The 121,989-nt window shown below is 39.8% G+C and overlaps 5 protein-coding genes across 8 annotated transcripts; 3 read left to right on the top strand and 2 right to left on the bottom strand.

The window, feature by feature from the left end:
• Window positions 1-12,111: 12,111 nt before the first annotated feature.
• dkk2 (dickkopf WNT signaling pathway inhibitor 2) lies at window positions 12,112-24,391 on the bottom strand. Its single transcript, XM_030738979.1, has 4 exons — window positions 23,870-24,391; window positions 15,617-15,767; window positions 14,964-15,095; window positions 12,112-14,041 (listed from the first exon to the last, which is right to left on the bottom strand). The coding sequence occupies exons 1-4, from the start codon at window positions 24,053-24,055 to the stop codon at window positions 13,791-13,793; spliced, it is 720 nt and encodes a 239-aa protein (XP_030594839.1). The 5' UTR covers window positions 24,056-24,391; the 3' UTR covers window positions 12,112-13,790.
• Window positions 24,392-56,555: 32,164 nt separating this feature from the next.
• papss1 (3'-phosphoadenosine 5'-phosphosulfate synthase 1) lies at window positions 56,556-80,462 on the bottom strand. Of its 2 annotated transcripts, none has more exons than XM_030732329.1 (12): window positions 80,211-80,462; window positions 78,030-78,144; window positions 77,695-77,930; window positions 77,169-77,307; window positions 75,170-75,288; window positions 73,557-73,670; window positions 73,331-73,442; window positions 71,144-71,349; window positions 66,078-66,213; window positions 65,409-65,677; window positions 63,968-64,197; window positions 56,556-57,532 (listed from the first exon to the last, which is right to left on the bottom strand). In XM_030732329.1, the coding sequence occupies exons 1-12, from the start codon at window positions 80,268-80,270 to the stop codon at window positions 57,394-57,396; spliced, it is 1,875 nt and encodes a 624-aa protein (XP_030588189.1). In that variant the 5' UTR covers window positions 80,271-80,462; the 3' UTR covers window positions 56,556-57,393. The 2 variants fall into 2 exon arrangements, with proteins under 2 accessions (XP_030588189.1, XP_030588195.1); XM_030732335.1 differs by lacking the exon at window positions 56,556-57,532 and adding an exon at window positions 60,643-62,704.
• Window positions 79,306-92,191, top strand: sgms2a (sphingomyelin synthase 2a). 3 transcript variants are annotated; one of them, XM_030732354.1, is made up of 7 exons: window positions 79,306-79,361; window positions 80,898-81,119; window positions 86,355-86,858; window positions 87,558-87,675; window positions 89,306-89,459; window positions 90,541-90,707; window positions 91,495-92,191. In XM_030732354.1, exons 3-7 carry the CDS (start codon window positions 86,410-86,412, stop codon window positions 91,678-91,680), a joined length of 1,074 nt encoding a protein of 357 aa, XP_030588214.1. In that variant the 5' UTR covers window positions 79,306-79,361; window positions 80,898-81,119; window positions 86,355-86,409; the 3' UTR covers window positions 91,681-92,191. The 3 variants fall into 3 exon arrangements, with proteins under 3 accessions (XP_030588214.1, XP_030588207.1, XP_030588221.1); XM_030732347.1 differs by lacking the exon at window positions 79,306-79,361 and having other exon boundaries at window positions 80,817-81,119; XM_030732361.1 differs by lacking the exons at window positions 79,306-79,361; window positions 80,898-81,119 and adding an exon at window positions 84,779-84,886.
• Window positions 92,192-93,244: 1,053 nt separating this feature from the next.
• On the top strand, window positions 93,245-97,890 carry cyp2u1 (cytochrome P450, family 2, subfamily U, polypeptide 1). The gene is made up of 5 exons (XM_030738783.1): window positions 93,245-93,775; window positions 95,698-96,348; window positions 96,697-96,858; window positions 97,094-97,261; window positions 97,360-97,890. The coding sequence occupies exons 1-5, from the start codon at window positions 93,340-93,342 to the stop codon at window positions 97,557-97,559; spliced, it is 1,617 nt and encodes a 538-aa protein (XP_030594643.1). The 5' UTR covers window positions 93,245-93,339; the 3' UTR covers window positions 97,560-97,890.
• A 16,619-nt stretch (window positions 97,891-114,509) lies between these two features.
• On the top strand, window positions 114,510-119,791 carry LOC115780924 (hydroxyacyl-coenzyme A dehydrogenase, mitochondrial-like). Its single transcript, XM_030730375.1, has 8 exons — window positions 114,510-114,695; window positions 115,714-115,842; window positions 115,940-116,097; window positions 118,177-118,303; window positions 118,770-118,859; window positions 119,037-119,109; window positions 119,214-119,330; window positions 119,423-119,791. The coding sequence occupies exons 1-8, from the start codon at window positions 114,579-114,581 to the stop codon at window positions 119,536-119,538; spliced, it is 927 nt and encodes a 308-aa protein (XP_030586235.1). The 5' UTR covers window positions 114,510-114,578; the 3' UTR covers window positions 119,539-119,791.
• Window positions 119,792-121,989: the final 2,198 nt, after the last annotated feature.

Here is a 121,989-nt window from a genome sequence, read left to right as displayed (position 1 = left end):
GAAGCATCTTATTAAATGCGCTGCACACATGCAAACATATTTTTTAACGTAATACCAAAAATTATTTTCTTTCAGGTTCTATAAAACCACTACCCAGTCATTAAAGAACAGTTTGAATAAAACCCAAACTTTACACACAAACAGTACAGTACTGTGCAAAACTCTTGAGCCACAACTTTATATTTTGCTTCTAAGGTGACAGACTTGTAATGACCTCGCCCACCGATAGGTGGAGGAAGGTTGTGCTTTCGGTCGCGTTGGTCTATCTGTCTGTCTGTTAGCAGGATAACCGGGAAAATTATGAAAGGATGTCAATGAAAATTTCTGGAGTTGTTGGGGTGGCCAACTGATTAAATTTTAATTGCATGCTATCGAGACAGAAAATTTGGGGTGGGCGAGGTATGCACTCTACTCTAGTCCCCTTCTATTTTTTTTTTAGGGGTTTTGAGAAATAGTCCTTCAGGCTTTCGGACATTGGCTACTTTTTCATTCATTTTCAGTCCAGCTCTAGTACCTGACCATGAGGAATGTTTTATTGTTTGTTTGTTAAGCATGTTGTCAAGCATAAAAAGACAACTAACTAAAGGGATGAACGAGTGTTATGTCTACAAATAACAGACAACTTGGCAAAGAACTTGTTTTAAATGGTATCTTTGTTACCAGCAGCCTGTCATAAAAACACATTGTATTAATTTTTTTGTCGATTCTATGAAATATGCCAAAGATAACACAGTTTGACAGGCATAAAATTGTATTTTTGCACCAACAAGGTGATTCCCAAAAAGCTATTAGCCAATAACTTGGCATATCATGGCACGATGTGCTGAGATGTGCCAAGCCGAAGAATAAATGGCAGGCTTTTAACACTATCTAAAGCAGATGACGAAGATCTGAAACTCATGTCCTTAAGAAAATAAGAGCTGCATCAGGCCCTTCACCTAATCCATCTATTGTTCATCAGAAATGATCTCAGTGGAAGGGTGGCTGTCAAGAAGCCAAGGAAGGGAAACAGGGAGAAAAGGCTGAGGTATGCCAAATTACACAAGAACTGGACTGAAAATATGTGGCAAAAAGGTCTTATGGAGTGATGAATCCAAATTTAAAATTTTTGGTTTAACTCATCATCAATCAGGAGGTCAGGAGAGAGATACAGCACTGAGTGTCTACAGCCATCTGTAAAACATGGTGGAGAATCTGCCATGGATTGGTGATGCATTTTAGATCTTGCCAAAATTGATGGAATTATGAACACAGAAAAATACCATCAGATTTTGGTCCACAATGTAAATAACATCTGGAAAGCATCTGATTGGCAAGAGCTTCATTTTTTCGGCATAATAATGATCACAAACACACTGTCAATGCAGTAAAAGCATACCTGGATTGAAAAAGACACACAGTGAAGCACTATCAAGTCATGGATTGGCCTGTCCAGAGCTTGAACCTCAACATTATTGAAGCAGTGTGGGAACATCTTTAAAGAAAATGGAACAAAAGGCAGCCACCTTCCAAAGAAGAGCTTTGAATGTCCTTCAAGAAGCCAGAAGAACTGTAACTGAAAACTGTTTCAGGAATTCGGTGCACCCATTTTCCATTTTCCTCGCAAGATATGAAGAAATAAAGAGTGGCTTAAGACTTTTGCACAGTCCTGTGTATTAAAGACGGTGATTGTTATTGGCTTGTGAAGGCTTGATTTTATATTACTGTCACTGTCATTTTGGAGCCAGACGTGACCAAATTTGGACAATGAGGTATAGAGCTTAAAACTAAATTACATACAACCTGGCCCACAGACTTCTGGGTTACTACAATTACCCACATATTATTTATCAGATAAGCACACAAAAAGGCTTCAAAAGGCACCAACATCACAAACACAGATGAAAGGTCCAGTTCAGCCTCAGATTAGCTCCCAGCAGACAGCCAGGATCCAGATGTGAATGCATCCACCTGTCTATCAAAGTGGCCACATCCCAAAAAATACACGACTTTCATTTTTAATAATATTTGCCTTATATTTGTATTTCTACAAAAATAATCACAGCTGTGTCCAGCTGTCATGAAAACAGAATCTGTTTTTAGACCAGGGTTTTGAGAAACTGCCGTTTTTGGCACTTCTGTGTTGATTTTCTTATTTTAGGCTCCAGAAGTTAGTGCTTCGTTGCGCAGAGGTGCTACCACATAAACCATCCACTCATCTGTGGCGATGTTGATTGAGTAACAAAGCAATGGCAGCCACAACTTAACAAATCCTCGGTGCTGTTGATTTTGAAAGGCCCTTGGTAAAATAAACTCAGGCAGTGTTTGTTTGCAGTCAGACACACTCAGTGTCCAAAAGAGTTGAAACAGAAACACAGAGTGTTGTCACCCCCTGCAAATTAATGACTCACACTATTGACTGAAGCTGTCTTTTTCTGCATTTTGCAGATGTAGAAACTCTGCAACCGTGAGTTTGGTAAATTGTAGGCTAAAAAGGATCCAGTTTGCTTTTTAATTTCTCAACAGTCTTAATATAAAACCATGAAAATACAAGTGCATCAAGTTTTTGCTGAAAATGATCAATAATCATGTAATAAACAAATAAAGCAGCACACTGCGTTACCCTGACTTCTTATTTCCAAAAAGGGAAAAGAAACACACCCAAACTTTAAGTGAGTGATTTAAGGAGGTGAGCATTAACATATGACAAGTGTTTCTGAGCGTGACTACAAGATAACCCCTCACCACACACACAGGCACTTATTTTCTTACCTAATAATTAACCAGTTTTGACATATCTGGCCATGAAGTCCGTATGGGCCTCACCTTTTTACAAAAAGACAGCCTTTGAACTGAGAAACTGCTATCCTCGACTTACTCTCACCAATAAAACCACACACAAATCTTCAATCCAGGCCTTGTAAATCAGAGTGAGCGCTGATCAAAGCAGGCCTGTGAATCTTACATGACATATCCTGCATTCCTTGCTAAACACATTCGCATGCTGCCCTCAAAAGCATAGCACTTGTTTGTCGACCCCTTATCCATTTTGAGCACTGAGTGTTCATTTTTTTTTTAATTCTTTTTTGCAGCTGAATTCATCTGACCACTCTCATGCGTCGTATTGCCGAGCAGCACGAAGCTCATTCTAGACATAAACAGGAAGACCGGTGACTCATCTGTGAGTTTAAGATGCAGTACGTCTGAGCGTGTAGTTTTCTTTTTAACTACTGCTTACTTGGGCAGCAAGTATAACAAAGTTAATCAGCTAATAGAAGTAGCTTTTTTGAATTAGTTTCAAGCATTTGAAGCATCTCAATGATAACGGACAACAAATCAAACTAAAGCGGTTTTCACACATGCCCTACAGCCCTGAATCCTATAGACATTACCCGACAAAGGTCGCATGTGAGATGGGATTAAATAGTGTTTAAGCTACAAGATCAATTGCACCCACGCAACACTGATGCAGGGCGTGGTTAAGAAGCAGTCTGTGTCCTATTGTGTGCTTCATGTGCAAAGAAGCAACAATGTGCAGACATGATTATCCTGAATCTGCCCAGAGTTCATGTGTGAAAGCAGCTTAATTTTGTTTGAAATTATCATTTGAGTCTTCGTGTTTTAGTTTATTCTTGCTTCCCTAGTGTCTTCATGCATATTGCTGACCAGTCTCCATTTTTGTTAAGTGATTCCACGTTTAGTTTTTTTTCTTGTTTTATTTTGGTAGTCATTTGTCTCTTGTGCCTTGCATTTAGTTTTACTTCCTCTGTTATTGTCTTAATTTGTTTCAGCTGTGCCTTGTTATCTGCCTTGTTGTTCCGATTACCTCCTGTGCCTATTTTAAGCCTCAGTTTGCGTGTGTGGGAGCTTCATGGCATGGGTTTCCATGCCCAAGCAGCTCCTGGAGGTGGTCCAGTGTGTTTGTCCACATATTGTCATTCATAATTAGTGATTTCCTCTTCTTTCTGCTCCTCATTTACCTTACATACAATTAGTAACGCTCCAGTCTATGTGGATAGAATACACTACACATCTGCAAAGTAAAGTGTCTTCTATCGGGCTGTTCTTTTTTCAGTCAGACTCATCCTGTCACCATGATAATTTCAAACATTCATAGGATTGAAATGCATAAATCATCTCTATGCAGCTTACCTGTTTTAAGTGGTTTTCCACGTTCGCTGTTTCTTGTTCACTGAGTCCACTCTGTAACTTATTCAGCATTCTTCTAGAGTTAAAAATGCTGCTGTGTCTTGACTAGCCTAACTTGTTAGCAGGGTAACTTTTACTGTTGGCATCAATTCTTGAATGATGAAGGACAGGAAGAGAGAGAAGCTTGTAATACTGTAGTACTGCATGAAACAGACCAATGTTTCCTTTCTCTTACAGCAGAAAACATTTTATACAACATTTAGAAATCTTTAATAATCAAACTAGTCTAAGTAGACAGTGATTGACAACATTAAAAATGTGTTTCTACTGGTTCTTTACTCACACACACACACACACACACACACTATGGTCTCAACCTTCACAATGAACATACAGCACACATGCACACGACTTTCTGAAAGGGAGGGCAAAGTGTGGAACAGCATTTTTTTGGACAGATGAAATTAAGAACATGCTTTACCAGAATGAATACAAATGTACTGAGAAGGAAATAATGCTTATAACTAATCTGTGAAACTTGGTGGGGGCAGTGTAATTGCACGGACATGTCTTTCACTGAGATACTCTTGTTGATTGGACTGAGCTGCACAGTACAGAAGGATGATGACCTGAAATATGCTGAAACGACAATTGGACTGAGAATGCATTTCACTCACAGAAACATCCATGAACAAGCAACAGCTGAAGACAGCTGCAGCAAAGGCCTGGCAAAGCATCACAAAGGATGAAGCCCATTCTTTTAATTTTAGACTCAATGATTGTGTTATCCTGTTAAATTAACACCATCTATTAACATTATAAAGGGCAGGAGAGATAATATTTGCTGCCAGCTCCCACAGTGACATTACCATTTTATTATTAGCCACTAGCTGCTATCTTAAAAAATAAGTTCATAGACGGCTAATTTGAGTAATTGCTAATAGTTAAATGGCTAACTATGTTAAAGTTAAATGTCTGTGTGTGCTGTCCAGTGTGGGGTGGGGTGCTGTGTGTCAGCTGTAGGAGGTAAAAATGGCACTGGTCATATTGATACTGGTGCAAATGCGTATCTAATCTATTAGTAATATCTATTAGTAATATTTAGTATTTATTTATTTAGTATATATATATATATATACTACCTCTGAAAGGTTCAGGAGGATTTAAAACAGTAGATGGTATGTTAGGTCACCTCTGACTTACAGTGAATCACTTAGTTTACATCTCAAACCACATTAAACTGTGGAGGACCTCTCTAGTGACGCTGACCTTCGTGTGATTCACAGTAATGGCAAGTCTTTGCTTGTTAGCTTAAAAAAGTCTTTTGTGCTTTGTTGTGAAATGAAATTGAAGCCCAAAGGGGGTCGTGCATAAACGTGTTTGGCATGAAAACTTGACATGATTACTAACTAACAACAGGTGTCAAGCTAGTGCAAGTGTTCTAACATTAAATTTGTTATATTTAAATCAAGATGACTTTTTTTTTTTTGTACTTGCTTAATATGTTATTGTATTTGTCAGGGTTCCTTTTCTTTCATAATTACTACTTCTTTAACTTGGCTACAGTTCCCGTGCTCTTTCCTGAAAAGGAAACCAGTGTGTATACCAACAACTAGTTTCCTCAAGGGTCCTCATAAATTTTAACACTGCGAAGTCTGGCAGAGGCAAAGCCTGAGGAAGCCAAAACAGATGTTTCAAGATTAAAACAGTGAGAAAAGAGCCGTGACCCCAGAGTGTGTTGGAAATCAGCCTCAAGCAGGTGTAAATGGGTTTATTATGATGATGAAAATGCTGTCATGAGGTGTAGTATTAGAAACTAATTCCTTTCCTTTGTGCTTGGGTGCTGCTGGATATACAGAGCAGAGCATTCACAGTTACAGAGTTAATAATGTGTAATATCTCATTATATTGGATATAACACAAAAATATTTCTGAACATGCAGGAATGTTCATATACTGTACATTGGTAAATGCATGCAAGGTTAAACACAGTTTTACTTATATAGATATCACCCACTAGTGATCATATCTGTAAGCTGTTATGCAGATGTGAAGCCATGGAAAGCAGAAATAGTTCAAACACATGCTGTCTGATTCATAACTTAAGCATGAAGTAATTTGATCTAATATTTGGATGAAGTGCTTAATGTCCTGATGAAGAGTCCATGTGAAACCTTTCAGAAGACATTATTTTACACTTGTTTTGGACTGTTGTGTTGTTCCACTGTATAGAAATCTGAACCAAAAAGCAGGAATTAGTATGAATACAGGCATTACAGAAAGAAAATAAATGTTTGTTTTAATTATATAGATGACTGTAATGTATTTTTGTTTGTCTAAAGGTTCTTTAACCTGACAATATTATTAAGGAACTCTCTTTGAGGAAGTGTTTGGCAATCGTGGGCAGAAAAAAAAGTCAATTTTAATGGTGAGAATCCTCCAGAAAGAGGCTGAGAGAGAGAGAGAGACAGAGAGAGAGAGGGCAGCAATCTGCAAGGCGAACGTGGAGAGAGGAAAAATAAACAGTGATGAACAACAAACAGACAACAAGTCCTCCCAGATAGACACAGGTGGCACATAAAAATGTAAAGCCTTATGCTTTGAAGTTATGTAATAAAAATGATGAGAATGACAACAAAATTGGGTTTATTAAGTTCAGTTTTAGCTATAAAAGAGGGCTGGCAATTAACATTTTAATGTGATTGTTTTCAAAACAGCACAAGACGAATAACAGCTTCAAACATGTTAAATTGTCTGTGACCAAATTCCAAAATTATTTGGTAAGTCTGGAAATTTATAAGAAGATTTATAAGAAGATATGTCAAACACAGGGACACAGAAACTGTGTCAAAAGAACAGCAGCCAAGTGTGTATACACACACACACACACACACACACACACACACACACACACACACACACACACACACACACACACACACACACTGGCCTTCGATTGACACACATTCAACCTAGTATATCACAGTTGTAAGGAATTGTTGGTGATGCCCATTTAGAACTGAGAGTGTTTCTCGAATGTGTTTTGCTCATTAATGAAACCGTGGATATTTGATTTTGTAATCTCATAACTGTTTTGGAGACCAATCCTGGCCTGGTGCATAACTGACACACGAGATGTGGGAATATCCACTGCACATACACATAGAATAGTGTCTTCCAGGCTCATTGGGCTGCTGTTACATGTACTGTGGTATTTCCATTAAGGACTAATGCAACTGTTTAATAGCAGTAAACTACATATATATATAGAAAACTGACAAAAAGCAGTGGTTGAGCAGGCAGGGGGCCCAGAGTTGACAGGGAGACTTTATCTGTTTGAATAACCTCTGATGTAAAAATTGTTCTTTTCTTGGACCGTACACTGTTGCACAGGAAAGTCATAGAAAATAATAAATGTGAACCTTTCTGTGATGTTAAAATAGAGACTTAGCCAATTTAAATGATTGCTTCAATGGTCACACACTGCAGATTTAGATAGATACGCCGATAAGAAAAAAACACCCTTCAGGCTCCAGATATTACAATATGCTTGTTTTAGCATTGGCTGTATACACACATGACATGTGTGCATTCACAACAGTCCTTAGTATCCACACTCTCAAAGATAATAGCAGGTCATGACCCAAAATGCATTGTGAGCTTTTAGGCAATCTAATCATGCAATGCCAGAAATGACCGTGGAAAGTAACTATCCAAATTTACTCAAGTACTGTGAGTATTACAGCACCAAAAAGGGAATGCGTTTCTTCCTTACTCATCATTTTACCACCCTTTGGAGGGGTGGCAAATGATAAGTTGGAAACCAATGGACCAAAGCAAACTACCCAGCTGTATAAAATAGTTCAAACTTACCCCACTGCCAGCGACTACAAGAGTAAATTGTCTTCACAGCATTATTGACATGCAGAGAGTGAATTTCTCTGCAGAAGAATACTTTTACTTTCCCACTTTTAGTACCAGAAACTTTGTACTTTCTGGTCAGATTGCTGTGCTTTTGTTTAAGTAAATGATCACAGTTGTTCTTCCACCCATGGAATACAGATGTGATTTATTAAAATGAGACCTAACAGCAAGCTCTCATCAACACAACCTGCACAACTGATTGCACCAGTGCCTCTGCATTCAGATGGTATGTGTTTTAAATGTTTTTCGTTGCATATGTCGCCCACTATGCTCTGCAAAATATCATTGCTTTAATTCGCCTCTGATTGCATGATTGAAGTATATCCCTTTACTTTGGGTCTAATGCACACTGGAAAATAAAGAGAGAACTGACAATAAGACCCAGTGGCACAAAGGTTTCTTGTGGTTCAACCCAGCTTTCTGGGAATTTTTCACCATGACTTTCTGGCTTTCCTTTAGATGACAACATGTTTGTTTTCACAATGAAGACATGCAAATGATAAAAGCAAAAGACAGGGACAAAGGAGACAAATAAAAATCACTGGAGCATCGTCATTTTTGTCAGCTCCATGCACATGTGACGCAGAAGCCTGTTTAAGTCATGAGGCCTGCTTGCTTGAGAAGACTTTATTTCTCTGCCACAGAGAATGATATGAGCCATACGAACCCAAATTACATTTATGATTTACATGGTGCAAACACGGGCACAAAATCAAAGCCTTCTACTGAATCATTTAGCATATTTTTTCTAGCTGCCAACCTTATGGGTAGTCAAACCTGTCTGCGTAAACGCCTTCATTTGTAATTTTTGCTGACACACACTGGAAAGTGTAGACCCAGTGACAGTCACTCTCTCATTAGCAGGTTTTTGGAGACTCCAGAGCCTGTGGGTGGCCTGGAACTGGAGAAAAGAGCTTTCTTTTTGCATCTACCTCTTCTTTTCATGGAGATTTGAAGTCTCAGTCTACCTTTGTTTTTTTTGTTGCCCCCCCATCCCCTCAACCACCCAAAAAAAAAGAAGATGCATCTGCTATTTCACCAAACATAAACTTTATCCAAACAAAGGTATGACTGAGTTATTACTTTCAATCCAAAGCACATGTGAAAAACAAAAGAGGGGCTGGGCACTCGCTGTATTGAAAGTACAACCTTGTAAAGTGCAGTGCCCAGAGTTTGGTGCTGAATATGCCGCTGCTTTTTACTGTCAGGGGAATGTGAGAAAATGATTTATGGTGTCTGTTACCACCCTAAATTGAAAAATGTAGTAAAATATACAACTGGGTGCATATTGTGGAAAAAGTTTTAAAGTTAAAGTTTACATTATTTCTGTTGTTATTATAAGAAGAATGCTAAATGTAATAACAGCATGAGAAGCTAGTGGGTACACCTTTGGGAGCCCACACCTTTTTTCACAATTTAAAAAAAATATATGAATAGTGAACATCTGGTTAACACATTTACTTAACCGGTAACTCCCACATGTTTCCACAGAGTCAGTTAAATAGGCTAATGACTGAGGGAAAAACTTTAAATGACTGAATATTATTTATTAATTTACAAAGAAGACTAATCAAATTCAGCAGCTAATTTACAACCACACACAGGTACCAGATGTTTACGAATTTTTACTGAATAATTATAATAAGAAGAGCTTATCTTAGCCTGGTGGCCACAATGCAGTGTAAACCGATACTGACAGTAGGTCTGGGAAATTTACTGCACAACACTTGTAAATCACAAATAATATTGCAGCTGATATATCGCAGCACTGCATTCCTGGAGCCACGTAAACCTAACATCTGGTTCAAACTGCCTGTAACAACTTGAACAAAACCCTCCAACTAGTTTGCATGGGATTATTGCTAAGACAGTTTTCAACATCTCTGACATCAGGCTTTTTAACGTTTTTTTTTTTTGTGATTCATTTTGAAATATGAAAAAAGTCCCTTGGCCAGCATGTAAAAATGTATTTTAAATTTAATGAGGCATGCGGATGAGAACAATAGCTCCAAAATGATGCTGCTGCATTTGAAGTTTTGCAAAGTCTACGTTTCCTGTTAGTGATGATGGAAAAAATATGTTGCTTGGGAACGGTCAAAAAGAGTTGTACAATTATGTTTGTGAAATTGTGAGTTTTGTTTTAAAGTGGCCTCTTAAAGAGCTTTCATCACATGTTGGCACTTTGAAGTGGTAAAAACAATGATCACGTCAAGAAATGTCATTATTTTCTACATCTATTTAACCCTTGTGTACACATAACATGCAATAAAAATGCATGTTGGCGCAACGTAATGAAACATATGCTGTACATTCTTACTGTAATTCTTTGAGCATATCAAAGACTTTTGTCTAAATTTCACATCTGCAAAGCATCAGCCTATAATGGCTTTTATGAAGTCTTATTTGTACTCCTGGAAAAAAAAAATTCAAGCATTCAAATTCAAGCACAGTAAGCTGGTAGTTGTAAAGGGCAGGTTTTCCTTGTAAAAGACAACTGCAGTCACTTACGGTCATGTGAAAAAGAAAGTTTTCCCATCGCTCTGTGCAGTCATGTCAAAAAGGTAGTACAGTATGCCCTATGTCAGCAGTTTGTAAAACCAGCTTTAGCAGTAATAACTTAGAGTAATCTGTTTCTGTATGAGTTTATCAGTCGCTTAAATTGTTGTGGAGGAGTTTTGGCCCTCTCTTCTTTACAATGTTGCTTCAGCTCATTGAAGTTTGCAGACATTTGTTTATGCACAACTCTCTTAATGTCCCACCACAGCATTTCCATTGGGTTGAGGTCTGGACTTTGACTGAGCCACTGCAACGCTGATTTTTTTTCTTTTTCAGCGATTCTGTTGTAGATTTGCTGCTGTGCTTGAATTGTCCTGTTATATGACCAAATTTGGGCCAAGCTTTAGCTGCCAGACACACGGCTTCACATTTGACTCTAGAATACTTTGGCGTTCCGAGCAGCTCATGGTCAAGTCAGTCACTACAAGGTGCCCAGGTCCTGAGGCTGCAAAACAAGCCTAAATCATCACCCCTCCATCACTGTGGTTGACAGCTGATATGAGGTGTTTATGCTGATATGCTATGTTTGGTTTTTGCCAAATGTAGTGCTGTGCATTATGACCAAACATCTCCACTTTGGTCTTGTCTGTCCAAAGGACACTGTTCCAGCAGTCTTGTGTTTTGTTCAGATGCCGCTATTGCAAACTCAAGTTGTTCTGCAATGTTCTTGTTGGTGAGAAGGTGGTTTCTTCTGGCAGCGCTCCAAACAAGCCGTACTTCTGTCTTTTTCTAATTATATTGTCATGAACTTTAAATGTTTAACATGCTAAATGAGGGCTGTAGAGTCTGAGATGTAGTTCTATTTTTGTCTTCTTTTTTTTTAATAACTTCTCTGGGCATTGCATGGTTTGACCTTGGGGTGAATTTGCTGGGACGTCTTCTCCTGGGAAGTTTGTGTGATGTGTTGACTCACATCTGAACACTCCAGAGCAGCAAACTGACAAAACATCTGCTTTCATAGAGGTGCTCACACTTGATGTGAAAGTAAGATTTTCAGAGGCTTCACTGAAATTGATGCTTTTTAAATTAGCCGTGTGCTAAGTGGCATCAGTGGCTCCATGGTGTAGTGGTTAACACATTTGCCTTACATGTAAACGATCCCTCCTCCTGGTTTGACACCGGAGGAGACACAATCCCAGCCTCAGGGGGGTTACAATGTACCTCTGTCTTTCCAAAGCCTGGATAAATGAAAGGGTCATGTCGGGAAGGTTATTCAGTGTAAAATCTCTGCCAGGCCAAGCATGTGGATCTGTGTCGATCCCTTGGGAAATAAGAGAGCATCCAAAACTATGTTTAGTAATTTCAGCCTGCGCACATGAACGTGAAACTTTTTTGGGTATTTTTAGCTATGGTGAGGCATCATAATTTATTCCCTCTTGCACAGTGTACATTAAATAAGGAGCAACAAAAACAAGGCCTGTGTGACTAGTAATACAAAATACATTCTTTTATTCATTCTTCTTGGTAAATACACAAAACAGATCAATGCAAAGAATTCACAGAAACAACATTTAGTTGGCTACAAATCTTGAAACCATTTACACACCATTTACACAAAGGATTTTGGATCTTGTTCCCTATTTTAAGAACCATCCTTTTAATGCATTCAGTTTGTGATATAAATCCAAGCTATCTAAGCCTTTACCCCTTATCTACACACAGCTTTTATCATTTTCAGTCTATCCAACTGTGCTTGTTTCTTCTGACATTGCTCTTCTCAGGTATAACTTTAAGGATTCATTTGTTATTATATGTACATGATATACATCAGTTCTTAAATACATTTGCTTTGCTTCCAGTCTATTTACAATATTAGAGCTTATTGATATTTTAAATGGTTACAAAATATATGTACTTGATGCTCTAAAAAATGTGTTAAAGCAAAAGGAGGCAAATGTTATATTGATTTGTAGGTATGTGTGGTTATTTAAAGCACTGATGGTAGAAGGAAAAAAAAGCATTGCTTCACATCCATCGCAGCATAAAACTCAATTCATTAAAAGAACGTATGCAGTCATATTTTAAAAGCAGAAAACTAAAGGGGGCTGTGTGCCATCAGCAAAACGTTTGTTCAAACTGCAGTTCTCTTCAAAAACATCAGGTTTATGGAGCATTTTTGTAAATCTAATCAATCCTCTCACATGTCCATTTCTACTGGCTTTCTGAGGGGGAAAATTGCGATTCCAACATATCCCTGAATCCCGTTCGTATGATTTGAAAAGCAGAACCATTCCAGTATCGAAACCACCAAGTCTGCAGCGGAGGACTACCTCAGCGCAAACAGTTTTAACCCACACAGTTGTATCACAATAGATTACAGCTGTATCCTACATCAAACAAAACTTGCGCAATGAATACAATACTTTATCTCTCTTCTAGTGGCTAAATATAGGGCGACGAGCAAACGCCCCAGATGAAACTCATCATTCCAGAGCAAATGTTCTTTCATTCTTTGGTGTAAGAGTCACACACACACATAAGTGAGTGTATATTTGTTCTTTGGGCATTGTGGCTGGTTGTAATTGCTTTGCAAAGCAGAAGCTGAATTCTAATGTAAAGAAGTACTAAATTTGGTGAACAAACAGAATAACTTGCCAACATTCTGATCCTGTGAATATTACAAGTGAGATTCTTTAAAGCTAACTGACTTCAGAGGTTGGTAAAGCATGTACTATTCAGTAAAAATATGGCTTTTGTGTAAATAGTCCTTCCGCTTTAAATATTATAAGCTGGTGCTTAATGAAAGACTGCTATGAATGTTGCGTCCATCTACAAAAAGTCCACACCTATCACAGCTTCAGCTGACTAACTCTGTGGTTCCCTGAATGTCATAAGCATGTGTAAAAGGTTTGTTGAGTTTGTGAAAAAAAAACAAGAACACCCATAAGCTCACTGATCTCTCAAAGCCATGAGGTGTATATGTGCGCATATGTGTGTGAGGATTCGTGTTTATTATGTGGGTGCAGGGATGGATCACTCACAGCGAACACATTAAAGCATTCTTATTTGCCCTACGCTTGCAGAATAGCAAGCTAGAAGCCGCATCTGTTCTGTCTCTTGTCAGTCTCTGTCTTTTTCCCCCTTTTCAGTACCGCCACAACCCATTCTTTAAAAAAAAAAAAAAAGAGTTTCCCTCGCAGATGGAGACGGAGGCCTCTATGCAGACAGCAGCTGCCTCTGCTTCAGATCTTCTGGCACATGTGGAGTCTGGACTTGGACGAAGAGGTGGCGTCTTTCCACACCTTGCAGGAGAGGCCCTTGGCACAGTCACAGCGCTGGAAGAGTTCCAATCCGTGAGAGCCTTTCTTCTTCTGCTTGGTGCACACTTCTCCCTGCCTCAGCACCGGTTTGCAGATTTTGGTCCAGAAATGGCGGGCGCAGCAGTAGCCATCTGAGCAATCGGAAGAACGCAAGCAAGAGTCACCCTCGTGCCCTGGTGGAAGAAGACGAGAGAAATGTATGAGCAGTGATAAACCAACAAATGGTAAACTCCAAACTGTGCATTAAACTGGCATAGCTGTCCTTGGAGAAACATAAACCAAAGTAAAGAAGCAAAGGACGCGCATTACCATCCAAACCCTGACTAACCCCACTTTGCTGACTAGTTATTCCATTATTCCATCAGTGTGATGGGCTGTTAAGTCAGACTGTTTTCCATCCATTTAACATTACTGAACTTTTGGGTTGAGTTTTCTCAAGTGGCAACCTGCACAAGTCCATTATAATGTAATAATGTTTAAGGAGAGCGGGCGAGTCAAGTACAAATAAAACCAAATGGCCTCATTTATGGCAGCTTTAAGTAGTATGTTATTTCCACAATTATTTTAGCATTGCAGCCTGCTGTCTTGAGGGTGCATTTAGAGCTTAGTAATTTAAGTGTGTCATTAAACAGATTACTATATTGATAGTCCCTTATATTGACTTAAAAAAGGTGACATGAATGCTAGGCAGGGGTCTCTGTGACTTATTTGCTTTAATTATGCCATAGCTGCATACTGTGGTTTGCACTGGTGTATCATGGAAGGTGTGCTATCAATGAAACTGTTTGTATGGATTTAAGTAGATGCAGAAACAGCAAAGGCATTGTGTTTGTTTTTTTTCTAGGATCCCCATGCTGTGCTTGAGGCACATAGGTGCAGACACATGAGCAAAGGGGCAATTATCAACATAGCTGGTGGACTGTAATGCCCATCAACTCTTTAGGAGTTTCAGAAAGTTAATAAGAAAACGATTCAGCCATCCAGACACACATTAAAGTGAGTGGAGCGCAAATATAATATGGGAGCAAAAACAATAATGGCACATGATAATGTTTAGATAGTTTCCACTGGACATGTTTTGCTGTCAAACTTTACCTTTTAGAGAATGCTTGGCGTGACCCTTCCCACTCTTCCTCCAGCCATGGTCTTTGGAGGAGACCTTGATATTTTCATCTAATGCTGAGATGTGAGATGAGATCACGCTCTCAGAGATGGGCACACAAATAACTGCAGGCATAAAAACAAGAGAAATATATAAAGCTTAGTTTGTCAGAAAAAAACCCCCCCAAAAATATGGAACAGATTGTTAAACCTAACTGCCAAATTGACTAGTCAGGACACATTAGTATCTGCGAAGTGTCTGTTAAATGAATGTTTTCAGAACGCGATGAAAAGAGCTCCTATATGAGTTAGTCAGCTATGTTGATTTTAAACAAAGAGCAGTTTCAGCACAGCCTCTGCCACACATTCATGCTATTCACACTACAACATGTGACCACTGATTCCTAACCTCTGGGCCTCAGTTCAACTACAGTTCAAGGTTCTGTCTAAAAGCATGTGTTCAACATTATTTAAATGTATTGGCTCTATAACTGAGACCCACTTTTTTAAGAACATTTGAATAAAACCAGAAATCAAATTTTCACAACAATGCCCTGCGGTCATGATGCAACTGAAACTGAAATGCACCACAAGCATGTGTGTGTGTGTGTGTGTGTGTGTGTGTGTGTGTGTGTGTGTATTCGTACAGTTGCTGCAGCGGTTCCCGGGGCAGCACATAGCATCTCGATGGCATCGTTTCTTTCTCCTGCGGCAGGTGAGGCAACGAGAAGGAGCCTGTTGAGGGCTGTGGCAGTAACTGCCCACGCTGCACTCCCTGTCATTGCTGCAAGGGTACACCTGGAGACAGAAAACATGGTGAATTTGCTACATGAAAATATCTGTTTACCCGGTTTATGAAATAACCTATGATAGCAGAATTTTAAATCAGCGGCATGGACAGCAAAATCTAAAATCCATGCCTGACATAACCTGCTGACGTGGCATTTTTAATGGAAACGCTCACTGATGTAGCAACGCTGATGCCAGTTCAGTTGCAGATTAATCACCCAGTTATGTCAAAAGCACATTAAAAATACTCTCAAGTCCTCACAACACATTTTATGAAAAAATAAACAGCAAATGTTGCCTTTTGATATCTGACTTTGATATATTTGCCAAAGTGACATCGAGCAACATAAAGCACATGCACATGTGGCTGCAGTGTAAACACAATTCCCTTAATTGCATTTGCAGGGTCATTATTTTCTCCTCTGGAAAGGCGCGCATCAGCCCACTTTCTGAAAAGAGTGTCCAGAGTCACAGAGTGCCCACTGGACACACGGTTCCCTCAGGAACATGGATCCTGTCAGCATCCGAAGTCATGAAACAGTTTCTTTTCACTGGGCCAATGAAACATCTTGAGATGGTAAACTAATCCCCACCCAGTATTTTAAATTCAACATGGCATATATTTTCTTGTAAAAGATTTTGTGTCTCCCACATGTCATCACCCATTGAATGTTCACCAAATTAACAGAGTGCTGTGGTGCACATGGCATCACTGTTTGAAAGTGATATAGTTGGCAGTTTTTGCTCACAATATTGCAACACCTTTCCAAACATCACAACTGTGGCAAAATCCTTCAAAGCATAGTTAAAACAGAACGAACAGAATTTCCTGTTATGTTCAGGGGTCTTTGCAGAGACCCCTGAAAACAACCACACCCAATTCACCTTTATAATAGTGGTGGCACATCTATTCTTTCTAATCTGCAGCAGGTCTTCAATTGCTTTGCAAAATTACTGATTAAAACAGCTGAGCAAAGTTGGACCAAATACAGAGTCTAGGAAAGACTGAACTAAAGCCCAACCATTGTGTTTATTTGCTGTGTTACAGCTGGATGCTGCTTGGTAGGTAAGCCTCTTGCATATTTTCCACCTCATGTACTAATCAGCAGTATTTTCCATTGCTAGTTGCCTCACAGTTGAGATTAGTTTAACATGTTACCCACCCACTTTGTGTCACTAATGGTTATTTGTCCGGTCACACAATTTCTGCTCCCCACATGCCAATAGTCTCTTTCTGAGTGTGCACCAGTGTGGACTAGTGCCACAGAAAAACTATGAATAAAAGCTTTTCTTTGAGGAGAGACATTTTTGGATTCCTGTAAAGTTCCCCAGTTGTTTTTTTTTAAGGCTACAATACAAGGATACAAATTTATATTTCTGAAAAAGAAGTTAAAAACATGTTTTAATGTTTTGCAGGCTGAAGCTAAAATCCGCTCACTTTCTTTGTAATTACTGGGTGGCCCAAAGACCCAAAACCTTAGAAAATTAACCCAAGCCTGTCTGACTGGCTAGATACTACTGGGGGTATGTGGGGAAATATACTGTTTGTTTTGGGTGAAATTACTACAGGCTGTGGTCCCTCTGTACCAAGTTTAAGGGGACAACATGTTGTAGGGATTAACTTGTCTCTCACTAAATGTACTTTTCTTCTTCCATAAAGCTATTAAAATTACCAAACCAAGGCAACCTGCTTCAGCATCTCTATAGTGTCCTCCAACTGTTCACAGGCTTAATGGGGCTAGATTTCAGTAGCCAATCACGCTCCTTTACAGTTCATTTGCCTTTGTTTTTGTTTTAGCATTTCTTGTTTTTACACCAAAAGGCTTGAGAAATATTATGTAGCCAAGAACACAAGGGCTTTTACGGCTTTTCCCTAATGAAAGGACCACACAAAGAAAGCTTAAACTTAACTATCCATAGCAGTGAGAAATGCAATTAAAGCCGAGCTCACTCTTCTGATAACAAGCGTGTACACCAACATGAGGCTTTCTTTATTGGATCCACTGTCTTGATGATTCCACACACATGGGAGTCCCATTGCCATTAGACTTGGAGCAGGAGCAAAGGAGTTTGGCATAAATTGTAACACAAATCAAAGGAGTTTGCTGACAAATTAAATAATGTCACGAATTTGCAATGAACTCATCAACACAGGTCAAAACAGCTGCAGAGTGAGACACATACACACACATGCACACACACGCAAATTTCAGGTCACTATGTTTCTGCAGTTGCTGAACATTGTTCCCTCATTTTCAACCATTCAGTTTAAATTGGAGGATATGTTATTATATGAAATGCACTACATACTTGCACATCCGTACACCCCCTATTCACGCGGAACACACATAACTGAGTTTAAAAGGAGTCTATTAGTAAATTATGTTCACTGAAGACTGACACTTTCACAACATGTATTGGTGGCACTCCACTGCCGGCACAGCATCCACATTTCCCTGGCAGTGCACTGACAGATTTGATTTATTGTAGCTTACCACTGACAAACATGGAAGAGTCAACATGTGAGTGAAGATAAAAGAGGTTTAAATCAGAGTAAAATCATTACAGCCGCAGTAAATATAACAAACTCCTTTTTGGGGTATAAAGGTCAGTGGAGAGGGACTGCCATTCCCAAAAGAACAGGCGCCATTCCAGACGTCAATGTACAACACATGTTTAAATCAGCTATCAACAATATCAATATTTCAGCACATTAGAAGTTGTTACTCATGAGCTTTAGCTTCAGAAAATGAACAAGATTAGACTTGTTGGAGGGTTGCCATACTGACTTTCTCAGACTGGAAACACATGGATGCAATGATATAGCCATAGAAAAATGAGCTGAAATATTAAACTGAATGCTCATCTATCATTATGACAGATTCCCATAATGCAAATGATTAGCATTGCTGATGAAAGCAACAAATCCCTGATGCTTTATGGCTTCCAAAAATTTCTTAATTGCTACAAGGTTAAGAACTGTTGTCAGGATATGGAAAGGTCAGATATTAGCATAAGCAGGAGGAAGCAGAAGTCTTTATCCTAATCCCAACTAATAACCTCCTGGCTCCAACTTTCTGCTTTGCACACATTAACTCGGCAAGAAAATGAACAAGCATATTTCCCAAACTCTCAGACTATACCTTGAACTCAACGTCTACCCAATACGTTCTCTTGGGATTTTGCAAACTGCTATTTTCATAGCAAGGAATAACCTTTCCTGCACAACTGGTGAGTTCAGTTTCTATGTAAGCTTCTCCTTTAAAGAAACATGCACACTGCAGTGGACTGTCGAGAAAAGAATATGCTGGAAATGTGGCCTGAAGAGAAGTTCAAGATTTTTTTCCCCTGGCAACAAAAAAATTCCTGTGATCTAATGAAGACAAATGGATCCAGTCACTTGCAGCAGTACTTCAAATTACCTGCATTCAATCCTATCTGTCTTTCTGAGCCAGCAGGTTTGCATGGATCACAGTCCATGGGGCACAGTGGGAATGGGGCTCACCTCTTCCATCATGGCTCAAACTGCAAGACAGTCCTTTGAAACCCAATGATTCAAGGCTGGCCCCCTAAATCACAGGTGATGAACTTGCCTTATCTTGTCATGTTATAAAACGCCTCTTTTGCAACATCTGAGGGACAGGGTTTCATTTGGGATGCATCTTATTAATCTCATATCTTTTTTTTGTGTTGCTCCCTTATTTTTCCTTAGACAGCCTAGCAACATAAAAGAACAGCCTCGGATCCTGCATAGGAAGTGGGCTGAGCACTGTGTACTCTGCAGCCTCTCTGGCATGCTGGTGAGATGATAAAGGAAGAGACAGACAGAGAGCAATAAGGGAAGCCCCCGGCCCTGTCTCGTGTTGCTCTCGTGCTGGTAAAGCTCTGTGGCTTTGAAGAGGAACCTTAAATGTGCGGGAGCAACAATCTCCAAGGGATTAACTGCAGGATATACAGGGCTTTGAACCCTCTCCACCAGTCCCTTATTTACCTCTCTACAGTCATTCCAAAGTGCTGATATAATTCAACAGCAAAAGCCCTGTAATTCCAAAAAAAAATAAACATAAATAACACTAAGTATGTCTCATCTCCTCTGTGTTTGGAACTTAGGCAGAACTTGGATCCAGTATGAAGACTGGACAGCAGCAGTAAAACAACAGAACAAAATGGTAATTTAAATCCCCAGACTGCAGTTTTTTATGTTCAAGTGACAAAAAAAAAAACAAAACAAAAAAAACCTCAGTAACTATGAGAGGAGCAAAGGTAATGTGAGAGAATGACAGATAAGAGGTTTGGGTGGCTGGATGGGCCAACAAAATATCAGACTGAGCATCAGCTGACAAGTTTGTTTTTGTATTTTGTTTTTAATATGATGACTGCTGAAGCTCAAAGTTGTCAAAAACTGTAAAATGAAGAAGAAGAAGAAGAAGAAGAAGAGAACTGAACTGGATTATTTTTCTATTTTGAACATTTTTTAAGATGTTACAGATGCATCCGATCAGATAACACATGAGGACATGGAGAAATTATGTATTTAATTGTTTAATTTGGAGCACTCATAACCTTATTGCTGAATGGAACTCTGATATGGAGCTCCAATGCAAACACTAATAAAATTCTAATAAAACCTAAGGCAGAGCTGCTGTCTGCTGCATATGGCAAAGAATCACCTTTATGAACCATGACAGTAGTGAAGGCTGTCTTTCTGATGTAACTATCAACTGTAATATTCCTAAATAATTTTTAGCATCCTTTAAAGGGATTTTGTGTGAAAAAAAGAATCCAACAAAGCTAAAGCACATTCTTAAACATCCGCCCTTTTTGCGCTCCTTCAGAGCTCAGGCTCATAACCTGAGGCAGTGAATGGTGTTAATGAGTGGCAGGGCCCTTAAAGAGTCAAACAAACGATGTCACTGAATAAACAAATTTCATATGCCCTGAAAGCACAGACGGACGCTATCAGATAACATAGGGAAGACTGCGCACAAGTCACTCATACAAACCGTGTCCTCAGACACAACTCGGCGTCTTTCATCACTCAAAACACATGTGTTTATAACCGTGTCCCTTTGAGCAGTAGGATCCAAAGTCTCTGAAAACTAGGCCTTCCTTAAGTTAAGTATACATTCTGAGTTGATCTTAGTCATTGTACCCGAAGAAAGGCATACAGTCACTGTACGTGAACGGTCCCTTCAAAGGCTGGGAAAGCGCGTGACGGTACTGTGGGAGGTGGGCTGCTTTCAAAGGTGTAATCTTGTGAAATGAGAGGTGCACAGGGTCTCTTCTCTCATTAACAGGTTTAATTACAGTAAAGGTGGTCTCCGCATGAGAACCCTAATGGTTCTGGCACAAGGGCCTCATGGCACCCGCGGGACCCACAGACTGGAAAACCGAAGAATAAAGCATAAATAAGCAGTCACACCTTTCCCTGCCTTTTCTCTCTCCTTCTTTCTCAGCTCATTAGGATCACTGAACAGTCATTTTTGGCTGGGGGGAGAGGGGCTATATTTTTATAGGGAGAGCCTTCAGTGATCGCTTGTTAAAGTAAACCCTCTGGTGAATTCAATAAAGCAACTAGTTAAGGCTGACTGACCGGCTGCTGATGTTTTACAGACGCGTAATGCACGAACGCCGCCAGAGTGTTGGTTCCCTTGTGGGTTCAGAGGTTACAGTGGTGAGCGCTGCCTGCCCATGCTATCCATTTCTGTTGGTTCCTTTCCAAGAAGCCAACAGTGCCACCCACGAGTGCTGGCTGTCAAGGTTTTAGAGGTTTTGGCTTTGTCGGTTTTACTCCAGTCAGGCTGACGTGAAGAGGACGAGACAAAAGGAAAACACCCGGCCATTTGTCCCTTCTGTACATGAAGGAATTGCCAAAGCCTTCCCTGGTTTGTGTGTGTGATTAATATCACCCTTAAGGCCAAACTTTGTCAGCAGCTACAGGAAATCAAAGCACATCAAGTTGTCAAATGCTTCCTTTAACCCAAAGGTTTTGACCAACCTTTCTAATCTGATGGATACAAAACCAAATTACACCCCGGTTTCCTGCTGCGGCCGCTTGTCTTCACAGGCCAGTTGCAGTCTCTCCCTCAGTAATTTGCTATAGAGCGAAATAAAAGCCAATGTGGGCAATTTTTGAGGAGATTCCTCATCATTTTCTGAATAATCTTTAACCGTGAGAGAGTTTCAGGACCCCAAACAGCTGCATCAATCCATGTAACAATATTGGTTGTACTGACAGAAAAGTGTGAATTTTTCTTTCTTTTTTTAATGGATACAGTGGTAAACTGTTGAGATTGTCTTTCTTATAACTGGGAATTTCACATTTCCCAAACCCTAATTTGCCAACTCTCCTCATGGATTGTGTCAAACTTAGCAGTATTGCAACGTATTCATAATATATCGGCACCAAAGTCTCCTCCTAAAGCAGATGCCAAAAGAAAACTTGAGGCGAAAGCAGAGAACCACCTCAAAGATGAAAATGTGGGGTGCCAAATGCCTCTGTGTGTGTGTGTGTGTGTGTGTGTGTGTGTGTGTGTGTGTGTGTGTGTGTGTGTGTGTGTGTGTGTAATTGCGCAATCTCAGGTACAGTTTTTGCGAAGCTACACAATAAAACAGATTAAAAAAAACCTGTGTCCTGTTGTCTGCTTCAAAATTAATTCTGTGGGACACTTTTCCGTTACAGAAACGTGGGCAAATCAGACGTTGATTTATTACGCTATTTAATGCGGCTATTTAACAAATAGCCACTGCGTGATGAGAGGCAGAAGGACAGTGTGGCTCGCTTGCCATCATCAAGCCACAAGTCTGGCCACGGCTGAGCTGCGGCTGTTTCTTTACCACTCTGGAAAACCTCATAAATGATATTAGCCGTCCTCATTTGGACCCAGTACACCATGACATTATACTTTTGTAACAGTATGGTGGTTTCTGCACACACAGATTGTTTTCCCTCAGTCCACTCTTCCAAACCATTCCAAATCATTGCAAAAGCAAAGTAGTAACCAGGCGCTCAAATTGTGGTCTGGCAGGGGGGATCTTTTCCATAATTCTTCTGTATAAGCTGCATGACTGCTTTCTCCAAACTAAGCTTTTCACTGATATGCAACATTATCATAAAAAGCGAACTGAACAGGCCAAGTGCAAGCACAACAGGTGAGCCCACTCAACTAGGCGGGGGTGGGGGGCACTACATGAAGTTAAGCTCAGGGTAATGACTGAGCTGATGGCCAGACTCTGTCTGGGAGATGAGGCAGTGCCATCTACTGCTCGCATACTGTGAGGCATCGAGACCAACTCTCAGCGCTACATGTTGAAAGTCCCAGGAGTTAATTTAAAAATGAGGTGAAGTGATTCTTTGCAGTGAAACGTCTTTTTGTGGGAGATTAAAACCTGGCTTTTGTCAACTTCTTTTGCTTGAGCGGTGCGCCCTGCCTCTTTCATATATGCATGCCTGCCTTCCAGGTGGATTAAAACATCCACCGATGAGGAATTATTGGCTGGACTGCAAATTTTCCTGGCCAAGCCGCAGCTCTGATTCCTCACTTGGTAAATCAAATATAATGTTCACAGTTTTTTAATCCCACGTTTGCTCTCACACCACACTAATGCCGCACTTGGTTGAAACAGCAGGGATCGATAACTCTTTGAGTGGGTATTAAGTGGTTGGTAAGAGTGGCCCCACAGAATCTCATAATCCCAGCAAGCGCCTGGACCACTTTAATGACACTCAGATCCAGACAGAAAATTACCCCAAGTGTTAACTTTTTCTCACTTTTCTGCTGGCATTAATGATTTACTGTGGAAGTGTGCTGCACCCGACTGTGGCGTCAGGTTTGAAAGGCAATTAGGATTTATGAGGGGTCCAATCCTCCCAATTTCCAATAACGATCCGCACATGACAGCTTTTTGAAGGTATATATTACTATTTTACAGTTTAATTGTGCAAAGGAAAATGCTCCACACTGATTCTCACTCAACAATCATAAATTGGAAAGAGGAATTTCTGGAAGAATAAAGTTATTATTCTTGTTAGATTTCATAAATTGTCTCATGGTTGTGTGCTCTGACATCTCATTTGATATTTTCTCAGATTGTAAAATAATTGGAGTTACCTGGATGTTGTGTTTCTTAGTGACAGTGGAGGAGCGGTTGGTAGCCGGTGTCGGTATTTCTTCCAGCTGACCAGGCTTGATGGAGTTCGCCTTCGGGCGCGCCTCTGATACCTGGGATGTCCCAGTCCTCAGCGTAGCGACGAGAAACACTACAACACAATATCTAATCCAAGTAGAGACGAGCATCCTCAAAAATACTAAAATGTTAAAAAAAAACCCAAACAAACAAACAAAAAAAAAAACAATAACTTTTTTTTTAAAAAAGTTTCTCAGTGAGACGTGTGCACCCTGGCTGTGTCCATGCGTCACAGTAGTGATGATGCCCAGTTTTTGGTTCTGAAAATGTCAAATATTTATAAAAAGGGCTGCCATTGAAGATTAATTTTAAAACAAAGAAACAAACAAACACATGGGGCCAGGTGAAGGAGCAAAAGGATCAAAAAAAAAAAAAAAAAAGCGGATCTGTTAAATCGCCGATACTCTGGGGGTCAGAAAGAAACTTGACGAGAGGTCTCCACTGTGACTCTGTCTGGCCGCGAGTGAGCGCTTACTCCTGTAGCCGGCTGTTTTATGATCTCGGATACTTTCCTTTTATAGGATTCTAATGAGTTTGCTTCCTCCGCCCCATTCACAACTGACAAAGAATGAAACTGATCTGTGCGCTGCGCTGCTGCTCTCGCATTGTCGTCTGGACACCGGCACCAGGAGCTCCGCTGGGAAAAAGCTATAAAATTATACACTGTGTATTTTAACTGAGCACTTGACCCTTTTTTTTTTTTTTTTTTTTTAACTGCGATTGCGCATAGGAAATGGGAGAAAATAAGTCAGTTTACCAAGTTTAAAAAGGCTTTTGCAAGTGAGATGGAACATTTTCCATTGAGAAGAGAACTCACTTATCTGTCTGAGGAAATTGTTACATGTGCTTAAATTGAAAGCAAAAAAGCAGTTTAGGGTTAACCAGCATTCCGGAAAAACATAGAATTAAAAAAAAAAATCAGATAATCATTGTTTTCTCCCTGGAAAAGACATCCCTCATGATGCAAGGGATGACGACGGTGATAAGGTTTCTGATGCAAGAATTATAGAGGCTCCTTTGTTGTTCTTCGAGTCTTGCGTGGGGATAAATTATATTCATGTTGGTTGGAGAATGTATTTCTAAGTACAATGATTTCTTTCAGTTTCAAGCAGGTAAAGCACACGTGAATAATGCACTCACAGAGTGAATCACTGTAGTAATTTAGTGGTGGTGTATTGCCCTTTGTATTATATGTACTTTTCATGTGCATATAATAATGTGTGATGTTTTGATGGAACATCTAAAAATGAAAATCCAACATACTCACATTCACACTGCACTAAACATGATAACTTTCCAATACGAAGCACAGTGCATGTAAATCAAGCACAAAAGTCACCTTGTCAATATAAAAATAGCAGCCAGCAATCAAAATGATTTTCCCACAATAGCTCACCTAATACTACTTTAGTCTTCACACAAGCTGGAAGCATCTATTCAAGGCTGGAAGCCTGGCTGGGCTTGGATGAAACCAGAATACTGGTAAAGGCTTCTGACCTCAAAAGCGATCCATCACAGCCTCCAATTCAAAGTGTCAAGTTCTTTTGTTGGAGACAATGGGAAACCAACTGAACTGGGGAGTGGGAGGAAGTATTGGACTTGTCTGGTGTAACTGTAGATGCAGAGGTGATACTGTTTTAGCCTCCGTTGTCACCTGAGTGCACATTGATTTACCAGACAGGTGCTTTGACCAGAAACACATCTGAAAAGCCCTCATCCATTTTCAGAGGAGACGTAACCAGTGGGAAACAAAGTTTGGATAATTAATTGAAGAGTAAGTCTGCATAATGTAAACTTCCACCGAGTATGTAACTCTGTCATTGTGAAGTTTTCATTTTATTTTATTTTATTTTCTTCAGTGGGATAAATGGAAGAATGTGTTCAAATAACTATTACAAAATCAAACAAAACAAAAAAAAAAAAAAATACACAGTAAAAACTTTGATTTATTCCATATACATTGGGTTGTGCCCAGCTAGAGTTTGTCTTCCAGACACAGCAAAATGAGCTGACAGTCAATCAGAGGACCAGCACAAAGAGGGATGGGTTTGGATTGTCTGCAGCATTTCAGACACACTGATCAATTTAATACATGCAAACAGGAAAAAGAGAACACTTCAAATGACAGCCTGCTGAAAGCTTCAGAGGGGAAACTGCATGCTGATGCACTCGCGCTGATAAGTGTGGAAACAGAGAAACCTCAGCAGATTAAATGTGATGGTGTCCTGATGAAGGGAAGGTGATTTGAAGATTCTGGGTAGCAAAGCTTCTCGTCCATGACAGCATGAGTGTAGTAGATGTTAGTCGATGTCACAGATATGTGTACAAAAATGCAATATTTCAAAAAACAAAGATTTGTTTTGGGATTCATAGAGCAGGGGGAAAAACAGAGCCAGCCAGAGGACCTGGGTCAAAAATCTAATTGTTTTCTTGGCTCTTTCAGTTGGAACGAGTTTCCCGTGGGATTATCTTACGTTCTAACATGCTATCATCACTTCCAGCCTCCACACAGTAACCACATTTGGACTATTATATTGCTGTGTTAATACTTAAACCACTGCTGATTTGCAACTGTTTAAAAATTTAAGCCATCTGTAAAACTACGGTATAGAAAATATCACCTGACAGTGACAACGGAGAAAGCAAAGCACGGCTGATTTGCAGTTTGGATTTGAGGGAAGTTTAAAGTTGTATGGTGGAAATTAGAATCCATTCACGCTGGACTGGGTGAGGTTTTCCATCTCTTACAAATGAATTAGAAATTGTTTTTTTTGTTTTTTTAAATCTCTCCTGTAAAATTATAGTTATGTTTACACTGGCTGAGGCAGTCAGATTATGCATGAGGTCATATGCCAGGTGCCACAGTTTCAGTACAATTCATGGCAACTAGACAGTGTAATAGCTGCGGCCAGTTAGGTAAACACACAGTTTAGGCCTTAGATACTTTAGACTAGACTGATTAAGACTTAAGATTATAATTTGTTGTTGCTGGACGTACTCTTTGCCAGCATATGTGGTCAAAAACTTAATTTTGTTGAAAGTCACAGCATTAACCAATTGTGCCAAATGCGTGTCAGCAAAGGTAAGAAAGTCCACTGCAGGGAAGCAAACAGGGACGCTAGCACTGAAGCAAGTGTGCTTTGGTATCTGGGAACTGGCGAGGCCAGCTGTTGTCATTTTTTTAAAAACAAAATGCTGTTTTATTATTATTATTTTGCTTGATAAAAGATTTCAGTTGCTCAATATTCACAGCCTCCTTTTCATAAAGTACCAAATGTCTTCAAGTTGTGACAGACTTGCATACAGGAAGGCCGGTTTAGCAGCCACGCTCTATTACAACTAAGCCATTCTGTTAAAAATCCAGGCAGAATGTGGTTTTCGATTGTCTTGGTGATATAAACAAGGCCACAACATGTTAGGTATTCTTAGTTCCTGGAGTATGTTTTTAGCGACAATCTTTGGTAATGCCATATATAAACAGAGCTTAACTGTTTTGAATTATCCCCTCCCAAACGTACTGTCTCTTGCACTGCCACTGATCATTCTTAGTGTTGTGCTACATCACTTCACCCCTGACACAAATGTTTAGATGGAGAAAGCTGATATTCCACTGGACTGCATCTGTTGCATCAGTTCAGTTTTTCCTGTGTCGTAGTTTTTCTTATGATTATTGCAAACTTGACTGGCTATTAAATCCAATCTAGCCACCAAGTTAAAACCTAATATGGAGTGTTTATTTATTTATTTGTCGTTCTCTTTGTCCCGTTTCTCTTGATATCCTCAGGAGTGGTGCCACGTGCAATAAAGAGTGCATTAAGTTGAAATGACACAGCTCAGAAACCAAATAATTTGACAGAACTGCATTAAAGTAGCACAGTAATCTGTAGATGCAACATTTTACATTTTGTATGAAGTACAATTTGGATTAACATTTTTTGGATTATGATCAAAGCCCTTGTACGTTTAAACTTTTGTGTAATTGAAGACAGTGTAAACCAGTTTCACTGTGCCTCACTGAGTCTGCTTCTCATTAATAGATCACACAATCCAGGAAGGGTTTCACCTTCCCAGCCTACCACCCACAAACATGCTTCATTACAACACATCAGTCAGTGTACTGTAAGTCTGCCTTTCATTTGGGGTCATTTGGAAATTTGGGTGTTTATGTTCTGTCCAGAACATGGGGTTTCCCGCAGTGGAGACCCAGTGACATATCTATCGTGCTTTGTCAGTGAGGTGGAGCTCAGCGAAAGACGGTCGCTGACTTTGATGTGGCGAGTACAGCGCATTCATACGGACTACACCCCACAATAGATGAACAATTCACCCAAGAGACCATCTTTCCATTTTTTACTATTCGACATCCAGTAGATGTGAGTTGGCCTGATGACGTGGGTCATACGGCAGATGGCTCACTATTAGAACAGTTGGCTAAAAGGAAGCAAGTCCAGGAAATTAAGTGTTTGGACGTCACAAGAAAAACACACACACACACACAAATATGCACGAACACACATTTGCTTTGATTTCGGTGCAGGTGACTGTTCTTTTTTTTTATCTCCAGATTTCTTCAGAATGACATTAATGATGGATTATCTGCACATCTCTTCTTGTTAAGAGCTGTTTCCAAACAGGATTTTTGTTCACATATTCTACTGCTTAACTTGTGTTTTTACAACAAAATCCTAGTTTGCATCTATCACTTGCAGAAGTGATTTGGACAGCTTTTTTCACTACTGTTTCAACTCTTTCCAAGTAAAAAAAAAAAACATTCTGCTTTTAATAAAAGATAAGCTCTGTGACTGATGCTGGAATTATCCAGAAATTAAGAGTTTGGGATCAAAGAGTTTTCGAACTTAAGTGCATTCAGAGACAAAGAGATATTTTGCAGAGATACTTCTCGCAGTTTGTCAGCTCTTCACATGTTCTATTTTTTCCATTACTGCACTGAATCCATAATGACTCATCAGTCCTTATTGCAGTGACTCTTAAACATTGTGAGGCAGGATCGAAGATTAATTTTACTGATGCAGAAATCAGCAAGATTGCATAAGCAAACTCATGTTTATTTATTTTTCACGCCCACCTTGAAGTCACTCTGTAGGCCATGAGTGGGGCCTGCCCAATAGTTTGAGAACCATTGCCATTTTGTAACCCTGCCTGTAGGTTTTCTGTTACCTCTCTTTAGAATTAATTTAATGTTAAAAGGTTTAAATGTTGGTATGCAACTGGGGGTCCAGGTTCACAGCGGCAGCAGTCTAAACAGAGACACTGGCCACCTCCTCTAACTCTTCCAGAGGGACATCAAAATGATCTTAAGCTAGCCTAGGATGTGATCTCACCAGCATGTCCTGGATCTGGCCTGGGGTCTCCTCCCAGTAGGCCATGGTGGAGACACCTCACCTAGGAGGTGCCTTGGAGGCATCCTAGGCAGATGCCTGAGCCACCTCAACTGGCACTTTTCAATGTGGAGGAGGAGCAGCTGTACTCTGAGTTCCTCCTGAATGACCGAGCTTCTCACCCTAGAGTTCTAGTGATGTAAATTTCATCATCAGATGATGAGCGTGAGGGTCTGTGCAGATGTCTGTGTGCTGACCTGTTTTTTGTGACAGACGGTCCCACCTGGGGAGCATACATAGTTGATGCATACCCCTTTTCCAATATTGACACCATCAAGCTCAACTGAAATTTGCAGCTGCTCACATGGACAACCCAAATGTCTTCTGGAGAAAAGTTCAGAAGAGACAAAGATTCAATTATTTGGCCACAATGACAAGAGGTATGTTTGGAGGAGTAAAGGTGCAATTTTAAAACCTAAGAACACTGTAACAACCTCAGGTGGCACCTTGGTTGTGGCAGCTTTGTGGTCTGGGGCTGTTTTGCTGCCAGTGGTGCTGGTACATTTCACAAAGTGGATGGAATAATGAAGAAGGAGGACTACCTCCAAATTCTTCAACTTCACCTCAAATCAACAGCTAGACAGTTGAACCTTGGACACAGTTGGATGTTTCAACAGGACAATGATCCCAAACACACATCAAAACCAGTTTTGGAATGGATAAAAAGGGCTAACGTTAAACTTTAGGAATGGCCTTCCCAAATGCCTGACCTCAACTCGATTGAATATTTGTAGATTATTCTTAATAGCCAGGTCTATGCCAGGAAACCAACCAATTTAAAAGAAGAGCAGTCAAATATCCAACCAGAATTATGCCAGAAGATTGTTGATGGCTACCAAAAGCATCTGGTCAAGGTGCAACTTGAATGTATGTATATGTTTGAGCTTGCATGTGTAATTTTGACCCTGTGTGGATTCGAGAAAATGCCAAATAAATTCAAATTTGTTCACCAAATTCTTGTTTTTTAAAGTCATTGAAGATGTTTGCTGTACAATCATTCCACCCTGGAGAAAGAACAGATCAAAGACATCATTAAAAGCCCCAAATTCCCATGACGTTCATGTCCATGATGAGTGTTTGAAAACTTCTGACAGCATCTGTAACATCACCGCTTTAACCATGTTTGCTGGTTCGTGAGCAGCTCAGGAAATTCATTGGGAAGCCAAACAATTAAATGCTCAAAAAACTACTTTAAAGACCCAATACACACAACCAATACATTAACCATAATCTCTAAATGTTTGCCTTACAGACATAACTTCAGTGACACCAAAACTACTCACAGTGTTTAAGTACATCAGCGGTACAGAGAAAAGGAAATTATTTTGTCATTAGGGCAGTGCAAATTCTGATCTCTGCCATATGTGCATGTCATTAGCCAATGAATGAAAGTAATTTTAAAGACTTGACCCAACATACAGAAGTCTAAGACAGCTCTAGATGTTCATTGTTGTGAAACTAAAGCCACAGAATAATTTCTGCTGACATCAAATGATTAATCGTTCTGACCTGAGGCTCTCATCTGGATCATTAGTAATATCACTTTAATCAAAAGTCCAACATTGCTTTCATAACTTCCTCCGACTGCACATTCCAGGAAGATGAACTGGAGGCTGCAGTAAGCAGCGGGCACGCTCTGTTTAAAAGAGGACATGTTGCTCGGCAGATAATTGTTCCTGTCCTCTCATTTCTCAGGAAGATGGATTAGGCCATTTCCGAAGAGTCAAGCCTTCAGTTGAGCACATGAATGCACCCTGTTTCTGCTTTTAAATGACGCTGATTATTTCATTGATAACACTGACCCTTCTCTTGCAGAATGCTGACCACACGAAAGCATGCAGGGTTCCAGTAATCAAGGACCCAAAAGGCCATTCCTGCCTCTAAATCAAACGATGCTTTCTTTGCCTCAGGCTGTGTGACGTGAGGACGCACACAGGCGCGCTGTCAGCGCTATTTGAAGTCATCTTTAAAGATGCAACTGCCTGTCCTCCTGAAGCTTCAGTATAGACAGCTGATATGATAGAAAAGGCAGCTTTGGCATTCCTTGATTGTATCTCATGTGCAAATGAGATGTAAACCAAAAGACATCAGAGCGCAGGTACTACAACACAACAACAGCACACATACATACTAGGCTTTTGTCCTGCTGGCTTTAACGCTAAGGTTCCCATAATATCACATGGAACGAGAGAGCATTTAAACGTAATTGTCTATGCTGAGGCTGACACATTTGAAAAGAAAATTTCAGCCTGTGGTTCAGACAAGCATGAATCATGAGTAACAGACTTCAGGTACGTGTTCAGCAGAGCAGCATGTTTCTGGGGCCAGAGTCTGGCAGCTTGTGGCCAACTCTCAGAATGAGATTTATGATGTGCTTGACCAATATAAGCTATAAATACCATGTTCTCATGATAAACTGTGATTTTCCAAACATTTCACTGAATCAATATGGTAAACCAGAAAATTAGATAATACCATCTGTGGGATTTTAATAGCATACTTAGAGCTCAGCAGTCCACGGACAGCAGAGATAAATGAAAGTTTAATTATTGCTGCTGGGGTCCCCATGAGGAGTGTTGATTAGTTCTGACAATAATAATGTTTTAATTGAAGCCAGCCTCAGCCACATGCATGTGAGCTCGGTGGTATACATGCTATGTCTGGCTCTTGCATGCTATCAGCAGTTTACCCTAAAGTGCTGCTTTAAATATGTCTGCAGTAATTACAGCTGCATTTACAATTTGTGGTCTGTAACTCGCAGATCTGTCTGTCTATGTCCAGTAACAGTGTTTTCAGGTTTTCTAGGTAGCTGTTTCAGCAAGTTTATTACATTATGTTGTGTGTAGCAGTGTGTGTAGCTGGTGGGCAAGACATACACAGAGAAATGTGATTTTGAACCGATAAGCCAGGAAAAATCTTTGAGATTTAAAAATAAATAGACTTTTGTTCTCAGCAGACTTGCAGCTAATACTGAAATCCATAAATATTGAGAAGTCGTGTTACTGATTGTCACATGCTTATAAAATTGAGAAATAAAACTGAGCCAGGAACATTTTAGCCTCATCTCCTAGTGTTAAAATGCCAGGATTCAAAAAGCCCCAAGTCAAACAAATCTGTTGATGAATGCTTGGATATCTCTTTATTGATTCGTGAAAAGGAAACAATGAAATCTACAAAATAAACTGTCCTGTTTATTTTCCCCAGTCGGCCTCTGTCCCTGTGCCTGTAAACCAGAAACAGCATCTTTAATGATGTCTCAATTCCAAAAATGCGTCTGCAGCAGAGATGAAAGAATCTATGATCAGAATCAGAATCTTTTATTGTCATTATGCCAAAAGCACAACAAAAATATCTGCTGTCCCATTCAGCGCAAAGAAAAGCAATCTCCCTATCCTAAACTTTTATTCCATGTGCAAAAATTTAAAAAGAGAGAATTTCTAATCCCAGTAACAGGAGGTCTTGTCGGCTGTATGTGATGTTTGCCCAACAGACTATTAATGAAATTACACAAAAGACATACAAAAACAAACAATAAGAAGAGCTCTGAGTGCACCGCCCGCTTTTGTTGCTGATATGACCTGTGTATCTTTTTGCTTTTTGCAGTGGTTGTATTTATCTAACAGTTGCCACAAGACACAAATGAGATTTCCTAAAGGACAATATATGTTACTACTTACTGTGAGCCAGAATGCAAAGGTTGGTTTATCCACTGCAGACGTGGCTGTACCCATGACATACCTGTGATTTATTTTAACCCTTTAACAATCCTAGGGCCCTTATACGGGCCCAAATACATGGGAAAATGAACCCCAGGAATGTTAATGTGGCAAATTGAATTTAAAGAAAGTGATTTCATGTTGTTTTCTAATTCTTAATAATGTATTCAGCCTGAACAATTGTTATGTGGAACACAAGAAGAGAAAAACAGACAGAATTAAAAATAAATAGCTCTGTTTGCTGTTGCCAACACTTTTGATAGGTGACTTTGCCTTCACAACTAAACAGAAAAATTATTAAAGTTCAGGGGTTACAGTGAGATTCAGCAGGTGGGGGGAACCTTGAGATTGGTTGTAGTGGTGCAGTGTGGGGAAAAGAATCACTCAGAAATAAGTTACAATAATTACTGTTTGTGAGCTCCTGTAGATTTTGTGTACAGGCTGTGATCAGCTGAGCTGTGCTGCTGCTATTTGAGACTTTAGCCAACTGAATTCAGCAAGGTACAAGCAGATGTTACATGAGATGTATGGCTGATTTCCAACCCCTAGGCAGTATAAAGCCAGTTTAACAGTGTAATCCAGTGAGTGAATCTAATCAGCATCATGTAACCCAACAGTGACCATGAACACCACAGCTGCTCGGCACCAGTCCAAAACACTGTATTATTGTAAACTTCACCACTGTAACCAGTGTAGCCTGCACTAAACTGCCTAATATTTTCATTCAACCTTTGAATCACAAAAAGTTAGAATACTTCAATTTGTTTGTCTCAGTGGGAATGCAGCAACTGTACCTTTAAGCTGGCAGACACACTGTGTGACAAACTGCACAGAAACAGTTTTTTGTGTTTCCTGACATTTTTGTGCTGTTATAAGTGTTACACTTGAAAGTACCCACCACTTGAAAAATGTTACTTCCTTTATGTTCACTTCTCTTCTGTAACACTAGCTAAATGCTGATGTACCACAACTTATGGACATCTGCAGCAAATACTGACTGAGGGCTTAAAGTGAGCTTTAACCCCCGATTATAGTACAATGAATGATGCATAGATATGTTTTTTTGTCTCTTTCATCTCTTCATGTGTGATAAGCACCGATGATGGATACAACAATATGATTGTCTTTTATGTGTTATTGTTCCCTCCATTTAGGTCCAGTTCGGTTTGTTGTTTGAAGCTGCACAGTGATGAGAAACACTAACTCCCCTCAAAGGTATTAAGCCTAAAGTAACTAGCATTTTTTGAAAATGTAATATGTAGAAAGTAAAAATATTTTAATTAAAATGTAGGGAGTAAAACTGAAAAGTTGTCAGAAAAATTAAAAGCCAAGTAAAGTACAGATATCTGAAAATTCTACCCAAGTACAGTAACAAAGGATTTGTACTTTGAAGTATTTGCCCTTTTGTTTTTACTTCCCACCTCTGGAGATATTTAACATTATCAAATGTCTGTTGACTCAGCTCTTCTCTTTAGTGCCTCTCCTTCGCCTGCTGGGCTTGCATTTCAGGTTGGATGGGCAAAGGGGAGAAAAAGAATTGAGGATGCATTCAATGAGAACTCAGAAGAAAAGGCCTGTTTTCAACAAGTTGCTTACTTCCCTAGAACCACACGGCTCAACAGCTCACTACCAGATCCTTTTTAATTTTACCACAGGCCATTATAATGGTGAGCAGATGTGTGTGTCTATGATCATAGACACACACATCTGCTCACCTGTTGCTCATTGATTATCTGTCTTTAACATTTAAGTCTTAGATGTTACATTCTGCATGATCTCTGTTAGATAAAATGTTGAAACTTTATGTTTTGGTCAAATAAGCGTTTGTTAGGTAATTCTTTTGAACCTTGACCCAGGTCACCGGTTACACCTTTGGAGAAATGTACCCAACACTGCCATCTAATCAGTGTGTGTTATTTGGGGCTCCCTTCCCTTCTGGCTTTAATCTGACTTCAGACCTGCCCATCCTAAAAGGTACTTCTTTGTTGTTTGAGCAAGCAGCTGTGGTGACATCACTTTTCTGTGATCATTTGCTATCAGTGTTACAGAGTAGTACTAGATTGAATGACTGCCATACAATGCTCCTTTGTCCCCAGACCTGTGATGTTGGTGCAAAGAAAAGATATGGAAGTGGACTTTTTTGTACAATCCAACCACAGACTTCTATCACTGTAAATCCCTCTTAGATCTTTATACCCCATATTTGTGACCCCTCAGTCCAGCTTCTTGTCCATACCGTGCTCGTTTTTATTAGTGTTTTATTTGATTCACTTACCAACTTCACTGTCTTATTTACATTAACTTTTGCACAAACTCTATGTGTGATAAACTTTGTGAATGGACTATTAAAATCACTCACAATGTTAGTTCTTTACTAGAGGAGCCACAGCGATTTATAATTTATAATAATGCCTGGGACTGGGTGCAAAAGTTCCTGACATTGTAATTGTTTTGAATTTAGGGTGTAATTTTTATACTTACCATTTCACAATAACACTTCAAATTTGGATACAGTATAGAGAAAGAGAAACAAATTATACTGTAGTTTTGTATTTATTAGTTGCTCATTGTGTATTTTAAGTATTTTATTAATTAATGATTACCTTTGGAGTTTTTAAAATAAATTTTAAAGAAACTAGTTATACTAATGTAGTTCTGTGTAATAAGGTATTTTAGATGAATGTTTTTACATTGTAAATAATTTGTAGTCCTCTATTATACAGCAGTATAAGTGCTGTTCCTTCTTACTTTGTAATTGCATTGCAAAATCAATATAATGTAACTGGCTCCCCTGTCCATCCCTCCCCACCCTAGTGCTCCCATGCTATATGTTTCTGCTCTATCGCAGAGGTTTTTGTAACCTTATACTGTGTATGTGCGTATGTATACAAAGTATGAGATGATTTTTTTCCCCTCACTCATCCCTTTATGTTTTCACTATTGTTTCTGTCTTTTTAATGGCAGCGCCTCCAGAAGGGGGGTCAGCATGGCCACAGTTCACCTATCTCCCCATGTTTGTTCTGTTTGTCTTCTTGGATGGGTGTTCTGTTAACTGTAATTTCCCCATTGTGGGATCAATAAAGTATCATCATCATCATCATCAATATCACAATAGCCACATGAGTCTTAAAATGGTGAAACTTAGACCTTTAATGTAAATAAAAGCCACCATGCAACATTGGCTTTCAACAGATGTGAGTAACCTGAACAGATAACGAGTTAAAAATTCTTGCTCTAGAACTTTACATTTTAAATTATATTTTGAAAATACTGGACAATATCTTGGACAATTAAATCTTGAATAACTAAATAACTAAATGCTAAATGAAAATTTAACAAGGGAACAGGAAACAGTGTATTTTTTTAATGACTAAACCATTTAATTGGTTATTTAATTAAAAATTTTCATGCATTTATTTATTTTTCCTTTAGCCCAAGAGTATCTGTCCTTGTAAACATGACACTTGTAGACTAAGGAAGATTTAATGAGCTATTTGGGATTAGTTGGACCTGCTAAGTATAAAAACTAAGCTTCATCTTTGAACAGGAAGTTCTTACTTGCCTCCTTACTTACATAGTTGTTACATTTTTTTTTTTACAGAATCACTAATAGTATTATCATAATAACAATGTGTAATAGTAATAGGAATGCATCACTAATAGTAATGTGCAACCACAGTGCAAGAAAGGGAGATTAGGATACTCTCTAATACAGCACACACTCCTTACAATACTTTTTAATTCTTTTTAAAATACCTTAACCCCTATTCACAAAAATGCTTGAACTACAATTAAATTCTCCTTTGCTTTTAGTTTGCTAATTGGCACTCCCTTGTTTTGTAGTACCTAAATTAAAATATCATTAGAAAGAGCAAGTATTAAGATAAAAAAAATTCAGTGTGTGTGTGTGTGTGTGTGTGTGTGTGTGTGTGTGTGTGTGTGTGTGTGTGTGTGTCTGTGTGTGTGTGTGTGTGTGAGTGTGTGTGTGTGAGTGATTTTTTTTGATGAAAATAAAATTCCTGCTGCTGGTTTTTTGCTAACTTGGGGTCTTGTATAATAATTTAGTACACAGAAATAATCACAATTATTTTTGAATGTGGTCATTTGCACTTTGGTTTAATTTGGGTTTTGGTTTTAGTCTTCATAAGTTGATTTTGGACCTCCACAGGCAGGAGAAGCTGCCAAATACAAATATAGCATGATCAGTAGCCACAGCACATCTTTAATATAGTAACTGGGCACTGAGCATCTTGAGGGTGCTACTGAAGCGGGTACAAGTCAAGCTAACTTGACAGGTTCACCTTTTAAAAATGGTTATCTGTAATGTAAAGTTAATTTGTGGTTGACCTGCAAAAACCACATTAATCCATCAGGATCGAGGTCCTGCGCTTCGTGCCATGGTCCTTTAATTGGTTGTTGACAATGTAAATAAGACCAAATTCATTCCAGAAGATCCTTCAAGTGTGAGAATAGTCAAACTAAAGACACACTTCCACATTCACTATACCACATCCACAATACCAAAAACATCTGTGACTCCTCTTTCCGGTTCACTTATGAGTTATTCAGATGTGCTGGTCACAGTGTTGAAATATTTCTGGTTTGGACAAGTGAAGATATTATTGAGTCAGATCCCAAAATCTCTGACCTTAAAGCCACAGAGAGATCACCCATCGCTGGGAAGATGACTGTTTATCACCACTGAAAGAGGGAAATAGTTGAACACACACTTTATTAAGGGTTCATTTTCCTGCTTAATGACACTGAGTGATATACTAGGAGCCTCTAAAATTATGTTGTTGTCTCTAAAGGCTGCGGCAAAGTGGCTAGATGATAAAGAACTTTGAAAATGGGGTTTATGAAGGCCTGCAGGCCTGCACCGACTGCTATTTTAGGCTGTTCCTGAATTTCTAAACTGAAAGATTCTTGGTAAAATCATAGCAGTGGTCACAACTTAGACATGACAGTGTTTGAAAGTGTCTGACATTCATGAACACTCTCATTTACTGTATGCTTACTCACTGTCATTGTAACATAAACAGTGGGTAAACGCTACCTAACCTCAGCTACTCTATTGCAGCGCCACGAGGGGTTGAGGTACAAGTGTCAGTTTAAAAAAGAAAATAATATTCAATCAATAATCACAGCGTGAGTGTGTGTGGCTTTTATTGTTAGATCAGTTGATGGAAAGTAACAGAATAACATTGATTTACTGCTATAAACATGAAAAAAAAAGAAGAAGAAGAAGAAGAAGAAGAAGAAGAAACAGCCTTTATTGTCCCACATAGGGGAAATTTGGGTGTAACAGCAGCCGCAGTTATTATAAATATAAATAAAGATATAATAATTCACACTATTAAGAAAAGAATATATATAAAATCAACAAACAATATTAACCTTAATACTACTAATAATAATAACACTATATACAATGTACATGATGTGCCTGTGAATATGAAAAAAGAATATGATCATTATGAAAAGTATTTTCTAATTGATATTTAGAGAAGTGAAACTCATGAGATTAAGAATTAGTGTACTGAAGAATGTACTGCTGGGCAGCATTAACCTCATTAACCCACAAGGACCTATCTGGAAATTGAAGCCCAGGACTGTTCTGTTATTTCTAGTACAAAAAGATTTCAGTTATTTTTTTAACTTAATTGATTGCAAGTGATTCATTTCCATTCAATTTTTAAAGTCTCCTACCATGTTTTATGTGCTTGTTTTAGCAATGTCACAGTATTCTGAGTATCTCAAGTCATTGTTTTAGGAGCAATAAAAATGTCAAAACTATGACAGAAAGAGGACATAGAAATAAATCGTATCCCTCAAGACTGCGAGTGCCATAATTTTTCTGAAAAATATTTTATTTTTGCTATTTTTATTCTTAAAGTGTCAAAACAGCACAGGCAATACAGGAAAGACAAATCTGTGGTGTGTGGATGATGTGCCTGCTGAGTGTAGCTGCAGATGTGCAGTGGTGTAGGTATGAATTATGAGCCCCCTGAAGGACTATTATCTCACTGGACACCCACCTCTCTTAATAAAATAATCCTACAGGAATTTTTCTCCAGCTCTGGGCCTCTCAAATTGTCACAACCTTTCATCCTTCTAGCATCAGCAATATCCCAGAGGCAAAGGGCTGAATCCCTCTATCCAACCTCTGAATGCCTTCTAAGCTGCAGTGGTGTGTCCAATAACCATAAATCACAGAGTGTTTTTATTATGGTTAGGTATGCTGGTCCTTGGTGTTTTTAGTGGGTTGATGTGACCAGATGTGTTTAGGTGTTGACTTTGGCCTGGTAAAATGATGTTTTCTTTTTGTCCCACAAAAAAATCCCTTAAATCATAAATAAAGGTATCTGTGTGGTATGTTTTCAATTTTTCGATAACAGAGTTAAACTGAAGCACGTAGTATGTAATAACTGGCAACTTTTGGAAGATTGATGTAATAATAATAATAATAATAATAATATACCAGGACCAACAGCAGATTACAGTACAGCAGTCCTGTTTGTTACTCACACACTCAATTAGTGAGCACATCATTTAGAGATGGTGCTTTATAACCACGTGTAACCGCTCCACTTGTTAAATCTTTTGTTTTTACTAATAATTAATAATGTTATAATTTGTCATTTTATGTGTCATTAGGGTGCATTATCAATCATTTCATAAATACCATTCAGTATTATCTATAGTTAATGAGAAACTACAACAGTTACATTCTGGTGATGTCAGCCCAGACAACACTTCATTTACTACATTCGCTGGCCATTTCATTAGTTACACCTTGCTAGTACAACAAGGTGCTGGAAACATTCCTCATACTGACATGACAGCATCACACAGATTCTGCAGATTTATCAGCACATCCATGATGTCAATCTACCTGTTCCACCACATCCCAAAGGTGCTCTACTGGATTTAGATCTGGTGACTGAGGAGGCCACCTGAGTACAATGAACTCACTGTCATGTTTGAGAAACCAGTTTGAGATTCTATGAGCTTTGTGACGTTATCCTGCTGGATAATGCACCACGTCATTATCCACGTCATTATGCACCAGTGTACCCATCTTCCATCAAAAGATGGGTACACTGGTGCATAAAGGCATGGTCAGCGGCAATGATCAGGTAGGCTGTGGTGTTTTAACAATGCTCAGTTGCTACAAATGGGGCCAACGTGTACTGAGAAAATATCCCCCACACCATTATACCACCACCAACAGCCTGAATTGTTGATTTAAGGCAGGATGGATCATGCTTTCATCACATAAAAGTTGCAGAAGAAATCAAAAATTGTCAGACCAGGCAACATTTCTTCAGTCTTCCCTTGTCCCAATTTTGGTGAGTCTGTGTGAATTATAGCCTCAGCCTAATTGGTATTAACAAACATGCCACTTTCCAGGTCACTTAAATCACCATTATTCCCCCATTCTGATGCTCAGTTTGAACTTCAGCAGGTCGTCTCGAGCATGTCTACGTGCCTAAATGACTTGAGTTGCTGCCATGTTGGCTGATGAGGTGTTAACAAGCAGTTAAACAAGCATTAGGCGTACCTAATGAAGTGGTCGGTGAGTGTATATTATGTATTTGTGGATGACAACCAAATTATACTATTGCACAAGGTATTTTAATGTGTCTCAATAGTGAAATAAGCCATACTTGTAACTCATATACATACCAGGTGGTTTTGGTACCTTGCATTGCAACCAGGTTCAAAGTCTGCTCACAGCAGTTGAGAAAAGTCCTATTTGCAGAAGGATGTAACTAACATGTGACTAACACATAACCGATTAGCCAGAACTTAGCCAAATGTTCTATTGTCCCTTTGATTAGAGTCACAGTCAAGTGTTTCAAATTTTGTTTATTTTGAAAGCTTTATGAAGCCCATGCCCTCGTGTTGCACGCTTGCTGCCTGCCCTTGTGACACGCACTGTTTGACAGTTTGGACCTGGATATTTGGTGTTTCCTCTAAAACAGAGGTAGTGAGAAAGTCAAATCCAGGGAACTTGTTGCTTCCAGCAAGCCACTGGTTTCAAACAATGTGTCACTAACAAAAAGGCCTAATGAAAAAAATTAACCACTGAGATAAAAGATGAAAAGAACTGTTGATGCTGGCCTGGCTAATAAGATCCAGGTGCAACCCGGAAAACTATGACAGCAATGAATCTGTGATTCGATGTGTTTATCTCTGCGTCTCTGCACGTGTGCGGATTCAGTACGTGCTGTAATAGATGCCAGGTGTACAGCCATGCTCTCGTAGCGGAGGAATAAAGTGCAAAATGTGATAAACATGGACTGGTGATGCTGCAGTGATACGAGCTTGGTTAAAAATATATGCAGCTTCTGTGACTGCATGAAATGACACCGCAGCATAATGAATGATGTGAGGCACAGTCATGTGGGGCAAGCATATTTACATAGCAGATGTTAGACTTCATGGAGGTCTGCTACTTGAAAAGACCATTGATTTACACTGACTGCCTCAAAAACATTAAAACAGCTCTACAGAGCACTGAATCAAACCAAATTAAACGGTAATGGCTGGGCTGGCAGTGAGCGCGGCACAGTCCAGTCAAAGAAAGTTTTAATTTTCAGAAAACATGTCATGGATGCACTTTAGTCATTTGTGATATTTGGTCAGATTTCAGTTGGCCCTAATTGTGGCGAAGAACCGCATTTGTCACGGTGGTTTTGACAACACTCGAATGCTTTAGGGGGTATTGGGAATTTCTAAGAGGCATGTTGACCCACTGCCTCTCGAGGGAGTTGTTAGATGCAGATGTGATGCATACTGGGCATGTTTTGTTTCCCAGTCACCGTGCACATGCTGTGGACGTTGGCTGGAGCTCTGACTTGAGAAAGTGAACAAAGTGTCTGTGGTCAGGCTCAAAGAGAAGATCCATTTCTCGGGAAACATCAGCGGACGACGATGTCCTTTTCCTCGCATGTAAATGACACTCAAAACATTTCCCAGAATTTTGGTTTTGTAACATAAGGGCTCCGGGCCATAAAAAACTGGAACCCGTCACCTACATTACATCTGTGTGTACTGATGACTACGTTACATTAAACCCCCCGGGGAAAAAAAAATGTGTGCAGGCTGTGAGCATGACGTTTAGAAACATGTAAGAGAAATTAGACGCTACTTTGAGACAATCAGAATCTATGCTACATTAATTTTTGCAGCGATGCAGTTGTGCGTTTGAAATAAGATTAAACAGAAAAGATTTTCAGGATAACTGAACAGAGAAGAAGCAGATTACATGCCTGATATCTAAAACCAGGCCAGTAATTACCAGAGGAGATGATGTGTTTGTGCTGTGCTGGGGGTGTTAGAGCGAGGTCAGTAAGAGCACGGAGGATTTGATTTTTTTTTTTTTGTTTGCTTGTTTTTTTGCAGCGACTGAAAATCTTTTTCAAGAAACATTTGCATCATGTTTGGTTCAGAAGAACTGTGCACTGCCCCCCTGCAAAGCTATTTTCCAGTCCCTCAGACTAACAGCTGAGCTACATTCAGATTGCACAAATATATCATTTAAATGACGTTCATACCTCCATAATATTAATGCACTTTCCATGCATTAATATTATGGATGTATCAGTGAAACATGCGTACACGTTTTCTGTCTGTACAATCACATTTATTCATTTATACATCCGCACCAAGGTCTTCCTTATTTAATTGAATTGATTCATTGACAACGCTGCTGTCAAGTAAACGAGCAACATTTGCAGTGATTTGAAAAGTGAGCAACAAAGTTGCATTTAAATCTGTTCATGCTTGATAGAACATCCCATAAAGTAAATTTAATTACTTCATGGGATGTGTTTTCCTCATAAGTGAATTTTAAACCATATTGACATCAACATCCATCATTAGTCAAATCCAGTGATGGAGGAAAAAGTAAGCCAATCCAAAAACTTTCTAGCCAAAAAAACAAAAAACAAAAAGAAAGTTATTTTTTTCTTCGTCAAAAATCCAGGGTCTGCATGCTGTTGTGCTCCAACAATGCTTTGTTGATTATTATTGTGAAATATTTTGATTATAAAGATCTTCGTCTGGCACAAACACTTAGCAGCAATCTTTAAAGAATTTTGGAAAAACTGATCACTGTTGAAATAATATCTAACACTGCAGTCTTCTAAACATTTCCATTAATGGGCATAATGATTTTGTAGTGGAAGGTCTCAGTATCTTCACATTCCTTGTGTGGTTGATGAGTGAATCATTGTTCGAGGACACGTACAGCATTTGCATTTCTGGGGCTTAAAATGTTTTTGGTTTTGATCTCCTGTTATTGACTGAATTATGTATAAGATACATGTAAAATTTAGACCTTATCCATCAAGAAACCAGCACATGGAGACAATGCAAAAGACTGTAATACAATAAAACAGTTAGATAGATAGATAGATAGATAGATAGATAGATAGATAGATAGATAGATAGATAGATAGATAGATAGATAGATAGATAGATAGATAGATAGATAGATAGATAGATAGATAGATAGATAGATAGATAGATAGATAGATAGATAGATAGATAGCAGCAGGATAAAGACTAACACAAGATCTTTAAAGCGGTTATTAATGATGTGATGGTACAGCAAGCATCTGTTCAGCTTCAATAAGCATGAGACTGAAAAGAGAGTGAAACAACTAGTCCAGCTGCCAAGGCAGCAAAATGTTGGCACCATCACCTTTGAAGCTACTAAAATAACTTGTTATATGAGTTTGTTCAATCCATACAAAAGCACAGTAAATATGAAGAAAAATAAAATAACATTGTGATTTTAAGGGGGCCTATATGTACGACAAGTTCTTCGTCAGTCACAGTGACTTCTTAATGTCCCGACTTCAGATATCAGGAATCGGTGAATTATTCACTCTCCTGTATCACCCAAATACAGCATCACAAAGTTTCATCTGTGTTTCTGAAATGATATCTGACTGAGCACTGCCGTGGCAAAAATACCAAACTCAGCCTCTGATGGGAAAAAAAAAAAATCACAAAATCTGTGTTTATACAGTCTGTGATGTTACTACGCATGTGTATCTGTGGCAAATGTACGCCAGCAGATAGGGTAAGCACTTACTGGAGGTCCTTATCCTGAGGCTAATGCAGGGTAACATTATAGTGCTGAGGTTCAGTCTGTGATACCACTGAAAACTGGCAGATCAAACTGAGCCTCAGGCACAAAACTGTAACCACACAGAGTCGGGTAAATGCTTTTTTTCTGAGGAAAGGTAAACCAAACTACAGGTTAACATATTAATGCAATCTTAATGTGCAATAAATTTTATTTAGGAGGTGGTGTATTACAGTGGTTTGTTTGGTTTTTTTTAGTAACCATGGAGAATAAAGGGACAAATAGAAAAACTGATTTCTTTAGAGTTCAGTTCCAGTTCCAAGGAAGACAAAGAACAGTTTAATACCTGTAAGATACAAGGAAACTTTTATTAATTATTTATCAGTTGAATTGGTTGAATTTTATACGACTGATTATTTAAACTCTGTGGATGATTTTTTAATTATTTATTTATTAGTGCTGGTGAGAAGATAATCAATAAGAAAAGTTGGACGTATAAACAGGCAATCAAGGCCTGCGATGTTTGAATTCTCGTTCTACTTTCTTTTAATGGTCCAAACAATTCATCAAACATCTTTCTACTCACTAATTCAATATCTGTCACAGTGTGATGTATCATCTGCAAATGCGCCATTAAAAAAAGCTTCTTTTTTTTTTTTTTTCAAAAACAAATATTTCAAAAAACCAAAACAAATTGAACCAATTTATACATGGTAGAATCAAATAATAGGATCTCCTGATGTAGTTTCAATGTTTTTCAGGATATTAAAAAAATTAACGTTTTAAACAAAGCTCTTGCTCAGAGCTCAGTTTTGTAATGACAACAAAGCTTTCCTCTTCAGTACTCATGTGGGAACAGGCGAAGGCAAAACCGATCTGTGCGAGCAATGTTAAACTCTGGCCATGGAAATGTCAGGAGTATTTATGGTGAACTGCAGTGTTTGCTTGCAGAAGACAGTGAGAGACCCATCTTGAGGTGCATCATTACAGGCTGGCATCTGAACGCACCACATCATAAAATAATGACCTCCCTCAGGATACACATCTGATACTGTTGGTGGGTGCACAGTTCCCTCCCTGTGCTCTGAGGATGTTTTCCAATAAGAAATCAACTCAAAGGTTGCACAATCCACTGCAAGTCTGGGGCCTCATTCCTAAACAGCTTTGTTTTGGGTCAAAATGAGCTCTTTAGAGGTGCTGGTAAAGACATGCTCTGCCAGCACTCGCTCTATTTTTGAAGCACTGCTTTTGGCTGGTGTTTTAAGAACCAGTAAACTTTATTAGCTACTCCAATAGTCCAAAAAGTGTTGTTCAGCCATGAGTACATATTAAACATTTTATCTCAAACTAATACTTTTGGAATTTTGGTTTTAAGTGCCTGGAAGCATGACATTCCCTTACTTACTGTTAGATAGAAATCAACAAATGGAGTCAAGCAAAAGAGTGTAATACAATAAAACAGTTTTACAGAGCAAGAGAGGTAGGTAGGGAGGTAGGTAGGTATAGGTAAGTAGGTGTAGGTAGGTATACAGTAGGTAGGTTCTGGCTCGCAATCTCCATTCTTGTCCATCCCAAAGGTGTTCAGTGTGGTTGAGGTCAGGGCTCAAGTTCTTCCTTGTTTTATGTACTAAGGCAAAGTCACGTTGTTACAGAAACGAGCCTTCCCCACGCTGCTCCCACAAAGTTGGAAGCACAGAATAGACCAAAATGTCTTGGCAAGTGAGGGCCCAGGTCAACCCCAACCTCCGCTAAACTTTACAGTTGGAGTCATGCAGTCAGGCAGGTAACATTTTGCTGTGGTTCCTAAATGCTAATAATGTCACTCACACCTAATCATGGAATATTGTGGAGTGCAAGAAACTTTACAAAGTCACTTGTTGTATCGTGGCATCCTGTTACAGTACCACGCTCAAATTCAGTGAGCTCTTTAGAAGGACCCATTGTTTTCACAAACATTTGTAAAGGCAGGCTGCATGGCTAGCTGCTTGATTTTATTGACCTGCGACAATGGGACTGACAACGCCTGAATTCAAAGATTAAGAGGTGTGCCCCAATACTTTTGTCCATATGGAGTAAATGGTGATTGTGATTTCAAGCTAGACCAGTATGGAGCAGGTTTCTATGTGTTGTATATGTCAACTTTTTATCAGTTTGTCATCACCTGTTAAAGTGTCATTAAAAAAAAAGGCTGCATTTAAAAATGCAACAGTGCAAAAAAAATATATAATCATATCTAAAGTTGGTATGCACTGATGGTAAAATTTTATGCCACTGCTGATGTTTAATATAACAACTTGTTCCTGTTTGTTGTTGTTGTTGTTCTGCTCTTTCTGTGATGCTTCCCTGTGTGGGATCAAAAAATGTTTATGACATTTAATCTTGCTGCTGCATGAAAACTTTTTCAGTCTCATCTAAAGTTTACAGTACATTAACAGCATCATTTCAATTCCCTATGAAAACAAAAATATTAAAATGATCCAAATTATTTCATTTGTTTTCACGGGTTCAGCCATATTCTCGGTGGCATGCACTGAAATGTTTTTGATGATCAGTAAATTAAAAGTCTCCTGAAACCTCTTTTCCTTACATAGCATGGCCTGTCACCACTGGAAGGGTTAGAGCTCACATAATTAAAGGTTTTATGGTTATAAATGGAGAATTTTTGGAATTTCTGTCACCATATTTTTGGATAACCACAGTGAGGTTCTACTGTGGCCAGATGTTTAATTCACAGAGACAGAGGTTCAAGATCTTCCAGGAAGTTGCAGCAGAGTTTAACAGGAATGCTAATTATAAAATGTTATCACGGTACATGCACGCAGCATTTGGAATTCAAACATGTTTGTTTCCTGTTGAAGGGAGGCTACAAATGACATTTTTGCTCAGCCTTGTGGCAAGTGGGGGGTTAATTGTGTGGCCCCCTACACTATTCGCTGACCAAAATGAGTCACAGCTTGTTTTTTAGTTGTGATTGCTGCCATTTTCCAGAGTTTATCATGAACTATTCCCTGTAGTCAGGTATTGCTCATTCATTTGTGCCTGAACTCTTAGAACAGCAGCTAAATGAAGGTGATGGAGAAGATGTCTTTTTCGGTTTCACAACACCGAATCGTTACCGCATCTGGACTTAAGTGATGGACTGCTAAGCGGCAGCACGCTGGTAGCTGTGCTGCAAAGCCCAATGTGGATGAAAAGCAAGTAGGCTGTACTTAATCAGGTCTATTTATTCTCTCCCACAGACACCAGCTCTTTGTGTCAGTTCTTGTGTACACACCCTGGCTTCTCCTGGTCCACGCATTGTTTCCAGAGAAAAGAATAAGGTCCAGAATTATGACTGCAATTTATGATCAAAGCCAGAACAATGTCCAAGCCAAATACAACGGTGGCATCGGGTAGCGGTGTGTGTGGTGATAGGGAGGAATTTGAGATTTCCTCAGTGAACTGTGGCAAGGAGAGGGTGAAACCGCATCACCGCACTTACGAGCAAAAGCGTGTGGAAGTCAATCACTGGTACTTGTTATGTCTTTATGAGTCAACCTCGTGAACTCAAAGTGAACTGAAGCACATGATGTGTGATTCCGAGAATAATAATAATAGGGGTCAACAGCAGATGGGCTACATTGCAGAAACCTGCTGTTTTGCAGTGTATGAGAATCATAATTAGGAGTAGAATTTGTTTCCCTAACTTCCAGAAATACAAATCCAGGAATACTTTTTCCTATTTCTTAAGGACATGACATTCAGAGACTGATCATCAGCTGTAGATAGTTTTTTAGCCCCTGCCACTTCTCCTTTTGTCCTGCACTTGTCCAGTTTCCTCAGTTTTTTAAAGGACACACTGTACACCATGCTGAGATATGCCAAGATTTCAGCTATTAAGTCTTTGGGAATCAACTCGTTGGTGCAAAAATATTATTTTATTCCTGTCACACTGTGTTACCTTTGGCATTTTTTGTAGTTTCAGCTAAAGAAATGGGAATAAATGACATGTTTTTGTGACAGGCTGCTAGTAACAAAGTGCCTAAAGATACAATTTAAAATTGGTTCTTTGCTAAGGTGTCTGTTATGTGCAGACACAACACTGATTGCGTTAAGTGCCGTTTTTATGCTTGAATGATTCAAAGCTCAGTGTTAAGTGCATTAACAACCAACAAAAAATTCATCTTGTTCTTTCACCTGTTCCATTTAGGGGTCACTACAGCAGATCATCTGCCTCCATCTCACGCCATCTCACTAGCATCTTCTGTCACACCAACTCTCTGCATGTCCTCCTTCACTACATCCATGAAGCTCCCCTGTGATCTTCTTCTTTTCCTCCTGCCGAGCAGCTCCATCTTCAACATCCATTGTCCAGCATAGCCACTCTCCCTCCTCTGCATATGTCCAAACCATCTCAACCATGCCTCTCTGACTTTGTCTTCAAGCCGCTCAGTCTGAGCTGTCCAAAACCTTGCATCACAGGAGGTCTCACTACCATCCTGTAAACCTTCCCTTTTATTCTTGCTGCTGTCCTCCTATTACAAATCATTCCTGGAGACTCACCCTGTCTGGACTCTTTTCTTCACCCCCCTTTACACTGTCTGTTGTTTTGGATGTGGCCCCAGGTACTTAAACTCATCTACCTTCACTGTCACTTGTGCACCTTTCCACCTGTCTCCCTCTCATTCACACACATGTATTCTGTCATGCTTCTACTGATGTTCATTCCACTTTTCTCCAGATTATACCTCAACCTCTCCAGGCTCTTGTCCACCTGCTCCCTACTCTCACTAGAGATCACAATGTCATCTGCAAACATCATAGTTCACAGAGACTCCTGCCTGACCTCATCTGTCAACCTGTCCATCACCACTGCAAACAAGAAGGGGCTCTGATGTAATCCCAGCCTCACCTTGAAGCCATCTGTCACTTCTACTGCACACCTCACCACTGTCTTGCTGTCCTCATACATGTCCTGCAGCAGCCTCACATACCTTGCCATGCCTGACTTCCTCATGCAGTACCACAGTTCCTCTCTTGGCACCCTATCAAATGTTTTTTTCTAGTTCCACAAAGACACAGTGCAGCTCCTTCTGACCTTCTCTAGACTTACCCATCAACACTCTCAAAGCAAATGTTACGTCTGTTTCTCAGCATGAAGCCATACTGCTGCTCACTGATTGTCTCCTCTCTTCTTAATCTAGTTTCAACAACTCTTTCCCATAGCTTCATGGTAGAGCTTATCAACTTTATCTCTGTGTAGTTACTACAGATCTGCACAGCATTCTTGTTCTTGAAAAGTGGAGCCACTACACTTCTTTTCCATTCCTCAGGAATCCTCTCATTCTCCAAGACTGTGTTAAACAATCTGGTCAAAAAGTCCATTGCTGTCTCTCCTGAACATCCGGGACATCTCCATACTAATGGTATGGGACCAACCACTTTTCGTCCTCTTCATAGCTGCCCTCACTTCCTCCTCACTGATCCTCTGCACCCTCACTAACTATTCTCCATCTGTCCCCTCTCTCATTTTCTACATTCATGAGCTGTCACGGCTGGTGCAGGCAAGGCAGGGAGGACCTCAGAGCAGGAGGCAGGATGAGAGCTGAATAAATACTTAGTTTTATTGACAATATACTTTAACACAAGAATAGGCTGGTAGGGGCCAGCTACACAAAGAAACTCAAAACTTTAATTAAGGATAGAGATGGAAATGTGCTATCACGTGAAGAGAGTGTACTGGGAAGATGGAAAGGAGCTCATGTCAAGGTCCTGAGCCGGTGGCCCAGTGTTTTGAGTTCCTTTTTGTTTAGTTCTGTTTTGTTGTAATTTTGGGTTGTGTTCTTATAGTTTAGTGTTTGTTGTGTCTTTGTGTAATGTCTGCTCCCATTTGTCACGTCTTTTGTGTTAGGTCTGTGTGTGTTATGTTAGTCACTTGTTTTATTTTGGTAGTCTCGTGCTTCCCCTGTGTTATTAGGTTCATTTGTTTCACCTGTTGTTTCCGCTCTCCCTGATTTCCTCGTGTGTATTTAAGCTCTTAGTTTTCCTCTGTTCTTTGTTCGGGTCCTCGTCATTTCTACGTCAGCGTTGATGGCTGCTGTGTGTTTTGTTTTCGAGTTAACCTTACTTAGCCAATTGATACAAGTTCTTTTCTCCTTCCTTAAACAACCTCCTCGAAAAAACTGAAAGTGGTCAGGTACAAGGACTGGACGGAAGATTATTGAAAAAGCAGCCAATGTTGATAGGGGAACTTTGAAAGACCTTCAGAAAGCCTGGAAAACTATTGCTCAAGACTCAGGGAGTGTATGTCAGCCCGCCTTAACAGTGTCCATTTCCAGTGTTTACTCGAATATCTTCTTAGAACAGTTTGATTCAATAAAATGACCTTTTTTCACTGGCTCAGATTTATATAATCAACAATGTTTAATAAACTGTTACAATAAGCTTTTGGAACAAACTCGTGTTGAAGTTAATTCACCACCCCGCCTTGCTGGGTCATCTCTCCCTTCAGTCTTCTTTAAGAAATCCTGCAGTGATTGCCACATCCAAATGCTGCAGAGAAGTTGACTATTAAACACCATTGCAAACAAACAACTGCACTGCAGATTTATCTGTCCTGTCCCAAAACAGGAGAGGTATTTTCATTCATCCGTATCCCACTTGAATCAGATAAAGTATTTGTCTCAGCACTGTAATTAAACGTTATTTATAGTGTGAATACTTTTGTCTGTGTGTTATATAAAAAGGCACATAAACACAAAACATTTAAAAGCAACTGGATTAAAAAAAATGCGGCAGAGTGAAAATACAAAACAACTGATAAGAGGTCATCGCTGGACTGAATCTGTAACATTTACATGTGTTTCTAATGGTTTTAGTGAATTCAATTTGCCAATATTCTACAATTTTAACCATCTTATCATACACATTGTGGCATTTTGTTTCAGGTCAATATATTGTATATCATAAGGCTTAAGAGTCCTATCTTATCTACTCTTTTCATACATAAACCTCTTGCTTGGCTCTCCCACCTTTAAAGCCCAGCGGTCAGTGTTACAGTTCTTCCAACATGTGCAATCCCAAACGGAGTGATTGTCCACTGCAATCAATCCCAGCCATCTGCAGAGCAGGATCTTTTACGCCAACACCTCTGTGCTTCCATCTTATTTTACTTATTGCAGAATGTCAGTGGGATAATGGTCTGTATACAGAAAAACCAGCCGACTGTCAAAAGCTGTCCAGGTTCAATAAACCATCGACTTCCAAATAGGAGCTGGCATGAATAAGTAAATAAAACGGACTCATGTTGAAGGGAGTGACAGGTTTAGTCATTTTAAAATATGTCCAAAAACCAACTTAAAAACAGAATGTTTCCCCACTATTCAATCCAATAACATCTGAGCCAATGTTTGTTAAAGAATTTAAACACTTAACACTGAAAGACAGAAACCAGAGTAACTGAGGTGACAGTCTGACAGAGACAAGAGACAAAACTCAGAGCTAAATCACAGACCACAGAATGAAATATATGGACACAAAAATATAGAAATAGGATTCTTCAGTATCAAGTGCATGTTTTTTTTTTTTGTTTGTTTGTTTTGTTTTATTTCAAACAGCAGCATTACACTGTGTGCTAGTTTGAACCGAGTCATGTGCAAGTCTGTTTTGCCAGAAAAAAAAGTTTCATTTCTATGTTTCAGATGTTGTGTGCATGCACTGTAAAAGTTGTGAGAATGGTTCTTAAAATGCAAAAGGAGATAAAAGGCACACGTGCATATGCAAATATGAGAAAAGAAAGTACACCTTCTGTCAATTCAATTAGTTTTACACGTCAAAGCATAATAAAAATCATATGGTCTTTACCAGGTCTTAAAATTAGGTAAATACAGCCCTGAATGAGCAACAACACATCAGATATTACATCATGTAATTTTTTTATTTACCACACATTAAGCCAAAATGCAGAAGCAGTGTGTTAAAGACTAAATACACCCTTACTGGTTCCATAGGACTTAAATGGTAAATCGGCTGGTTCTTATACAGCACTTCTCTACTCTACATGAGCACTCAAGGCCCTTTATACAGCATGTACTGTATCATTCCCCCATTCACATAAACACTTTCTACATCTAAGTGCTTTCTATCAAACACACACACACGCACGCACACACACACACACACACACACACACACACACACACACACACACACACACACACTCCAATGAACACATCAGGAGTAACTTGGGGTTCAGTATCTTTGGCACATAGACTGGAGCAGCCAGTAGATGACCTTCTCTACCTCCTGACCCACAGCCACTGAAGGTAAGGGAAGGTTAAGAAGGTAAGTAGCAGCCAGGTGCTGCTAATCAGACTGATTAACTGATCGGCGGCAAGTGTGAGCGCCAAGCAGACATTTTGGCAGCTTGCTGATCAGGAGAATTCAGATGTGTGAGAACACGATGCCAAGGAGGAAAGCTTTCAGCAATGATGTTAAAGAATCAATTGTTGCTGCCCATCGATCTGCGAAGGGTCATAAAGCAATTTCCGTTATTCTAGATTAGAGAAAATTTATTCACAGGTGGAAAACATTCAAGACCAATCTTCCCACGAGTGGACTGCCCAGCCAGTTCACCTCAAGGTCAGACCGTGTAACATTCAGTCTCTACAGGCTTCAGTTAGCGTGTTAAGTGTTGAAGTTCATGACAGCACAATTAGAAAAAGTCTGAATGAGTATGGCTTGTTTGGAAGGGTTGCCAGGAGAAAGTCTCTTCTCTCTAAAAACATTGCTGTACTTCAACATGATTGAAATGCTGTGGTCAGGACCTTAAGTGAGGCGTGCGCAAACAAATGAACACAAACATCAATGAACTGAAGCAACGTTGTAAAGAAGACTGGACCAAAACTCCTCCACAACAATATGAGAGACTGATAAAGTTATAGAGAAATCAATAACTTTAAGTTATTGGTGCTAAAGGTGGTCCCACAAGGTACTGAATCATGGAGTGTACTTAGTTTTTCACACACTGTGTCTACATTTCGGCTTAAATTTTGTTGAATAAGCAATGAAAAGGTGGAACCTGTTGTGTTGTTTTACACATGAGGTTAGATTGAAAGAATTTTAGAAGTTGCTGAGGATTGGATGACATTTAATATGCTCTATTATGTAAAACCTTTGAATTGATGGAGGGTGTAGTTTTTTGTTGTTGTTTTTTTTACCTTTGGCATAGTGTCTCTATTCATTCTGGCATCCTTGAACAGTGGAGTCAGAGGTAGGTTCCCACCATACAGATTAAACAGGTCAGTGATCCCAAGGGGAGGGGACTCAAGAGGACAGGAAGCAGAGCACCACTATACCAATCCCCATGAATAAAATGCGACCTGCAGTGCAGCCTCAAACTGCACATGTAAAGTAAAAAGTGTGTGTGAACTGCACATCGATAATGATTTAAAGAATTGTTAACTCATTTTTTTCCTGATTGGATTCAATCGAATGTGGCCCTACGGCTCCTTTTCACTGGTTAAATTCTAATCTACCCCATCATGATCACACAGTGGCTTAACATAGTCCAAGAAAACCTTTCTAGGAGTGCAGCATTCCAGAAACATATTGCTCCTAAATACCAGAACAATGCAGGATGCTAACCACATGTGAGAACTTCCTAAAAACCCAGTTCATAAAACAATATGCGAGACAGCTCTCTCCACTGCCGTCATCACAGTCCAGATGGTCATAAAAAATTATTTCTACTGATGATCACAGACAGCGCACACTCAGAGCCATCACCAAGGAACACAACTTTCCCTGAATTTTAATTGACCTGTATTGCTGTGTGGCACTTTTCAAAGTAAAGCCTGTTTTTGTCAAAACTGTCTTTGAGTGAAACTCAAACCAGATGGAAGGAAATTGGAGATGAATGCAGCTTGAGTCTATGTGAAAACTGAACCTTTTGGTGGTATAGGATGACATGGTGATGATATTGTTGCATGTATGATGCATGCGTGTAGAGGGGAAAGACTGCACTGGTAACATTTGATGTACTTTACAATGTCTCTTATGGTGGAACCAAGAATTGATATGGCGTCAGTGTATTTTTTTATAGGCAGTTGTTGAAGCATAGCAAGCTAAAGTCTTAAGTCTTTTTTTAAATTTAACCTTTTGATGTGTGTAGGAAAAAGAGATTCTGTGGCTTACACTAACATTTATTGTATGAATTTAATCAGTTTTATCAGTTACATCTCAAATACACTCACTATATTAGTGTAACCTGTTCAGCGGCTTGTTAACACAAGTATCTAATCAGCCAATCACAGCAACTCAAACTGAGCATCAGAACGAGGAAGAAAGATGATTTAAGTGACTTTGAATGTGACATGGTTGTTGATGCCAGACAGGCTGATTTGATCAATAGAGAAACTGCTGATCTGCTCAGATTTTCCCACACAACCATCTCCAGGTTTGCAGAGAATGATCTGAAAATGAGAAAACAGTACAGTAGCAGAAGACCACACCAGGTATCAGTTAAAAACGGGAAACTGAGGCTACAATTCACACAGACTCACCAAAATTGGACAGTAGAAGACTGGAAAAATGTTTCCTGAGCTGGTGGGTGGGGGATATTTTCTCAGCAGAGCATCATTTAAACATCACAGCCGACCTGAGTGTTGTTGCTGAGCATGTCCATCTCTTTATGACCACAGTGTACCCATCCTCTGATGGCTGCTTCTAGAAGGATAATGCACCATATCACAGAGTTCAAATCATCTTAAACTGGTTTCTTGAACATGACAGTGAGTTCACTGTACTCAAACGGCCTCCAGTCACCAGACCTCCATCCAGTAGAGCACCTTCGGGATGTGATGGAAGAGAAGATTCACATCATGGATGTGAAGCTGACAAATGTGCAGCAACTGTGTGATGCTATCATGTAAATATGGACCAAAATCTGTGAGGAATGTTTCCAGCACCTTGTTGAATCTGTGAAGAATTAAGGCAGCTCTGAAGGCAAAAGGTGTGCCTAATAAACTGTCGGGTATTTTCAGTAGTTAAGAAAATTTAGCGTGTTTTATAAACTGTTCATTTAAATATGTAAAATCGCTTTGGTATATTATACATATCACAACTATGTTGCACAGAATTATCAAACGTGTCACATTTCTACAGCAGGTAAAAATGCTACCTGGACACAAGAGATGATATAAAAAAGTATGTTTTAACACATTAAACCTGAGTGTATATATTGTAAAATCTACATTAGTAGGTAAAATTGGCATGTCTGACACACTGCTTTGAAAACAATACTAAGGTGTGGATTTCATCCTTTAATCCTTCGAGTCATAAACAGTTCAATGGGACAGATTCTTCTGGCAACTGAACTTTTTTCTGGCAGTTTGCCACATAGTAACGCATCTTCAAAAGGGTGAAAAATTTCAAAGAAAGATCTGATTATGGAACAAACGATCTGAAAATGGAAACAGAACTAAAATACACTGAGCAAGCTACAACTGAGATAACATCAAGAGGTTATAGATACACACAGTGACACCTGCATCACCCAGAGAGCACTGATCTCCAGACAGTTAAAAGGACAACAAAAATCATAAGGCAATCTTAAAAAAAATATATATATATATAATATATATCATTTGATCATTTTCTGTGAAAAAACAGCTCCTCTTTTGAAGTTGCCTCAAAATTCCAGCTTGATTACCATTTGAGATTGAACAAGATCTGGCGAAAGGTGGAAAAATCTGCTGCTGACAGGGGTCTTCATTACATCTTGGAGCCGGGTTAGATGAAGCATCCAGGGTTTTTCTGACAGATCTACTCTGCCCGGTCTGGACTTTACCCTGCAGGTTCCACTTTCACTGCATCTGTGAGCCAGCTGCAGCTCAGTGTATACAGTGTGCAAGTGTGTTTAAGTCTGATTGGGGTCACTAGAGGGTCTGTCTTATTCACTATACAGCTGATTGACCAACAGGGGAGGGGGGGTAACTAAGGTTCCAGCAGACAGTGCTTACTAAAGTGGAGAAATGTAAATCTCAGGAGCGTGTTGTTCATTCAGATGACGAAATGCATTTAAAGCAAGTGGAAGTTCTAAGCTGCCAAAGTATAAACTGCCACAGCAAGATAAAGTTAGTATTTACACCAAATGCACTGCTGCCAATTAAAATAAAGAGGAATTCTTTGAGAACATATGATGTATTTAAACCTCTTTGGCGTGCCTTAAAACAGTGGACTGTACATAACAACTGAAGTTTAGAGGAAGGAAAGGTAAACAAATTGTTCTTTTGGTTAAAAATGGTTTATTGGACAAGTGAGATTACAAATCTGATCCCATGGTAAAGCACGATAAATCACATGGAAAATATTAGCAATTCATGACATGGAAAGAAAAAAAAAAAAAAAAAAAAAAAAAAGGAAAATTTTTTAGACAGCAAAACTATGCACAACACAAAACAGCAATGGTTTGACAGAGTGAAATGCCTAAACAAAAATATATCACATTTTTCTACAAGGTTGGAAAGACTTCATAATAATTAAAAAAAACAAAACATTAATGCAGTTCTATTTTTCAGACATTTCAAGAACTACTGGACCAACTCCATGTAAAAAACAACCATGGTTAAAGAGGCAGGTGTCTGTGTGAACATGAACATGTGAACTGACTTTGAGGACCAAGGCACTCAACTTTTAGTTCAAATAACTGTGTACGTAACATTTGACCAAATACCACACCTGTGTGAACACACACAGTACAAAAAGTACTGCATTAAGTCGACTCTAGTGAGTTCAGTAACATCTTAAGTTCCAAGACAAATACTAACAATCTGAATCCTGAATACTCGAGCACTGGTCAACAGCACTCCTTACACAGGTCAGTGTGATTTTTTATATTTTTTTTAAAGATGCGTAAAAACACTCTTGTAACCACTGATTAGAATATACAATTATGTTAGTGAAGAACATCTATTTAATAGAAAAAGGTTTTGCTCGTTCTCTTAAACCTTTTCATGTACTAAGCTGCGCTTCTACATTTCAGTAAGACGAGGTTTAGTTAAATAAAGCACATACTGAAAACATCCAGATAAGACTGAAAACATGACAGAAGCCAGAGTGAGGTTTATGATAGAAGTGAGAGAGTGGTCCCAAATTTAACAGAAACCACCATGTTCCCATGTTTTTTTTTTGTTTGTTTTTTTTTGTTTTTAAAGTTCACCCCCCCAGCCCCAGCCGCTGAGACTCAACCTTTAGGCCTTCTCCAGCGACTTGTAGTACTCTTTCAACACGGCCCAGGCTTTGGGCGCCATGAAGCCGTCAGGAGGGTTCTCTCCCTCGCGAGCCATCTTACGCATGCGTGTGCCCGAGATGAAATCATAATCTTGATGGCTGCAATTAAAACGAAAAGGCAGAGAGTGAGAGAGAAAGGGAGCTTTGAGTTCAGACATACTACAATCAATGAAAAGATGCTTATCAACGGCACAGCCAATACGAGCCAGCACACCCAACAGAGCCAGCTGCTCTTTTACAATCAGTTGGATCAAGGAGCAGGCCAGTTAACATTTCTGCAAACCAAAATGAAGCTTTTATGACACTATCTTATGACACATCCCACCCTATGAAATTTGACATGATGATTGTTTGCATATGAGAACATATTTATGAATGACATTTCATATGCTGACCATTTCCTCACAGCAAGACATTCCTGCAAAATCACTCTGTGGCAGGAGAGATAATGTCACACAATCCAGCAAGCACCAGCATGCCGTAGCCGTGGTGGTTGGAAAGGGAGGCCAGTGCAGCTGACTGTCAACATGTCGCGCTATGATTTATGTGCCTGTGTTGTGCTGCTGTCTGCCTCACAATAGTTGTTCCGACCACGAGGAAGTGACAAAACCTGCATTTCTTTAATCCGACAGAGCGTTTTAAAACTGGAAAAGGCAGAATTTTTAGCTAAATAGGAGCTTTGAAGCAAATACTGATGCTTTTTAAGTTATTGTGGAGCTTCTTGATAAAACTGCAATCACTGAGAAACACTGGCTTTTACTTGGAGTCATGTTTGTGTCCTGCTCCATTGTGCTCATCTGCTAGACGATAATTTTATCTGCCATTTACTGCTGAGCTAGTTACAGTGAAAACAGTTGTTTGCTGCAGTCAAAAAGATCCATATGAGAGCAGAGAGAGTGAATCAAAACAGCTGAAATCAAGTGGAGCTGAGGCTTCTGGTGAGAACTCTCAGTAGGTTCATCACCACCAGTGGCTACTTTAACATTGTTTTTACAAAAATATTAACTATAGCAACTTCATGCTGTTTTCTTTTTAATTAAACAAATACACATGCATGAGGGCCAACAAAGACAGTACAAAAAAAAAAAAAATGCTAACAGATTGCTGCCCACTCTTAAAACCAAATCAGTTTTATTATTATTATTTATGATCTTGCAACATTCTTCAGTGATTTGATTTTAATTGAAGCGACTTCTGAGTGAACTTACAGACCTCAGTTAGTTATGTGAAAGGGAAAATTCTGTTTCTGATTTAGGAAGTGGGCAGGAGAGCTGTATTGACTTACGAGAACTAAACTCTTTTTAGCTGTTAGAAATATATGAACTATATTAAGTGTTTCCTCTATGACTGCCCTGAAGTGAATCACTGCACAAAATCTGAAAAAAAAAAATCTAAATCCATATGTAAATAACTAAGTCCATTGATTAAGCTAACGTGTTTGTCTTTGGACTGTGGGAGGAAGCTGAAGCGTCCTGAGAGAACCTGCACAGGCTCAGAAGAACAAACTCGACACAGAAAGGCCCCAGCCGGACAGTGTGGGCAAGCACTGACGTCCAGCAGTTGATGCTTGTGGCACAACTGCCCCCTCAATTTTAACTGCACCCTATACACCTCATTCATTCACAACATAAACACATACACTTATAAGTTGGGCGGGGGGAGGGGGGGTGGGCCATCTCACACCCCGATTTCTTATGCCTCGCCCGGGGTCGGGGTCGGGTGGTTCCTTGGGGACCGGGCTGGCGGCATCTTGGGGTCACTGTTGGCCCTGGGGTGGTTTCCGCTCCCATCTTCAGAGAGTGGGTAGCTATGGATGAATGTGTGTCTTTGTATTTGTCACAGTCTTCGTGAGTATGGGTGGGCGAGTGAATATGGTGTATCTATGTTTATATGTGTGTGGGAGAGTGTGTTTGTGCATAAATGTGTACACGGGTGTGCTTGCCGGTGTGCGTGTGGTTGTATGTTTGGCTGGACCTGGGTCTGGGCCGGTGGCTTGCCTCCTGACCGCTCCTTGCTGGTTGCCTCTCCCCCCCTGCCCCCCTGGGGTGTGGGTACTTCCTGGTTCCTGGGTGGGGCCGGATGTTCTGATGTGGGTGGTGACCTGCTCCCCTGGGGGCTGCGGCGCGGGGCTGCATTGGCTTCTTCGGCGTGGGGGGGGGCCCTGTGGGGGCTCGGGCGGCCCTCAGGTGCCGGGGGCCCTGGGGCCCTGCTGCCGGCCGTGCGGGGGGCTGGCCCTTGGGGGGGGCTGGCCCTTGGGGGGGGCTGGCTTCTCGTTGCCTCGAATGCTCTGGTGCCCTTGCTCCTTGGCTGCTGGGACTCCATCTGAGACCTCCGTCCTCCGTCTGCTGGGAGGGGTGTACGGTTGTCTTTGGAATGAGTGGCCGCGGGTCTTCGTAGGTCTTGATGGGCTGCTGGTGGCCTGGGCTTCCTGGGATTCTCTTTGCCTGCCTCTGGGTTCTGATGGGCGGGGCTGCGGCTTTCTGCCTTCATTGGTAAGTACATTTCATGACACAAACACATACACCCACATAATGACACAAAATGGTTGGTTTGTATAACTATTCTTCTTTTATTTTTATTTATTTATTTATTTTTTTTCCCCACACAATCTTTAATTTTGCAGATATTGTCAATATCTTAAGTTTAACAAGTGACTAACTATTTGGTTTACTTACTTGCACTCTTTCCTGTTTCTTTTTTCTATTTTCTCTCCTTTATTTTCCCCCCCTTTCTTCTTCTTCCTCTTTCCCTTTCTCTTTTCTTTCTTTTCTCTTTTCTATTTCTTAAGCCTGTCATTTCTGGCACAATTTGATAAATAGCATGTTAAAAATAATTCAAATAAAATAAAGGGTTACACAGTAACAAGAGGAGCCTATAGAGAACCTATAGAGCTCATCTTGAAATAGCAAATATGTTTGGCACAACAATGCATTCAGATCACAGTTCTGTTTGCAAGATCTGCCAGACATGACAGGCAAAAAAAAAAAAAAAAAAAAAAAAGAAAGGCCCCAGCCGGACAGTGGATTTGAATCAGAATCCTTTTTGCTGGTTCGTTCTTCCTATTTCAAGGCGTTATTTTAAATATACTAATACCTTATTATAACAATCAATTGCAAGTTTGTTTTTAAGTTTTAGTTTAAAGAAAAAAAGAAAAAAAAAAAAGGAAAAAAACAATCCATGCTTCGATCTATCCAACACTGTCAAGAAAACTAAGTGATTCACAGCACCTTAAAATGACAGCTATTGAACCTTTTGTGATTTGCAGTTAAATGCAACCTTATTATAATACAGATTTAAATCATTAAATTAGAAACAGACAGGTGGGTGGCACAGTGGTTAGCACTGCCACCTTACAGCGAATCCAGCGCTCACTGGAGCCTCTCTCAAAGTCCAGAGACACACATGTTAGGTTAGCTGCTGATCCTAAACTGGCTGTGGGTATGACTGGCTGTCTTTCTGTTTTTGCCCTGTGATAGACTGACAACCAGTCCGGGCTGTACCCCGCCTTTTGCCCTATCACAGCTGGGATAGGCTCCAGTCTGCCCCACAACCCTGAACTGGACAAGTGGTTAAGAAAATGGATGGATGGAAAATAAACATCACCACTTTTGGGTAACACACAATACAATCAAACTGTCAGCCTCACTGTCAGCATGATGGAAAAGCTTTCTACAAATCAGACTGAATTCTCCCAGTCAAAGCATTTTTTTAATATCTTTCACACATTCTCAGATCTTCTGCTTTATATTTTTATGATAGATGGTTTTTCACTGCAGATTTGAGTTCACACGAAAAGTTATGTACTTTGTGAAGCAAGCGGCCAGGGACAGACTTCATCTCAAACCAGTGCTGTGGTGCAGTCCTGGCACAGGCTCATCACTTCTTCACTATCCTCACTTATAAATTACTCTAAGGGATAATCAAGACTTTAAACTTCAAACATCTTGTTAGCAGACATTCACACTTATTTGAGCTGGGCTCACATTCAGAGAGGGTCAAAGTCATGCTTTTTAAAAAGCTAAATTGTTATCACATGAAAGTGCACATCTTGTGGCTCTGAAACATTAAAAATCAGTGAAAGTAAGGTAAAGGAGCTCCAGGCGAATTCTTCAACGAACAAGTTATACAGTGTCAAATTAGAAACAGCTTTCTGTGGTCTGAGCCATTATGCTTCAGAGAAAGACTGAGGGGTGCTGTGATTAAAATGAGCACCCATATTAAACCTAAAACGTGGCAAGGGCAGCGTGCTTAAAAGAGGAGGCGGCCATAAATTTAACTGAGTGATGACTGCAGGTTTTACAAGCTGAGTTGTGTTAAATGCCTGGCATTAGCATAAATATATATAAAAAAAAAAAACAAAACCTAAAATATGTACTGATCATTTTTGAAAAGGGAAAAAAAAATAAGTCATATGTGACAGTTTGCATAAGAGCTGAGTCACACATGCCTAGAAACCAGTCAGCAACCCCATGTCAGACACAAATTGCCAGGCAAATGGTTGCTGGAGGTTCCTGGCAGTAACTAGGTTCATTTGGTTGCAAACAAACATACATATTAGTTGCTAGCAAATTGCCGTGGTCACATGTAGCTCACATGGAAGACGCCGACATTTCTGCAAACATTTGCCAGCTACTCAATAAGCTGAAAAGTGCAACACAAACCGGAAATGAGAACTTTCACCTTCAAAGTAAAGGTTGCGCCTTACCATTGTAACCAATGCAATTCAAAAAGCACAACTTTACTGCAAGAACTCAGCATCTTCCCGTGGCAATTTCATGTGACAGTGTGTATGAAATCTTTTTCATGTATGTTCATTTGTGGGAAATTACCCCCCCAACTGTTCCCTTTATTTTTTTTTCTGCTTAGGTTATAATCTAAACAGTTACTTTAAATAATTCAAGCACACACCCCATGTTAATACAAAACCTCAGATCCTATTTAGATAATAAGACAACAGAAATTTTCTGTCAAAAAGTAAATGTTTCTAACACACAGCACCTAGCCAGCGCTGTCACTTCAGAGCCAACAACTGGTAAAAGAAATTTGTTGATAACATTTTAAAACAAACTACTTCAAGGAGACTTTCTGTGCTTATGTGCTCTTTGTTTCACAGAAGAGTCCTGATCAGCAGTTCGGTTTGGACTTCACATCACAAACATGCTTCATGGAAAACAAAGCAAATCTTTTGATTAGTCCGGCCATATTTAGTTTTAACATTGCTGACTGAACACAGCCAAAGTTGCACAACCTGATGGAGGAGGCTGCATCAAACTGCAGGAAAGGCAAATAAATTGCATGATTGTTGTTAGTCACAATGTGCAGTGTCCATATACAGACTGTAATTAATGGCAGGTCTCCGTAATTTTGAGCAACATCAAAGCTCATATTGTTGCACAAAACCTTTTAACTGTATACAAATGAAAAACAATTGCTGTTATTCTTGGCTTAGCTTTTAAGTGCACTGAGAAAAGAAGAAAGCAAGAAAGAAAACTAAGGATTTTTTGTATACAACACAGGCCTAATGAGTAATTAATTTAGGGAATGTAATTTCTGTTTAGGCTGCTCAGTCTAATTGGCCTAAATGTGAGGTATTACTCTGGACAAAATATACAAATATGCTTTTTAACTTGATGTGACTGAGCACTGCCTGTTAACCATCTCAGTAATAAATTAACTTAAAACTATGGAAAACAAAATGGAAACTTTTTTTTTTTCTTAAATGAACTACCTAACCACATACCGTATTTTCCGGAGTATAAGTCGCACTTTTTTTCATAGTTTGGCTGGGGGTGCGACCTATACTCCGGAGCGACGTATATGTGACATTTATAACACATGAACCAAAATACTCCAGCCACTTGACATCTCCGTGAACTGCAGCTTGCGTAACCTGTGGGCGCAGTGGATGATGGATGGAGAGCACAGCTTAACAGCAACTGGGAGGATGCGCCACCCAACTTTCCTGGAAGTCATTGGATGGATCAAGAAAACATGGGCTTCAGTGACAACCAAACCATCCTGTTGGGATTCAGAAAGGCTGGAATAATTGGAACTGCAGCTGACGACGAGTCTGACTAACGCGACACAGAAGAGGAAGCGGCGCTTCGTCTACGGAGTGTACGGAATTGTTTAGAAGTGACACCGAGGATGAAGAATTCAATGGATTGATGGTTTGGTTAACTTGTTAGTATGTTCTTTATGCTATGGCTATCTGAATAACTTAATGTTACGTTAACATACCGAACACGTGTTCGTTGTGCGTCATGTAGCTGAATGTGCTACGTTAGCATAACGTAGGCGTAACCGTGTTCGTCCTGTTCTTTAATCCATTATTATTTTAAATTGCCGTTCAAGATGGAATTTCTGCTCTGGGTCTCGGATTATATCATCCACCACCCCCCCTTCCCCCCAAAAAAAGTGCGACTTATAGTCCAGTGCGACCTATATATGTTTTTTTCTTCTTTATTATGCATTTTTTGGCTGGTGCGACCTATACTCCGGAGCGACGTATAGTCCGAAAAATACGGTACTTACTTTTTAGGATCATAAAAATCCATTGCTCTTTTGACCTTGTTGTAAGCAGCAACCTTAAATGGTACAATCTCAAGGGTGATGAGGCCTGGAGCCATGGTGAGCACCTTGGCTCCGTGAGTGGGCTCATACAGGTCCTTTCCTGTAGCAGGGTGAGGCATGCCTGCAGGGTCACGGCCCACAATGTAGAAATTGGCGCCGGCCACCATTCGTGCTCTGCAATGCCACTGAACCTGTGGACAAGGAGTAAAAACAAAAAAGTATAGCTGTGAAACAAACACTGCGCCACTTGTGTAGGATTTATGAAGACACACATGAAGTCTTTATGGCTACGTTTGCAAGCCTGTACTAAAGCAGTGCAGCCATTCACTCACTTCCTGTAGTGAAAACGGGACAGCAAACTCCTTACAAGTAGTTGCAACAACCAACTGGTAGCCCAGAGATGGAGCGGGAAAACCCTCAACCTCTGAGCACTTTCAACCACAAGGCACAGGAAGACTGACTGGGGGCAACATGTCTCCAAATGGTCACGATCTGACTGAGACTAACTGCATTCACTCTCAGACAGGTTGAAGGTTTGCAAATAAGTACCGTCTACACTTGCCAACACACTGCAATCAATCCAAGTCAGTCTGCACCAATATATGCAACTCCTCCGCGCCAAGTCTCTTTGCAACTGGGGACTCAACTCAACTAGTTGCCAACTGGTTGCATTCTGGATATATTCTTTTATAAAAGCAAGCCTGCCGAGCACCATTTTACAGATATGTAAAAAAGTAAAAACGCCACTTTTACCATTTTCACCTTTTAGCATAAACTCCACACAACTATCAATAACTGCAAAATATGCACATTATCCCCTGAAAATTAATATTACTACTGCCATTAGGTTTGTGGCCATGTAGGTTGTAGAGTTAGATAAGACTCAGCTCACGGCAGGCTTTTAGTGGGCTAAAGTATACTCCACAAATGGTAATAATGGCGAGGAAGTTCTTTCTCTGTGGAAAACTGGGGCAGAGAAATTATACTCAGGCTGGGACTGTGCATATTTTTCAAAAATCTCATTCAGAATTGGAAACTGATTAAATTCACAGGCTGACATCCACCATCCTGCAATCTGCTCTCAATAATTTGTACCATAGCTTTCCGATTATCATAAGCAAATGATTAAAAGATTCTCAGCTATGATCAGTCACACACAGAGGTTTGTGTACAGCGTGGAAACAGAATCCCCGAAGACAACTGTAAATTTCCTTTCCTGCCATTTTTCACTCTCAAAAATTTGCAAAGAAATTATGCAACAGCCCACTTCCCTGTCTGCCTGTTATTATTCAGTGCTGAAGCAACACTGTTGTTCTCTGTCACTTTTGAAGTGAACCTGATGCCTTGTTTGAAGAAACCTCAAACATGCAACTGCAAATGCAACATTCTTGATAATCATTACCTCAGTTGGCCCTGCATACATCATGGGTGAGGGAAAAATAGCAACAATGGTAGATTCTGGATTCAGGACACCCTCTTCTAACACAGCAGCATGCTGCTTCATTCTCCAAGGCAGCGGCACGTCATCATCTTTGGTCCAACCTCCCAGTGGGTGGAGCAGCAGAACGGGCCGGCGGTAGCCTCGCTCGATCAGACGCTTGTGGGTGTCCTGCATCAAGAGAGCGTGCCCGTTGTGGACAGGATTGCGAAGCTGAAAGGCAAATACAGCATCTAAACAGAGAGAAAGGAGAAGACAAGTTTGTTAAACGGCAACACATCTGTATACATCTGAGCAAGACAAACAAAAGGCCTGAATACACACAGAGATCATCTAGCTGCTACATGCTTAAGCTCTGGAACCACATACAGTCTGAGTCTTATTGATGAAGTGTTGAATCACACTGTAGCCTATTCTCCTGTGATTCCCTTATTTATTTACCAAATAAACAAACAACTGAGCAGACTGAAGGCAGCAGACTGCTCAAAGTTTTCCTCTCCTTTTAAAAGAAAAAAAAAAAGGAAACTGTTTATAAATACTGGGACATTATCGTCATTCACTTTGGTTCAGAATTTCATCACTGGATCAATTTAGGTCTGACAGAAAAATAAACCAACAGAAATTGTTTGATACCCGCATTCATTTCTTTAAACTTCTGTTTGAGCTCAGTGGGTGTCAGTCGGTACTGGTCTAGGCCATCATTCCAATAGATCCTGTCCAGAACCTGCAGGTCACCACCAACCAGCCAGTCCCCGCTTTCCATCACCATCTGAAATAGAAGCCACACTGATCATGAGAGTGAGCACAACACAAACATAAGCCAGATTTAAGACACTGTGTTCTTTAAAAGTCTCACAGTGCTGGAACCAGGCCAGTCTAATAAACCCCTAAGTTATTACCCAGTTGCAACAGGACACAACGGAATAAATCAAAGTCTTGGTGTGTTGTTAAAAAGCCAACAAAACTCTGGTGTGCCTACTCTTCTGCATTAGTTAATTTCAATAACAGACAAAATCAGATTGCATTCCACAATGAAACCTGGGGATGAGCTCATGACCACAGTGCAGAGAAATTTTCCCCTTGTGAGATTCATCCAACAATGTCACCAAAGTGCTCAGGAAGGATCCCGGCAAAGGCCGCTATTGTTTCAGGCAGTATCTTCCACCTGCTTCCTGTGGCACTTTTGAGACTGTAGCTAGAGTTACTGAAAACAGCAGCCTGTCCGATGTTAATGTGATACAAAGTGACAAATTTCAGGCCAGGCAGCAAAAAGCAGCACAGCTCCAGCATTTAGACTGTGACTCAAATAGGACCCCGAATGAATTCCAGAAACTTCATCTGAGAGTTGATTTTAAAAATGAATAAATCTATGACATTTGGCTGACATATAATTTATCATGTGAATACTCTTTGATATCCATACTTTACAAACAGACTGATTCCAGTTTAAGCTGGCAAGAGGAGAGGTGGTGTCTATGTGGAGTGATCAATAACCACTTGGCCTCCTGTGCTACACGAAAATTTTCAGGATCATGTTGTGATTTGTTTCCACAATCCATTTCATCCAACTTGTCTGCTGCTCCATTCAATTCAATTCAATTTTATTTATATAGCACAAAATCACAACAATCAGTCACCTCAAGGCGCTCACCTGATAAAAGTTTTGAAAGACGCTTTACAGCCTTATTTGTAGAACGGCATAGACAAATCACAATCGATTTTAACAACAGAAGTGAACGGAAAACAAAACGTCTACGTGGCTACACAAAGCAGGACGCCTAAATCTGCACTATTTAACCATTCTAATTTTCCCATGACTTCACTTGTGAAAGGGGGGGCCTAGCCAAATAAACCACACCATAGCTTCCGGCGCCAGGGATTTCATGTTTGAGGGAAAGACAGGTAAACAGGAAAATGTGGATTAACTACATGTTATGTGGAGCACAAAACAGACAGGATCAGAATGTTGTAGCCATGAGTGTGTTGACTGAGTGGCTCTGGTGTTGGGAGTTATACATACACTTATGTATACATGCATATACTCTAATGAGTGAGAGCTTAATTAGAGCAGGCTGGACACACATGTTAAGTCAAAGTGGATAAAGAATGACAGTTGAGGGAACACAGAGCACGTGGCATGTGCTTAAATCCAGAAATGAGACATCAGGTGTTGACGCTGAGGAGTCATGGTAGTCCGCAGCTACTAATACATCTCAAAGCGCATTACCATGACAAGCTCCATCACGAATAAGGCGACGATGAAAAAAAAAATCTATGAAAATTAAAAATTACTGCCAATAGTGGTGAGACACAGAGAGCTGTTGAGTCAGAGGTATAAAGTAAGTCTGACCCAAGAGTGTGAAATCACTAAATACCACAAAGATTATTAGTTTTCACTTAAACTGTTGCCAATAAACAGACGGCACTAATCCACAAAACAGATATGTAGGCAACTTTTAACAGAAACACTACACTATTAGTTTACTATGGTGAAATTATAAAGCAGTGTGTCTAACAACTAACTATGTCACTAACACCACACAGTTCTGCTGCTTTCCATCAACCCACTGCCAGTTTCAGTCAGATCATTTCAGGACATTATCACACCACAGGGTCTACCTGAGCCCCACAGCAGTCGATAAGAGACACATGGAAACAATTCCTGGATGTATTTGGAGATGGGCTGGGTGAGCAAAAAGGTGGAAGCTGGCAATTGAGCGGTACAATCTCAAACACATTTTGTTGGAGGCTGAGCAAGAGGCTCTGGATCCAAATATAACACCTGCAAAACAAGGGTGGACCAAAAAGATCAAGTGATTACACTGGGCGTCCTGACAGACTGAGAAAAACTCCACTCCTCCGCCTATTCAGTCTTTCCATAAGCAATGCGAAAAGGCCAGCTGGGATCTGTGTTCTATCAGTGCCGAATCCAGGGAGGCAGTTTGCTTTCACATGCAGCATGTTTATCACACAAAACTCTGAGACAGACAGTCTGGAGCTCTGCAGATGGTCTTTAGTAGTTTCGCCAAGGCTCAGCTTCCATACCATTTCTAACATACTAGCCCATATTGTAAATTCAGTTCTCACAGCAGGAGTTAATTTATATATATATGAAAAACAGGAGTGATCTTTGCATTTGTGCTTTTTTTAATTTCAGGAATCATTTTACATTTGTATTAAGTCGTTCATGAGGTATAAAATAATTCTGGATTGAATTATGACAGTCTCTTTAACTATGATATGAATAGTTATTACACACTGTGTGAAACAGCTGCAGCTTACAGGATGGCTATCTGATTGTAGATTTCTCAGTCAGTCCACTGAATGCCTAGATTTTGCAGGCTATCACTCAATCCAGATGGATAGGCTGGAAAAAAAAAGAAGACTGCTCAATAACCTGAGCTCTGTTTTTGTTTATTGATGGGATATTACTTTTGGCTGTGAGATAAGAAGCTGTGGAAGTCAAGTGAGCATGGTGTGTATCCCACATCGTTCAGTCTGTCCCTGTTGAGTAGCAAGTGCTAGCTGTCTGTGGATATTTGGCTTGTGTCTTGTCAACACAGAGGTCACCCTTGTTTTTTGCTTAAAGTGATCGTTAAAGTAATGCCTTCCTGGTACTGACAGTCTATGCATAGCTGCCTGGGACAGCAGTTTTTCTTTTGACCCTGTGCAACACGATGATACCTGCACAAATAGTCCAGGTATAGTCTTTTGGCACTGGCCCTGGAAAATAGCAACAATAAAACAGTTTTATAAATGGTGAATGCATTTACAACTTAGCCTATCCTGTGCACATTACACCATTTCACTTTGAAGTGAGTACTTGTTGACCGTGAAAGAAACTGGCATTCCACAATAAATTTTGAGAACTGCCATAAACATCAAGAATTAAATCAAATCAGTTCTGGCTGCTATTGGAGATGCGTTTTAACTGTCTCCACTGGCATTTATGAGACAGCACCTAGACTTACTGACTGGGCTGTGCAATGTTAATGTGACACGAAGAGACAATTAACTACAGACTAAGCAGTGAATGCAGCAAAGGTCCCATATTGAGATGGAAAGAACTAAAAAGGCCACAAATGAAAAGCTGAAGATGACAAAGAAAAATCCATCTAAGTCACTTATTTTGTTGACATGTAATTTATCATGTGAACATGCTTTGATATCCATACTTTGCAAACACACTGATTTCAGTTTGGTCTGGCAAACTATACATACAAATCTGAACATTGTCATCAGCAGGGGTGTCAACGTGAGGCGATCAATAACCACTTGGCTTTGTTATAAGATGTTTTCAAGATCATGTTGTGATTTGTTTTCCACACTCTAATTACTCCAACCTGTCCACCGCTGGCCCGATAAGAGTCATAAATGATGCTGAACAGCCTTATTCTCTGGAGAGATCAACAGCATAGAAAAGTTGGTATTGATTTTCCTAACACAAGTGAATGGAAAACATGATGTCAATGTGGATAAATCAAAAGAGAGGGCCAACGCATACATACGCACACACTCTAACCATTTTAAGTGTCCCATTATTTCAAATGTGAACAGGGAGCTAGCCAAATAAACAGCCACTACAACACCACAACTGAAACAAATTCTAGATTGGAGAGCACTGCCAATGTCCCGCCCTGTTTCACAGAACAAGCCCCATCACCAATGGGGATATCCCACCACGAATAATGAAAAGAGAGCTTTACAGCCCCATTTCATAAAAAAAAAAAACCCTTCAGTAGACATCTTACTACCATCTGTAAAACTATTTTGCCCTAATTTGAAGACCTTGCCCTAAACTTTTATCCAAATACTTTTAGTCACCCCTGGGTTAGTAAAGATTTAATACATATTCCAGAGATTGATATTTTGTGATTATCTTTAACATTTCTACAAAAACGTTTCGGTAACAACATCCTAGAACAGACCCAAAAACATTTCCACGGTAAACAAATTAGAGAAAGTACACACTGCAATCTTGTACAAGGGTCTATACTACATAATGTCTTTCTATTTATATAATCTATAACAAGAGTACAACAAAGTATTCACATCATATTAAATACATGTGTTAACAGGAATATTACTACATAATGCACCCATACTACATAATCTGATATCAGTGCATGTCATGTATAATCATATGGCAACATGTACAAACATAATGCAACCATGTTCACATTTGAGCAATATTGCTGAGCAGTAGGTATGGCTTTAATATTGCTCAATGATGAGTCATGGTCTGTTACATTTATGGTCATAAGTCATCCCAGACCCAAATGTTGGACAATGTTCATCCAATCAGAATTTTGCATCACAGACTAACCAATAAGGCTGTAGCCTAGAACTGATTACTATAAACAGACTGGCTCTTTAACTAGAAATTTGGGACTCCCCAGTTTCTCAGAATCTTCCTGAAGTCTTCCATGTTGTTTATGCTCTACTTCAAATAAATACAGCCAAAGTGTACAAAGCGTACTAAACATCCAGGAATATGAATATCACATTGCACATGTTTGAACAGTAAAGAAAACGCGCCAAATTTCATGGCTCAACTCCTTGTGGTTTTTGAGTCTATAGACCAGAAAGGTAAAACCTCATGGACAGACGGTATGATGACAATATCCTCCTGCTTTATTTTGCACGGGATGATAATAAAAACTGGGACGCTGAATGCACCAGTCCTTTCAGGCACTGACCTTGATGTAAGGGTGGTCCTTACAGGTGGTTCCCCACTGCCGAGCACAGCGCTCTTCTTTTCGATGTTCGTAAAACTCAGGGTTGCGCAGGATGGCCACGCGCCTACCCTCATAGACCAAGGCCATAGCTGTCACACCATCCAAACGCTCTTTATCCGCAGTTGATACCGGCAGCACGACAGGCACGGAGAGGTTGATCACACCACCTATTTATGCAAAAACAAAATACCACAAGGGTGCAACAAATGAGCACTGATCTGTTTAATGTCTTATTTGTCTAAAAATCTGAAATAACCTAAAACATTTTAGACACTTCAGATCATTTGCTCTAGCACTTCAAATACAAGTTCATGATTTTTGATACATTTTGGGGGAGAATCAAAAAAATTTTTCTTTGCCATTAATTTTGCCAAAAATGTAAACTGTATCTACAGTAAATTTTAAAAAGTCCATAAAATTACACTAAGATTAGGCAACATCCAAGGCAGGTTAAAAAGTCCAAAGACCGGGAATGTGCAAGAAAACAGTTCAATCATTCATGTAAAGTATCACGTTGTACACCTTCAGGCTAAATGTGGAATATATGTCTAAACCACAGAATACAGTGAGTCTTCAAGGTTGCAATTCAAGAAGTTGGAGAAGAAAAATCCTTACTCTCCACTGTAGCCTGACCCGTCCTCATTTCAAATTTCACCTGGTTAGTCACAGCATTCTTTTGTGGCATTCATTTCACCATCCAGGTTGATGAAAATATTTAGACCAGCACAGTTTTCACAGATAAAAAATGAATACTATGGAACTGTGACTGTTGCTAGCCCCAACTCCCCCTGGACCCTCCTCTGGTCCCCTCTGTCACAAAGCAGAGCTTACAGCTGGTTCCAATAAAATCCACACACAAGACTGCCAAATGTCCAAACGAGGGAGACACAAAATGAATATACTGGGATTTCTGTTTTGTCAACTACTTGATTAGTAGAACTTGCAGTTCTATTCTTCCTGACCAGTTTTAGCCTAAATTGTGTGCAATCAATCCTCCAACTGTCAAAACTCTGGAAGATGGTGACAATGGCAAATGGCTGTGTGTTAGTGTTGATCAATGCAAAAGCTTTGCCCTCTACATTCCTGTCCTTCAGGACTAACAGGAAAAGGAATAATGACTTCGGAAATCTATCAATATACAAACTCATCCAGCACATTTAAAGGCATGTGTATACATGAATATTGTGAGTATACATAAATACATTCACTAGGCACTTAATTAAGTACACTTTGTTAGTACTCGGTTGGACTCCTTTTTGCCTTCAGAACTGCCTTAATTCCTCATGGCACAGATTCAACACGGTGCTGGAAATATTCCTTGCAGATTTGATCCATATTTACATGATATCATCACACAGTTGCTGCAGATCTGTCAGCTGCATATCCATGATATGAATCTCCTGTTCTACCACATCCCAAAGGGGCTCTACTGGATTGAGATCTGGTGTGTGTGGAGGCCATTTGAGAACAGTGAACTGACCTCTGGCATCAACAAGGTATTTTCACCAAGAGAACTATATCCTCTCACTGGATATTTTCTCTTTTTTTCAGACAATTATCTGTAAACTCTAGAGATGGTTGGTCTGGGAAAATCCCAGTAGATCAGCAGTTTTTGAAATATTCAGAACACCCCATCTGGCACAAAAAAAAAAAAAAAAAACCACACCACGTTCACAGTCACTTAAACCACCTTTCTTCCCTGTGAACTTTAGCAGGTTGTCTTGATCATGTCTTCATGGCTAATTTGTTGAGGCGCCGCTATGTTATTGGCTGGTAAGATATTTGTGATAACGACCAACTGAACAGGCACACCTAACAGAGTGGCCAGTAAGTGTATGCATATCACGAGATATTGGGTGTTTTTTATAAACATAAACATTAAATACAATTATTTTGCCTTTCACTGGATTTTATGTAGTTTTAATTTTTGTGTGTGTGCTTTTATGTGACAAAAAAATTGGCACCCCAGTACAAAACTGAGTTGTAGGTAGTAATCTGTGCAGTACAAGTTGCATGATTTTTTTTTTTTAACAAACATGTTAAATTGCTCTAATCACACCAAGAGACATTAATATGATAGTTATTTTTCAGTCTAATCAAAATTTTATTTTCATTTTAATTTCTCCTGTCATATTCAAGTCATCTTACCATCCAACAGGCAGTCAAAATGAAGACACTGCAAAAATTCTCTCTCTCTCATGAAACCATTGAGAGGAGTGGCCCAGCCTTCAGCCAGCACCTGCACCCACTGCATGTCTACCTGAGGATTACATAGTCACATACAGCAGAACATCGGTAAATCTATCAGAGGACACTTATTTAGCTTTACATATTAAAAGGTTTTGTGAAAATTAGAAAAGAAATTCTTATTCACCTTCCCAATCTGTACAGCAGGAAGTGTTTCTGCATCGGCCTTGGCCAGGTCCAGTTTGTTCTCTTGAACATACAGCTCTTTGACTTCATAGGAAGCATCAACAGGAACTATATCCTGCAAAGTTTAACATCAGAACATCAGATTAATAGGTATAAAGAAATCATTCCAAAGTATCATACATAATGAAGATGTTAGTAAAGGAATATTTAATTATATACAAGAAGTGGAGCTGCATTAGCATCAACATCCATAGAAATGTGATAGTTTCCTGCCATCTAGTGGCCAATAGAAAAACAACAGCACTGTTCAATGTACAGCATATTGCCAAAAGTATTCACTCATCCAAATCATTGAATTCAGGTGTTCCAATAACTTCCATGGCCACAGTTGTATAAACCAAGCACCTAGGCATGCAGACTGCTTCAACAAACATTTGTAAAAGAATGAGTCGCTCTCAGGAGCTCAGTGAATTCTAGCGTGATGCTGTGATAGGACGCCACCTGTGCAACAAGTCCAGCCATGAAATTTCCTCGCTACCAAATATTCCACAGTCAACTGTTAGTGGTATTATAACAGTGTGGAAGTGAGTGGGAATGACAGCAACTCAGCCACATAGTGGTAGGCTACGTAAAATCACAGCATGCGGTCAGCAGAGGTCACCAGCTTTCTGCAGTCAATCACTACAGACCTCCAAACATCACGTGGCCTTCAGATTAGCTCAAGAATAGTATGTATAGAGAGCTTCATGGAACGGGTTTCCATGGCCGAGCAGCTGCATCCAAGCCTTACATCACCAAGAGCAAAGCACAGCATCAGATGCAGTGGTGTAAAGCACGCTGCCACCGGACACTAGAGTAGTGGAGAGGTGTTCGCTGGAGTGATGAACCACGCTTCACCATTTGGAAATCCGATGGACAAGTCTGAGTTTGACAGTTGTCAGGAGAACGGTACTTGTCTAACTGCATTCTGCCAACTGTAATGTTTGGTAGTGGGGGGGGGGGGTGTTTTTCAGGAATTGGACTCAGCCCTTTAATTCCAGTGAAAGGATACCAAGATACTTCGGACAATTTCATGCTCCCAACTTTGTGGGAACAGTTTGGGGATGGCCCCTTCCTGTTCCAACATGACTGCGCATGTGGAACAGGAATGAGTGCGTTTGGTGTGGAAGAACTTGACTCGTCTGCACAGAGTCCTGACCTCAACCTGACAGAACACCTTTGGGATGAATTAGAGCGGAGACTACGAGCCAGGTCTTTTCACCCAACATCAGTGTCTGACCTCACAAATGTGATTTTGGAAGAATGGTCAGAATTTCCCATAAACACTCCTAAACCTTGGGGAAAGCCTTCCCAGAAGAGTTGAAGCGGGTATAGCTGCCAAGGGTGGGCCGACATCATATTAAACCCTATGGATTGAGAATGGGACGGCACTCAAGTTCATATGCATGTGATGGCAGATGAGTGAATACTTTTGGCAATATAGTGTAGTCTAAACTTACAGACTCTAGTTTAACCTGTAATGGTGGTGTTAAAGAGGAGGGAGCTAATTGGTGGAACCAAAAAAAATAAAAAATTTTTTTTACAATGTCAACACCACATATTTCCTCCCCTCACCCGCTCCTGAAGAAGGTCAACCAGCTGCTGTATGCATTCGTTCACGCTGCAGGAGTCAGTCTTCAGCACCAGCTCTGGTGCCTCTGGCTTCTCATACTCTGAGTCAATGCCAGTAAAACCTGATTGCCAAAAAATTCATTAATTAATTTAAAAAAATAATGCACACTCTGATCTCTTCTTTTTTTTTTTTTTAATTAAAAATATTCAACTACTAAGTAACAGTGTATTTCTTCTAGTTTGATATTTCTTATATCTTTGAGGTGAACACAGTATGAAATAATGGGTCTTTTTACAAATTAATACTATTTAATACTATTTAGTACTGAAGTACTTGATACTATTTTCATTAAACGATCACATCTGTGTGACACTGATAAACTATCACACAGACGTGTTTAAGGAGAAAAGATGTGCTGAGCCAGGAAATATTCACTGATAAGGAAACAGTCAGTTACAATTTTTATGTTTCAGCCCTGAATTACAGCTGTGAGCCTATTTCATCAGGGGATCGTAGGGTAATGTCTGTTTTGAGTCATGGTTAAGGATAATTTGTTTTAATTAAAGAGCAAATCTTGTTTTCTTACATCCCATTACAAACGTAATATCCACACATCCTTTCTTTTAAATATTTGTTTGTTTCTGGGACAACTTTGCCTACTTTCAATGTGTGCAGAAAATAGGACTACTCTGAAGTGCTACTGGCCTTCATCAGGGTCATCATAACTTATGATGAAGGCCACAAGCTGAAACACGTTGGTCAAACAATATATTCTTATATATATATATAAATTAGGGGTGGGACTTTAACGCGTTAATTTCGATTAATTAATTACAGGGAAATTAACGCGTTAAAATTTTTAACGCATTTTAATCGCACTTTGCACCGTGGAACGTTTCTCAGTGCGCGAGTTCCCGGCATACAGATTATATCGACGCACAATGTCCAAATTAGGGGCTGCATCCTGCGAAGGACCCGGCCCACGTCTTTCGCAGCCCACAAAGGCCGGAAGTGAGCAGCTAGCCTTCATATCAGCTGCCGTCACCTCTGCGTAGCTCATGTCGCCTAGCAACCGTGAGTGCGAAGCACAGCTGTGTAAAAGCAGCTGTTAAACGGAGAATGAACTTTTTCTCCTTTTTGTGGTTTAATTTTAAGTCTTTAATTCAAAATAAGCTGTTAAAACAAGATTAACACATTTCAACATCAAGGAATACAGCTGAGTGAATGATTAATTTCCAACTATAACAAGTGAGACATTAATGTTGAATAAAACCATCCAGTTATGATGCTTAACTTTAATTTCAGGAGTTTGCTTATCACAGGAGCACTTCCACCCTTCGTTGGTCTGTGTAGTAGACTGGTGGGAAAATAAACAAAATTTTGAAGTTTAAGCTTATGTATATTGATTCATTCATCAACTAAACTTAAATTAATATTTATCATGTTAAATATTGAAATGCGATTAATTTCGATTAATTAATTACAAAGCTTGTAATTAATTCGATTAATTTTTTTAATCGAGTCCCACCCCTAATATATATATATATATATATATATATATATATATATTAGTGTTGCTGGAGCGTGAACCTCTGTTTAAATGCTTCGTTTACTTTTCCATCTAGGTACTTTTCAAATTTTCTTTTTCTTGTTTTTTAAGTGAACATCCAGATGAGGGTGACAAGAAATGACTTTGCTTAATCTTAGTTAAGATCTCACACACGCATGCACCAACCACAATCTAAGAAGAAGCATTTCCTTTTACAGCGATGACTGATTGTTTCTTATTTTTGTGTATTGAGAAGTGATAAGCCTCAGCAGAAACAGAATGACAAAGTCAGGAAATGAGGCTAGAATCAACATGTATTTCACAAGCTGTAGCCAGACTGACAAGATACATTGCATGTCTACAGAATACCTGACAGTATATAAACTCTTTTTGATCATATGGTGAACACAAACCTTGTGCTGCACAAAAATAAGATAAAAATCATACTCCACCTGTTATCTCCCCTGCTCTGGCTCTCTTGTACAGCCCCTTCACATCCCTCTGCTCACACACATCCAGTGGGGCGTCCACAAACACCTCAAAGAACGGTAGCCCAGCAGCCTCATGGATCTTTCTAGCATTGACGCGATCCTGATGGATGATAACAGCATACAAAACTAAGTATAAACATGATTTCAGCAAAAAGGTGAAAAGGATAAGAGATTTCCTGCTGCCAGCAGTCTGCAGTAAATTCTAAATAACGATGGGAAGTGGCACAATCAATAGTGTCATCACTATTACAAACTATGAAGTTTCCAAAAAACAAATGGTTATGTGCAAAGCACTAGACTCTTAATTCAAATTTCCTTTCAGCCCAGAACAAAACTTCACAAAGAGCCAAATTTAACCTGGTTTACTGAAGATGGTGAGAGATTAAGAGTCTAATTTACTGAAATATCACTGAGTTAAAGGCACACGCCTCTTTGTCGTCTTTATCTTTCATTCAGCTGCTGACGCTTCCGTTGGGGAATCACTCACCCTGCTGTAGGGGGAGATGAAACTGGCAATGCAGACGAGCCCTGCATCAGCAAAAAGCCGGGCCACTTCTGCAATACGTCTAATGTTCTCTTCACGGTCCTCTGGGCTGAACCCCAGATTTTTGTTCAGCCCCTGACGGATGTTGTCCCCATCAAGGGTGTAGCAAGGGATACCATGACACACAAGGTACTCCTCCAGGGCCATGCTCACTGTGGTCTTCCCTGCACCAGACAAACCTTTGCGTAGAGGAAAGACACAAAGTTATACTAAATTAATTATAGATCTCTTCATTAAGTCCACCTTAAAAGGTCTACAAGTAACATCTTGAAACATACCAGTCAGCCAAACAGTGCATCCTCTAAAGCCTCCTCTTGTGCCCACAACCTGCCCGCGCTTGTTTCGGCTAACATGATGAGCTTGATAGGTGACATTAGTTGCCCGTTGCATTCCCTGAAGTGATACCAATATAGTGTGAATTCAGCCCAGTTAATACAAGTTTATAAAAACATTCATCCACTGAATCATTTTCAACACCTTAGAATACATCTGTAGAGCAGGAGGTACTGATTATTTGTTATGCATTCCTAATTAATCCTTTTACCACAGGAACACACTGGAAGTTGGTCATTTTTACAAAGAAAAACTTAAAGCCCAAAACATTTTTTTTTTTTTTTTTTTTTTGCTGACATAAAAAAAATAAATAAAAAAATAAAAAATAAATCACAGAAATAAATGTTCTGCACTTTAAATTCTGTCATTGACTCTGTTCATAATTTTTTATGGACAGAATTTCTAGGCATAGCCAGGTGGCAGAAGGCTTCCAATTTAGCAGCCTCAGGATCTCATATCTGCTTTTTGTAGATTCTGTTTCATCAGTGTAAAAGTGAAGCTATTGATTTAGTGGTCGTTCTACATCCTTAACCTCACCTGTTTTGTGTTCAAATGCAGAGGGGGGAAGTACAAGTAAGTACTTGTACTTAAGTACAAGTACTTCGTTACTGTACTTAAGTAGATTTTTTAGGCATCTGTACTTTACTTGAGTATTTATTTTTCTGATTACATTTTACTTTTACTCCCTACATTTTTACACAAGTATCTGTACTTTCTACTTCTTACATTTTCAAAACAGACTCGTTACAACGCGTCAGAACAGTTTTTATTTCCAGTCACTGCGCCGTCAAACATCAAACCGATCTGATCCTAAAAAAGCGAAACAATTACACATAAGAAACCATCGTACTGGCGTATCCTTCGTCTCCAGGGCTTACTGCATGCAAAGAGATTAAAAAGGAAAAACCATATAATTAATGCATCATTTATAGCGCTATAATCAGGGGTTATAGTGGGCCGCCGATGTCCGTAAGTTGTGCTCACGGTACTTCCAGCATTTAGCTAAAGCTACCGAAGAGGAGCAAAAATAAAGGGAGTAACGTGTAGCAGGTAAAATGCAGCGTTTCTAAATGCTCAACCAATAGCAGCAAACACACAAAGTTTTTGCAGTTTGTCACACAGTGTGTCTGCTAGCTAAAAGAAGAGCCTCTGTATTTTCAGGGAGAGAAAAGAATGAGAGAGAAGTTCATTCAGAGATGAAGAAAGATGTAAGAAAGAGGACAGGAGAGGAAGAAGAGAGGTTAGATTTGAAGGCAAGGACTGCAAAACAAACTGAGGTATGCTAACTTTGTGTTGTTCAAAATACTGCAGTTTAGTGCATGATAAACAGGTCAGTTTGCTGTCCTGTATTTACAGCAAAGCTCTGTGTTGGACTGGTTCATGGTCAGAGTTACAGGTTACATCAAATGTAGCAGAGATGAGCTGTGTTTAAATTCCGTTACAGTTTGTGTCCTACATAACAGCTGAGTGCATTCATTAGAATTAAAATTTAGATTGGAATAACGTTTGCATTCTCATTATTTTATATTATTACAATAATATATAATGAGGTTTAGTTAGCTTTACACAAAAATAGCTGGTAGAAACGTCATCCAAAGAACTACTTTTACTTTCTTACTTTGAGTATATTTCAGAGCCTGTACTTTATTACTTTTACATAAGTAAAGAAGTTGAACCAGTACTTTGACTTTTACCAGAGTATTTTTTAACACAAGTTCTTGTATTTCTACTTAAGTACAGAATGTCAGTACTTTTGCCACTTCTGTTCAAATGTGGAATACTATGCTGCAGCGTTATCTAGCAGACCATTTAAATAAAGCACAGCACAGTATACCTGAGCCTTCAGGTAACGTTACCACACCTGGAAACGCATTAACCAAATTGGTAAAAACCCCTGCAATCATTACGAGAAATGTTACCAGTTAATTCGTGGTGCTGTTAGCAACCAAAGACTTAAATCTGGAGCTAGCTTTAGCTTGTAACTAACAAACTGTGCTAATTAACTAGCTTACTAGCCCTGGTTAGCCCGTTAGCTCAGAAGCAACTGGTTAGTGGATGTGGGCGGATATGATGAAACGGTGCGTTGAATTAACACAACTTGGGGAGAGAGAAAAAAAAACCCTCACCCAGCTCTCGGCAGCGTTGGTTAGCTTCTGTTTCTTGTTCGAGTTGCCGAGAGTCTCCATGACTGACAGCAGTCAGCAACTAATTCAACCGACCACCTCTTTATAAACAAAAAAGCCAGTACACGCAAAACGGCAAAACCGGTCTGTTTACTTGTAAAGGTGTATCAGGTATAGCAGCGGATGGAGGAGCCTAGAACTGAGCAGCCTGCCTGCCTGGCACAGCAACCTGGAAGAGATTTTACCGAGACGCCACGTCACCCGCGTAGAAATGATGCGTTTCCTCTGTCTGTGGTTGGTTCCAGAAAAACTGACCTGATGTCAGTTTTCCTTCATCATCGTCGCCTAGCGCACAGTAACTGGCTCAGTGACTCAACTGATCCGCATCCTGCACGCGTAAAAACACATTTAATAGTTGCAAGAAAAGAATACAAACAAACAAACAAAAAATCAGTCTCTCTTACAAAATGTTTTCGAGGAGTTCAGTCATTTCAAATATTTACGTTTTTAAAATAAAATATGTAATAAATTTTACCAACAAGACGCGTGAAATTATTCAAATAATAACAATGACTTAAAAAAAAAAAAAAAGAAAGAAAAAAGGTTGTAATTAAAAAGCTAGTCTTATAAAAATAGAACCGCTATTTGCAGTTGCAATCAACTACAGGGTGGTGCATGTGCTGATTACAGGACTGTTGGTGTGACTTAAAGGGGATGCTGGTCGGGAAGCAGCTTACTGAAGCTGAATCTGTGTGAGAAATGCGCCGGACATCAGGGAGGAGCGCTCCCTCAAAAACGAGCGGCTCTGTCGCGTAATGTAACAGACCAGACTGAGAGGAGCAGCGAGCAGACAGGGCGCAGCAAGGGGGATTTAAGGAACTGCAACTCCAGGAAGAGGCCCGAGCAAGGCAGGTATGATGCTATGAACTGTGCAACATGTGAATCTAAATGCAGAAATATCGTATTCTCATCGGTGGCCTGTATGTTGGGTTACACGTGTTAAAAGAAAAGCTGTAATAATTGTGGTATTGGTGTTGGTGTTGGAATAAACGAAATGAATATTGCACTAGTGATGACATTTAACTTTTCCCCTTAGTGTTGTTTACAGACGTAGAAATATATTGTAGATACGACTCTTAGTAAGGCTATCTTTGATCGTGTCTATAGTATAGAGTTCATGTATTTGTATAAATTCGTGCAAAAAGTTATTTTCGGTAGATCATTTTCGCTGGAGACTACGTCTTTACATGATGATGAAACATCAGGTGACAAAGGCTGCAGTGATAAAAGCAAGTCACAATGCAAATATAGCAACCTATTTTTGAAGCATCCAAATTAGCTTCGGCCACACTTTGCCTTTCTTTAACTCCATTTTTAATAATTCATTTCTCTATTTCCCATTTGCCTTAGCTTTGAATGAAGGCTTAATTACAGGACAAGTAATAACCTGTTGCCCCACCCAGTAGCCTCATGTTTTAACCCAGTGTTTAAAACTGTGTGTGGGGCCACTGTACTACACCCCAAAAGTAAACTTCAAAACCAGCTGTGCCACTTACATCACATGTGACAGACTGTCACCCTCTAATATATGGGAGGCAATGGGAGACACCCAGTCACAAATCTGACATTACTGCCAGTATCCACCCCACATGTGGTCAGGCAAGCCAGAAAAGTACTCTGAGTCTATTTTTACATGTGCCATGTGAAATAGGCTGTGTTTCCAGGAGTATAACAGCAATTATTTGCTCTGTTAGGGAGGAATTAATACTTATGTGTCTTGAGGTGCAACCTTGGATTTTATACAAATGCTGTCCAGTAGTCATGGGATGAACATGGACATGGTGGTAAAAACCAAAGGTTTCAAACATTTGCTTTCTGTGATTTATAGTATTGTGATGCCATGTTTACCAGTTACAAATACAACTCAAGAATACTAAAATTAAAATACTGCTAGTATAACATCAAAATCTGTTAACTGCAGCTCATTATATTGTTGCTAACCACTAATAGTTTGAAATAACATAGTTTATTCTAAAGCAGCTTTCTGAAGAAGAGTTTTTACAAACTTATATTTTTAAAATTTGACTTATATTGCACCACTTCCCAACAACAGTCTTTTTAAGGTGCATTGTACTGTAAGGTAAAACCCCTGCAGTATTAAAGAGAGAACCCCAACCACCCCTTACGAAAATCCACTACGGTTAACTATCGTTTTTATGCAGTAACCATGGTTTTACAATAGTGGATTTTTGTAAGGAACCAAACAAATGAGCAAGCACTCAGCAACGGTGGGGAGGAAGAACTCCTTTTTAACAGGAAGAAATCTCTAGCAGAACCAGGCTGTCTATCTCCCAAATCCAAACCCATTCAGTACTTCCTTTAGCTATTTCCTCTTACTTTATGTTACACATTTCATCACCAAGAATTGAGTGGTTTTTACTTCATTATATTTTGTCAACTTAATTAGTTAATCAAAATTATATTACATATAGTCTTTTTTTACTTGGATCACACATTATGAGGTTTTTGTTATTTTTTTGTTATAGAGTGATTTTATTTAGGGACAGAAGTAGTTCTGAAGATGAAGATGCCCAAGTACACATTAATGTATCAGTACTTACAAACAAATAAAATCCAATATTACTAATTGACAATTTGGGAGCATTTGTCTGCAATAGTAAGTACTTAAGCAATTGAGATTAAGTAAGCACTTAAACCCTCAGGACATTTTGCTCATGATATTTATCTGTTTTTATCTGAGAACGATGTTGAATGTAGTATTTGTTTTACTTTTAATGGTGAATTTTTACTCTAAATTTATAGTATTTCCACTCTTAAAATAAAGCAAAGAATACATACTATTGCATCAGCTGCTTGTTAATAACATAGGTTAATAACAAGGAGCTGAAAAGCATTTTACTATCATTATACACCTATCTGGAGATGTCTTATTTTATCACAGAGGCGTCTTGTTTGTTTTACAAAACCTCGACTGCGTCAGATACTTCATCAACACTTTTTTCCTGGTGAGGCATTTATTGTGCCTATAACTTTCTGAGCATCTGTTACTGAAACAGTAACAAAGCTAGAATTGCAGAAATGCTTTACTTCTGAACACCGAGAATCTTCGCTTGTTTCAGTACATTTCAGAACATAATCGTTAAATCGCTGGTCTTGTCCCTTTCTAGAAGGCAGAGCAACCGCTTTCCTTTGATGAAGGCCATCTACATGATGCAAAGACAAAAATGAGTGGACAGCAAGAGTAGCATGTTATTATGAAGAGCCCAAAATGGAGTTGAAACCCTGGTTCCCCTGGAGTAAAATACAGCCTTTAAGGCAACTCTGTGACTTGTCTAGAAATAGCTCGGGTGAGTACAGGCAGCCAAGTTATCCATTATGGCTTGTGACCATGTGGAATAGTTTTTTTCTGCCAGTTTTCCATCACCACCCATCCCTTGAGTGTGTTGGTGCTCTGGCCAGTGGGAAAATACTGTCCTCAGTACACTAGGGAGGGAGGGGACAGTAAAACAAATTCACTGACACCCATGTGCAGTGCATACAGTGCAGTCACCTAAGAAATATTACCTTTTTTGTACTGTAAATCATGTTAATGTATCACAGATAAGAGAAAAGAGAACATAAATGCTTTTACATAAAGACTGAACCAATAATGTCCCATTCCTACAACTTTGATCTGGAAACTCGATATTTACAGCAACTAATATGTATAAGCTGAAACGCACACGTCTGCTGCCTAAAGGTAGAGTTGCCGTATTTTCCAGGGAGGAAAAAAGGTTCATGTGTGATAACTTTACTCAAACATGAAGAAAGATGTAAGAAAGAGAGGATAGGAGAGGCAGATGAGGGGTTATTTTTAATGTCACAGACTGCTCAGTGAGGAACATTATATTGCTACTGTGGATATTTAACTTCATATGTAAAGCTCATGTTAGCCGAAGGAGTGATAAGTTTATGCGACAGAGAGATGTCTGTCATCGCTACTCCTCCTAGGGCATTGTTAAGATTTCAGTGAACTTTGCATCCAATGGGTCTTCACCCACAGCGGTGAAGGTCAAAGCCACATTGGTTGTTCTATGGACTCTTTTTCCATTTTTGCGAGAATCATTATTCTTCCTGGAGTACTGGTCAGATTTCCGTGAGATTAATTTGTTCTGTATATAACTGTTTGCCAGCCTCTTTGACTTCTCATTGGATTTTATTTCTCATTAGTTTGTGCAATACAGCCAACCACTGACAACAAAGCTCATAACTTTCCTTCTGTACTTCACACATTACAATAACCTGTGAACTGTGAAGGATTATGAGCTGGATGAGCTACTATGTTATTGACAATCTGGTTTTAATCAGACGGCGGATCCACACATGATGTGTTGCTGAAATTATCAGGTTATTTCACATTGAACAAATGTCTTTTCCTACATGTGAAACATACACATTAAATGATAGCCCAGGATAATGAGCACCAGCTAAACTGGGTAGTTTGCATAACTGTGGCAGAGTTTACAGTGATGGACTCTGGACTGTGGTATTCGTGGACATTGCTAGGTTAGGTCGTGGGTAGCAGCCAAGACATTTTAAGGGAGAAAGAGATGGCATTGAAAGTATTCAGAATTGATGTTTATGGGATAATTTCTGCAACAGCAAAGATGGTGGTAGAGGTATGAAAAAATGTTTTTGTCGTCTGCAAACTTTTAAGCTTTTTTTTCTTAAATTTCATCAGATTTGAGTGGATATTCAGTACATGCTGTTTTATATCCCGTTGACCACTACAATGAAAGTAAATTTAGATACTTCAAAATAACTCACCAAATAAATGTGTTTTAATATGGCTGGACTTTCTTCTAGAAAGACTTTAGTCCTTTGAATTTAAGCAGAATTTTAGCAACACTTGCCATATTTCACCTTTGTACCATCGTTATACTGGCTAGAGGCTGGAAAGCAGCCATGATGGCTCAGGTAACATCTTAACAGCTTATATACTTCAGCATGTGTAAAGCCACCAAGAGAAGTAAAGCTCAGAACCAGCAGCACAGGTCAGCTGACCAAAGCCTTTGCACGAAGATAGCAAAACTACTGGAGCTCACAGTGCAGATTTTTAAGTGACTTATTTCTGCTGCACTGTTACACCGGAACCTGGGGTTCCCCCACCTGTTATATCCCACTTTAACCCCTTATTACAAACCATTAAAGCCTGTTAGACTTTGTGTTTTGCAGCCCTCTATCAGTTGCATAACAGAGACTGAATCTTGTGTGGGTTAGTCAGAGGGCATTCTGCTCTAATGCTTTTTCTGCAGCAGTAATGTTTTCCTCAAAATTGATCTGAGGAAACTGATACTTTCGGCAGGTCTCTAATATCCAGCCACCTTCTATTTCCATCTCATATTTTATCCTACTGCTAGGTATCTAAGTAAACATAACATCATGTATGTATCCCAAATGACTTTTATTGTGATGCATTTCGGGGCTGATTGCAATAATGTCCACATCCATTAATGGAGCTGTTAAAGGGAGAGAGACCTTTTGGATGTCAAAGGATGAAAATGATCATTGCTATAGTGCACTCTCAAGTCATTAAGTGAAAATAGCTCAACAACAACCACTTCACTAACTCTTCTCCAGCTTACTAACAGCGAGGTGATGTTTGACCATATACTGACTGGAATGGCCACAGCAGTTGCCTGTTGAGAAATGAATCTACAGCAGTGTAATGGAAAGACTTTGGAAGGCCTAAAAAAAACAAAAAGGCAGGATGATTGAATGTCCAAACAGAAAACTGCCTGAGTGGTTCTGGTGAATGTCCAATAAATGGAAAATATAACTCATAGCATTAACTCATACAACCACATTTGGCTTTGTGTTGTAAACGCCAAAATAGTTTTTCAGTCAAAAATGGGCATTTTATCCAGTGGAATCCAAAACTTTGTGTCAATAAAACCTTCATGCATTCACTGATTATTCCTAAAATGGGGAAGAGTGAAAATAAAAGTAAACCAAAGTTTGTCTCCTCCCTGTTTCTCATCTCTCATTACTTGTTTGTACTTTTCTGTCTTGTTCAAATGACAGTTGCACGCATATTCTTTTCAAACCTAATTGTTTGTGTAATCTTTTTATTTTGTCTCATCACAGCTATTAAGCCTCAACCCAGAGCCACATTGTCTGTGGGTGGACAGTGCAGGCACCCATGGCATCACAGGAGCTTGTGGACGAGAGAGACTCTGCCTCTGATAATATGAACCCAGGAATGGAGGGTGCCCCTGTGCCCAGCGGCGGTAAAACTTGTCCCGTCCATACGCCTGGTGGAGAGGATACAAAGCGAGGCTTTCGGAAGGGCATAGGCAGGCATAATGACTACGTGAAGATCTCTGTGCCAGAGTCCAAAGTCAATCGTCTGCCCATGGAGTGGTGGAAGACAGTGATCGCTTTCTTTTATGCTGGTTTTAACTTGGTACTGACAACAGTCGTCATCACAGTCGTCCACGAGAGGGTTCCGCCCAAAGAAGACAGCCCTCCCCTTCCTGATAAGTTCTTTGACTATATTGACAGAGTCAACTGGGCATTTACAGTGACAGAGATCAACGGGATGGTGCTGCTGACCATTTGGTTGATACAGTTGTTCTTCTTTAGATACAAGTAAGAAACAACAGGGCTGTCTATATGTTGTTATCTTTCAGTTGGAAAGACATAAATATTTGCAGCAGCAGTTTTTGTTGTTGCAGTTTGTTCACTGTTACTATGTATATGTGGTAACACACCCTTGTAACTTGCCAGTGGTCTGTGTGTCCGATTGTGTAATGAACTCAGGAAGTTCATCATATTACTGAGGCCTATGATCAAATTAAGATCAGTCCTTTCTACTTTGGAGTGTCCTCTGTATGACTGTTCAACACATCTCATTCAGAAAGCAGTCTTTGTTATTTAAAACTGAGTAAAATACCAGCCTCTCATCATTTTAATGTTGCTGAAAAATGATGAATTTACATGAATTGCTATCATGAAGTCTTCTACATTAAATTCTTTGCTTGTGGGAATTAAGACAAAATTCAGTTTATAGCAATGCAAGTAAAATTACAGATTTCACTGTCACAGCATATTTGGGTCACTAAAACCTCAGTTTGATTGGCTGAACAGGAGCTATCATGTTTGATGTGTTGGCTGATCATACGGAGCTAAATTGTCTCTGGTCCCAAGGGTTTTGTATATTTTAATAGATTTTTTTCCTTTTTTATAGAAGTCTACATTACCACAATTAATCCCAGAGATTATACTTCATATAAATCATATATACATTAACACCATCATTTATCACACTGTTACATTGTCTTCTTGCAGGTCAATAGTGAGCAGACGGTTCTTCTTCCTCATTGGCACCCTGTATTTGTATCGCTGTGTCACTATGTATATTACAACCTTGCCCGTACCTGGCATGCACATGACCTGCGCTCCGAAGGTAAGAAGCATGCAAACGTCAGAGAGAGTGTTATTTGTCATTTCTCGCCTGTGTACTCTCATGCACTCTGGGACTAGTTATCTTGCACAGCCACTCTGGAAAAGCAGCTATAAAAAAAAAAGCATTTTAGCTTTTATTGCCTCAAGACATCAACAATACTGAGGTGCATTAGTGTCTGAACAAAAACATCTGCTCCTGGCAGTCGTTTTGGTTGTATACTGCACAGGGACTGCAGGTTAGACAATTTAGTAGTTGTTCTTTTACTGAGAACTGGAGCTGTTCTAGATTGAGTGTCAGAGCTGTCAGCTGCTTGTAAGAAGTAAATCATCCTCCATAACTTTAGCAGCAGCTCTAACAGCACAAAACATATTTACATTTTTTCTTTTATTAGGTGTGGCTGATGGTACTTTTATAGCCTGTAAAGATTGGTAGGTCTCCAATGGAGAGTAAAATCTCTATTAAATGATTAGCAAACTTTTGTCATGATCAGTTAAATCTGTTTGTTTGGGTTAGCATTTAAGAATTTACCCAATATTTACCCAATATTATCGACCAAGAAAAGTACACTCATCAGTTACTTTGTTAAGTACACGTTGCTAGTATCAGGTTGGACCCCTTTTTGCCTTTAGAACTGCCTTAATACTTTTTGACACAGATGCCTGTACAGGTGCCGGAAACATTCCTCAGAGATTTTGGTCCATGTTGACATGATAGCATCACACAGTTGCTGCAAATTTGTCGGCTGCACGTCCCTGATGCAACTTTCATGTTGCACCACATCCCAAAGTTGCTCTATTGGATTGAAATCTGGTGACTGTGGAGGCCATTTTAGTACAGTTATGTTCAAGTAACCATGTGACATGGTGCAATATTCTGCTGAAAGCAGCCATCAAAAGATGGGTACATTGTGGCCATAAGGGAATGGACATGGTCTGCAGCAATACTCAGGGGGGCTGTGGTGTTTAAACAATGGTCAGCTGGTACTAAGGGGACCAAAGGGATTGGTTGCCTGGTCTGAGTCTGAGAATCTCAGACTCAGACCAGGCAATATTTTTCCAATCTTCAAACTCTACAAGATCACTTCAAGTGGCACTCGGAGTGGTCTTCTAGTGCTGAACTCCATAAGCTTGTGTGTTCAGAGATGCTCTTTTGCATATTTTGGTTGTAACAATTGGTCATTTGAGTTGCTGTTGCCTTCCTACAAGCTAGAAGCAGTCTGGCCATTCTCCTCTGACCTCTGGCATCAGTGAGGCATTTTCACTGAGAGAGATGCAGCTTACTGGAGCAGCATCTCTCTACAACATTCTCTGTAAAACCTAGAGATGATTGTGTGGGAAAATCCCAGAAGATTAGCAGTTTCTGAAATACTCAGACCAGCTCGCCTGGTCCTACCAACCATGTCATGTGTGATTATACATTGGCATTAATCAGCAATTGAATTAATAAAGTGGCTGGTGAGTATATACTAATACCAATATGCTCTCTTTTTAGATTCTCAAATGTGAAAATTAGCTACATTTTTAAAAATCACTTTCACAATAATTCTGCAGTGAAAACAATCCCTCTGTCTTCGAGTCACCTCTGATCCAATATTTACCTCTCTCATTACATCATCCCTGTTCTCCATCAGCTTCACGGAGACTCCCATGCGAAACTTCAGCGAGTTCTGCGGCTGATTTCAGGTGGAGGGCTTTCCATTACAAACTCCCATCTCTTGTGTGGAGACTTTCTTTATAGTGGGCACACTGTGATGCTCACGATCACCTATTTGTTCATTAAGGAGTGTAAGTACTCAAAGTAATGCCTGTTTCATTCCATGTGTGGGAGACTTTATGGGATTTCTCTGTGAATAATGTATGAACTACATCATTCTCATTCAGTCCATGTGTAATAAACCTCTCTATGTAGGGGCTAATAGGCTACAAATAATTGTCACGTGCTGATTTATTGTTGCTTTAGTGTACTTTCAAAAAGTGTGACTACAGAAAAACAGCAGTGTATTTCTGGATATGAACATGGGAAACTAAAGATTATATAAAAATATTTTGGTCCAAAAAAAGATATTTCAGAGGATTTATATATTTCATTCTTTATAGATTTTGTTTTTTTTGTTTTGTTTTTTGTTTTTGTTTTTTTTTTGGGGGGGGGGGGGGGGGGGGGGGGGGGGGGGGGGGGGGGGTGACACTGTGAAAATGTGGGAAAACTTAAGATAAATAATCTAAAATAAATATTTTCACAAAAAAGAAGCTATTCTGAGATTAAAGTCACAAGTTTACAAGATAAAACTAAAAAGAGAATCCATATTTTTCCTCACTTTGCAAGAGCAGCTCGACATCATCCCATAGAAGCAAACAGGAAATACATTCAAACACATTAGCGAGGAGGTGCAACAGTAAAGAGGATGTAAACAGTGATATTTTGGCATCCGTCCATTGCAATTTACTTCCTAATGAGCAAATGCTGCCATGTCATCCATCTCAGTATATTCCTCTGAATAGTTCATGGTAATTTCTCTTCAGACTCTGGATGCCCATGATAATATGGTGATTCTGGTATAAAATCAGAAGCTCATTTCAAAATCCCTTTACAAAGTAGGCTGTAATTTCAGTCCACTGCAAGCAAAATATACAACAACCCGTAGCTTTATGTTGTCATGAGGTGGATTCAGCCTTGCAAAATGAAGCAATGTGGTGGTGGGTTTCTTCCAAGTTTTTTACTTTAAAGTCATAAAATATCACAGAGCTTTTTAACAAAATACTATCCACCTCCTGTGGATCTGTAATGTTTTCCTGCAATATCTTTACAAAACATGTTTTATAAATAAATACTGACAGCAATCTTGTCTTTGCTGCTTTCTCCCTCAAGACTCGCCGCGGTCCTTTTGGTGGTACCATCTCGTTTGCTGGCTCCTGAGTGCTGTGGGCATAGTGTGCATCTTGGTGGCACATGAGCACTACAGTGTGGACGTGGTTGTGGCATATTTTATCACCTCCCGTCTGTTCTGGTGGTACCACACCATGGCTAACTTACAGGTTTGAGGACAGGGCTGAACACTGGGTGGTGTATGTGTGTTGAAGGCTCCCCTCTCATTTCAGCTTGTTATCCAGGTCTCGTTATGCATGGAAATCTTTACTGACTTCCTGTTGGCACAAGTCCCATCTTGTTGTAGGGTGTTACATCTAGTGCACCAGTTAAAAGCTATTACTATTTTTGTTTATAGGAAATGATCGATATTATTATATGCTTGAGATTCACCAACTGGTTCTTAGATTGCATCAAAAGCATCTGGGTGCAATTCTGTATCAGTGCACCTTTAAAATGATAAATTACTCCCTCTAATGGACAAATTTTAAGCACAGTTGATGGAATTGATTAATATGCTTGGAACACTGGTCACAATTTATGGTTGGCAGTGTTTTGTTTTCTTCCTTCAGGTCATTCATTCCTTTAAAACGATTTAATTACATATAAATTATACTATTATATTATATTTTTGTCATGAGCAGTCTGAGTGAGACGAATCAAATGGTTATATTCTGAAGGTAGTCTTTAAAAAAAAATCCCTTTCTATTACAATACTTCAACAATAGTAGAGACTTGAAAAAAAAATCTGCTGGTTTTCTGTTTAGAGGTTCTTCTCCTATTTCACTTTAACCTCCTGCTCAACCCCCCCAACATCTTAAAGAATTTACAGCTACATTGTAATCATGTCAAATAAGGCATCAGACATTCTGCTTCTCTTCTGTTACAGACATTTGCATCATGAAACGATATCACTCTAATATAACGCCTTTTTTTTTTTTTTTTTTGTCTTGTCAGACCCTGAAATGCTCACCCAATAACTACCTCACCAACACCTGGTGGAACCCACTGTTTAACTTCATGGAGAGGAACGTCCAGACCTCAGTGCCATGCTCGTACAGTTGGCCCATCACCTGGCCTCCTTCCTGCCTGAAGAATCCCTGCAAGAAGTACTCCATGGTACAGAGCACACGAGAGGAGTGACATGACCCTCATACTGCAGCAGTGTTGCTTAATAATCCACTGAGGTTCATTCATTGAGTCTTGTCATCTGGGCAGAAACATTGATACCAAATGCTTAAATATGAATATGTCTAAGAGGATAATCATAACGTCTCTGTTTGTTGCCACTGTGATTTATTTATATGATAAAGTCCTGCAAGTTGTTCTTTTTTTGTAAATTATACCACTTGATTTTGTGCCTAGTAAATTTCTTATATAAATGGACAGTTTTAGACCCGTACTTGCAGCTTGTTGCAGTATTTCATTTGCTATATGTACATTTTGTCAGGGTTTACTTCTATGTGATATCAATGTGCTCGAGTCACAAGGTGCCTTAGTTTGTTAAATGTCTATAGGTTACCAAAGCTGCCATTATCAGTCTAGATGTATTTGGGGTTTCTTTTCTACTATTAATTTTGTATTCTTTTTAGAAGCATTGCATGTGTATCCCAGCTGTTGTCTTGGCATCATAACTTTGTATTAAAATGTAACCTTACCAAAGCATCAGCGTGTTGCTTTCATTTAACTGTTCAAAGTTATGTTAAAAACTGCAGCTAAACATAAAAATAAAATAAAATCCACATTAAAAATAGATACCATCTCATTTGCAAAGGCTTTGTTTTGTTTTTTGTTTTGTTTTTGGGTTTTTTTGCGCAAACAAATCAAATTCATGCAAAGAGTTGCACTGCCAAAACTTTTGGCCATGACTGTATAGTGGAGGGGAATAGAATTTTATTTTGTATTGCTCAAAGCAAAAACCGTGTCCAAATTATTGTGGAAAAGCCAATAACCTTGAAGTGAAACATTTAATTTCTACAGATGAGCTCAAGTCAAAGTGTTGTGAGTGAAGTGTATGGATCATGCAGTGTGACCAAGTCCTTTTTTGTTTTGATATTTTTGTATTTTATTTTATTGAGGGGGGGGGGGGGGGGGGTAGAAAGGCAAATGGCCTCTGAGTTCTTTCAGTCTATGTTTTATTGATTTGAGCAACACAAATCAATCGCAGTGGATATTCTGATTATAAATTATTATTATAAGGGTTTCGTTTTGACTGTTGGGTTTTCTTTGTAATTATTGTATGGTTTTTACTTTACAATATAAAGTGCCTTGAGATGACTGTTTGTTGTGATTTGGCGGTATACAAAATAAAACTGAATCGAATTATTTGGGTGTCTCTTATAAATATATGTAAGTCAAAATGTTGGCCATGACTTTAACATAGTGCATCTCTTTGAATAATTTTGATTTATTTGCCAGAAAGAGTCAATGAAATGCTTATTTATTCCTCATAATATCATAGAAACATGTAAAACAAACAAACAAAAATGCCTGAAGGCTCAAAATGTATGAGATTCAAAATTTGTGCCAGTCTAGCGATTATGTAGCCTGTAAGACATAATTAAGGGCTGAAGACTCCAGTGACCGCTGGCCACCAATCAAAAAAGAAGCAGCACTGTCAGCCAATAGGAAGCCAGTAACGGTAGCACGTTGACTCTTACCGTGTCACAACAACACAGGAAGACCGTGATCCTGTGTCTGTAAAACAGGCGAACAGCAGCGTCCCGGTGGCGCAGTGTGACAGTGTAGTCGTGGACATGCATTGTCAAGTGTCAGACTTTAGCCTGTTTGAAGGCTGACGCCATGGTTTCGCTCTCAGGCCTTTGGCACCTGAGCGGCTCCGTGCTGTCACATGCAAACATTGCGACTTTGATAATATGCGCATTGGTGTATTATTTAGTTTCTTTTTATCAAAAGCAGCGGGACTTAAGATATAAAAACATTCCTCCAGGTCCGAAGCCATGGCCAGTGGTCGGAAACTTCGGCAGCTTTCTCATCCCCTCTTTTATCCTCAGGAAACGTGGACAGCAGAGAAACAGAGCCGACATAAACCCCATCATGGGTGGTTTAGAACAACTGGCTAAAGTTTATGGCAGCATATACAGCCTTTTTGTAGGGACTCAGCTTATCGTGGTGCTTAATGGCTATGAAGTGGTCAAGGATGCTCTCTCAAACCATCCTGAGGTGTTCTCCGACAGACCAGACATCCCTTCTGTCACCATCATGACTAAACGCAAAGGTAAGCAAGTATTTGGATTAATTTATAGGTTACCTGTTAAGTAAGACTGTAAACGTGTAATAGCCCATAAAAATAAATCTGGTAATCAGATAAGCCCTATAGTAAATTGGTTTCACTGCCTTTGCTCAGTGTAATAAAAATCTCTTTGTAATCTGAAAGAATCCCATTTAAAAAAAAGGAGACCGTTTCACTGTGCATGTGAATAATGTTCACAACAGAGCTGCTGTAAACGTGTAAGGGCAAAACTGAGTTTTCTCCAAGTTCCCACCGTACAATATGTTGCACACAGAAGCTTCATTATACTGTTATTTTGCCCTGATCCCCACTGTATCAGTAATAATAGGACACTGACCTTGTTGTCTTTTTGAATGTGTGGTGCTGTACAGTATGACCAGCCATGTGACCTTTCTAGTTGTTGCTGCTGTCTAGTGCCTTGTGAGGCCACACTAGCAACTATTTATTGCATTGCGCCAACATAACAAATCAATCGATCAAACAATAACATAAGCGAAACAAGCAATAGTGGTGATATGTATTGCAGCTGCAGTCGGAAATTTGCGTACACTCATCATGGGCACGAATGTTGTGGTAATTTAGGGCTTTTAATGGTTTCTTTGAACTGTTCTTTTTCCAGGGTGGTGTCATTGTACAGTATACATGTAATGACTTTTCAAACAAGAATTGGGCGCAAAAGTTTGATTTTACTCAGTTTTGTGGACTCTACTTTATGTGGCCATATACCCTGATATCCAAGGTAAAAATGGCAACAGTCAAGTGCATGTAAAGCAGGCTGTGGTGTAATTCTGGCTGGATATTTGACCACATTTCTTGGCAGAATTGGTCCAGTTCTTTTAAATTGGTTGGTTTCCTGGCCCAGCCCTGGCCTGCTTCACAAAGCCTCCTAAGAGCCACTGTGGAGTGCATCAGTTCTGTCAGAAATATCAGATTCAGTCTCATTTGATTGATTTGAAAGATCAGGCAAACCGTGATTGCAGATTTTCATTTTGATGAATGACAGTATGCACACACTGCAGTTTACTTTGCACCAGTATAATTTGTCAGTAATATGCAGTGATAAAACATTTTAGACCTTTTCAATTTACTGTTGAGATATTGAGAGGGTCAAAATATCTAAGGATTGTAACTAAGTTTTAGGTTGCCAAACACACTCCTACGGTGTGTGTGTGTGTGTGTGTGTGTGTGTGGGGGGGGGGGGGGGGGGGGGGGGGGGGGGGGGGGTTGGGAATCTACTGCGGGAACCCACGTCTCACATACTTCTTGCTTTCAAGACATCAGCATATCTGCCCTATGCATGCGTTTAAACACTTCTCCAGCTATTGCACAAGCACATTGATTGGCACATTTACCATTTATGCATCTACCACTGCATTTAACTACTTTTAAATCAGTCTGACTGTTTTGTATTTTGTCTAATCCACACAGGGTAAGGGAGATTAAATGTCCCTTAGCAATTTACACCTCGACCAGATGCTTTTGGTAGCCATCAAAAAGCTTCTGGTATAATTCTGGCTGGATATTTGACCACACTGGCACCTAACTGTGTCCAAGTTTCAACCATCTAGCTGCTGATTTGAGGCGAAGTGGAAGAATTTGCTGCTAGTTTTAGCCTAGCCTAGTCTAGTCTGTAAGCCTTGGTTTTATCAAGACATTATAGAACCTTCAGCACCACTTATTAAAAGATTTGAGTTTATGTGTATATTTGACCTGTGTGTATACTTTTGACCCAATGTGGATTAGATAAAATCCTACACCCTAAACACTACATTTGAAAGTCTCCTTGTATTTGATTTGGTGAATTTTTAGGTATTCCACAATTTTAAGAGTCCAGTAATTAACTAAAATAACAATGATTTAGATTCTGACTTAAGCTGTCCCATTTTTCTGGTTCAACTGAACTGCAGGGATCGTCTTTGCACCCTACGGGCCAATATGGAGAAAGCAGCGCAAGTTCTGCCACGCCACACTCCGAAGCTTTGGTCTGGGGAAGCTAAGTCTGGAGCCTTGCATCAAGGAAGGGCTTGCTACCATCAAAACAGAGCTGCTGCGGCTGAATGAGGAATGTGGTGATGCCAGTGTGGACTTGAGTCCGCTGATCAGCAACGCGGTGTCAAACGTCATCTGTACGCTGATCCTGGGTCAGCGCTTCCATCACGAGGATCGTGAGTTCCGCGCCATGCTGGAGCTGATGAAGCGAGGGCTGGAGATCTGTGTGAACAGCCCTGCAATCCTCATCAACATTTTCCCGCTGCTCTACTTTTTGCCTTTTGGGGTTTTCAAGGAGTTACGTCAGGTGGAAAGAGACATCAGTGTTTTTCTTAAGAGGATTATTACAAAGCACCGTGAAGCACTAGATTCTGGCAATCCAAGGGATCTCACAGACATGTACCTGTTGGAGATGCTGGCCCAGCAAACTGCTGGAGAAGAGGAAAGCAGCTTCACAGAGGATTATCTCTTTTATATCATAGGAGATCTCTTCATTGCTGGCACTGACACCACCACCAATTCAGTTTTGTGGACTCTGCTTTATATGGTCATATACCCTGATATCCAAGGTAAAACATTTTAGACCTTTTAAGTTTGACATATAGAAGTATTGTGACTAAGTTTTAGGCTGACAAACAAACTCCTATGTGGGAGAAGAGGAACTGGTAATCTACTGTAGAAACCCACATCTCACATAGTTCTTGGTTTCATGGCATCAGCATGTCTGGCTTACATATGCATTTAACCACTTATCCAGCTGTTGCGCAAGGACATTGATAGACACATCAAAATATGCATTTGCTACTGCATTTCACTACTTTTGAATCAGTCTGATTGGCTCAAAGTGCTTCAGAATCAGACTGAATTTTTCGTGATTTGATGAGATGTGGGCTTTTCTCCTGCTGTGTTACTTTAAGACAAAGTCCAGGCAGAGATTGATGAAGTTGTGGGCAAACATCGCGTGCCATCTCTGACTGATAAGGGAAGTTTGCCTTTTACTGAAGCCACCATCATGGAGGTGCAGAGAATGACTGTGGTAGTTCCCCTGGCTATTCCTCACATGGCCTCAGAAACAACAGGTAAACAGTAACTGTGACCCCTAACCTCTGCATATTCTTAATGCAAATCTTTCCATAACTTTTCAAGTAATCCATCTAACAAATAGACATTACCTGAGGTAATAAACACGTGAGCAAAAGCCACCCAGCCTTTGTTTGTGCCTGGCCCCCCTTTTAAAGGGAAAGGGGCAGATGCCTGTTACCAGATATGTCTAATTCTCAAACTCTAGATGAAGTATTCTTCTTCCTTTTTCAGAGTTTCGAGGCTACACCATTCCTAAAGGAACAGTTATTTTCGCCAACCTGTGGTCTGTCCATAGAGATCCCACTGTGTGGGATGATGCAGACAGATTCAACCCAGCACGCTTCTTGGATAATGAGGGAAAGCTGCTCAGGAAAGAGTGCTTCATGCCATTTGGGATTGGTATGCTTGTTTTCTTATATAAGCCATATGACTGAAACATAGTCAGTGATCCATAAATTAATTTGTCATGCACTTCTGATTTTACTCCTGCGTCTCAGGTCGCAGGGTGTGCATGGGTGAACAGCTGGCAAAGATGGAGCTGTTTCTGACTGTCACCAGCTTGCTGCAGGCCTTCAAATTCAGACTGCCGGCGGGAAAGCCTCCTCCCCCCCTGCACGGACGCTTCGGACTGACAATAACACCTTGCCCATTCACTGTTTGCGTGACTGCTCGCAACAGTGAAGCTGATGTTCTGTAACAAGGAGACTCTGATGAAGGAGCTCACAAAAGTAGAAATATGTTTTGCTCAAGTTCTCCTGGAGAGACATGAATATTTAGAAAGTTTGTAGATACATATTTTTATTAGTGAACGGTTCTCTATGACTGAAATCCCAGATAATTTAATTTTTTGTTACCATGTAGATGTTGATGAATTAAGCTGTTAACAGAATTTTAAAAGTAAAAACATATACTGATCAAAAATGACTGCAATCCAAAGCGATGCTTACCTTATTTTCTCATTCTCATTATTGATAAATAATGCCAGTATTGCTTTTAAAAGTGTATAACTGTATTAATATTTATCATTTTGTGTAGTGATTTGTTTGCTTTGTTTTATGGAAACTGGCGAGCATAAAGTGTTGTGCAAAAGCCTCGAGCCACCCCTCATTTCTTTTTTTTGCATTTTTGGCCACAGCGGCTTTTCGTGACAGTGGAGAGAGACAGGAAATGGGGGAAAAATACAGGGGAAGAAGTGGGCAATTCGGCAACGAGCCGGGACGCGAACCCGCGCCACCCGCACCGCGGCATATGTATGTGGTCGCCGGCTTCACCATTAAGCCACCCAGGCACCCATTTCTGTCTGTTTTGCTGGAAAAATGAGAAATAGGTGCAGCAATTTAATGAAACGTGCAAAGATACATGGAAATATAGTATATGAGGCAGAATATTATGTGCCAATAAACAATCAAGGTAGATAATCAATAAGGAGTAATGAATAAATACGTGTGTATAATCCTCACGATTTTGAAAGAATCATGAAATATCACAAAAATAAGAAAAAATCTGAAAAAATTCCTCAATCCAATGAAAGAAAATCATAACAAGTACCTGCAATTCAAAAAAAGGTAATTGTTTAATAAAATGAAGCTAAAATATATACAATACTAGAAGCACTCAGAGAGCGCAAACCTCCGCCAAGGCCATAGGGTCACTGACGCTGTAATACGTGTATCTAAATACTGTGAAATAATCTTTCATCTTTCCCAGACAACAATAACCCCCTATCCCGCAATAGTGAAGAATCCTTAAAAAAATTCCTGGATCCAGATCGTGATCCGGATCACTGCCAAAATTTAATCACTTCTTCCTCTTGTCATTTCCAACCACTCCACAAAATTTTATCAAAATCCGTTCATAACTTTTGGAGTAATCCTGCTGACAAACAAACAGAAAGACAAACAGACAAACCAACGTGACCGAAAACATAACCTCCTTGGCGGAGGTAATAAAATGCACAAATACAAAAGGCAGTGCATAATGACACAATCATGGAAAAATAAGTACTGGAAAGAAAACCAAAAAATAGGAACGGCGAAATGAGGAACCAATAAAATTATTATAAGAAGGGTCTCAAATCAAATTCTTTTTTAAAGGGCACATATCATGCTTTTAAATCCTTCCTTTTCATATGTAAAATCATTCTCTTATGGTCTATATAAAGTAGAACTGCAATGCTTTGGTCTGAATTCCTCGTTATTGTAGCTGCACAGACCCCTCGTTTACACCTGTTCTGAGGCACGTCTTAGAGCAGCTCGTTTTGGTGCGGTCTCTTTAAATGTGAATGAGACATTTCATTTCATTTCATACTTTGAACGGTCAGTTGACGTAGTAGTTGGTGGTGATGTACATGTCTCGTCTTGTCTCCCTGAGGCGCTCCAGAGGTGGAGGCTTCACGTAGATGACGTAGGCCCTCCGTTCGTGTGTCCTCACTGCCTGAAGGGCCTAAAGCAGAGACATACGAATTCAAATAAAACCACTTTTATATATCCAGCTGTTAATTTTACAGTGTTTTTGTTGGACTTGCGTTGGGCTCGATGTCCATGATGCAGATCTTTCCGCTGTTTAAAATGTCCCTAGTGGACTGGATGCTGGTGCCGTACACGTTCCCTTTGTACTCACCGTAAACCAGAAACCTGCCACACCAAAACACACAGAGATGCTGGGATAAAATTAGTCATTTCTGAATTAACCTAATGAGATCATCCTAATTAGTGCTTTTAATATGTCACTCACAGATGCACAGATGTCTGCACCTGTTGTGATAAACCATGCCCTCAAAGACTTCCCGGCCAATGAAGAAATATTCTCTGCCAGACTCCTTGTACCCTCTGGGTGCTCTTGTAGTGTCTGGAGAAGGGAAAAAACTCAACCATTTAATCAGATTAAAGTTTGACACAAAAGCACTCAATAACAAACATTTTTAATAGGTTTTTCTTTGTCATAATAAGACAGTTTATGATTTCTGTGACTGAAATGGTGATTATGTACGCAGCACTGGTCCCTGGAAGATGTTTGGGTTCATCTCAACCAAGCGCCTTCGAAGTTCATTTACACCTACACCAGATGGACCTGATGAAAAGGCTTGTTTAGTTTAAATTATTTTTAAAATTACTGTCTGCTCACTGGACACTTAGGATATTTGCATTCAACTGCTCATAGTGCAAATATCTATTTAGCCAATCACATGGCAGAAACTCAATGCCTTTAGCCTTGTAGACATGTCCAAGGCCGTTGACCATGGTCAACATGGACCAAAATCTCTGAGAAATGTTTCCAGCTACTTGTTGAATCTGTGCCATGAAGAATTAAGATAAAATGAGGCCCGGCCCTGTATTAACAAGGTGTATCTAATGAAGAGGCCTGTGAGTGTAGATGTTTCATAACATATGCAGGTTTTGGAGCTACACTAAAAGACTGAAATCTTTCCCGTACCTAAGAGGGCAATGAGGCAGTGTACATCCTCTGGGTGGCGCTGATAGCGAACCGCCTCCTCGTAGGGGCTGTTGAGGGCAGTGCAGCAGCTGCTGGGGCAACGGGTGTGGTAGGATGGCTGAGTGATGCTGTGAGCCCGCTGCCGACACAGGCGCGTGCTGCGCCTAAAGCCCGCTGACGGAAAAGAACAGATGTCAGTAAACCTCAAAAACTGATCCATGACACAGAAAACCAGAACTAAAGAGCAAATCTGTTAACTACATCAACAATAAATTTGACTCACACTTTTAGAGGAATTCTCTTTTAATTCCTGCTGCTCCAGAAGACCTAAATATCTACCTAAATATATTCCTTCAATGTTACTGCTGAAGTCGTCATCCTCTGGTTTGGATAAAAAGCAGAAACATAGGGAGGCATATGGAGGAAAGTACTGACAAAAATAAAATAAAGATTGCAAAAAGAAAAAAGAAAAGAAAAATAAAATACAGATGCTGTAATTAAAAGTGATTCTACACAGCATAATAATGACTACAGCACACTCGAAACTACTCATATTCTTCTGAAAAAGTTTTGGCATCACACGACATGCCCCTTTTACTCAGTTTGCTTTTACAAGTTATAACAAAAACAAAGCAAAACCAAAAAAAATCAGCTGACTCTGAGGAAGTCAGGTAAGAGGTACTGATTATTTTTTATGTAATGATGCTAGTAAAATCCCTACACACTAAAAACTCTAATATCAAAAAAAAAAAAAACAGACAGTAAAAAAGAAACATGCAAAATAAAACGGCATCATTTTGACCTTAAACCAACCAAAGCAACCATGTCAGCCTCCGTGACCCCAATGTAAATTATAGGAAAGTCTAAAAGATCTCTGCAAATTAAAACAGTATTCAGGGATTTATGATGCACTGCTGGATTAACAGAAAAGCCAGAAATCAAAGCTGGTGCAGCAGAGAAACCCCAATGTTAACCTGCAAAAACTCTGGAGCCTACATTTCCCACAATGCAACACATCCTCTGTAAAACAGAGGACACTAATGCTCAGATTGTTTCTTTGCCTCCTCTTGCACTCCTGCACTATTAAATGTTAATGAAAGACATAATTTAACATCAGGTCAAGAGAACACATGAAGTATCTCTAAAAAATCTGAAGTGGTTTTGTCATATAGAAATTTAGAGTTGTAACACTTGAATTTGAGTTTTTAATCAATTGGATGACCTTTATTGTTCCATACCTTTGAAGCTCTTGTATTAATGTATGTTTATTCTCCTGAGGCAGAAAAAAAACAAGGTTTATTTAAGGTTTTCTCACCTTCTCGGAGCTCCTCTGATATTTTCATCAGACAGCAGGAAGGTTTGGGAAAGAAACGACAACAAAAGTTTCTGTTGAAGGGCATGAAACAAATTCAGAGACAAAAGGGAACAAATCGGCAAAGACTTTCCTACCAGATTCAAATGCCTCCTCGTCTATCAGAGCTTAAAACCAACAAAGAAGCAAAGACGTGTGTGTGAATGTTTGTACTCTGTATTAAAAAAGGAATAAAACAACTCAATTTAGCAATAAATGGAAGGTGGAGGTTTACCTGCTTCCATACATTTCTCATCAATGGCCATCAGGGCTTCCTCTGTGTGTGAAAAACTGAATTAATTAAAGTCAGAAATGCTATAAAACGAGCCAACTTCAGCTTAAGGTAGCCTCTTCTTACCTTCCTCCACAGTGCTCACTTTATTAAGTGTGGAAAGAAGACACACACACACACACACACACACACACACACACACACACACACACACACACACACACACACACACACACACACACACACAAAAAAACCTCACCTGTGAAACTGTATGCAGGTGTGTGGCTGTTAAGGCTGAGACCACCAGAACCAAATCACGGAGACTAAAATCCAAGACCTGGAAGCAAAGTTGAAGGAAGCAAGAGACTTGGTGGAAGAGAAGGATGCGACATGTGCAGAGTTGGAACATAAGCTCCAAGACGTGGAGAAGAAAAATGAAGGCTTGGAAGAAAAGTTTAATGAAGTCCTGGCAAGAAATACACACATGCTTATAGATCAGGAACAACAGGATGTAAAATTCACAAACTTGGAATCCAAGCTCCAAGAGATGGAGGGAGAACATGAAAGCCTGCAACAAATGCTTGATCTAGCCTTGGGGAAGAAAGCAACAATACTGCAAGAGAAGAAAGAACTGAAAATGAAGCACGCAGTAGTCAAATCAAAACTTGAAGACACTGAAAAGAGGCACAGGGTGGTGCAGGTCAAATTAGAAGACATGATGAAGCAAAATAAAAGCTTACATGGATTGCTTCATAAAGCCCACCAAAGCAATGGGGCTGTGCTTAAAGAAATGGAAGCCAAGCACAGAGCAGTTCTCCAGAAGATGGAAGAAAAGCACACAAACATCCAGTGCAAGCTCCATGAAAGCCAGGAGAAATGTGCACAAGTGCTGAAGGAGAAACAACAACTCTCCACATCACAGAGACAGCTGCAAGATGTTCTTCAAAACTCTGAAAAGAGCAATGGAGAACTCAGGGAGAAAATCAAAAAACTGCAGCAATACAAGGAAGAGATGGAGAAAATGTGTGCGGGCATCGAAGTTATGATGAGCATGATGAGATGCTTAAAGACATGCAGGAAGCACAGACATTGCTGGAAAAGAAATATAAAGAGCTGAAAGAAAGCCATGCAGAAAAGCATGAACAAATTGAAGAGCTCAAGATGAGGTGCGAGAAACTTGAAGAACTGAACGCACAAAGTGTCAGCGATCTCAATAACATCATACTGCAGCATAAAGATCTGCAAGAGCGCTGCTTGAAAAAGAAAGAACGCTTCAAGTTTTTCCGGAGGAACTCTTCTTCACCTTAAACAAAGCTCACCTCGTCTGCTACCACCTTGAATCCATCTCCTTCACTTTGACTTCTCCTCTGTGCCTTTCTTTCTTTCTTTCTTCTCTCTCCCTCCTTTTTTTTTTTGGAATTTCATTTAATTGGATACTCTAAATTATAAGATCATAATAAAGGCAATCTTATTGTAATTTAGCTTAATTGGACACTAAATTTTGGCCGTGCAAAACCCTACCACCACCTCCTCGCTGTCAAGTTTTTTATTTAAAAATAGGGGAAATTTTCCGCCCCTGAAACTAGAAGTCGCTGTATGGCGTCATCACCTCATTTGCATAATTGGTCATTTGCATGTAGTTGCAATTGCAGCTGTAGGAGAGAGAAAAAACATCTTTGGAGAGACAAATAGTGTCGAAAAAACACCATAAATATGTTTAGGACTACAAATAAACTTTATGAAATAACTTAATAACTTTAATGCTCTGCCCAGTCCTGTCGCCAGATCTCAGTCTTAAGGGGGGCTTATGAAATCCAACGGGGGGGGGGGGGGGGGGGCACCACTATTATTAGCTTGATTAGTGATCTGGCTTGGGTGGGCGGGCCAGGGCAGGCCCAAGCGTATCAGTGGGCGGGCACGGCCCCCTAGGGCCCGCCCATAGCGACGGGTGTGGCTCTGCCTAGACCCACATTACATAGTACAATTTTGTCCCGTATTGTTTACTGTTACTTGGTGTTGGCTATCACTGCAGTATTGTATCACTTCCTGTTTCGGAGCACAGTCGTGTTTTGCTGTCTGTTAGCTGTTAAGTCTGTATAGCTCGATCTATCTGGATAACAACATATTTTAGTGTAATCTTCACCTACTTTATCTAGAGCACACTCTTTACTGAATCACCTGTATTCACATTATTGACTTTATTTGTTTTTAGAAATTCGCTAGCTTAGCGCAGCTAGTAGCTTACCTCTTAGCCGACTCACTACCAGCATGGCTTCTTCTCCTGTCCCTCCTGCGTTTTCCTGCTCTGGGTGTCACATGTTTAGTTACTCCTCGGCCTCCTTTAGCAGTAACGGTACTTGTAATACTGTAAATGTAGCCTGTTTGTAGCTCTGGAGGCCAGGCTTTCTGAATTGGAGACTCGGCTCCGCACCCTGGAAAATCCTGTATCTAGCCAGGCCCCTGTAGCGGGTGCGGACCATGGTAGCTTAGCCGCCGTTAGCTCCCCCCCAGCAGATCCCGAGCAGCAGGGAAAACAGGCCGGCTGGGTGACGGTGAGGAGGAAGCGTAGTCCTAAGCAGAAGCCCCGGGTACACACCAACCTATTCATGTCTCTAACCATTTTTCTCCACTCGGCGACACACCCGCCGAGGAACAAACTCTGGTTATTGGCGACTCTGTTTTGAGAAACGTGAAGCTAGAGACACCGGCGACCATAGTCAAATGTCTTCCAGGGGCCAGAGCAGGCGACATTCATGGAAATTTGAAACTGCTGGCTAAGGCTAATCATAGACTTGGTAAGATCGTTATCCATCCTAATTGGGAAAATCAAAAATCTGTTTTATTTGTTATTATCTATTGTCCACCTGGTCCTTACTCAGAGTTTCTGTCTGATTTCTCAGACTTTTTATCTGATTTAGTGCTCAGTTCAGATAAAATAATTATAGTGGGTGATTTTAACATCCATGTAGATGCTGAGAATGACAGCCTCAACACTGCATTTAATCTATTGTTAGATTCAATTGGCTTCTCTCAAAATGTAAAGGAGCCCACCCACCACTTTAATCATACTCTGGATCTTGTCCTGACATATGGCATAGAAACTGAAGACTTAACAGTATTCCCTGAAAGCCCCCTCCTGTCTGATCATTTCTTAGTAACATTTACATTTACTTTAATGGATTACACAGCAGTGGGGAATAAGTTTTATTACAGTAGAAGTCTTTCTGAAAGTGCTGTAACTAAGTTTAAGGATCTAATTCCTTCATTGTTATGCTCTTCAGTGCCAACACAGTGCAGAGCAGCTACCTAAACTCTGCTCCCAGTGAGGTCGATTATCTCGTCAATAGTTTGACATCCTCACTGCGTATAACTTTGGATACTGTGGCTCCTCTGAAAAGGAAAGCTTCAAATCAGAAGTGCCTGACTCCGTGGTATAATTCACAAACGCACAGCTTAAAGCAGATAACCCGAAAGCTGGAGAGGGAATGGCGTCTCACTAAATTAGAAGATGCTCATTTAGCCTGGAAAAAGAGTTTGTTGCTCTATAAAAAAGCCCTCCGTAAAGCTAGGACATCTTACTATTCATCATTAATTGAAGAAAATAAGAACAACTCCAGGTTTCTTTTCAGCACTGTAGCCAGGCTGACAAAGAGTCAGAGCTCTGTAGAGCCGAGTATTCCTTTCACTTTGACTAGTAGTGACTTCATGGATTTCTTTACAAATAAAATTTTAGACATCCATCCATCCATCCATCCATCCATTTTCTTCCGCTTATCCGGGGCCGGGTCGCGGGGGCAGAAGCCTAAGCAGAGAAGCCCAGGCTTCCCTCTCCCCAGCCACCTCCTCCAGCTCATCCGGAGGGACCCCAAGGCGTTCCCAGGCCAGCCGAGATACATAATCTCTCCAGCGTGTCCTGGGTCTACCACGGGGCCTCTTCCCGGTGGGACATGCCCGGAACACCTCACCCAGGAGGCGGCCAGGAGGCATCCTAATCAGATGCCCGAGCCACCTCAACTGGCTCCTTTCGATGTGGAGGAGCAGCGGCTCTACTCTGAGCCCCTCCCGGATGGCCGCACTCCTCACCTTATCTCTAAGGGAGAGGCCAGCCACCCTTCGAAGGAAACTCATTTCTGCCGCTTGTATTCGCGATCTTATTCTTTCGGTCACTACCCAAAGCTCATGACCATAGGTGAGGGTAGGAACGTAGATCGACCGGTAAATCGAGAGCTTCGCTTTTACGCTAAGCTCCCTCTTCACCAGCGTCCGCATCACTGCAGAAGCAGCGCCGATCCGCCTGTCGATCTCCCGTTCCCTTCTCCCATCACTCGTGAACAAGACCCCGAGATACTTAAACTCCTCCACTTGAGGCAAGAACTCGTTCCTGAGCTGGAGATGGCACTCCACCCTTTTCCGGCTGAGGACCATGGCCTCAGACTTAGAGGTGCTGATTCTCATGCCAGCCGCTTCACACTCGGCTGCGAACCGTTCCACTGCGAGCTGGAGGCCCCCCCCTGATGAAGCCAACAGAACCGCATCATCTGCAAAAAGCAGAGATGAGACTCTGAGGCCACCAAGGAAGAAGCCTTCCGCCACCTGGCTACGCCTAGAAATTCTGTCCATAAAAATTATGAACAGAATCGGTGACAAAGGGCAGCCCTGACGGAGTCCAACACCCACAGGAAACAAATCCGACTTATTACCGGCTATACGGACCAAGCTCTCACTGTGGTTGTACAAGGACTGAATGGCCCGCAACAATGGGCCAGACACCCCATACTCCCGCAGAACCTCCCAAAGAACACCCCGAGGAACACGGTCGAATGCCTTCTCCAAGTCCACAAAGCACATGTAGACTGGTTGGGCAAACTCCCACGCACACTCGAATATCCTTGAGAGGATAAAGAGCTGGTCCAGCGTTCCACGACCAGGACGAAACCCGCATTGTTCCTCCTGAATCCGAGGTTCGACTAACGGACGCACCCTCCTTTCCAGCACCCTGGCATAGACCTTACCGGGGAGGCTGAGTAGTGTGATCCCCCGAAAGTTGGAGCACACCCTCCGGTCTCCCTTCTTAAAGATGGGGACCACCACCCCGGTCTGCCAATCCAATGGCACTGCCCCAGATCTCCACGCGATGTTGCAGAGGCGTGTCAACCAAGACAGCCCTACAACATCCAGAGCCTTCAGGAACTCAGGGCGAATCTCGTAATTTTAGACATTAGAGAAAAAATTATTCATAACCATCTCAAAGATTTATCTTCATGTTCGGCTGCTTTCAGCGCTGCTGGTATTTGTTTAGACTCTTTCGCTCCATTTGATCTTTCAGAGTTAACTTCAGTAGTTACTTCCTCCAAACCAGCAACATGTTTATTAGATCCCATTCCTACGAGACTGTTCAAAGAAGTCTTTCCAATTATTGATGCTTCAATCTTAAAAATGATCAATCAGTCTTTATTAGTTGGCTATGTACCACAGACCTTCAAGGTGGCTGTAATTAAACCTCTACTTAAAAAGCCATCACTTGACCCAGCTGTCTTAGCTAATTATAGGCCAATCTCCAACCTTCCTTTTCTCTCAAAGATTCTTGAAAGAGTAGTTGTAAAACAGCTAACTGATCATCTGCAGAGGAACGGTTTATTTGAAGAGTTTCAGTCAGGTTTCAGAATTCATCACAGTACAGAAACAGCATTAGTGAAGGTTACAAATGATCTTCTTAGAGCCTCTGACAGTGGACTCATCTCTGTTCTTGTCCTGTTGGACCTCAGTGCAGCTTTTGATACTGTTGACTATAGTATTTTATTACAGAGATTAGAGCTTGCTATAGGTATTAAAGGTACTGCACTGCAGTGGTTTGAATCATATTTATCTCATAGATTCCAATTTGTTCATGTAAATGGGGATGTTACGCAGTGAAGGCTTCTGCAATCACGACGGACGCTCCGATGTCTTTTTCTGAACGGTTAAAGTTCAGTTTTTTATTAACGAGCAAGGTAACAGTTGAACAACGGAACAGATGATCGTGTCCTAGCAACACCAAACAAACAGCTGACAAGATAACGGCACAGACAAACCCAATCCTGTTAGTAACTCTGCAAAATAAGACTCTTCCTTTTTCAAAATAAATCATACTTGCCACTTAAACACATTTCACTTTACCTTGTGTAATTATGTACAATCATGTTAAATTCAGTGAATATTAATAATCAAATAAATTATACTTAACAACACACACAAGTCACAACAGGGGAGTCTTCTTCAGACACTAAGGTTAATTATGGAGTTCCACAGGGTTCTGTGCTAGGACCAATTTTATTTACATTATACATGCTTCCCTTAGGCAGTATTATTAGAAAGCATTGCATCAATTTTCATTGTTATACAGATGATACTCAGCTTTACCTATCAATGAAGCCAGATGACACACATCAATTAATTAAACTGCAGGAATGTCTTAAAGACATTAAGGCCTGGATGACCTCTAATTTCCTGCTTCTAAATTCAGATAAAACTGAAATTCTTGTACTTGGCCCCACAAATCTTAGAAACATGGTGTCTAACCAGATACTTACTCTGGATGGCATTACTTTGGCCTCCAGTAACACTGTGAGAAATCTTGGAGTCATTTTTGACCAGAACATGTCCTTCAATGCACATATTAAACAAATATGTAGGACCTCTTTTTTGCATTTGCGCAATATTTCTAAAATTAGAAACATCCTTTCTCAGAGTGATGCTGAAAAGCTAATTCATGCATTTATTACTTCTAGGGTGGACTACTGTAATTCATTATTATCAGGCTGTCCTAAAAGCTCCCTGAAAAGCCTTCAGCTGATCCAAAATGCTGCAGCTAGATAACTGACAGGGACTAGAAAGAGAGAGCATATTTCTCCCATATTGGCTTCTCTTCATTGGCTCCCTGTTAAATCTAGAATATAATTTAAAATCCTTCTCCTCACATACAAGGTCTTGAATAATCAGGCCTATCTTATCTCAAAGACCTCATAGTACCATATCACCCCAATAGAGCACTTCGCTCTCAGACTGCTGGCTTACTTGTGGTTCCTAGGATACTTAAGAGTAGAATGGGAGGCAGAGCCTTCAGCTTTCAGGCGCCTCTTCTGTGGAACCAGCTCCCAGCTTGGATTCGGGAGACAGACACCCTCTCTATTTTTAAGATTAGGCTTAAAACTTTCCTTTTTGATCAAGCCTATAGTTAGGGCTGGATCAGGTGACCCTGAACCATCCCTTAGTTATGCTGCTATATGCCTAGGCTGCTGGGGGGGTTCCCACAATAGATTGTTTCTTCTCATTCACCTTATTTACTTTGTTTATACTCCACTCTGCATTTAATCATTAATTGTTATTATTCTCTGGCTCTCTTCCACAGCATGTCTTTTCTCTCCGCTCAGCCCAACCGCTCGCGGCAGATGACTGCCCCTCCCTGAGCCTGGTTCTGCTGGAGGTTTCTTCCTGTTAAAAGGGAGTTTTTCCTTCCCACTGTCGCCAAGTGTTTGCTCATAGGGGGTCGTTTTGACTGTTGGGTTTTCTCTGTATTATTGTAGGGTCTTTACCCACAATACAAAGCGCCTTGAGGCAACTGTTTGTTGTGATTTGGCGCTATATAAATAAAATTGAATTGAATTGAATTGTTAGAATATCAAATTTAAGGAAAACACTGTGGGGTGCGACTGCTAGATACATTCAACCTTCCCATGGCTGCACGTCGATGGCCGGCATCCACGAGGACGACCAAAGAAGCGATGGATGGATGTGTATGTGTTTGTGTTTTGTGTGTGTGTGCGCTGTGGCTGTCAGAGCACCGCCATCTGAAGCTGATCTTAGATCAGATTAAAAACGGTTAAAGTGGAAACATTATAGCAGTTTTTTCTGTAAACATTTCTCATTTCTATCCAGTAATGGCAGAAATAATGAAATTCTCCATTAAAAAAAACTAAACAAAAATGAATAAAGTGAGGTTGCTATTCCATCGGTAGATTCCATTTTTATTGTATAATTATTTGAGCAAATAAATGGCCAAAAACTGAACTGTCACAAACTGCAGCAAAAACAGTTTTTATTAGGTAACAAACTGGCCTGAGGTCAGCTCCGCCCCGGGGTCTGCTGCTGCCTCAGTCTCTAACACACAGGTCGGTCAGTAAACTCAGTCTGAGCTGTTTCTCCACAGTTTCATCTTCACTTTCTGTCTCCTGCAGTTTGTCTGTCAGGCTGCAGCTGAAGAATTAGATTTGAAAAATCAGATGTAAAATTAGGATTCAGCTTCATCTGATGGAGATTCAGGTTGTGTAAATGATGACAGCAGACATGATAACAGAAATAATATATTTTATAGCAAACTTTGATTCTGTCTGTGATGATGTCAGAGGGGGTCAGGCTGATTAAAGTGACTCGTCATGCTCCACACTGACACGTGCGATCCTCCATCCATCAGATTAAAATGGAGGCTCTGCTTTTTATTTACCCGCTGTCATGGTGACTCCTGGTATCAGAGCTCCATTGATGATGGCTTTCTTTCCTTACTCACGGATGCTCTAACTCAGGGTGATCAAACTCAGAGCTGATCAACTGTTCTGTAATGGGAAACTCAGAGTTGGTCAACTCAGAGTATGCATTTAAACTCAGAGTTTGTTGAACCTGCTCCCTAGAATAGGCCCCCCGCGCTCTATCTGCTGTGTGCAATCAGGAGCCCTGCAAGCCGTGACTCTCACCAACAGTCATAGGCGTAGAAACCGGGGGGGACGGGGAGGACATGCCCCCCACCCCACCCCCAATATTGGAGACAGGCACATTTGTCCAAAAAATACAAAATCTGTAACTCGCGTGCTTTTATTTTGAAGGCGCAACATAGCGTCATGTCACTGCGCTCCCCTCTCTGAACAGTGTGTTTGGGAGTATTTGGGAGGCGGAGACAGTGCAGGAGTCAGAAACTCTTTTGAATGAGGTAAAACGGTCTGTCGGGAATGTTGCCGTGAATATGGCTTGTTTATGACGCCTTGTTGTCAGTTTACTTTCAAATATAGAAACCAAATCTTTTTCAGTCATCTTAATCCTGGGATGGTCACTGGTCCAATATTTAACTGCTAACTTTGTGTAGAAGTTAGCTAAACTAGCCAACATGTTGTATCTCATTTCAGCACAATGCCACCACCAACAAAAAAGGCTGAAACAGCAGCAGGACTTACTTTGCCTTTTTAAAAAGAGTAACGTCAGTGTGAGTAACAGTCACACAACACAAGGGTAACATCTGAACATAATTTATCAACATGTACGACAGTATATTAGATATGTGTAATGATATCAGGAGAATGGTACTACATAATGACTCAGTTGAAGCAATGAAAGGTGGAGAGGCTGAAGAAGCTCAGACCAGGTCTTAAATTAGTTTAGTGAAATACATATTAGCCCCTTATTACTTTTAAATATAAAACTAAACAATTTGATCATGAGAAGAACTGGTTCAGGGAAGAGATAGGAGAACCATGTGGAGCTTCAGGGTGTGAGGTCAGCTTTAAAAACCATATTAATTATAATAGATCCAGAAAGAACAGGTGAGGACTGATGTCAGGTTGATTTTTTTTTTTCCAAGATAAATTTTCAATAATGTTTTCATTATTTCCACAGTACTTATAAGAGTATGGGTTAGGTTAGGTTTAGGTTGCCAGGTGCAGTACAACACCTCACTAGAGTTGGTGAAGTGCTTCTCCATAATGACCAGTAAGTGGATTTTTTTCTGGTTTAGTATAAAATGCGCCACCTTTAGGCTCAGGAGCTGTACCTCATCTCTGAAACCATTTTGTATGTTTAGGAGCGGCCATGCAGGGGCAGCACAAAGGAGACAGGAAAAGGAGAGGGTGGTGCAGGGCTCGAGGTTACATTTTAAAATAAATGAAAACTTTTACTGTAAGGGTCAGGTGACGCTGTTAACAGAGTTGACAGCGTATGACAGGGCTCTTCAACTCCAGGCCTCGAGAGCCCCTGTCCTGCAGGTTTTAGATGTGTCCCTGAATCAAATGGCTGAATTATCTCCTCAGTATGCAGTCAAGTTCTCCAGAGTCCTGATAATGACTTCTATATTTGATTCAGGTGTGTTGAAGCAGAGACACATCTGAAACTTGCAGGACAGGGGCTCTCGAGGCCTGGAGTTGAAGAGCCCTGGCGTATGAGATGTAATGTATGCATCTTAGGGCTGGGCAGTAAATCAATAGCAATATGTATTGCGATGGACACGTGATCAATATAGCATTTTTCATGCTTTGCTCAGAGTATTTACAGATCTGTCGGGTTTCCGATATGTGTCCACCCCAATAGTAAACTCATTCCTACGCCCTTGCGAGTGGTTGTCGCTGTATTTGTGTTGGCCCTGCGACATGCTCACCCTATGAGAGCTGGGATAGGCTCCAGCCCCCCTGCAACCCTGCGAAGGATATGTGGAAGAAAATGGATGGTGGATGGGTGGATGGATGGATGGGCTTCACTGGTTGTGTGGAGTGACCACTGGTCTACAATTTCAAAATATTAGTTCAAAACCAGTGGTTGACCTCTTACATGCAATCTAAGGTTGGACGGACATTTTTAAAAGCACCATATCTGACCGTTGATTGATTGAGTTTTAGGCCAGTTCTTGTGTAATGTGTGGCATACCTCGGCCTTTTCACATGGCTTCTTAACAGCCAACCATTTCTGCTGGGGCTTCAGTGAACAGTAGATGGATCAACTGAAGGGACAGATACATCTCTCAGGTCCTGTGTCAGGTCTTTGCTGGAGTTTTTTCCTATTTCTAAAGGTCATGACTTTCAGATACTGTTCATCTGCTGTAGATCATTTTTTTAAGGCCTGCCATGTTTTCTACTTGTTCAGTTTTTTTTAAGGAGATACTGCACGCCACGCTGAGATATGCCAAGTTTTTATTAGCTCTTTGGGAATTACCTCATTGGTGCAGAAATACTATTTTATGTCTGTCAAACTGTGTTATCTTCGCCATTTTTCATAGATTCAGATAAATAAATTGGATCAAATTACATATTTTATGACAGACTGCTAGTAACAAAATGCCTAAACCTAGCAAAAGAACCAATTTAAAACTTGTTAAAAGTTGCCTGTTATGTGTAGACAAAATACTGGTTCACTTTCTATGAGCTAGATGGGGGGGGTTGGGGTTTATACTTGAATAATGCATAGATCAGTGTTAAAACAAAACATTCCTCTGAAAATGGTCAGGTACAAGGACTGGACTGATTGCTCAAGACCACTTTAAAAAAAATTACAGTATAGCAAAGTATAAAGAAAGGAGGGTTGGTTCAAAACTTTTGCACAATACTGTATCTGTCCATATAATTATTGAAAGAAATATTGTATTTTTTTTTTACTGTTGTGTTTTGAAGGTTTTAAAAAATTTAAGCCAAAATCTTTTTAAAGCATGTGTGATCTATTAAAATCTGTTTAAATAGATAATGGAATTGACATGAACAAGTGACAGATGCACCTTTAGGTGGGCTGTGTCCCCCTAATAAAAAAAAAAACACAAAGGCAGCCTGATATCAGTTGAACGTGTCAACTTGTTATACTCTGACTTTTAGTCTGGACTTTGAAAAACACAAGTATGTGCTCATTCAACAGAGATAATATTGAAACGTAAGTTGAGAATGCCTGAGAGCCTCCTTACATAATAGTTCATTACATGTTGAATTGTTAACTGATGCCTGTTTCTTGTGTTTTCCTTTGCATAAATTGAGACATTTCATCCATAAATTGTTAAAAGGTACAAATTATGAATGGATGCTCAGGCTCAAGATCGTTTCTGATGCGACTAAATCCAGAAGATGGCAGTAGTGCAACTCCACGGTTTCAAGAGGACTCAGCTGTGGTCACGTGACCGCCAGCATTTCCGCCTACGCTGTTTGGAAGACTCGCCAACGCAGTCGCCATATTGGGCAGGGGCAGTTTCCCTCCCAAAGCACATTAATTTGGAATAATATACAGATCAACGTAATTTTCAACGTTTTTCTGATAGATAACTTTAATAATTAAACTGTTCATCTTTTTGTATTTTTTATATCTGACATAACCCAGCATTATATTTAAACTAAATTCTGAGTGACTGAAATTATGAAATAACTTAAAATTTGGAGTTTCCAGATAAGTACTTATGAATTTTGACTTACTTCTAATTAACCTGAAATTTCACTTTTGTTGAAAATATGAGTTATCTCAAAATTTGACTTATCAAGAAGTAGGCTATTTTGAAATAATGACTTACGTCTGTGTAACTGAAATTTCAAGAGTTATTAAGTCATTTCTTTTCAGATAGGTAACTGGTATGGTAAATTATATATATATATATATATATATATATATATATATATATATATATATATATATATATATATATATATATATATATATATATATATATATATATATAGTTTCCCCATTTGAGTGTCAACAGAATTAAATCTGTTCTAAATTAAAGCAAAGAAGGATTAATTACTGTAATAAATCCAGTTAAATATAAAATATAGTCAGCAACAATCACCACCAAGCACAAAAGTTTGACAGTAAGTGTCCAACATACACAGTCAGACCCCGGAGCAAGATGGCGGCGGCGCAGACGCATCTCATTAGTCCAGCTGGGGGCTCCTCTGCGCTGTGTCCTTCACTGCGGACCCGAACTGACAACGAACAGCATGGCTTTTGCAACTTCTCAGGTCGTCAGAGGCTTCTCGTCCTCAGCAGTCCGGAATGTTGTTATTAAAAATGTGACGATCATCGGAGGTGGACAGATGGGTGCAGGGATCGCACAAGTAAGCAAGCCAAAAAGAAGGAATCTGGCCTGTGTTTAGCTAAGCAGCTAGTTAGGTCCATTATAGCTGTCTGCATTATACCTCTGTTATAAGCGCATACTGGCAGTACGCAGGTTGTCTAGCAGTAGCTATTCAAAGCGTTTCGTGAGGCTCTTTAATCACATTTACCCTTATTAAACTTTTTTTTATGTAAATAAGAGTCAACATTAGTGCATGCAGAGTAAACACCACTTTGATTTTTAGCTTCTGGAAAATCTAAAATAAAACTGGATCTTTTCAGTAGTATGTTGTGCATTCTCTCATGTTTACTCTTGCAATATCTTGTTTGTTATATGAGCTTCAAGCAAAGTAATAAGATCAGTGCCACCTTTCAGCAAGATTGTGCACAAACCTTTAAAGACCAATTAAATGTAACTTAGCAGAGAACATACAAAGAAAGACCCGATAACATTTTGGCCTGGATCTCTTTCCTTTAAGCTTCTGTATTTAAGTGGTTGTATATTTCAGGGTCTCTGATCATTGTTAGAAAACACTTAGGCCAGTCACTGAATATGGGTTACTGGGAGACATTACTGGTGTGGCTGTGGCTCAGGAGATAGAGCAGGTTATCTTCTAATCAGAAGTAGATGACCTTCTCCTGATGTGATCATTTGAGTGTGATTGTGTGTGTGAATGTTAGCTAGAAAGGGCTTAGATGTAAAAAGCACTTTTTTTGGTGAATGAGACCTGCTGGATAAAGTGCTTTGAGTAGAAAAGTGCTCTATAAGAAACAGTGCATTTGCTATATATATATATATATATATATATATATATATATATATATGCGTTCTTCTCCCAGTAAAGGGTTTAATGACACTAGTGGCCATTAAGTTACCTGGAATCATTATTCTTTTAATCTTTTTTGTTAGGTTTAATTGGCAGGTGGACCAGTTGTCTGTCCAGCTCTGTTAACCTAAGGCACAAAGAACGCCTGTGTTTCAGGTTCTACCACAATCTTGAACCGTTTTCTTTCTTTAAGGTTGCTGCATCAACGGGCCACTCTGTGACACTGGTGGACACATCTGATGACATCCTCAAAAAGTCCATTAAAACCATTGAAGGAAGCCTTAAAAGAGTGGTGAAGAAGAAGTTTGCCGATAAGCCAGAGGTGAGAGGCAGTAGATTAACTCACAAAATTAACAGCCAAATCAGCAACGCCGTGAAATGTGAACAATTTCTAAAGAATGTTGTGTGGGTTGTTTCAGGCCGGTGAAGAGTTCATCAAGAAGGTCGTGCAGAACGTGTCGACCTCGACAGATGTTGAATCTGCAGTTCAGAGCTCGGATCTTGTGGTGGAGGCCATTGTTGAAAATCTAAAGATCAAACAGGATCTTTTCAGTAGGCTTGACAAGCTGGCACCACCGTAAGCTCTGCCGCAGTTTTCTTTATTTGCTAGAAGTGTAAAGCTTTGGGTTTTGGCTTTGCTCATCAAACATACAGTGAAGTGCAAAAGTCTTGAGCCACCCCTCATTTCTGTATGTTTTGCTTCCAGGGAGTCAGACTTTCTCATACTTTTTTCAAAAAGTGGGCTTGAGCAACAGTCCTCCAGGCTTTCTGAAGGTCGTTCAAAGTTTTTCTTTGAACATTGGCTGCTTTTTCACTCATTTTCAGTCCAGTCCTTGTACCTGACCATTTTCAGAGGAATGTTATTTTGTTCTTGTTGTTTTTGAACCACTTAACACTGGCCTATCAATTGTTCAAGCATAAAAATAGCACCTAATCCAAGGGATGGACCAGTGATATCTATAGATAACAGACAATTTAGCAAAGAACCAGTTTTAGATTGAGTCTTTAGGCACTTTGTTACTAGCCGCCTGCCACAAAATAACATAATTTGTTCCCATTTCTTCAGCTGAATCTATAAAAAAAAAAATCCAAAAGATAACACAGTTTGACATACATTTTGATTCCCAAAGACATATTGACTCAAAACTTGGGAAATCTCAGCATGGTGTGCAGTGTGTCCCTTAAACATTTTTGGAAACTGGACGAGTGGAGGATAAAAGAAGTGGCAGTTCTTAAAAAATATATCTACAGTAGATGAAGAGTATTTGAAAGTCATGTCCATAAGAAATAGAAAAAACTCCATGCATCTGGCCCTTCAGTTGATCATCTACTGTTCACTGAAACCTCATCAGAATTGGTCTCAGTGGAAGGAGGCTGTTAAGAAGCCATTTGTAAGGAAGGGAAACAGAGAAAAGGCTGAAGTATGGCAAATTACACAAGAACTGGATTAAAAATCAGAGGAGAATAAAGGTGGTCAGACATTTCAATAAATTGCTGCACCTATTCCCATTTTACCAGCAAAATATAAAGAAATGAGGGGTGACTTGAGACTTTTGCACAGTAGTGTATGCAGACTTTTGGTGTCACAAATGTACCTTTATGGTAGTTGTTTTATCAATTAAATACCCAGTCTCCATTAATTCACATCAATTTCTATTTTCCATTTATGTAAAGGCAACTGTGAAAGTATATTTGATGACTCCGCCCACCCAAATGATCTTAATGAGTGATTCTTCTGTTTAAAACAAGCAGATGGAGCAGACTGAAACATACTTTTTAAAATGATTGTGTACTGCCTGTTTTTTCTATGTCTCTCAGAGTGCAGCATCATCTTGCACTCAGACATCAACACCTTTCAGCACTCCTTTGTGGCAGAAAGTGTGTTAGGATTATTATCTTTTTTCACTATATAGAGGGAAAATATCTTAAAATAATACTTAAATAGTGATCATTAAAGTGTACCATGAACTGATACTGACCAGTGATGGAGGAATTATTCAGATGTTTCCTTTAGGAAAAGTAGCAATACTGCATTATAAAAATATACCCCAATACAAATAAAACGTAAATATTATTAGTAGTTTTTACTTAAAGTCTTAAAAACTGAAGTACTTATTCTGCAGAAAAATATTCTTTAGTAGTGTTTGGAGCAGGGGCACCTTCACAGGCAGCTGATCCCCTTTGAGTCACAGGATTATCCACACTGCAAACAGCCGAACTTCAAACTTCCTGCTCCTCTCCCAGCTTGCCCAACTCCAGCCTTTGTTAACAAGGTACGGAAATGCTCGCAAAAATGACAAACTGTGGACTCAAATGGCTTGTAGTCAAGCCAGCTTCCAGAGACAGTGCCCAGCTGTGGCCACCAGAGGGCAATAATACACAGAATAATGCCACCAGGCACTGTGGAATTCTTGAGACAGAACCCTGATCTGAAGCTTAAGGAGAGATATCTTTTTACTTTGGTATGTTTTACTGGCCAAACGCTGCTTGCTTTACTTGCACTGACTGCATTTTTTTTTCAAATAAACCAACTTTTTAAGCACTGATCTGAAGGGGTAACAACTGCAACCAATGTTCTTCTTAAAGGGCAAAAAAAGGGCACATTTCTGCTTTGCTATTCACTAATGTCTATGATATATGTTCATTTCTGCATTAGGCACACCATCTTTGCCAGCAACACATCCTCCTTGTCCATCTCCGATATCGCCAGCTCCACCAGCAGGCAGGACAGATTCGGTGGCCTTCACTTCTTCAACCCAGTTCCTATGATGAAGCTTGTAGAGGTAGGGTCTTTAAAAGAATAAATACATACACAGATTGTGCACACAAATACACAGATCTCAAAAGATTGTGCAACAAAATTTAAAGTTAAGAGTGCCATCATTTTTGCCCTGGTCAGTTTCATTAGTTTGTTTTTTTAAATAATTCTGTTGAACCACAGTTTGAAAGCAGTGTCTGATTTTCATTAGGTCATTTTCAGTAAATTTTTATTCATTATTACTTTTTTCAGTTTCAAGTTATTTCAGTGACCATTGTGGGGACACAAAACAGAGTTGCTTTTAACTGCATGAGCAACTTTTTAGCGTAGCTCAGCACAAAAACTGGTGCCAGTGGCACCGAACTCCACCTTATGTGAAAGATCATTGTGAAATTTTCAATTTAAGGACCAGTTAATGTAACTTGGAAAAACCTGTATAATGTAAATTACACTATTAGAGTCAAAGTTGCTGAAGCGATGATCTTCCACAGGTGATTGGAACACCAGCAACCAGCCAAGAAACTTTGGATTCCCTCCTGAACTTCAGCAAAGTTCTCAGAAAAACACCAGTGTCCTGCAAGGTGAGAGCTGAAGCTGCTCGTTTTGTATCAGTGGCTCGTGTTAAGGTCTGGGATGTGTTGTATTAGATGGTAATGAGATGATTCTCAATACTGTGGAAATATTATGGAGTGTTTGCGCTTTCTGTCAGTGTGTAACTAACATTTTAATCAGCAGTGTTTCGACCTCTCCTTCTTCAGGATACCTTTGGATTTGTCGTAAACCGTCTACTTGTCCCTTGCATAATGGAGGCCATCCGGTTGTATGAGAGAGGTGTGTATGCCTGTTATTACAGCAGCTCTATGTCAGTGTCCTTCAAGCTTTTCATTGATTCCTGTAATTTTGTTGCCATTCTCTCTTTCTGTTCAATTCCTCAGGCGATGCATCCAAAGAAGACATTGATATTGCTATGAAACTCGGCGCTGGTCATCCCATGGGCCCCTTGGAGCTTGCTGATTATATAGGACTCGACATAATAAACTCTGTTATCGAGGGTGAGTAAAAATCCATCTACAGTATAGGTGTTAATATGACTTTACCATAAACAAGACAATAAGACGAAACTGCTTTGCCTGTATGTCTTTAGCTTTCAGGACAAAGGATCCTAACAACCCCCTCTTTAACTCCAGCGACTTGCTGAACAAGTTGGTTGCAGAGGGTAAACTTGGCAGAAAGACAGGAGAAGGATTCTTCAAGTACTAGTGAGCACCAGTGAATGTGTGCAGTCGTCACTGAAACTAACTAAACAACCGATCAAACACTGGAATAGATAAGTGCCTTTGCCGTGTGCATTAAAGAGCAACGATTTTCTTCATCAGTCAGTTTCCTTTCAGTGTCCAGTGAATGTTAAAGCAGAATAAATGGATTTATTTTAAAATAATTCATGTCTGTTGTCATTTTTAGAGCGAACTGTGCCGACTACTTAGTGCATGTACGTGTCTCATATTTACTAGCATCTGTTCAAAACACAGAAAAAGCTTTAATGGTAATAGAATGATGATAATGTTAAGATGAAGGAAAAAATGTTAAGTATCATGTTTTTCAGTTACAAGTGATTGTGGCATACAAGGCAGCACCCTACACAAACTAAACTTTTAAAGTTGCTATGATGAATATTTTCGTAATGTATCCAAATGGCAAAGGGTTTAAATAAACCTTTGCTTCAAAAGTTCATAATATCATTGTAAAAGGCGATAGTATGAAAATTTTGTTTTCACGCGGTCTGCTGCATTTAAGTAGAAACATGTCCTTATTTGCCTGATAAACTAAATAAATTATTATGCTTCAACTATAAAAAAAAAGGTCCCTGTATCGTCTGCTTACTGTTTATTATTCAAGTTGGAACAAAAAAAAAAAATGAAAGCCTCATAAGAAGTCTTTTGTTGTTTTTTGTTACTGTGCAGAAAGTGATTGCTGTGTGCAGAGAAACAATGAAATAGATTATAGAATGATATCTGAGTGAGAGGTCATTGACGTAAAGCTGCATCTGCCATATTGGTATCCTGCTGTGTTTTACTTTAAAGAGTCTAATTGCATGTGTAGGAGGTATAGGCCAATAAAACAATGGGGGGAAAAAAAATGAAAAATTAACCTTTTACATTTTTACTAATTTATTCCAAACCATATTATTTAAACAAAAGTTACACACATTGTGCCTATAATGTAGCTAACCCCCCACATTTTTCTTTTCATAAAAAAAAAAAAAAAAATTCTGGCAGTTCCATTTATGCCTCAGAAATTATCATAGCACCACCAATTTGCACCAAATATTTCACACTTGGATTATTTTCTGCCTATACGGTAAAATCCCATTGCCTTTACGTCAAAGGAACCACCCCAATGCCAGCTTTCAGGTTGGCTTGCAAAAAATAAAATTTAAAAAATCAAGTAAAAAAAAATATGGCAAAAATAGAACTGTATTGTGTCCTGATGGAAGCGAATGACTTGATAAACAGAGGTATGCTGGATAACACAATCACAGGAGAGCAGCAGAAAACTATTATAGTAAAAGACAAAATTGTATTTGGGATTGTATCCTGTGGGTTTCACTGACAGGACAGCAGCAGAGTAAAGCCTCTTCATGAGTTGGTAGAGCTCTTAAGATATCCGTGAATAGCATTGGGGAAATAATGAGCTACATGGAAATGGGGCAGAGGCTCACTCACCCATAACGATATCATGGATAAACCCACAAAAAGTATTATTTGCTTAATAAATGTCCTGTGGGGATGTTGCATGCTACTTTAGAAGTTAACTGCACTGACTCAAAAATGTTACCTTTTCCAGACATCACCATACTGTCACTTTACATCATAACCTCTCAGGCTGCTAGACAGTGACTACACCCTCTCTGCCCTGACATTTTTTAAAATAATTTACACATGTTGATAAATATTTTCCTATATAGAAAAGAAATGTCAATCTGTCCATCCATACAGTCATTCAACTACCTATCAGATATTCTGTGAACCACTGAAACCAACTTCACTTTAGTTTTTCATGATGGTTCAAGTCAGAACAGCTGTGGTGGGGTTAGTAACGCAGATAAGACCACTCCAGCGCTGAGTGCAGGTCAGATCTCAGAATCCACAGCTTTGAGCTCGGGTGGGTATGAAATTAGAAGAATTAAATCAGTTCCCCTGTTTCCCACTTTCCCAGCAAAATATAAGGAAATGCGGGGCAGCTCAAGACTTTTGCACAATACCGTATTATAGAACAAGAGGAAAATATTCTGGGAGGTCTTGAATTATTAATGAATCACCGAGAAGTTCAAAGCAATGCTCTGGCGAGGAAAGTGTTAAGAATAGAAGGCAGTTCACTTCGGTATTATCACCGTTTGCTTATTTACACGTCCTGCAGCAACTTTTGCATTCATCGGGAGTGACGTTTTGTTTTCACTGTCAGTGTTCACCTAAAACAAGCGACCGCAGTCTGAGAAATTACTATTAAACAACACTAAACGATCATAAAAAGTTCACTAAACGTGAACATTTCTGAGTCTAAATGTCGAATTGTGATTAGATTATTTCTCCATCCTTCTCTGTGTTCACGAGGCCTTCTTTTTATAACGAGGATCCTGACATTAGATTTTCTTTTTTAAATTTAATACAATTTTGTGAGTTGTTTTCCACGTTGCTTCAGTTTTAGATTATG

The sequence above is a fragment of the Archocentrus centrarchus genome, chromosome 1 (genome assembly GCF_007364275.1).
Source record: "Archocentrus centrarchus isolate MPI-CPG fArcCen1 chromosome 1, fArcCen1, whole genome shotgun sequence".
Classification (NCBI taxonomy): Eukaryota; Metazoa; Chordata; class Actinopteri; order Cichliformes; family Cichlidae; genus Archocentrus; species Archocentrus centrarchus.
The sequence above is the reverse complement of the archived record's forward strand: the minus strand, read 5'-3'. Positions and strand labels throughout refer to the sequence as shown.

Bases quoted from the DNA above. Each gene is read 5' to 3' on its own strand.
- dkk2 (XM_030738979.1), bottom strand. From the start codon at position 24,055: ATGCTCGTCTCTACTTGGATTAGATATTGTGTTGTAGTGTTTCTCGTC. The intron at 15,096-15,616 runs GTACGAATACAC...TTATGCCTGCAG, and splicing joins CGGGAACCGCTGCAGCAACT to TTATTTGTGTGCCCATCTCT. The intron at 14,042-14,963 runs GTAAAGTTTGAC...TTCTTCCACCAG, and splicing joins CGCCAAGCATTCTCTAAAAG to GGCACGAGGGTGACTCTTGC.
- papss1 (XM_030732329.1), bottom strand. From the start codon at position 80,270: ATGGAGACTCTCGGCAACTCGAACAAGAAACAGAAGCTAACCAACGCT. The intron at 77,931-78,029 runs GTATGTTTCAAG...CTCTACGCAAAG, and splicing joins ATGCACTGTTTGGCTGACTG to GTTTGTCTGGTGCAGGGAAG. The intron at 73,443-73,556 runs GTGAATAAGAAT...TGTAATCCTCAG, and splicing joins CTGCTGTACAGATTGGGAAG to GTAGACATGCAGTGGGTGCA.
- sgms2a (XM_030732354.1), top strand. From the start codon at position 86,410: ATGGCATCACAGGAGCTTGTGGACGAGAGAGACTCTGCCTCTGATAAT. The intron at 86,859-87,557 runs GTAAGAAACAAC...GTCTTCTTGCAG, and splicing joins TTGTTCTTCTTTAGATACAA to GTCAATAGTGAGCAGACGGT. The intron at 89,460-90,540 runs GTAAGTACTCAA...TTCTCCCTCAAG, and splicing joins CTATTTGTTCATTAAGGAGT to ACTCGCCGCGGTCCTTTTGG.
- cyp2u1 (XM_030738783.1), top strand. From the start codon at position 93,340: ATGGTTTCGCTCTCAGGCCTTTGGCACCTGAGCGGCTCCGTGCTGTCA. The intron at 96,859-97,093 runs GTAAACAGTAAC...TTCCTTTTTCAG, and splicing joins CATGGCCTCAGAAACAACAG to AGTTTCGAGGCTACACCATT. The intron at 97,262-97,359 runs GTATGCTTGTTT...CCTGCGTCTCAG, and splicing joins CTTCATGCCATTTGGGATTG to GTCGCAGGGTGTGCATGGGT.
- LOC115780924 (XM_030730375.1), top strand. From the start codon at position 114,579: ATGGCTTTTGCAACTTCTCAGGTCGTCAGAGGCTTCTCGTCCTCAGCA. The intron at 114,696-115,713 runs GTAAGCAAGCCA...TCTTTCTTTAAG, and splicing joins TGGGTGCAGGGATCGCACAA to GTTGCTGCATCAACGGGCCA. The intron at 119,110-119,213 runs GTGTGTATGCCT...TCAATTCCTCAG, and splicing joins CATCCGGTTGTATGAGAGAG to GCGATGCATCCAAAGAAGAC.